The sequence below is a fragment of the Plectropomus leopardus genome, chromosome 13 (genome assembly GCF_008729295.1).
Source record: "Plectropomus leopardus isolate mb chromosome 13, YSFRI_Pleo_2.0, whole genome shotgun sequence".
Classification (NCBI taxonomy): domain Eukaryota; kingdom Metazoa; phylum Chordata; class Actinopteri; order Perciformes; family Serranidae; genus Plectropomus; species Plectropomus leopardus.
In genome coordinates this window covers 24,890,629-25,009,419 of record NC_056475.1, presented here as the reverse complement: position 1 = coordinate 25,009,419, position 118,791 = coordinate 24,890,629, and the positions used below count along the sequence as shown (strand labels likewise).

At 39.1% G+C, this 118,791-nt stretch overlaps 6 protein-coding genes across 9 annotated transcripts; 4 read left to right on the top strand and 2 right to left on the bottom strand.

Moving 5' to 3' along the window:
* Nucleotides 1-2,713: 2,713 nt before the first annotated feature.
* arhgap35b (Rho GTPase activating protein 35b) lies at nt 2,714-14,506 on the bottom strand. The gene is given in 8 exon segments (XM_042499119.1): nt 2,714-5,134; nt 5,137-5,428; nt 5,550-5,655; nt 5,864-5,995; nt 6,176-6,253; nt 7,140-7,281; nt 7,630-11,544; nt 13,900-14,506. Coding segments are annotated over 7 exon segments (4,719 nt in total). The 5' UTR covers nt 11,350-11,544; nt 13,900-14,506; the 3' UTR covers nt 2,714-4,885.
* A 5,687-nt stretch (nt 14,507-20,193) lies between these two features.
* On the top strand, nt 20,194-36,327 carry myo1ca (myosin Ic, paralog a). 2 transcript variants are annotated; one of them, XM_042498675.1, is made up of 32 exons: nt 20,194-20,781; nt 24,402-24,560; nt 24,650-24,765; nt 25,911-26,109; nt 26,348-26,428; nt 26,588-26,761; nt 26,868-26,966; nt 27,922-28,035; nt 28,135-28,206; nt 28,306-28,425; nt 28,538-28,620; nt 28,773-28,878; nt 28,961-29,041; nt 29,140-29,231; nt 29,897-29,991; nt 30,135-30,181; nt 30,298-30,378; nt 30,469-30,574; nt 31,655-31,772; nt 31,867-31,980; nt 32,153-32,229; nt 32,612-32,680; nt 33,404-33,488; nt 33,607-33,766; nt 33,907-33,990; nt 34,083-34,176; nt 34,268-34,323; nt 34,440-34,575; nt 35,534-35,604; nt 35,684-35,781; nt 35,881-35,980; nt 36,093-36,327. In XM_042498675.1, exons 1-32 carry the CDS (start codon nt 20,764-20,766, stop codon nt 36,114-36,116), a joined length of 3,129 nt encoding a protein of 1,042 aa, XP_042354609.1. In that variant the 5' UTR covers nt 20,194-20,763; the 3' UTR covers nt 36,117-36,327. The 2 variants fall into 2 exon arrangements, with proteins under 2 accessions (XP_042354609.1, XP_042354608.1); XM_042498674.1 differs by having other exon boundaries at nt 26,588-26,767.
* A 101-nt stretch (nt 36,328-36,428) lies between these two features.
* LOC121952784 lies at nt 36,429-38,301 on the bottom strand. Its single transcript, XM_042499609.1, has 4 exons — nt 38,126-38,301; nt 37,860-38,039; nt 37,455-37,646; nt 36,429-37,331 (listed from the first exon to the last, which is right to left on the bottom strand). The coding sequence occupies exons 1-4, from the start codon at nt 38,297-38,299 to the stop codon at nt 37,146-37,148; spliced, it is 732 nt and encodes a 243-aa protein (XP_042355543.1). The 5' UTR covers nt 38,300-38,301; the 3' UTR covers nt 36,429-37,145.
* An 11,056-nt stretch (nt 38,302-49,357) lies between these two features.
* On the top strand, nt 49,358-51,354 carry epd (ependymin). Its single transcript, XM_042498676.1, has 6 exons — nt 49,358-49,503; nt 49,696-49,727; nt 49,828-49,965; nt 50,046-50,232; nt 50,978-51,059; nt 51,206-51,354. Exons 1-6 carry the CDS (start codon nt 49,422-49,424, stop codon nt 51,330-51,332), a joined length of 648 nt encoding a protein of 215 aa, XP_042354610.1. The 5' UTR covers nt 49,358-49,421; the 3' UTR covers nt 51,333-51,354.
* A 2,232-nt stretch (nt 51,355-53,586) lies between these two features.
* stag2a (stromal antigen 2a) lies at nt 53,587-74,152 on the top strand. The gene is made up of 34 exons (XM_042498887.1): nt 53,587-53,761; nt 57,770-57,888; nt 58,048-58,126; nt 58,519-58,677; nt 59,795-59,891; nt 59,993-60,069; nt 60,244-60,448; nt 60,582-60,733; nt 62,260-62,333; nt 62,600-62,723; nt 63,722-63,820; nt 64,052-64,131; nt 64,544-64,651; nt 65,198-65,306; nt 65,459-65,576; nt 65,783-65,886; nt 65,988-66,080; nt 66,177-66,266; nt 66,360-66,563; nt 66,647-66,717; nt 66,871-66,958; nt 67,419-67,499; nt 67,843-67,935; nt 68,041-68,215; nt 68,307-68,446; nt 68,539-68,640; nt 68,903-69,051; nt 69,157-69,285; nt 69,381-69,586; nt 69,861-70,098; nt 70,203-70,313; nt 70,481-70,607; nt 71,414-71,491; nt 72,072-74,152. The coding sequence occupies exons 2-34, from the start codon at nt 57,845-57,847 to the stop codon at nt 72,093-72,095; spliced, it is 3,828 nt and encodes a 1,275-aa protein (XP_042354821.1). The 5' UTR covers nt 53,587-53,761; nt 57,770-57,844; the 3' UTR covers nt 72,096-74,152.
* A 625-nt stretch (nt 74,153-74,777) lies between these two features.
* thoc2 (THO complex 2) lies at nt 74,778-107,851 on the top strand. Of its 3 annotated transcripts, none has more exons than XM_042499698.1 (39): nt 74,789-75,050; nt 78,126-78,181; nt 79,118-79,209; nt 80,082-80,133; nt 80,301-80,371; nt 80,588-80,709; nt 80,803-80,936; nt 81,500-81,660; nt 82,568-82,660; nt 82,928-83,083; nt 83,701-83,873; nt 84,057-84,252; nt 84,338-84,376; nt 84,884-85,014; nt 86,761-86,862; nt 89,640-89,724; nt 91,236-91,329; nt 91,443-91,523; nt 91,643-91,739; nt 92,784-92,901; nt 93,008-93,187; nt 93,339-93,503; nt 93,811-94,086; nt 94,236-94,377; nt 94,832-94,989; nt 96,022-96,150; nt 96,259-96,390; nt 96,512-96,696; nt 97,400-97,575; nt 97,937-98,039; nt 98,217-98,602; nt 98,963-99,021; nt 100,518-100,553; nt 104,305-104,436; nt 104,710-104,776; nt 104,871-105,016; nt 105,241-105,317; nt 106,875-106,921; nt 107,015-107,851. In XM_042499698.1, the coding sequence occupies exons 1-38, from the start codon at nt 74,986-74,988 to the stop codon at nt 106,900-106,902; spliced, it is 4,695 nt and encodes a 1,564-aa protein (XP_042355632.1). In that variant the 5' UTR covers nt 74,789-74,985; the 3' UTR covers nt 106,903-106,921; nt 107,015-107,851. The 3 variants fall into 3 exon arrangements, 2 of the variants coding, with proteins under 2 accessions (XP_042355632.1, XP_042355631.1); XM_042499697.1 differs by having other exon boundaries at nt 107,012-107,851; XR_006106466.1 differs by lacking the exons at nt 104,710-104,776; nt 104,871-105,016; nt 105,241-105,317; nt 106,875-106,921; nt 107,015-107,851 and having other exon boundaries at nt 74,778-75,050; nt 98,963-99,837; nt 104,305-104,347.
* Nucleotides 107,852-118,791: the final 10,940 nt, after the last annotated feature.

Below are 118,791 nucleotides of genomic sequence, written 5' to 3'. Positions count from 1 at the left end.
GACCAATAGGATTGAACAAAGGAGTCATTCTGTCACTCAGCTCATTAGTGTAACACAACACAGGTGTGTAAGCCAGAGCAGACAATGACCCTGATGAAGACCTGTGGGACGCAACATGTTGGTCATTTTAATCTATATTTCCATGTAAAAAAAGGCTTTTTAAATCTTGATTTTTCAGAAAACCTTCAAAAACTTTCACTTTATATTTTTTCATTGAGAGTAAACTTCACTTACGCAATGAGCTCTTCACAAGATGGAATAAAAACTTTTTTTTTTTTTTTTTTTTAAGCCAAGTGCCATCTAGTTCCACAATACTGAAGAGAAGCAGACGTTTCTATGACCAATATCTCCAACACTCAGCAACTCACCAAAATGATCTAGACTGCAAACACTACAGGTAAGAGAGAAAAAAAGATGTTTCTTTTCGATTTTGGAGTGAACTAACCCTTTGAACAGCATCAGTTTTCTTGTGTTCAGACACCTTTCACATACATTGAAACATTTGAAACCTTAGCAAAATGGTTGATTTAAAAAAAAAAAAAAACTTGCCCCACAAATTGCAAAGGAAAAGGTGACAAGAAAATGACGTGAAAATTAGGAAGAGAGAAAATATATTTTAGAGGAATTATTATAAGTTAATAATAAAGATAAGGAAGATGTCTAGAAAGCTATAATTATATTATAATTGTAATTATTGTCAAATATTTTTATTTATTTATTTATTCTTTTAAACCTTTTTATAACCCTTAGAGCCCGCTTTAATATTACACACACTCGTATCGCTTTGCTCACAAAATGTGCTTTTCAGAATCAATATTAGTAGAATATTATTTTCTACTTTCATTTAGTAAATATTTAAGCAACATCAGTCCTAATGAGAAACATCAAATATTCATCCATTTTCATAATTTAACCCTTTTAAATACCATGTTTTCCACTATATTTTATATACTACATGCTAAGTAGATTTTTTATTATCACATCAATGATTTGCAGCAACATTGACTGTGCACCGAGTGCACATAGCATGTATTTTCTCCATTTGTCAAATATGATAAAAATTACGTCATCGGGTGGAAGATAGTAAAAATTTCAAATTCTGTGGCAAAAGCCCACAATGACACCCAGAAATAACCCAATGCATGTTTATACGCTCTGATGGCTGTGGGATCAAAACTACAAACAAACTATTCAGTTTGAATGGTCTTCAATGGGGCATTTTTTTTACACTGAACAGTGTGAAGCTAACAAGTTTGTTTATACAGTGTATTTTAGACTTATAGTTGAAGCTAAGCTGGAAATTCCAAGATTAAACAAAAATACACAATCTTGCCAAATTGTATGCCATATGCATGAACACAGCCAAAATTCTCAAAAAAATGAAGAATAAAAAGTGTGTAAAATGCACCAAACAGTTCCTAAAGGTTAACCTTTTCACTTATTCTCTCCCCCTATTACAATATATGTGATTGGGGTGCCGCCAGGGGTGGGATTTGGAGGTAGTGTTGTGTATTATCATCTTTGTTTTTTTCCATGTTAAAAATAAAAAAGCTGATAACAAAAAACCTTTTTATTTATTAAATTTATTATTATTATCATTATTGTTATTATCATTATTATTATTATTATTATTATTATTATTATTATTATTATTATTATTATTATTATTATTATTATTATTTTCACCATATTTCTGTTTTTGTATTATTATTGGGAAATTTCAGGGAATTTTCTTGTGACTCGACTTCTCACAACTTCTTGTGTTTTTGAAAGAATTCAAGGCATTTTGCTCAAGTTTCAGAGGGTTAAATATCAACATCAATCAAAGATGTTAAACTGAAGCCAAAACCACGTTCCTCTGAATGACACAAGTGGACAGAAAAAGGGACAGTCAGTAACACATAAATCCATGACGCTCTTTTTAACCCAATGATTGCCCACAGTGAGTCGTGAGACGGGACACACAGACGCCTCCTCTTCCTGCAGCTCTGCAGCTCTGCAGCCACAAGATGGAGCCATAAGATTATAATGTCCAACTCCTGCCTCAGAGGTTAACAGATACTGTGACGAAAGTGTTGTACCAAAAGAGCGCAGTCACTCATGACGGATATGCTGTGAATAATTGATGTTTTTCAGAGTCACCTGCACCACTGTCCAACATACTACAGCCTCTAGTCACTACAGCAGAGCTCTCTCTTTATGTAATATGTGCTGCTTAGACTTAAGTTTATGAGCCTGGTAAAAAAAAGAAAAAGTGCTTTCATTTTGCTTGGAGCCCTAATTATCTTTGGGTAGCAGCTGCCATATATTCATGTGTTTGTTTAGCAAAGTGTCAGTCAGGAAAATGGTTAAAACCACACTCCACTATTCCACAGTGAAAAAAATGTGGATAATAATAGCCTGTCAAATATTTTGTCAGATGACAGCAGGGTGCAGCGGTGCTTTTCAGAAAACTGTCATGGGCCCTTTCCTCTGGTTTCGCATAATACTGAAAATCTTAACCAACAAAATGATATGCTCCATTGTTGTAACAATATTAATCTAACTGCCGCCGTGTGGCAAATTAGAGTCTGAAAATTCATTTTTAACAAAGTTCCAATTTCATTTCACCCTTGAGGCTCGCAAACGGCGACATTAATTCCTAGAGGTACCCCTCCGATCGTAAAAAAACTCAATGAAAGAGACAAAAAACACGCACCACGAGGAAGCCGAGGACAATTTTACAAGATTTAATTTATTAACTATTATACAGTTCACATAAGGCCTTCATCTTCAAACACTATTCTCAGTCAGACAAATTCCATGGTTTGCTCTTGGTGCACAGTACATAAACTTTCACGTTTCAGCTTTTTTTTTTTTTTTTTTTTTTCACTTTAGCATTTGTTTTGTTCTAATTTTTCATGTTTTAAAACCGGGAGAGGCGGTCATCCTTCTTCCCCTTGGTGTTTTTTTTTAAATCATGCACTAAACTTAAGTGGCCTTGAACCATTCACAAAAATTGTAAAAATGGACTTTCAAATCATTGAAATACACACTAGAAATGTTTTCTACCATTGACTAACGGGTGGTGTTCCCCAACATACAAATAAACATTATAGAGTAGTATGCACTCGCTTTTTGCTCGTTAAGCGGCAGATTCGCCGAGGTTGTGTCAGAGGTCAAGTGATGCGGTAAGATTATAATACTCCCGGGAAATCGTGTTATAGTGGGACAGTTGTTTGGCTGTCAGTCTTAATGTTGCAGCTCACAGCGGTTTGAGAAGAGCCTGCACAGAATGACTGGCTTCCAACAACAAATCCAAAAGTACCAGCGGGTGATGATCCCAAATACAACCAAAGATCGAACTTTTCTGGTCATTCTTGCAACCAAGAACACAATCATCCAGAACTTCAATGTCTGGTGGTCCATTTTTTTTTTTTTTTTTTTACTTGTCCCCATTGAAAAGACAGTGCCTCCTCTCACGTTTAATGGTTAAAATGATCAAGTCTTCATTAGCTACCACTGAAAATCAGCTGATTGTTTTCCATGAAAAGGGGAGCACAGAGCTAATTCACTAGAGCAGGTAAACGGCCGCTTCCTGAATGTGTCCCGTCCACAAACATTTAACTTCTACTGGTCGTTGTAAAGCGGGGCTAGCGTTAACAGTGCGTAGAGCGTACTAAACCTTCTGAGTTAAAGGTCCTTTATATTAGATGAATACAAAGAGCTTGGGTTTGATAGACAGCCACAGCGACACATCCAGCAACCTATCATGTTTCAAGCGTTTGGTTTCAATAGACACCAGATGGCAATGTAGAGTTGTGTTATGGTACGATTAGGTTACACATTCAAAAAAAAAAAAAAAAAAAAATGGCGAAAACTCCTTCACTTGACCGATGGCAGGCAAAGTCTTCTGTGATATTATGTTGGTCTAATTAAACCAAACTTCCTCTAAACATCCACTCGTATCAACCAACAGCTAGAAAGAGGACAAACTCTAAAAGAAAAACTAGTTTTCACATGGCTGGATGAATGAATGCGAGCGGATTCAGATTTCCCATCAAGCTAAAAAAAAAAAAAAAAAAAAAAAAAATGGGACATCTGGATCGACTCGAAGAAAATAAGTTTTTACAAAAGGATCTTGTTTCACAAGCCTGCACTGATGCCACATTCAGCCACTAAAAAAAACAACCAAAAAAATCAATATGGACAATTAATATGTGGCATTTCTTCAATTGTAACACTACACTATCAAAAAAGTGCTTCAGATAAGTTTGTGGATACAAAAACAAGTTTGATGTAAACAAAGTTTGATCTGCCAGAGCTCTGTAGAGGCAATGGGTATGGCTGTTTGAGGTGTGAAATTAAAAACACACAAGAAAACAGTATGTCAACACAAAAAAACAAACCCTATGAGGGAAAAAAACAGTGATCATTAAAGTGCATCCCTGGATGTGTAAACCCCCCCCTTCCCTTCCCTTCCCTCCCCACGCTGACCGCTCAAGTAGAGCCGATGAGAGAAACCCCAAAGGCAGACAGAGGAGCCAAACTGCTGCCCAAAGGACCTACAGAGGAACAGTCTAAAAAAATCCAGTGGCAGTACTTTCATGAGAAAAACAACTAAAAACAGTTTTACACATAAAAACATGGTGGCCACAAATCATTTCTTCCAGCTTGGCGTAGAGGTTTACGTTTCTTGGTAGTGTAGGATAAGTGGTGGCTGTTGACAGACGACAGGCGTGCTGCGACGGCGACCTCTGTCCTCCACGTCTGACCTGATGTTCCAGGCGATCAGGGGGGCGCAGAGGGCAGAGGAGGAGTCACTGATAACGGCAGCCAGCCCGGAGTTTGTATGGATACAGATGGCAGGTTAGAGAAGTTTCATCCACTTCCTATCCTCTTTTATTTAGTCCATGATCAAAAATGTAGTGTGCAAGTGCACGTTTTTTTTTTTGTTTTTGTTTTTTTTTTTAATTTCAGTGTGTTGGTGATAAGGTCCAGCATCATCATGGGCACACGTGGTTTCACTGTCTCTTCTCACAGTGTCTCTTGTTTCGGCGGGGGAATGGTGGGAGTGGGGGTGCTGGTGGAGGGGAGGGAGCAGAGACTGCAGGGGGGACTGCGGGGTGGTGGGTGGCGACTGCTGAGGGGGCTGAAGTGTGCGGTGGTGTGGGGAGGAGAGGAGCGGTAACAGGAGTAGGCAGAGCTCCCGCTGAGGGTGGTGGTGGGTGAGGCGGGGAGGCCCGCGAGGCCCGTGGGGGAGTCGAGGAGGGGCTGGTTGTAAAAGAAGAATGCACACTGGTGGATGAAGCTCTCGATGATTGTCTGGTAGGTGCGTGTGGCAGTCAGGGCGTCCATCGTGGTGAAGTCGGGCCTCATGAGGGTGGGCCAGAAGCAGATGGACAAGTTCTCGCTGGTCATCAAGTTCACCCTGTTCAGCTGGCTCACCCTGAGAAAAACACACACACAGGCACCGAATTATTCACTCGCGTCATACGGCGCAGAAAAAAAAAACAGATGGGTGTCTATCACAACAAATGCATGAAAGTGATTTAAAGCTGTGGACTTACTTGTGTAAGTGGCTCACTACAAATTTGAAGACATCATAATTCTCCCGGGGGAACTTCCTCAGGACATCCTTCATGGCATACAGCCTCTGTTCTCGGTCATTGATTTCTGCACACACAGAGATAAGTTAGCATTAAATCTCATCGCTGCACACAGTAATCGAAAACTGAAATGTCTCTCCATGAAAATTATTCTTGTCAACACTAAACCAGAGCGAAACAGCTCTGCCAAAACCTTCCCTACCCTCTCCCCTCCAAAAGAAATAATCTTTTTATGTTCTTGTAAAGACCCTCCCAGCCCAGCAGTGTTTGCTTACTGAAAGCGTCCAATAGGTCCACCTGCAGAGCACAAGGCACCAGGGGCTCAGGCAGCTCAGAGAAGAAGCTTTTGAGGGCTCCAGCCACAGTGTTTATGGAGAAGTCTTTCTCCACTAGGTCTAATCCGTGGTCTGCGTGAGGAGAAAGACAGAGTTAAAAGGATCAGAGAAAGTAAGCCGTCGCTGTCATCGGGGGCAAACAATCAGCTGCACGTCACTTTCCTTTGGTAACTCTCTGTTTATGTTTTGATTAGGCAGCCACATAATTACATGTCAAACAGCTGGTTCAAACAAGTCTGATGATCAGCTCACCCTGTTCAAACTGCCTCTGCATGCTTTCCATCTCTGACTTGTTGCCGCTTACGCGGTACAAACCCTCTGTGTTCAGGCCTGGGGAGAAAAGAGCGTAGCGGAGAAGAAGGGGGAAGACGTGGGGGGCACAGTGGGAAACAAGCAAAGCACAAACACTTCATTAGCCTCAGTGCAAACAGACATGACAATACAGATGCTGGCAGTTTCTACAGGAGTACTTAGCTGAAAAAACCCTTGTATTACTTTCACATCTCACTGAGGTCATGGACAGGTGCATTGGTTTGGGAGCTCTGACAATAAGCGTTTTTTGTAGGTGACTAATTAATTTCATAATGTTATTGATCATAATGAAAGATTAAGACTGATAAATTATTATCGGAAGTCAATGTTTTCCACAGAATTATGTGTGGCGGTGGCTTATGCCGGGGACTAATGTGTGTGTCCTTCTCTTATTTGGCTTTTGCCTTTTTATTACACAGGACAGCTCATGCGTGAAAGGGACATACAGCAAAAGGGCTACAGGTCGTAGTCAAATCCGCAGCAGCTGTGGCGACAACATAGGCTCTGTTTATGGGGTGCCTGATCCACGAGGCTCTCTTTTTTTTTTTTTTTAAAACTCTGATCTCCTAAACTCTGATCAGATTGATGGTTGAGAGGAGCAGCAGTGCAGAGGTGAGTGAAAGCAGTGTTTTAGACCCAATTCAATGACAGTTGAGCCTCACTTTTAACTGCACCTACCATTCTGCTGCTCCATCTGTGCCCAGAGTATGCTCTAGACTGTGGTGCAAAGAATAACCAAACTACGTATATTCCAAAAGCGCTACAAATAAATGGTCCAGCTCCAAAAATTTCAAATCGGCATGTGGCTGCAGATGTTTTAATCAGGTCAGGCCACCACAAATAAATGAATGTGTGTGAAACCCTTGAAGTATTTCAAAGATTAAAAAGCTGCACAACAACGTACCTGTGGTCTCAATGAAGCGGACACACTTGTCGATGAAGAGTGGGATAGGTCTGTCAGGGGATACCACATTCACAAGGGGGACCCCAAAGTAATTGCTCTCCGGGGGCTTGGGAATAGCTGGACGGGGCTTTGGTCTTGTTTTCTGTGAAGGGAGAAAGACCAACGACTCTGAGTGTCTTGAACAGGGATAATTATGCTGATACTAAGTGGCACTCATTGGATTCTAACAAAATGTGCCCTTCTCCATCAGCAGCAGCAAATCAGTTCCTCACATTCAGTCACAAGCTTAATGTCTAGATCCTGCATAAGACATTATCAAAATATAAAAATAGTAATTTAACCTCCCTGTATTATATACTATGTATTAATAGTGCTATTATACCTATAGAAATGGCTGCAGGTTTTGATAAAAGCAATACATTTCTGTATGAGATTATGGACGTGTACATAAAAGTGAACATAAAAACAAAAAAAGTGGTACAATACACACCTTGGCTGTTCGTCGCAGGCTCTTTAGAATGTTCCTCTTTTTTGGGTCCTCACTCTCCTCATTAACAAGACTTTCGCCTTTCAGGGTCCCAAAGTCATCCTCCTTTGATTTCGGAAGAGCTCCCATCTCATCATCGCTGCCTATGAAGCTGGTGCGGAAGCTGCTGAACTTGCCGAGCCGCTTTGACCGGTCACGGTAAAGACGGGGCTTCACCCCCGCCGCTGAGAACTTCCTCCTTCGTTCCAGAGAGCTGCTGTCTGCTTCGCTGTCTGAGCCGTTCCCATTGGAGTGCATCCTGTTAGAGTTGCGGATGGTGATGATTTTGCCTTGTGTGCTGTCGTGTGGCACAGAGTAGATGATTTCTTCGTTGCTGGGGCGGGGTTTTGAAACAGCGTCGATGGGTTCAGCGTAGTCTGAGGGATCGTAGCCGACATCCCCGCCAGGAACCCAGGTGACAGCAGATGGCAGGGAGCGACGATGACCAAGGGTGTCGATATATGGGTTACGGCTCACCTTCCGGAAGTCAAAAGTGACGCCCGGTTTGACTCTCACTTGAGGGGGCACTTTGTTGTTGAGTTTGTTCTCAAAGTCTCTGATATCAGAGATGACAGAGATGTCACTAGAATCTAAGTCCGGCATGTTGAAACCCCCACTGTGAGAAGTCAGTGTGCCATCATAGTATGGTGGTGATGGCTCTACATCATCCTCTGAATCCAGAAACATGGTGACAGGACTGGGAGAACTGCAGCGTGGGGAGTAAACATTTTCATTGGTGCACGCTTCGGCAACATTATCGTACATGTGCGTAGCCTCCACAATGTTGCGTTTCTCCACCACCTCCATCAGAAATGAATGGAACATTTCTATCCTGTGCAGACCTCCCACCACCCCTCCAGATCCGCAAACCACGCTATTGAAACGACCCTCTATCTCATGGGCTAGCTCCTCCCCCTGGATCAGCTGCTCACAGGCATAGTCGCTATCAGTGAGCTCTGCCTGGCTATCTCCCACTGCCAACAGCTGAACCGGGATGATGTCCTGAACCTCACACAAGAACGCACAAAGGGTCTCCAGGGAGGCTTTTCGGGAAACGGAGTACACAGCGATGTAGCCGTGTACTAACCTGCTCTTCCGCAATGTGAAGGAGGCGTGGTATGAGAGCAGAGAGAGCTCTATGGCCAGCTTGTGTCCACCAACTGTCTGCTCCAGCAATACAGAGGTGCCACAATTAGACATGGGCCTGCAGTGTTGATGCATTAAGAAGGGGGACAGGAGCTGCTCAATGTCATAGGAGTCTCCACACATTAAGCACATGACAATGCGAAGGTCTGCCTCTGGCGCCGGCTGATGAGGGGAGTCTCTGAGACCTGGAGGCTCAGGGAGGAGGGGTGGGGAGCTGCTACTAAAGGATGTGCTCCTCCGAATATCCAGAAGCCCCCTCAGCACCTGGTTGATTTGAGTCTCATTGACATTATGGCCATAGCCCACACCAGGGGAGGCAGGATCTAAAAAGCTACACTGCAGCCTCCTTGCAACCTGCTGTCCCTGTGTTATAAGGTTTAAGGCAGTTTCTCCACCTATATCCACGTATGATCCTACGCCTCTTTTAGTGACTAGAAGAAGCGACGTTGGCAGCTGTGCTAGCTGGCTATCCCTTCGACCTAGAGTTGATTCCCTAAGTCGCTCGAGGCTTTCAATCACATAGGACAGGGACTCCTTTGAGTTATACAGACACAGACATCCGTGAGGGGTGAAAGTGGGGGTGTGGAAGGAATTCACCGGAAGACGTACGTTTCCCTCTATGGGCCGCAGCGTCAATTCATACATCTTTCCGTCTAACACATACCAGTCATCATTTGTGCAGAGAGTCCTAATCTCATTGGCAAATTCTCTGGCCAGTCCATCTTTCCCTAGTATGACGAGATTAATTCTGTCAGCCTTGGTGTCCCCAAAATGGGCTTTCACATCAAAAAAGGGGTAACACGTGGGGAAACGTGAAACTAAGAGTTGTTCGATCTTAGAGTCTACGCAGTGAGGACTGCTGGGGCACGTCTCCTTTGTAGGGTGATAGACAAAGTGGATATGCTTCAATACAAGAGCATCTCTTTCGGCTGGCAGCTTTTGTAGTGCCTTGAATCTTTGCTCCTCACCCAAAACCTCCTGAATTGCTCCCATCTTCTCCTTGCTTGGCTTAGCATCCACCTCAAGCTCGTAAAAAAGCTCAGAGTACTCCAGTAAGAGCTCCTGGAAGTCCTCTTTAGCACGATCAATGATCTCTTTCTGATGACGGTTGTAGAGGTCCAAGTACTCTGGCTCCTCAAGCCACTGGTAGAACTCTTCATTCATGATAAAGCTGCGAGCCTCCTCCCAAGGTCTACCAGGTGTGACAAAGGGAGAGGAAGCTAACTTATGTTTAAACTCCAGCCTCATCTCTGCCCGTCTGCACTCATTGCGAAGATGTTCCAGGTGGGCGTTAAATATGTCCTCCGCTTCCGCCGTCTCCAGCAGGTCTGAAGGGATTCTCTCATCTTCCATGTTATCAATGTGGGATGTATCCTCCCATGGTGAGTCCTCCAGAACAACAAACCAGTGGGCAAAGTGCTGCTTGGACTCAAGGACCTTCTGTACCCCAGACCAGCTCAGCTGATCTATCTCATCAAGATCAGGCACCAAAGAACTAAGTGCTAAAGGAAGAGTGCTTAAGTATATTTTGCGACGCCTCTCAATATGCTCCTGCTTCAGACGGTAGACATGCTGTTGAAAAAGCTTCTTGCATTTGGCCGTTCCCTCCAAGAACACATATTCTTTGTACTCTGGGGAGGTGTTCATGCGTCGGCTGGTGTTTAACCAGGTTTCATTATGATTCTTTACAATACGGTTGATTAGCCATTCATAGCGATCCTTGGCAGAAGCTATCTGCTGACTCTGGAGCTTTAGAGCTTCAAAGTAAGGAATGATCTTGGGCTTCCCCCTGCTCTTATCAATAAGCTGAACCAAAGTGAGAAAGGCAAGGTCCACATTTATATTTGAGCGTGCAGATGTCTCAACTACTGGCAGACTCTTTTTTGTGATGGCAAAGGTATGTGCGTCTTTGATGTAGCGTTCAACTCCTTCATCACATTTGGTGAGGACCAGCACAATGGGTTTCTTAGTCTTGCTAAGCTGACCATACAGGTTTGTGACAAATTTGAGCTGGTCATCAAAGTTGCGGTTCATGCCCCGGCTGACATCAACACAAAGCAGGAAGCCGTCGACCTGCAGCTTACCCTCAGGCATTTGTTTTTGCTCAAAGTCTTGCTCCAGGCCCAGCTGATCTGTACAGAAGTACATGAGCTTCTCTGCTGAAGCCAGCTTGGTTGCGGCTGCCCGTTTGATATAGGGCTGCATAGCAGTGCTACGGTGTGGCTGAAATGTCTGGTCATCAATGAACTCTGTTTGCTCCACAACATGCATCCTGCACTCAGGCCCCTCCTCCAGAACCCGGGACACCTCCCCCCAAAACAGAAAGTGATCATTATTAACCACTCGACCCCCAAAGTCACTGGTGCTCAACACGGATGTGTGGTCCAGGTAGAAGTCATCAGCACTGGGCCGCACAAACCTATTACATAGGCAGGACTTGCCAACTCCACATTGCCCCTTCTCTTTCTCTGTTCCTGACAAACCCACCACAATGAGGTTGTAAATGGGCGACCGGGCATCTTGCTTTTTCGCCATCATAGTCTGCTGACACTCATCCTGCCATAAACAGGCACTGTATAAAGGAGTTCACTTGAATGTTTGTCCATATAGTTGCTGATCCACAGAGGAGATCAAATTTCACTTTCTTCTGCTGCTGGGCGTCAGTTTTAATAAATAGCAGTGCAGTGATATGAGCAGAGCGTTCTTTCATTCACTCCTTATGTGAATCAGATCCTGTCAAAAAAACAAAAAAATAACAAAGAAATCAGAAAAATTGCAAACAACAGAAATGCATTTTGAATTAAAAGGGGGGAAAGCTCAGACCCTTAACTCTAGGACATGATAAAATAAAAACATATTGTTAAAACAGTCTACTTTATCTGGTAATGGCCTGGTAACCTTGTTATTGACGGTATTTTTGCTGACATAGCCGTCGCAAATGTCAACTTGCATAAGCCTCTTCTATCCTTTCTAATAATTGAGTGAGCTCTGATAATAACTGAATATAATGACAAGAGGCACATTTATTCCATTTTGTGCCAATTTCCTTTGTATACCAAAATATATTAAGGGAATGGACCCTCGGGTAGTGAGGGTCAGCGTTGGCTCTTTGATTCGAATTTCAACTGGTGGCTGGGCTCAGATCACTGTCCCATGATCATAACTAAGCACTTGATTGTGTATCAAGTCTGATCCTTTATCAAAAGAAAATAATTGTAATATGTGTGAAATCACTGCATTAATTTTATCGCTTTATACACAAAGCTGTTACCAAACACTGCTGTAGAATTTGGCATCATATTTAGCCACCAGCAAAAGCATAATGAGGACAGTGTTAGAGGAGCAGTCGCAATTTCTCCTGGCCTGTCTACAGGTATCAGCCACATCAACGTAATGCCTTTAAAGACCTTTTCAAGATCATTTATATCCACATTTAAGACTGATTATTTGACAAACTTTTTTTTCAAGCATTGCAGGTGAGTATAAAGGGAATGAAGTCCAGTGTAGAGGTTGGTTTTGTGTAGGGATATGGTTAGAGTTAGTAATGTACATTTTGCCAACAAGTGAGCGCAAATAAAAGAAGAAAAGAAAAAGACTGTTGGCAGGTTTTAAAGATTTGTAACGTCAGAAATGTGGACTTTCACATAGAAAAGTATGACTTATTTTGACAAAAATGATTAGAAGATCGGTAAATAAAATTGAATTAAATGTTGGACGTAATCATAAGACCTCACAAATTTTACATTTAAGGCTATCTAAGGGCTATTATGGCCTTATATTTATAAAATTAAATGTAATACTTTATAAGGACCTGCAGATACCCTGATTAAACCAACTTTACAGGAGGAAGCACACTGATTTCATTAAATTGTCAGGTAGGTTTATAGCCCATTAAAGCCCATCAAACATTCACTGAGCCCAAGGTGACACCTCTTGCTCTGTCAGTCCAACAGTTCAAAACCAACATAATATATTTACTATCATAGAAAACTATACACACGTGAGAAGCTGAACCAGTTTATGACAATTTTGCTTATATATTTCCTCACTTTATATAATACTTTGATCATCAAAATTGCTGCAGATTAACCTTAGATCAATCAACTCACTGATTGATCGATTCATGTCAGCCCTGGTCCGCTCATCGAAAGCTAAATTCACATAACATCAAACCAGGATCAAAATGATAGCATTAATCGTAGGAGGAAAACATGTTGGGGAGTGGTGCTCTTTAAATGACAATGTCAGCTGATCAGTGAGTGGAGTGACAAGCATGAAAATGATGTTGTAGGCACCTCAGTCTTTCAGTCTAAATGAAACATCATCTATCAGCCAAATCTATACAGATAAAACCCTGAAGGAATAAAGAATTTATTAAGAGAGAGACAGACACATGTAAAATCTCTGCCAGAGGACACTGAACTTGCTCAAGACACTTAATGCTTCCATTAGTATAGCACTGATTAATGCCTCTATTATAACAGCACTGATGCAATTCTGATATAACAGTCAGCTCATAATTTCTATAGGACAAAAATGAGCAACTGCTGAATTTATGTAATATGATTCACTGGAGTCACACATCATGACAAGCGCAATTACAGGCTTATAATGACACATGCAGTGAAACAAACAGCCCCGGCAGGGTCAAAGCAACCATGGGCAGTCCACACCGCTCAGCTGAGCTAGGCCTGATAACGTCTAACTAAAAATGATCAGACAAGTTTATGCGAATAAAAACAACCAAACTCTGCAAATCGGCAGCTGAATACAGTTCTCCAAAGCGCACCTTCGAGCAATTTCATTTACATAACCTACTTACTTAGACAAGATTTAGTAACGTTATATGTTGTGCAAAGGATTAACAGTTAACATGGGCTTTAGGGTGCACAGAGAGGGGCTGACCACGCCAGGCCTGCTGCTGTCTACATGATGAAATTGCAGAGCCGAAATCTGGGGTAGCCTACCTTGTCCACACCGACAATGTTTAAAGGGAATTTATTTACCCAGCTGTCTAGGGTGTAGCACTCGACTGCTTCGCTAGGAAATCGCCCATAAAGAAGAGGATAGAGCATGTAGGGTACATACCATCGCATTTCTGCCTTTCTCCTCTTGCATCTGTCAGGCCAGCTCTTGCCGCAGCCCTCGCCGCCTGATGTGCATAAGCATAAAGCCGCAGAATGCACTACGGCTCGTCTCAATTCACAGATAATACTGATAATACTACAACTTGAGCGATGAGGTAATTTGATTTAAATATCCATTACCCATGCCTGGATTCTCTTGTTTTAGCATCACTGTTTTCGCTGCAATTAAACACAAGGAAGGAAGAAATAAATATCCCAAATGATACAACCATCCGATTTTGTTCTTGCAAGGAGGTTTTCCTCACAAGAAATTCACGCGTTTAAAATTCTGCTTAGCCGTCCTCTTCTCGGTTCACCACGTTGCTTTTTCAATAATTATTCTGTCCATTGTTGTGCCCACATAATGCTGGGCCGGTCGCGCACACGAGACAACGGTGAGTTTGTTGCAATCGCCGTGGTGTTTCGTCTGAAATTACGTTTCTACTGCAACAGGAATTGTTCATATCCTGGTCAAATTAGGAGCAGATTGCGTGTGTGAAAGTGGTATTTCTGCCAGCTTTCCGATAATGGCGGCGGCCCTCCTCCCCGGACCTAGTTCTCCTCTTCTTTTCTTTTGGAAAAGGGAGCTGTGGAGACAGAAGCAGCGGAGAGAGGGACTCACCCAGCGGCGCCCTCACACAACTGCAGCAGGTCGGCTCGCTGCTGCTGCTGCTGCTGCTGCTAGCTCACCACTACACTGCCTTGGAGGCTCGTTACTTAAAAGTAATGGATTTCTCGGCATTCAGTTAATATATTTCTAAAGTGTTGACACTTTATGCTCGACAGTTGGCATTTGTGACTTTGTTTCTTGGCGTTCAGAGTTACACAAACTCTGTTTTCGTGGAGTTAAACCGACTACAAAGTGAGGAAATTTATGAGACTTCTGCTGTTAGTTAAATCGCTTTAGGCTAGCTAACAGTTAGCGGATTTTTTGTGGGGGGGGGGGGGCTTTGTTTGTGATTTTTTTCATAAAATTAAGGTTGCGTTACAAAATAAGGCTCGATAAAGTAAATTGACTTATTTAAAGATACTTTTTAAAAAAGCTATTTAACCTTAAACTCCGAATTAACAGTTAGCATTAGCGAACCGCTAGCCACTAGGCTAAGGGACTGTTCATAACTTATTGGGGGGTAAAAGGGGGAAGGCATGTCAAGTATTTTTTATGCACTGGGCAGGGACTAATGTTATTTTGCCATGGCGGAAGGGCATACACATTTAAATGGCTGTATTTTATATTTATTTTACCACAGATTATTTTCAATTTTTTTTTTAGGAAAACATGCCTTCAAAACCAGCCAGAAACTACAAAAACAGAAAAAAAGCACCAGTCACTCAGGGAGGCTCAAGGAAAAACAGCCCCTAACTAGTGTTTGTACATACATAACATTAGTCTGTCAGGCTAGCAGTAGCAATCTTAAATTTTGAATGATGAAAAAGCATAAATCACAAAAACATACATACATACATAATAACATGATATCATTTAAACATAAAGTGATAAAGTTATTGTAAACTCATATTAAGTAAACAGACAAACAGTCCAGCCTATGGAAATGAGCCTTACAGCTTGCACAAGGACCACGAGAGGCTTCAGATTTTCTCAAAGGTCCAAAACCCAGAAATAGAGAGGGAGCACCCCTAAACAACCAGACAGCCAAATTTAGAGAGGGCAACCTGGGTTTAGTCTATTTTGCTCACAAGCTGACGTGTACAAGGTTACACTCTGGTAACTGCCATTCAGCTCCTCCACCTTTAACAGTGGCTGGCATCAGTCATCATCAGCATCATATCTGATTACTGTGATGATTAACTTCAGTGTTGCCGCCTCCTAGTGGATTCATCAGCTATAAACTACCCAAAATGTGCTATCATCTTTCCAGTGAAGTCTTAATGCGTTCACCGTTTTTACTTTGTTTAACCATTTCAGCCTCTTCTTGCTGTGTTGTAATTTTATCCTACAGTCCTAAAGTCAGTCTGGCATTGGGCTGTACACTCGACGAGCCTCAGCTGTAGGCTGCAAGTAACCAAAGTGGCCAGCACCAGACTGCTACTGGAGAAGGATATGGGAGAAAGTGTGCGCTGTTCAACTTCAGTGAGGCTGTTTCTGCACTCTGATTATTAAGGTAGGCATATTTTTCTGCACTTTGTATTTGTATGTGTTTATGGAATACAAAATATGCAGGTATATCATATTTGTATGAAGTGTATGTGCATGCATTTTTGGATGTGCAATATGCATAGCTTACAGTTTTCCTTTCATGCTTGAACTGTATTTGAGTTAAATTAATAACAGATTTTGTGTTAGACAGTGGTGGAGGAAATATTGAGATGCTTTGCTCAAATAAAAGTACAGTCACCACATTATAAAAAATACTAGGCTACTCTGAGGAAAATCCTGCATGCAGATGGAAGTTCTAAATTTTTTTCGAATGATCCATTTATAAACTAGTGTGTCAGACTATGGAAATTGTCCATCTGTTTGTGGCGCTTGACAAAATGTCAAGCAGGCATCAGACTAATTAGGATTCATCTTCTGGGAGCCAAATGTAATTGTAATCCACCCTTTTCACAAAAATAGCGGCAAAGGAGCCAGTTCAGTGTAATTGATATTGCCACCACTAGGCAGAGCCATAAGCCCTCTTATGATTCACATCATCCAGAGGAGCTGATTTAGTGATAAGCTCGTGCTTGTTATTGTCTCAGTGATCGTGCAAGGGAAGTAACATTATTGACCTGACCTGATCCTCATGGTGACTGTGTTTATTATAATGAAGAGACAACAGGTGACTATATTCTTTATTGAAAGCTGCTTCTTTTGTGTGTTTGTCTTAAAATTCCTGCAGAAAAATACACAAATATGTTTCCAGCTTGTTGTTTCGATGGGTTTGGTTTTACACCTTGGTCAGTTTAGCAGCCCTTGTGGTGTAACAAGGATCTGTGGGATGAGAGGCGGTTAGAGGTGAGAGTGGGGTGAAAGGGACAGCAGATGGGTGCTGAGGGAGCTCAGGGCAGATGGATGATAGGTGACAAAAGACATCTCTGTCTCGGACAAACAGTTCGGAAAGCTATAGGTTAGGTTACCCAAACACCATTCAAATACAATCTTTTTTTTTTTAGTTGACTTCATAGTAGCTCTACACTGAAGCATGAATAATGTGACAGAACAGGTAAAAAGGACAGAAGATGATGATGTAAAAGTTAGCGTGGTGAGATTTAGATAAGATTATATCTGATCTGATGTATTCACATAAATTGTGTATGTGTGAGCAAGAGGGACAGAGGAAGAGAGTGAGAATTAGAAGGAGGTGAAGAGAGAACCAACACATTTTCCACCCCGCCCAATAAGTCATCATTCCTCTGTGATTCATTGTTATACTGAATCAGAAAACCTTAGGAATTAAAATACAAAATGAGAAAAAACTATTACTATACCTCCGAAACAAAACGCAGAGGGGAAGGTTATGCCAGGACATGTTGGATTTGGTCCATACTATATCAGATTTTCAGAATTAGTTTTTGGGGTTGTTAATGAAATAATCTGGAACTGAAGTCAGGCATATGGTTGCATCGTAAAAAAAGGATATTTATTTCAGTGTTTTGGTTCTGAGTTTGTGCATGTAGTGACAGTTTAGTGGGAGGAAGAGGAAGTTGGTTTAAATCAATCAGCTCAGTCCTACCATCCATATTATAATAGCAGTTACTCTTCTGGCAAGACTCCACTTTATTATGCGTAACACATTGGGTTCACTGCATTTAATGAATTAAGGAAGGAAATCATTTTAATCAGCTACATGCACTTAAGCAGGAGATACAAGTAGAAGTTAGAAAGGTATCCTTCACATCTGAACTAAGCTCAAACAGACGGTTATGAAGGAAGACCCAGAACATCAGGAAACAGCTAGGAAGGAAATCCTTCTTACAGGAACTGCTAAACAAAGATAGGAACACTTATTGAAAAAACTCAGCTGGAAAATGACGCATCACAATCTCAGGTGGTGAAGAAGCACGCTACAGAGAAACTGAGTTTCTTTCTGGTTGACTTTGGTGTCTTTTTGACTTCATTGGCAGTAAGGTTGCGCCAGATGCTGCTAATGTGCAGAGCAGACTAACCAGATGTGTTAGCAGAGAGCCCTCATGTTTCCCACATGCATGTGGATACATATTCTATGTGTTGGATGCCCTTCAAAAGTATGTCAAAAAATGCTGCCAGCAATCTATCTGCCGTATTTTCTGTCTGAGATGCTTTTGCATATTTTCCCCTCAGAAATCTTTAAGTTAACTGCAATGATGACTCGAAAAGAGTTAATAGGGTTTAAGAAATGCCCAAACTGTAAACATTTCAGGAGAAACAGATGTTTTTACACCTATCAGAAGAATAGATGTGTACGTAATTATAATTACATATATATAATTTTACACAATTGCTTTGTTCTCCAATAGTTACGGTCGCTTCCAGTAATCTTCACTGAGCAAAGGTGGAGGAGCGTTTTGTCCATGTAAATCTTTATATTAAGAGTGTAATTCTTCATTTTCCCCAGTATACATAATGCATTTAACAAGGAAAATCAAAAGACAGTACTGCATCACAAAATAAATGAATAGATAATAAAAAGAGGCGGGGATGCAAAGGTAATCCAGAGAACTGTCAACGTACATCATATACATTCTTTATACAAGTGGGAGCAGGTTACTATTTAGCTGGGAGAAATATACCATTTACTACAAGTGGAAGCAAGTTAATTTTCACTAAATAAAAAACAGGAAGCCTGCAGACAGTGTTTCAGTGGTTCTCCGTGCGCTTATAATGCCTTATAACATGCAGGCTGCCTGCTCCATGTTTAGCAAGTTTTTATCCATGTTACCCTGGGAGCTGAGCTGTTGTAAGTGGTAGCTTATATTCTTCCTTGCAAAATTTACTCCAAGAGAAAGTCTAGACTGAAGATAAGAGCCATATGACACATGACATGCAGGTGAGGCAAACCAGAAAGTGGAGCTCACAAGTGAGCACCTGGTGGCCAGGCATGGACCCATGATGCTCTATGAACTCTTATTCAACATACTGTACTCATATTTCAAAAATGACATTCCTCTCCTCAACAATAGGCACACTTGTTAAGCATGCATTCATTTGAATGTGTTGACTGTGTTTGGCTTCGATAGGGGAACACAACAATAGCTACCATTCTGCTGGAGTCAACCTTACTGAGCCAACCAAATGATCAACTATCAGCTCATTGTACAAGCTCCTTTTGATTTTTGCGCTCTATACAAAGTTGACCTGCAGTGACTGATCATTGGAGTTGATGCTGGTGTGAAGAGTGCGCACAATTGTGGAGGAATGCTATGAGGTAACCAAGTAAACTCATGTGAGAGAATATTTGATGGAAAAAGTTCAACTGAGGGAACACAGGGCGAAAGTGCCTCGAGGCAAATTTGATATTGTGATATTGGGCTATAAAAATAAAATTGGCCTGACTTAACTAGGGTAGACATGTCAGGACGTGCAGGCTTACCATATATAGCAACAGAGGCCCCAGAATGAGGTTTTGGGTGACACCATTTGGCACAAGATCTTTCAAATAGTTTGATAAATGTCAATAATCTCCTAGTTTGGTAAACTTTTGGGGGAGGGAGCAGCACGGAGGTTTTTCCCTCCTCGTTTTTGAGACAGCCAGAGATTGAGAAAAAGAGCGAGAGGCTCTCTGCATCTGGGTAACATTATTCAGATTCCTCAGCGTTGGATATTTGATGATGCTGGCAAAGGAGAGAGTGAGGCGTGGAGACAGAGTGAGGGAAAATGGGGTGAGAGCAAATATAGGGGAAGGGGAACCAGAGGAGGGCGCTGTTCTCTCAGCAGAGATGTGGCCTTGATTGCACTCCCCAAAAATGCCCACAAAGGGAGGGAACCCAAGAATCGAGGGATCTGGTGGTCCATGCAGGCAGCACATTTTATGTAAAATTATTATTTTTGTTGCATTATGAATGTTGCTTGGGAAACCAACAAGTTGCGGAATATGGCAGCTCTGAGTCATATCATATTAATAACAGATTTTCCAGTATCTGCAATGATATGATGATGATGGTGAAAGTTATTTTGTCAACAGTGGAAGACAGCCACGAGGAGACAGGCGGTCTTGCCCGTGAAACACTTCCATAACTCACATCCCATGTGAATCTGTCTCAGCTTGTGGGAGAAAAGGGAGGGAGCAAACTAAATAGGGAGGGAAGCAAAGAAAGAATGCACTGAGATCTCATCATGTGATTTCTCTTTTTTTCTCCTTTTTATATAGCCGCACAGTGATTACATGTTTGTAGTTTGGGGCTCTTAGCAACTTTTTCCAAACCCTCTCGGCTCTCTGTTTCTCTGGTTCTTCCCAACGGCTTACTTTTCCCTGACTTTTTTTTTTTTTTTTTGTGTCCAGTTGTGTGACGTGTGAGTGGAGTTCCTGCCCTTGTTTCATGCAGTATAGTTTAGAGGGGAAGGAGAGGGACTTGTGGAGAGGCAGACACTTACTTGACCTGTCAAAGGGAAGATGAATTGAAGGTATAAACAAGAGGAGCTGTTTGTGTTTTGGCCTGTATGCTCTGTCCTCACAGGGGAGCCAGACGAAGAGGAGGAAAGACGTGGAGAAAGCTGAGAGAAAGTGAGAAAGTAACCGACGTGGGAGAGAGAGAGGAAGAAGAAAAGTTTCAGAATTCTGTCGCCCATGGGCAAAGGTGGATGAAACGTTACAGTTGAGGAGTCTGCCTGACACAGGAGGAGGAGCGCCAGCCCCGGAGGGGGGGAACCACCAATTCAGCCTTCTTCCAACAACAACAGCACAGGATGAGGTACCAAGGCAGGGTAAGATCGGGACTACCATGATGCTCCTTGTTGTGTTTTCATGTTCAGTGCTGCACATACTGGATTCTATGTGTGTGCATTATCTGCATTATCTGCACAGCACAAGATCCGATCCAATTCACTGTCTCACTCACTGAGGGGAAAGCAAAACAGAACAATGAGTCATTTAGACATTCTTTTGCCCATGTATGAGTCAGTGTGTATTTTGGTTTTTGTATAAGCTCTAACCCGAGCAGACCAAAGAGCATAAACTTGGTATTTTTCCACCATATCCATTACTGGCACATCAGTGTTAGAGAACCAGCTGCAGTACCAGAGTAGCTCGCCCTGGGACAGAGTGGTGGGGCAGGCCTTATAAGGAAGACAATCCGAATGTAGTCGGTCCTGCAGAGCTTAGTCATGGGGCCTGGAGCCAAGTACCACTGCTGGGTTAGCCTCTTCTCTGGCTGTCACTGCTGCTGCTGCTGCTGCTGCTGCACCTACAAACCTGCAGATTTCACCAAAACACCCTGGTACTTAGTGTCAAATCCCCCCATAAAGCACTCAAGCGCCGCTGTCAATCTGATCTCGCTTCTGTGACAACAGAGCCTAGAGTCAGTTCACTGACAACAAAGCTGCGCGGATAACATTGTTTTCAGGTTACATCTCAGTCCCAGACCTGTAGCCCTGAAGGTATCTCAGCCACGTTTCCATACACACCCCTTAAATTTCCTATAATGTAAAATTCATATTTCCATGTCTTTTTAAATTATAGTGCATGTAAAGGGTGTTTTATGAATACTGTGGAGGATTAAAACGCTCAATCCACAGAGAAATGCAAACCATTCGTATTCAGAAACTGTGTTTTTAAATGAGCCGTCAGGACTGTGAAGTTGTGATGTCACAGCTATACAATAAAATTGTATAAAGTGCAACTACAGTGCCATTACAGTCATTCCTCGGCTGCAGTGACATTGCAGAGATGCAGAGAGTGCAGATGTGAAAGGCCAAGAAAAATTGACCAATCAAAACAGACTGGGCTTTTTCAGGGCATAGGAGCCTAAAGAGACAGACGCTAAAATTGAACATTTCAGACAGAAGGCGAATGCAAGTATACTCTGGCAGACCATATTTGGAAAAAAAACAACATTAAAAGCATGTAAACATGTTTAAGTAGAAACCTAAAATACAAGTGTGAACCTGAAAATGAGCTTGATATGGGACCTTTAAGATTTCCTCTTCCCAATCCATAGAGGTAGAAATGTTTTGGACGAGGCTTCTCATCATTAAAAATGAAATTTGTTCCACATGATAAAACCCCCTTCGATAAAAGTAAAAAAAATATAACTTGTGACTGAGAGAGTTAGTTCCTTGAAAACAATGATTGCAGTGTTTTTGAGTCATAAAAAGAAACGAGCATAACAAGATTACCTCACAAAATTGGATGTTTACGACATCGGAAAGGTGGACACTGCACAGACACTCCCAGCACAGCTGTTACATCTTAATAACATCACAGATGGTCATAAAAGGTATGATATATGAGGGATATGGAACGAAAGATTCATGCCAAAGGAGTCTGTCACTGTTCAGAGCCAGGTACTGGTGGTCAGCGTCATAGGTGTAGATTGACAGAGTACACTTCTTTATCAGTATTTAGAAGATGTGCATTTATTTAAGTAGCAGAGGACTTTTTTATATAATAAAGACATTTACATCATAAGTTGATGTTGAAAAGGAACACATTGGTGCATGAAACTTCATCAGAATGCAGGAAATTAGATGTATGATGCTCTCAGTATTCTGGCGGAGGACCCAGAGGAGAAATGTTGAAACGAAACCTAAGCCTTTGGTCAGTGTCGTACCATAAAAGGTTGATGTGTATGATGGGCACATGAAAGTGTTTTCTTCGTTTCATATTAATGTGCATGTGTAATTGAGCAATGTGCCATTATATTTTAATAAGCTGGAACCACATGCACTTATAAAAGTTAAATTCTTGGAATACCAGCCCCTTACAAATGAAGGTAATGCACACACAACTCGTACTGTATTTTTATTATTATTGATAAAACCACAGCTTTCTTACACATGTAATAATGTTTTAAGCTCCTAATTGTCATTTCCAGTATGTCAAGACGTGACAGTTTTACTGGGTGGGCTGAAAGAAGTTAAACTAAAACAATTTCATATTTTTGTGCAATCCAATCATTAGATAGAGTGATAAATTCATCTACAGGGCCTCAATATATGAACTGCAAATTGATAAACAATCAAAGAATTATGAGAAATGTTGCACAACTGCACCTTCACAGCATCCTCCACACCTAAATCTGTGTGGGGATCATTTTTAGTCACTGCTAATTATTCCACTTTTGCCTTCAGGTGTCATGCATGCAAATGACTCATTTACCATACATGCAAAAACACATATCCCTAGTGTCGGATATAAAAATAAACACAGCAGCTGACACATAAAAGCATTCTCTGAACGCCTGTCCTAAACCTGACCCTAACATTCCTTTAGTTGTATCCTTTGGAAAATCTGACCGTGAATGTAATTACTATCTGTAAGAAGGCCACCTGCAGGAGTGGGAGAACAATACTCCAAGGTGAAGCAGAGAGGAGGGGCTGCAGCGGAAATGTCCTTCCTTTGCTCTCACTTCTTGGCTATCTTCCACTGTTGTCCTCTTTGTTTTTTTAAGGGATTTTTCCTGCATCCAGCGCTCAGAGATAATAACCTTTTACCGGCATTAACCAGCCAAATGAGACCCTTGAGAGGCTGTTGCATTCAAGAAAAACAGAAGTCCTGTGGAAGTCTAGCCCCTTTGTTCCACTTTCTGTGTGTGGGTTTTTTTTTTATGAATGTGTAAAGGAAAACAGCAGGGCTTCTCTCATAAATGCATCTTTGATACTAAGTGCAGTTGCTTTGGCTGGAGTGTAGTGCATTGATTACACACTAAATTGTGTTTCCGGATATTAATCATCAGTAAGTATTGACTTCTGACAGTTTTACAGTATCTCTTCGTATGGGCGTGTGACTGTGCATGTAGTACCTCAGGGCATATCTGAGGATTTCACTCTGCCGACTGGTAATTATTTCCTGTCTGCACTATAATGTTTGCCATCACGTAGGGGTTGACATGTACACACACTTTCCTTGTGGCGTTGGTTAAATCCCGTCTGGTGATGTAGAGCTGTGTGTACTGTGCATACAGCTTAATACACAATCTCACTGGCATAACAGAGGAGTCTCTCCTGTCTGTTTATCATTCGGATTTTTTAAATGTCTTCATTGTTTATTCTTGGCACGGCTCGGCAGAACTGTTCATACTGTGTGTGTTCACAGAGTGTTTTGGTGATGTGGTCACTAAGTCTTGTGACATTTGTACTGATTTTTTGAAATATGTGTCTCTTTATACATGGACTCCATCTTGTAATATAATTATTTGGTAATTAATGTAATATTTAGCACCAGACGTTAATTCTTTCATAAGTGGGTGAATGTGTCATGTATCTGATGGAGTGGGATCAGGCCTGTTGTGCCCCCTGCTGGTTTACAGACTGTAATTGCATCTATTGGAGAGTTATCTGTAAAAACAGAGATCTCCTTATGTGTTTCCTTGTCTCTTTTCCTGTAGGAAGTGGATATTGAAGGAAGAGTGCGCCTGGTGATGGAGAGCGCACTGACCGCCCGGGACAGGGTCGGCGTGCAGGACTTTGTCCTGCTGGAAAACTACAACAGTGAGGCAGCCTTCATAGAGAATCTACGGAGACGCTTCGGGGAAAACCTCATCTATGTAATAAAGCCAATTTTCCTCATGTGTTCCAAAACATTTCAGTTGGTGTGATGAAACATATCTGAATGTGTTCTAATGTTTTGGCTCAGACGTACATTGGCTCAGTGTTGGTGTCGGTGAACCCTTACAAAGAGCTGGAGATTTACTCCAAGCAGCAGATGGAGCGCTACCGAGGGGTCAGCTTCTATGAGATATCGCCTCACATGTGAGTCACTTCATCCTCAGACATTTTTTTATCACACTCCTCCACTATCCTCTGTTGTCAGCTGCCCAGCTAATACACATCACATGGCATGTTGAGAATCCTCTATTACTGAATTGATTCTCCATGATCAAACAGGATTTATTGAGGCATACATGAGGCACTTAATAATATTCTTGGTATGCGTGCATATGCTTGGAAAATCACACCTCCAGTTGGGTCCGATAAATATATTTTGTTACAGTGCAAAGGGCAGTGCAGTATATTGATGTTGTATCAATACTGTGATAAAAGACTAGATTCTGTCTTTCATTTTAGTATTGTAAATGCATGTAAAGTGTAAAGTTATGTAATTTTCTGAACTTACCAAACTATCTTAGCTGTTCTATTATTTGCCATTACTTAATCTGTTATTGTATTCACAAAGGCTGGCACAATATCATATTTGCATTTCATGAGTATCACCAAAAGAATATCCACAGAAAATAAAAACATAAAATGAAAAAAAAAGATGACGCTTTCAGTCAAATTCTTTAACTTTGTTAATTTTGCATCTTTTCTCTCTTTGGGCCCATGAATTGCGCTCAAAATACAAGTGTGGGGAGATGGAGGGAGAGTCTGTAACAATAACTGTACAAAAACACAAAAAGACATTATTTACATGATCATATCATACATGTATTATTAACATTACATCAATATTTCATTTTAAAATATCATGGTTGTCATTTATACTGGTATATTGCTACATCCCCGATATCTACAGTGCTATTGATTATTTATCAGAAATCTCATTGGGTAAATATTATGGGAAACCACAGAAAAAAAACTACAACATCATCACAATACTGATACTAATTAATATTTGATTTCCTCCATATCAGCCAGCCCTAACTGTGCAAAACTTTAGGACTGCATCCAGCTATTTTTTCATTATCATTTCAGAACCTGCTTTACGTGTAGTAACAGACCGGAAGCATGTGAACAACTGACTTTACAGTTTAACTTATAACAGACAGAATAAACATAACAGAAAAACACCCACAATTCCCATTGCATTAATCTGACTGAAATGTTTGAGTGACTTTATTCCACCTCCATGTTTCATGTTGATCTGTAGTTGAAGCTGCTTCTGTATTTTCCCACAGCTACGCCGTGTCAGACAACACTTACCGAGCCATGCGAACTACGAGGAAGGACCAGTGTATCCTGATATCGGGTGAGAGTGGAGCAGGTAAAACAGAGGCGTCCAAGAAGATCCTCCTGTACTACGCTGTCACGTGCCCCACGAGTGATCACATGGCCACCCTTGGTGACCGCCTGCTACAGTCTAACCCAGTTCTGGAGGTATTTCAACTGTTGCAGCTGAACAACTACAATCACAGTCAAAAGCTCAGTGAATCTAGACGCATTTGTCTCTCTAAATGTATGTTTTTTATGTCTGACCTGAGAAAACCGCGTGACCTTTGCACATATTTTATTTGTAAATACTTTTAATGTTTTTTCCTGATTGTTTGTGTTATTCTATTGTTGCCCTTAATTTCACTTCCTCCCTCTAATTTCCTGGCTCTTTTGCTTTGTGCAGGCATTTGGCAACGCTAAAACATTCAGGAATGACAACTCCAGCCGTTTTGGGAAATACATGGACATACAGTTTGACTTTAAGGTAAACACTACCTCCTTTGTTTTTACAGTCTTTCAAGAACATCATACTGATAACAGCAGTTAGTTTAGTTAAATGTTGCTGACAGAAGCTCAAACATTTAAACCTTTACAGTGCTGAACCACCTTTAAACGGGTTCTGATCTTCTTTATCTTCTCCTAGGGAGCACCAGTGGGCGGTCACATCCTAAATTACCTGCTGGAGAAATCTCGTGTAGTGCACCAGAACCACGGTGAGAGGAACTTCCACATCTTCTATCAGCTTCTGGATGGAGGGGACGATGACCTGCTTACCACACTGGACCTGGAAAGAAACCCTCAGAGCTACCAATATCTGGTAAAGGTCTGTGTGGTGTAGACATTTGATGACTTAGTCATTTTCAAAACGAGGTTTATGCCATATTACCATCATTCTTGGTGTAATGTTTGATGGTATTGTTCAGGGCAACTGTCCCAGACTCAGCTCCGTCAGTGACAAGAATAATTGGAAAGTTGTGATGAAGGCCCTGAATGTGATTGGCTTCACCGAGGAAGAAGTGCAGGTCAGTAAGCTGAATAATTGTTGTCTGAATGCAAGCGACAGCACTGTTTTTTCAGTCATATTGTCTAGTTCAACACATTTATCACATTAAAGTGACACACTTTAAAGGTCTAACATGTAGGATTGAGTGGCATCTAACAGTGAGGTTGCAAATTGCCACCAACTGAAACTTTTCCCATGTACCAAGCATGGAGGAGAACTACATTGGCCGAGGGAAAAATGCAATTGGCCCTATCTAGAGCCAGTGTTCAGATTTGTCCCTTCTGGGTTACTGTAGAAACAACATGGCGTACTCTGTGGAAGAGGACCACAGAAAGAAACAAAAGCACAACAATTCCCAGTTTCAAGTAATCATACACCCAAGAAAACATAGTCTTGAATATTTTGTACCATTTCTGCCTATAGAAGCCAGTAAATCCCACACACTGGACCTTTAAAAGAGAGAGTTATAGGTCCATATTATAGATCCAATACAATTCACTACAGCGCTTTTACAATCCACATTATACTGGGAATTATATATTATGTCAACACTATTTTCCACAATGAACATGTCTCTTAATTATCCTTCAATTTTTTATACTGGCCAAACATCACATTTCTTATCATCATAAATACATTAAGGACTATTGCATAAATCCAAAAGTAGTGTTAAAAGTTTAAACCAAACGATTCTGAGCAGTTTTAAGTAACAGCAAATGTTTGTTTTTTTTAATTCAATTTTTCTCCACCAAACATTTGTGTATCCTTATGGTTTATTTTGTTTTTAAAGCTTTGAATCCTGTGATGTTTACATTAACTTGTTGCATCATTTGTGGTGACCATTTAAATTAGCAGGCTATTTAAAAAAATGTTTAAAAAGCAATGGTTTTAAATGTGTATTGTGTTATAATTAAAAAAAAAAAGACCACATCTGCAGGGTTGTTGTTGACTGTCTTTTCTGTGTCTGACCTCAGAAATTGCTGAACATCATCGCCAGCGTGCTCCACCTGGGAAACACTCAGTTTGGGGAAGGGGAGGAAGGAGAAACTTATATCACCACTGAGACTCAGATAGAAAGTCTCTCGAAGGTCAGAGCCGTCCCACTGGTATTATTGGATGAACAAATACGCAAGAAAGCTTGCAGAAAGGCATAGCTGATGAGCAGATGTGTTGTTGTTGTTTTGCAGCTGCTGGGTGTTGATGGCTCAGCCCTCGGGGAGGCACTCACTCACAAGAAACTCACAGCCAAAGGAGAGGAGGTGACGCTCTTTTTGTCCTTGTTCCTTTTGTTTTTACTTGCTTGTTGTGTATCATGTGATTTTATAATTTTGTCTTGTGCTTGCGTTCATGCATTACAGATGATCAGCCCACTGAATTTTGAGCAGGCGGTGTCTGCCCGCGATGCTTTAGCCAAGGCGGTGTATGGTCGGACCTTCACCTGGTTGGTGGAGAAGATCAACAAGTCGCTGGCTCTGAAGGTGCAGTGGCAGTTCTGATAATAACTCAAAATAATAAAAATAAGGTTGTGTTGTGGGGCTGTTGTTGTGTTCTACTATTGATTGCATGCTGTGTACTATATATGTTATGCAGGAAGAAATCTACCACAGTGGTAAGGGCTGCTCAGTGATAGGGCTTCTAGATATCTATGGATTTGAGGTCCTACAGCACAACAGGTAGGAGTTATATTCATTTCCCCTTTTCAGTCACGTTTCTATTTTTTGCTGCAAACCAAATTCTTTGCCACTAATTGTTTCCACTGCACATAGATTTTGCACAAAACTCTAAAATGCATTTGACCCAGTTTCCCTCATATTTCTGCCTCCAGTTTTGAGCAGTTCTGCATCAACTATTGCAACGAGAAGCTCCAGCAGCTGTTCATTGAGCTCACCCTAAGATCTGAGCAGGAGGAGTATGAGACAGAGGGGATTGCAGTGAGTCACTGTTGGTTGGGCACTAAATATATGTGGTTTATTAATTCATGTTAACTTAACATTGTTCTCCTCCAAATGTCAGTGGGAGACGGTGCAATACTTTGACAACAAGATCATTTGTGACCTGATAGAGGAGAAGCACAAAGGCATCATCTCCATTCTGGTGTGCATGATAACTCACAGTTTATATGTTTGTCTCTTTATATGGTGTTACCCTCTGTTCTCTCCATCCTAAAGTTAGATAGTGTGACTGTATTTCAGGATGAGGAGTGTCTGAGACCAGGAGAGACCTGCGATGTCTCCTTTTTAGAGAAGTTGGAAGACACACTGGGTGGACATCCCCATTTTGTCACGTAAGCATTGACTTGGATGAGTTTTCCGAACTGGCCTCGCGGGCACAGGCCCAGAAGCCCTAAGTGTTTGAGCCTTCACTTGCAAAATGTCACTCAAATTAACAAGTACAGACTGAGGAAGAGACTCAAATAAGTACAAAAATGGACAAAACCACCACAAAGAGACACTAAATTGCCAAAAAAGACATAAAATTACTTAAATGAGACACAACATTAGGTCAAAGAGACACAAAACAACCACCAGGAGACATAAAATGACTAAACAGTGACAGTGAACACCCACTGTGAGGCACAAAATGAACACAAAGACACACAAAATGTCACAAAGCAACCACAAGGAGATACAAAACAAGCCCAAAGAGACACAAATTAACCACAGAGAGAGACACAAATCGACTAAAAATGACACAAAATTACCTCAAAGAGACATAAAACCACAAAAGTTATAAAACCACAAAAGGTGCAAAACCACTACAAAGTCTGTCTTGCTTCTACATAGGGTGGAGGGGCCTAATATCTGTGTCCAGAGGCTCCTAATCTGATAATCAAGCCATGGTTTTACATCAAACATTATTTTGACATACAGTACAAAGGCTTCTAACAACAGCTTCTTGTATCATCAGGCCTGTGTATGTTTGTACATTTCTGTGTGTGTATGTTTTCAGTCACAAGTTGGCAAATGGAAAAACTCGCAGGATAATGAGCAGGGAGGAGTTCAGGCTGCTTCATTATGCTGGAGAGGTCAACTACAATGTCAATGGTAAGCTGTAAATTATCGTTAGATCCTTTGAACCTTTTGGCGGTTTTCAGTCGTGCATTAATTTCTCATCTATTTCAGAGCATGACTCGCATCCCGCTGATTCCTTAATGACAAGCTGTGGTGTTTGTGTTTATCTCATGCAGGTTTCCTCGACAAGAACAATGATTTGCTGAGCAGGAACCTGAAAGAGGTGAGAGCACTGAAAATGGACAAGGTGTCCCCACAACCTCACCATTGCTTGAGTGAAGAGGAAGAAGGGGGGTGTGCCGTGTTGATATGTGGTTGTGTGGTTTGGTCTCTGTTCAGGTCATGTGCCAGTCAGACAACCAGATCCTAAGTCACTGCTTTCGCAGGGAGGAAGTGATAGACCAGAAACGCCCAGAGATGGTGAGAAGGGTTCCCTCGCTCTCTCTCAAAAACCTAAACACATACACAAATTGCCCATAGTTTCATATTGTTGTTTCCTCTGTCCCTTAGGCAGCCACTCAGTTTAAAAATAGCCTGATGAAACTGATGGAGATACTCATGTCTAAAGAGCCATCCTACGTGCGCTGTATCAAACCTAATGAGGCCAAGCAGCCAGGTACACTTTAATATCTTGTATGAATTTGTTGTATATTACAGTGCTGTTACTGTTGCTACTGTGGCTCACACCATAAATAAAAATGTAATTTCCTAACAATCATCATTATATCATAGGCACAAAAATACCAAACACTGCTTTTTAAGGAATACTTCACCATCCAAATGACCATGTCTCTGGTGAATGAAGAATCCAAAAATTGAGAAAATTTTTGTTGACTTTGAGTAAAGGTTCTGCTTAACAACAAAACTGTATCAAAACTGCTTACAAAATTTCCAACAACTTGTGCAGTATTTTCCAAGTCTCATTTATCTAGTCTAATGATCAGTACTTTCCAAACACACAGCCCCTCCTGAAGGGACGCTGAACTGAGAGTGAAACTTATCTCTGCACACCAGACTCACCAGACTCCATTTAAAAACGATAACTTCACCTCGCTGAACACAGGAAGTGCATGTCTACTGCTACCTCAGTCAGTTAGTTAGTTTCTGTTGTTGTGTGATTTTGCTGAATCCAAACTTATCCTTTAAAAACCAAAGCCACACAATAACACAAGTTAACTTATTGAGGAAGCGGTAGACCAGCAGCTCCTTTTTTAGGAAATGACTGTCAAATTACCGTTTTATCAATGAAATCTCCATTTTTGGATTCCTCATTCACTGGAAAAACATTTTCCTAATGAACTACGTGTAATGGTGTGAGTAGTTGATATAAAAATTAAAAATTAGGGGGGTCCATTAATGGATATGTTGCTCTTACTCATTGATTGATTAATTTAATTGATTCTAGTCATTCTTTCTCAGGGATTAATGCTGGTGTAAATAAAGCTAAACAATTCCTGGAGATGTTTCACATCAAAAGTCTCACTAAGAAGGGAATAATTTATGCCTTCTGAAAGTGATAAAGTGACGGTTTGTGCACTGACAACAACATCCAACGAACATAGGGGATATGAAGAAAGGACATGTAAAACTACGGAAATTAGAATTCAGGTCTCTTAGAATGAATATAAAGTACTGCTTTTTTTCGTCAGTCAGGAATGACTGCATGTGTACGTACATGTCAAATGTCTTCCTGCAGGAAGGTTTGATGAAGTTCTGGTGAGACACCAGGTGAAGTACCTGGGCCTGATGGAAAACCTGAGGGTCAGGAGAGCTGGCTTCGCCTATCGACGTCGCTTTGAAGCCTTTTTGCAGAGGTGACTGACCTTCTCTTCAAATGGTTTATAGCCTTAGTCAGTGTACATCTTGTTTATTCTATCTGTCAAAATGATTATGTACACACGGCCTCAGGTACAAGCCCCTGTGTCCTGAGACGTGGCCAAATTGGCATGGCACACTCGCAGATGGTGTTTCGACACTGGTCAACCACCTCGGCTACAAACCAGAGGAGTACAAACTGGGCAGGTAATGTAATGTTGGAGGGAGAGTGAAGAGTGGGAGGAGAGTTTAGTCTGTGAGATGTTCAGTGGGGTAAAACAGATGACAGAGGCAATTTGCAAGCAGTTTGGATTGTAGTGTTCATCAAATGTCATTACACCGTTATTTGATCATAGATTTCTTTGTTTACTCTCTGCAGGTCAAAAATCTTCATCCGCTTCCCAAAAACTCTCTTCACCACTGAGGATGCACTACAAGCAAAAAAGCCAGACATAGGTACGTGACAGTAGTGAGGACTACAAACACTGAGGTATCAGAGTGGACATGAAATGTGATGTGTTAATGGTGTCAGAGAGGTGATGTTTGTGGTATTGTTTTATTAGACTGCAACATATTGTGAGATGTTCATACTATTGTATTCACGCCTATGAAACAGCAAACCAGCTCCTCACTGCAATCATCACCCTCTATCACAATAGACACATTCCACTCACTTTGGAGATATAATGACTCCACAACATGACCTGATAATGCACAATATATCTAATCAGCGGGATTACTCCTACACTGTTCCATGAATCAGCATCCACAGCAACACCTCGATGGAAATGGAAAGGCATTAATCCACCTTTACTCTGTCTTATTTGCTGCGTTCCAGCTTTGACCCTGCAGACATCCTGGAGAGGCTACAGGGAGAGAGCCAAATACCAGCGCATCAGACGCGCAGGTCAGAGCATCTCCCACTGTTTGACTCCCTCACAGTTTCCTCTCCTTTACAGAAGAGTCTCAGTGTCCTGAAAACTGAAATAAATACAGACACAGCTTCTTACAGAAGTGATCATGTTTTATTCATCATTTTTGATGTACTTTAATGAACCCATCGAGACAAGTTTTAGTTTGACTCACATTCCAGATGATGTTTTAGTTTCACTTCCACTTCTCTAAATTTTGATTTTGAATTTCTCTTTTGCCATATTGGGACAATGTGCTTTGTTAAAGGGACAGTTCACCCCCAATTTAAAAGCAAACATTTTTCCTCTTACCTGCTATTTAACAGTCTGGATTGTTTAGGTGTGAGTTAACGTGTGGATTGACTTTTTTTTGATCAGTTTAATGTAGGAACTTTTTTCTTTCTACTTAACCACACCAGCCAACCGAATCACCATGCAGAAGGAAGCTTGCCTCTACCACTACCTCACATAGCACTAGTAAGCTAGCTAACATTACAGCTCAGCCAAAGAGGACGCCATTAAAGTTTGCATCTAGTGATGTCACAAGTACGAACCCTTTGTCCATGAGCAGATGCGCGCTTCCTTTTGCGCAGTGATACAGTTGGCAGAACAAATGTATCTGGGCCTAGCTGACTGTCGATTCTAACCTTGGCATGATCTCTTTGACTGAATATTAAAGTTGTCTTGGTGTTAATATATGCATGTATATGTATGCATAGTGATTGTGATCCAGTCTGCGTGGCGAGGGATGAAAGCACGCAGGAGGGCAAAGAGGCGTCGACAGGCTGCTGATTTAATACGCAGGTGCTGGACTGATATTTTGTTTCGATTTGTTTCAGTATGTATTTGTGCAGCTGCATTTTGCGTGAAGAGCTAATTTCCCTCCTTCTTTCTATTGTCTGTTTGTTTTTTTTTGTTTCAGGCTAATAAAGGGCTTCATCTACCGCCACGAGGATTACTGCCCTGAGAATGAGTATTTCCTGGATCATGTACGCTACTCCTTCCTCAAGAATCTACGCAACAACCTGCCCAAGAGCGTTTTGGACAAAAGCTGGCCAACTCCCTCTCCCTTACTCTTTGAGGTACACACAGAGGCTCATTCTGCTGACTCACACCATTACAAACAAACGAAAGAATGAATTAGTACTAGAGGAAATTTAAGTATCTGCACAGTTTTTCATACAAATTCTCCACTGTCGATTCTGTGATTGCATCGCTGCAGGCCTCTGAGCACCTGCGGAGGCTGCACATGAGAAACATGGTCATGAAGTATTGCCGGAGGGTCCAGCCTGAATGGAAGAAGCAGGTACATTCACAACAAACAGCAGCCAGATTTGTTCCTTCAAAAACAAGTCTGCATATTTTTCATCTTGCTTGATTTTTCTGTCTTTGCTCCAGATGATGCAGAAGGTTGTGGCCAGTGAGATCTTCAACGATCAGAAAGACGGCTACCCTCAGAGTGTTGGAAGGCTGTTTTTGGACTCCAGGCTGGGTATGTCTTGATGCATTATTTACCTTTGTACTCATTTACAACATACAAAAGATACAACAGTATTGACAGACTTTCCCTTTGCTTACTTTAGAACGTGAGCAAATCAACCTCAAAGTCGCCCAGACCCTCGGCAATGACAAAGTGCAGGTATTATGGAGCTTTTAGTTTTTTTTTATTCTGTGAGATGATAATAAAAGTGCTACATAAATAAATAAATACATTCTCAGATGCCTCACAGTAATGTGTCTCCTTGTGCTGCTCAGTACGGCGTTCCAGTCGTGAAGTATGACAGGAGGGGATTCAAGCCTCGCCCACGCCAGCTGCTTCTCACAAACACGTTTGCTGTGCTGGTGGACAAGACCAAGATCAAACAGAAGATCGACTACAACGCACTGAGAGGTAAAAACCAGCCCTGAGTGGGGTAGGGGGTGTGATATTAAGCAATATCCTTGTATCCTTGACCTTCAGCAGTGATAAAACCTCCATAACTGTGTGTAATCAGTGCACTTCTGCAGAACTATCCCTGGCAACCAAGTAGTGTTGTGTCCAATACACTTATCATCCTTTGGCAAAAAAAAACCAGTTTCCCTAAGAAAGATACTTTTGAAGCTACGGTTGGAAACTTCTGTCAAAATAACTTTGGTTATTTCTGCCGAAACTGTCACTATTTCCACACAGTATTACAAGAGAAGATAGTCCTATGAAAAAATAAATAAATTCTCTGCTCACTCATAGTGCTTCTAATGGCTTCTGATAGAATCCTTTGCACATGAATGAAAACAACCAATCAGAGCTAAGGGGACTCCAACGCAGCTGCTCTTGAACTGCTGTCAAATTGCCTATTTCTAACCTTACAGTTTTGAGAAACATTACAACATGGCAACTTGGTCACAAACTTTATCATTTTACAGCAAAACAGTACACTAATCTAAAATATGTTTCTGAAAACATTTGTGCTAAGAAATAGGCAATGCAGTTACAGAATCTTGACTCATATTTGATCGGCGATGCTGAATTTGACAGTTTGACCGCAGATTGACACGACTGACAGCTGTGGTAGAGACTCTGCTCTGATTCAGGTGGTTTCTTGCAAAAGCCATTAGAAGCACTATGAGGGGGCTGAGGAGAATCGTTTTTTTCCACAGACTATCTATCTCGTGTGGATTTCTGGAAGTGTCAGCAAATATGGCAAAAAGTTAATTTTTTGTAAAAGTTACCAGCTACAGCTTTAACTGTGAGGATGGCTGTTTGTTGTGAAACCACATCAGAACACAGGGTCAAGGAACTTGTTCGAAACATTTCTGATTAATTCTTTGCGATTGTGTTTTAAGTTCAAGCAATTATTCTGTGTAAAAAGGTATCTCTGTGAGCTCCCTCAGCGATGGGATGTTTGTTCTGCACATGCCCAATGAGGACAATAAGCAGAAGGTACAGCACAACACAACAGCCATAACTGCTTAGGAGTGCATAACCATGCAAGCGCTAAATCCAGCTGTATCTCCTTTAGGGCGATGCAGTGCTGCACTGCAACCATGTGATTGAGGTGGTGACAAAACTCGCCATGATGGCCAGCAAGGTCAACTACGTCAACATCAGCCCGGGCAGGTGAGACTTCTCCGGACGTCTCTCTATGGTCACTGCCAACCCAACAATACTCATGTCTCTGTCTTGTCCTTTATTCGTTAAATCCTATGTGGCGTGCAGTATCAGGTTTGCTGTGGCTCGAGGGAAGGAGGGAATCATTGATTTCGTCAGGGGTACAGAGCTGAAGGTGGCCAAAGGCAAGCGAGGACATCTGCTAGTGGTGAGTCAGTGGCTGTTCTGATCTCATATGTGCAGCTTGCAGGGAGGAAAGGATTTTTTTTCAGTAAAAATATTCCATCCAGCTGACTTTTAAATCTGATTTCATTCTGCAGACTGCCCCTCGGATCAACACATGAAGAAACAAAAACCAGACAAACGGTAATCCTTTTAGCTAACTGGAGGATTGCCTCTCAGAAGATTGTATGTGTTTGTTTGTAGCTGACAGGATGATACCACAAACACACACGACAGAAGGAAGATCCCTTATTAATTCATATGCAGCATCATTAATACAAGAATGTTACAATAATGACTGAACTTTTTTTAAAGAAAAAATCATAACATGAAGTCCTCACTGTTTCAAATGCTTCATCTCTTTATTGTCATACATAAGTATATTTCCACTCTATCAAATATAAAATACAATACTGTAAAACACTGTATCTCTATACTGTAAGAGAAATAAAATAAACCACCTTAAAATAAATAGTATGTTAATAAATATCTTAATAAATAGTAAATACATTTCTGGAAAGTCCTGAGGGCTCAGGGGGAAAAACAGGATGTTGGGAAGTGTTGTGTCTGTTCTGGCAAATAACTAACAGTCAGAGGTGAGACAGAAACTGTGGGAAATACCCAAGAAAGCCCTCAAATATACTGTAAACATCATGTAGAAAAAAGTGTGACTTAGCTAAGGGATTGTACTTTATTTAACAGAGTAGAGGGGTAGCTGGGCTGTGACTTTTTTGTTGTTGTTGTTTTTTAATATATATGAAAAACTAAACAAGATATTATGATTTTGGAGATTTTTAAAGAAAACATGCCTTTTAAACCCTCCTACGAGTTTTGGGGTTTTGAGGGTATTTAAAATAAATACAAAATAGGACCACTTAAAGTTGAATGTCACTCCCGTATGCCAAATCAAAAAACATAACTCAAAAAACCAAAACATGCTTCTTCCAATTTGCGTCACCCCCTCTTCTCTCATAAATAATGAACATTCCCTAAAATGAGAGCTCCGTGTAACGTATTGTATAAAGCTCTTATTAAAGTCATCACATCTATTATCCCAATTAGGCGCTGATCATCAGTTCAGCTTTTTCTTCCTGCTGCCTGTTTGTGTGCATGTGTTGTCAGGATCCCAGCATTCTGTTTTCAGCACTGAGTTATGAGTGTGTATTCAACGACAGCAGCAAGAAGTCTCTTGCCAGCTTGGTGAGGTAAAGGTCTAGATCCCTCAGAATGACGTAACCTTCCACTCGGCTGTCCCAAACTGTGTTGGATCTGGTCTGTACGTTTAAGGGTGATGTAGGTGATGTTGGCTTCGTCCAAGTGGTCCTCATGTAGCTCATCTGGAGAAGAAAGCAAAAGTATTTTTTATGTTGGTGTCACTTCCTCTAAAGTCTCTGTGTGGGCTAGAAAAAGGGGATAATACCGTATGCAAGTGAATTTCAGTGAGAAGACAGTGGATATACCTGACTGCTGACTTGGCTCATCAGGTCCCTCAGGTCCAGCTGAATGTGCCTGATGCTCTGAGGTAAAGTTGTGCCGACCGCCCGCGCCACCATCTGCTCTTTCTCCTCCTTCTCCAGCTGTTTTCTCTTCCAATCCAGCATATTCCAATAGGCTTGCATGTCCCAGAAAGCAGCGTGCAGTCGTTCCCAGTCCTGAGCACACAACAAGAGACAGCCACATGGTTACATAATCAAAATGTTGCGCAACTCCCCCTTTCTCTATGCTTAAAGTTGTAAAAAGGGGAATTCCGCTCAAATTTTTACAAGTTTTTCATTCTGCAAGAGCAGACACTTTGACAATGTCATCAGTTTTTTTTTCTTTTTTTAACTCATTGTGGAAAAAAAACTCAAAAAAGTGGAAGAAATTCTCAAAACTTTTTGCAGAAAAGCAACCAAACAGTTTTTTCTGTGGAAATACTCAGAAACAATGAAGAAGACACTAACTGTCAGCTTGAGCCAGCTGTAGAAATCTGTGGAAAGGGATGGCAGGTCCTCTAACTGCCAGCTCTTGTCCTCAAAGTGCTTATTCCCCAACCGCTGTTCCTTCTATTAAAGTAAAGATTTGTTGTTAGAGAAAGCTAAAGCAGGTTGTGTATAGACTTTGAGAGCAGGGAGTACTTTTCAGCACTCACGTATTTCCTCTGCAGCTGCTGGACACGGTTTCTGGTGGACCTCGTGAGACGAAAAGAGTTGTTGTATTTGTTCCTCTGGAGGAGTGGAGATGGAGAAGTGGACTCCACACAGTTCAGCACCCAGCAGAGGAGGATGAGAGCCTGCCACCAAACAGTCATCTGAAACAGATACATGACCGGAGATGTGGGTTTTATATCATCTGTTGTTTACAGATCATTATCTTTTATGGTTGCAGTCTAAATGCTCATTAAGATGTCACACTTTAGTACACAACAGTGAAAAAGACAAACAGAGTGACCTATTGCCCTTTTTAGTGGCGTTGTTAAGCCACATGGGCTACATGGGCTATATACACCATATGGGTATACATGTAGTCCTTAATTATATTCCACCACTGTTACCACCACATTTAACTTTTCCAGTACTATATACCAATTACTAACAACTACTAATATTGCTCTTATAATTGATACTTCATCTGGAAAATAAAATAAAAACAAAAACAATTAAAAAAAAGGTGCCAGAATGCATAAAAGAGCATCAAAATGTTTCAGGCTAAACCCACATTTTACTCAAATCCTGCTGCACTGATTTACGTTTCCTTTCGTCAGTTTAAACATGCTGATCTGCGCCAGAGATGGACCTTCCCCAATGTAGGGTCAAAAACACACCCCCCTAATGGGAAGCGGTGATATTTGCCAGCTGCAATAACCCCTGACGCTGGGCTGACGTGCCAAAATAAGCCTGGCTAGCCCATGCGTGAGGAAGAAAGGGTACGACAGTGTCACTTCCAACACAAGCTACTGTACATGGTTCCGGATGAGGACACTGCTTCTCTTTATGGTAAATCAATTGTCATTTTCCAGTTCTTTGCATCAAAAAGGAAGTCTGTTAATATTTCCAACAATCCACCCCCATACTCCAACCAACGCCATCCTCATACATGCTCTTTGTTATGTAATTCAGAGACACTACAGTTGTTCAAGTTACATGGAAGCAAATGTCTTGATTCCTCTAAATGGTTTCAGTGCGGAAGGAAGAGTTTTCTCAGCCATTTTTGTTTGCAGCCCTGCGCCACTGATTACAAACTTTTCTAACACATATCACAGCTGGTGTGTTGCAACAAAGAAGTAAATCTTCCTTCTTTATTTTGGTCATTTGACTCAGTTGCATCATGTGTTGTTGGTGCGACACGTGATAATCTTGATGAGTCAACGTCTTTCTCACAGGGTTCTTAAATCATCTCTACCAATTATGGATAACAAAAACTCTCACTTCTATACAAATAAACACCAGAAAAGTAATTGGAAATGAACTTAGTATGGATACGAGACATTATCAAGCACACAGAAACACTGCAGCTGCCTAACAAGCATGTTTTACTTTTAGTGTCATGGAAATAAATACATTAATGAGAAATAAAATTAAAAAATAAAAATCAAAAGAAATAATTCCATTTATGTGCACTGCCATAAACAACCTGCACATGTTTCTCTACAAATATCTGTTGTTTTTTGCTTGTTTTTTTTTTACATATGCTCACATAGTGGTACTGTAATTGATTTAAATAATAATAATAATGATAACAATAACAACAACAACAACAACAATAATAATATACACACGTATAAATACTAAAACCATCAAGCTAATGTGAGAAGTGTCTGTATTTTGAAGATGGGCTTACCTTGGAGGAGCAGTGAACAATACTAAGACACCTTCATGCTATAGTGAGGCTCATGTACTGTTTATATACTGTGTCATGTTCTTGCTTTCGGTTTCTGACTCAAATGGAAGTTTTTCTCTCTCTCTCTCTCTCTGTTTCAGCATCTTGCGGTCATAAGTATGATTCAAGCAGAAATTAGGCAGGTTCAGAGGAGGAAGCGAGCAATGAAAATGCATCCACTTGTATTTTTTTTTTTTTTTTTTTTTTGACGGCCATGTGGTGAATGAGTGTTTTCAGGCACACTGATTAAATGTTTAGGTTGCCCCTTTTCTATAGTGCTTATTATTTAAAGTAATATTTTGAGCTTACATAATTAACAGTTTTACTCACATTTTGTGATAATGCCCTCACAGCTTTAAATACAGAGTGTGGTTGTGTATTTGAGATGCTTAAGATCCTTTTCATCATGATATTTAAGTTCAATTTCACAGACAAACTGCTTCAATAAACAGCTGCAATGTCCTGACGGCTGGTAATGATTTCACTGTGTGTGTGTGTGTGTGTGTGTCATAATGGCAAAATGTGGTTCTAATGGCACCTGCTGTAGCGGGAACTACCACGGACGCTGTTTTGAGTACTCTGGCAGGTGTTTATATGTCTGTCTGTAATGTTGCAACCATGAAAGATGCAGTCAAGTAACAAAGATGGTTGTGGTCCGAGCAAGAGGGTCAGATGTCGGGAAATGGGCCCTCAGCTTTACGCCTCTGGCTGACATTTGTTTTAGGTCATGGATCGCTGTATCACAGAGATCACTTTGCAAGATAGTCTCTAGTTTATATGACTTTTAAGGGTGATATCTGCTATAATTAGAGCAATGTGTGTTAAAGTGCACTTAAACACTAAATAAATCAGAAACTAATTTATTCCTCTAGTTTCATTACATGATTAATATGACAGTGAAAGTGACATGCTGTTAAAAACTACAAAATTTTCAAAGCAGTGAAGTTCAGTCTTGACTGTTCATCTTGAGGGAATCTTTTTGGAGTCTCATGATTGATGAGTAATGACTGGCACAGTTTCACTGAACCTCATGAAACAAAACAGAGAAGAAGACACGAAAACGGATCCTGTTATCATGACTGTCATTTCTGACTGTTATTATTGGATATAAGTGTTTAATCATAGTTCTCGATTTTTGTGTAATCTCATTTCCTCTGTATTTTAGATTAGCAAGTATTTTATTTCACTACATCCCACTTGGTTTTCCACTTTGGTATGTGGGCTTAAAAAAGGAGGAAAGGGCCTTTGTCATCTTAATAGATACTTTTATTGGAGCCCTTATCCCGATTTTATTTGAATCTCTATCTTTATGTAACAATAAGTGTTTTTTTAATTGCTTTCATTTTTGTCTTTTGATGTGTTGCCTCATGTAAAGAACTTTGTAGCAACAAAAAAATTGCTTTAAAAAAAGATTATGATGCAGGCAGTAATGATAATATCATCAGTGTCATGTGAAGTATGTGTGTTTTCTCTAAATCTGCGGCAAACAAAAAGTTACGTTTCTTCTGAGGTGTCAGTGCTGTCACGCGAAGTCCTCATTATGGAGGAAATCAAGAAAAATAAACTCCATGATTGTTCCCCTTTCATTCCAGATCCCGCTGCTCCGCCCGTCTCCCCACCTGCACCTCATTCCCTCATCAGCCGCTGTCTGTTCCTGCCGGATTCAGAGCCCTCCACATTTTTGTAATTCCTGACTCCTCGTCAGATTTGGTTGCCTGGTTTACATTTGTGCATTTCATTAATATTGTGAACGTTTCTAAAGTGATGCACGTAGTATATGAGCTGACTATGTGGAGGGGATGGTGGCTGTCCTGTCACCTGAGATGCCTGTCAAGGCCTCTGTTCAACACCAACAAACAACAAAACCTGCTGCGATTAAGTGAGTTCTTGCTGTGTTTCCAGTGGCCTTTCAGGCACCAAATGTGGTTGTTTTGTACTGACCTGTTACTATTTTTCCAGCGGAGATAGTGGCATGAAAAGTGGCTTTTTTTTTTTTTTTTTACTAATGCTGTTTCCAACAGGGATTGTGCCCCCAAAACTGTGCATTTTAAGCCAAAATATTCTTTTACTACTACTGCTAATTCTACTATTAATAATTATAATAATATAAAAATAATAATAACTTTATTTATATAGCACCTTTAAAAACAGTTTACAATGTGCTTTGACAAAGTAAAGCAGAAAAGGGAGACATAGAGGGCAATACAGCAACAGGAAGCCAAACAGTCCTGTTGAACACAAGCAAGATGGGACTAGAGAAGTTAGGATAGGATTATGCAAGATGCAAGACCTAAAATGTCATTATCAAATAATACAAAGAAATAGACCAAAAACAACAACAGAGGTAATAAAAGCAGTAAATCACAAAGAAAGGGAAATAAAATAAATAAAGCATACATTAAAAAGATAACAAGAAAGAAAAAGACAACATCACATCAGAGCAAGTCTATAAAAATGGGTTTTAAGCAGTGCTTTAATAGAAGTCACTGATTCTGCCAGCCTTCTGTCCTCAGGCAGGTCGTCCTAAAGCTGAGAGGCCCTGATGGCAAAAGCACGATCACCTTTAGTTTTAAGCCCCGACTTCGGAACGGCCAGAAAGGCCCCACCCGAGGATCTAAGGCTGCCAACTGGCTCATAAGGGGTCAACATTTCTGTTATGTAGCTTGGAGCCAGACCCAGAAGAGCCTTAAAAGTGATCAGTAAAATCTTAAAATCAATTCTAAAACAAACAGGGAGTCAATGGAGGGAAGCCAGGATTGGAGTGATGGGATGTTGTCTGTTAAAACCAGTAAGAAGCCGAGCTGCTGCATTCTGAACTAGTTTGGCACAGGAAAGAGGGTTTTGATTTATGCCAGAAAGGAGGGATTTATAGTTAAAATATGACCCTTTCTTGACCATACCGACGTGTTTTTTCTGCTTAAACCTAAATGAAAAGTTTCAATATATTCTCTGTATAATATTGTGCAAATGTGACGTATTCATGGTTTGCAGTAACATGCAGTTTCAACATGTTTTCTGGCAGTTGGTTTGTCGTACAGTCTGAACCATCTTAACCTGTCGTACAGTCTTAACCCACTCTGGATTTCTTTATGGACCTCAGTCACATCTCTACTTGATTTAGTCTGATCCGTGTTCTAGTATTCTGGATTTAGCCTAATCACATCACAAGTATCATTGAAAGTTTTTAGCTTTGGGTTTCTTCCTGAAAATTGCACAACCATGAGGTGGATCATTATTTGGAGGTAAATTCCCAACCAGAGACAAATCGAATGCATTTTATTTTGGAAGTTACCCAAGATTCATAGGAATGGGGGAGTTCTGTCAACATTTTGAAAATGTGACAAAATTACTGTACTCATTTAAGTTTTAATTCATGATCAGCAAATCTAAAGGAAATATGGTTGATGTGTTGACAGTAAAAGTAAGGGTGTGATTTTGGAATTTTGTTAAGTGCACAAAATGCAGGACTGCTGATCCTCTTTAGCAATGCGGCTTTAAATGATAAAGTTTGAATGCTCGGCCCAGTAATGAATAAGGTTTTTATGTTGACCAAATTAAAAGGTTAAAACTGCATATGAAAGGGATTTTTTAAACGTTTATTAGGATGTAATTTGCTTACTTCAAAAATCTTATCTTTAAATAATGTATGGACGTCATATTTTTAAAAAAAAATGTAAATATATCATTGGCAACAGTCATACAATAATGCCTGTGACAGAGATTTGGGGTTTTATTTGAATTTTAACACATTTTGTAGCTTATTCTGCATTTCACCGTGAGGTGCAGACAGTTATTCAGTATATTTGTTGACTATAACGTCTAATAATTCTTAAGCTTTGTAATATCCTCAATATGTTTTCGGATGATTTAAATGAATAGAAATTAACAGATTCAATTAATGGGTTTTTTTAAAATAAGCATTTTCCTTATTTTACCTTATAAAGGGTTCTCGACATCAAAAATGCATGTCCCATCATTGGCCCTCTGGTGTTACTTTATTCAGTTCCCAGGTGTGGTATACATTTCAGCACTATAGGTGTCATAGACATAAATAATCTCTCATTAAATGTTATGGCCCCATTGTCACTTTTGCCTTTTTTAGGGGCCTTGTGTATACTTGTTTGATTCATCCTCAATAAAAGAAACAAAAGAAAAAAAATATGATCCTTTTATAAACTTGGAGTAGTCTCTTATTACACCAACAACTATTCCCCACTACTCAGCCTGTGTCCACATGGAGTACACAGCATGTATTCTCTGAGGATGGGATTAAATTAATGGAAGAGTGTCACTGGCCACACCTGAAGGGATTGGATGTGCTAGTTCTGCCAAAATAAAGGCCTGAATAGAGAGAAAGTGTGTTAACAATACCGTATTAAAAACTCTAAACGATATATGATGTTTTGTCTAACTGCCTGAATAAAACTAATAAAATCCTTATAACAGCAACATTTTACAAAACAACACATCTTTTCATTTAAACTGCTTTTTTAAATTATTAGTTTTAGTCTGTCTTTTAATTAGGCAACATCAAAATGAGCAGTTAAAGTAAGTTCAAATGACAGGTTGTTCAACACTAACATTCAATGAAAGATTCATTTCTCATAGTCACTTAAAGTTTAAAAAGTTTTAAACATCAAACCACACATTAGAAAATCCAGTATTCTGAGCTAATATTTGGATCGGGTGAAAAAAAGAGTGGTGGTTATACCTCAGGATTTAACAGATATGACAAAATATGCAACTTTTTGTAGTACCACGATAAGTTACATCGTGACCAAACAGGGCAAAGATGATATCTTTTTGTGTAAATTCCTCTACAGTAATCCCTATGCAGTTAGTTTGAAAACATCAAAAAATCTAAATACAGTCCTCGAAAATTCCTCTTCACTAGGAACACTAACAACTGGTGGTTTCAACCTACCTCTTTGTGGTATGGCGGTTTCGCTTTGGCATATCAGTAGACAAAAGGAAAGTCTAGATGGTTTCTTTGTACTGTATTGTGCACAGCTGAGGCCAGAGGTTGACAGTATTACCATAACCGTTAAAGAGGGTTCAAAGCTCATCCTGTGCTATAAAACTACAAATTGCTCTGTCTCAGATTTACAGTTTATTACTTTTGGAATGCAGTTAATCTATAAAGCCCAACATTTATGACCCAATTCATTCATTAAACCTACATCACATGACTTTTTACTTAATTTGTTAACACTGATACAGTATACAGTAGTAAATATGTTTATGCATAGTTGTGTTTAAAAAAACAACAACCACATACCACATGTGTATGTAGTGAACTCTTATTGCTTTAATTATTATTTATATCATTTTCAATCATAAATCACTCACTGTGAACTCTCTCTCTCTCTCTCTGTGTGTGTGTGTGTGTGTGTGTGCATGCGTGCGTGTGTGCGGGTGGGTGAATGGAGGGTCCTCCTTGGAATTAGCAAAGGGGAATATTAAGCTGTAACTTAATAGTTATGAATTATGTCTGATGGCTCAAATCCTATCCTTCCAGTAGGGTTCAGACTGAAGTCCCAAGATGTTTGATAAAGGTGTCCCTCAAGGATTAGTATTAGGCCCCCGTATTATTTATTTTAATATATACATATTGTTTATTTTTTACCTCAACATGTCCATTCAACATGTATACATTTTAAACATTTGATGGTCCTCATCCACTTCATGCTTGCAATGGAAATCGGATCTATACAGATTTAGCCAAGGTGGTACCAGACGTCAAAACTACATCAGAAAGATGTTGGACTCTAGTGTCAGAGAGACATAATAAAATATAATGAATTTAGGCTTGAATGAAAATTGGGTTGACGATAATTTTAATGTATAATGATGTTAGAATTTCATGTTTTCTATGAACATTCTGACAGTGTCAGTTATTCTATGTCAGTATGATGTTGGCATGTGACTTTTAAAGATGTTGTATTCAACCAAATATCATCGTCTGACAATGCATTTCAAAAGACATACAGTGGATCTCTTTGATGCTTTATGCATGAGCAAAAACCTATAGAAACTATTAGTTAACTGTGGGTCAGTGGGAGGAATTTGACTTCCTCTCAGAAAGAAAATGCTGAGTTTTTCAAGAACTATAATGATATGGTTAGTGAAAGGGGAAGGGGTGTATAAGAAGAAGGGCTTCCCTCATTTTCATAACCCGCCCCCCTCCCTGTATTCCCCATATACAGTAATGTTAGATTCCCCTTGTGACGTGCACAATTTACTCTTAGTCTATTTTCAGTCTCATTCATTTGTGGTTTTAAGGTATCCCTTTTAGTTTTGTTATGCATTTCCTTCCCATTTTCTTCAAAAAACTGTATAAAAGACTATAAAGCGCATTTCTCCTATTCAGCTTACAGTAAATTAAGCTTTTTTTTGTTTTGCTTTTTTGTTTGAGATTATTTTTGGGGGCTTTTTGCCTTTAAGGTTGAGCTCATTTTCACTATCCTACTTTGTTTGTTTGTTCGCTTGTTTGTTTATTAAGGTACCCATTAGCTTTTTTATATATCAGTGGGTACTTTAATCTACATTTGTGCGTTATATAAACAAGATCATCATATATTTGTAATGTAGCTGTCTGGTGAGAAGGACGTATTTCAAAAAACAAAACTTCCCACATTATAGCTTTGTGATATTGTAGTTTTCTTCTAATCAAATAGCATTTTAAATGGTTTGCTTATCTTAAAAATAGAATTTTACCATTCTATAAAAGATAAACATTATAATCTAAAGGGTAAAAGTTAACTAAAGCTGTCAAATAATGTAATGAAGTAAAAGGTACAATATATGTCTCTGGGATGCAGTAGAATAGAGGCATAAAGTTGGATAAAATAGAAATAGTAAAGTAAAGTACAAGTTCCTTAAATTTGTACTTAAGTACAGTGCTTGTCCCCACCCTGACCTCCCTGGGGCCCCTTATCAGTATTTTGCTTAGGGGCCCCAGGGAGGTCAGGGTGGGGTCTCTGTATTTACACGCAGATCTCAAATTAAAACATCACAATCAAAAAGACAAATTAAGTGAAACAGAAATTTATTTATTTTTAAAGAAAATTACAATGTGTATTAATGCAGCCTTTTAGGATCCAATGAAGAACCTGCTCACTATCATAAAATGGATCACATAATACAAACTGCAAGTAGTTAAAAATGTAATACACATATATTTTTCCAGCAGACAGAATAAGTGTTAGATCATCTGAGGTCATGTCAGACTAACAGAGATGTAGCACACATGGAATAAACAAGTGATTGCTGTTTTTCACCTGTCTGACACTGAGTTGTTTAGCTTTAAAGCACACAACTGGGACATTTTGACACGCAGAAGAACAAAAGACAGCTGCACAAAGTGTAGGCGTAACAACAACACATTTTTGATCTGGCTTGTGTAGATGACCTGTTATAAACTCCCCAGGCTTTCTATTTAGTTTGGATCACTTTAATAAAAGAAAGAGCTAGGGTGTTTTAGGAGGCCGTCCTAATTCACTGCTGGCTAACACTCTTCAGCCTATTGTATAGCTTTTTACTGGGGTTTTTAAAATGTGTTCACTGTAACACAGTGAAGCTCTATGCATACAACTATAGGTGTAGATTTCAGGTGGGCCATGAATCAAATTTAAAGTCTCTCTTGAAATGCGTTTTGATAATTGTTACTTCACCAGGATGTTTGTCCTTCGATACCAGAAGGCTGTTTCTTTACATTAATCTGCTGAAGGAGAAAAGTGTCTCTGTGTTCACCTTGGATCTGTGTTTAAGACGTGTATGTATGGGATCATTTTATGACATCACAACTACTTTGGTAGCCAATCATGGTATAGTTCTCAACAAAGCAAGTGTGATTTGGAAATTGAAAGTCTGCAGGGCACATACACTGAGACATCTTGCGTCTAGTTAGACTTGTAAAATGGACATTATTTGTATTGTCATTCTAGATTTTTCATTGACAGATAAGGAATTTTAAAATTATGGTTTAAAAGGTCACTGTCTTTGTAGAGAATTTGTGGCCCGAGTAACTATACAAAGCAGAGTATTTTAGATGTTTTTCTGGATGGCATAGATTTTGGGAGTGATCCCCCTCAATATATAGGACATGTGCATCCCTCCCTAACCATCACCCCAAATTAAAACATTAAGGCAGCAAGAGAGTACTTTGACAAACCAAGACATTTACACCTTAAATGTAATCAGAGAAGGCATCCACCAGAAAGCAGAAAATTAAGCCAACATTTTAACATTTGGCAGGTTTCCATTAACCCTCAAATTGTGCAAACTGAAAATGCAAATAAAAAATCTGTTTAATGAAAAATTGAAAAAATTCCCATTTATTGCAAAAAAATTTTTTTTAATGAGGTGGTATTTCATTTGATTTGAAAAAAGCCATATTTCGCAAACTGTGATGGAAACTCATTTTGCTTTTATAGGTCGCATGATGCTATGGTTATGCGCTTGTCAGTATGAACTGGCTCCTTCGGACATGATGAGGCCGGCGCTGCAAGAGGTGTTATTGCACACGTCATTGCAAACTTGGCCGCTCCCTCTTATAAAGGGCTTGCCTTTCCATTATTGCCCATATAACACGCCTACATTGCCTTCGATTGAAGACAATGACGGCTAGTGCGGAGGCTGCAATAGAAATGAAGCTGCTAATGTTTTGAACCTCCATCGCCATGCTTCTTGGAATGTTATCATGAGAGGAGAAGTCTCGTAACATTGCGAGAAAAGTCACATAACATCATTCAGTCGAAACGCAGTCATCTCGCAATTGTGTTTTATCGCCATTACGAAAATATCGCTTAAGTTTTGCACAAATCTGTAATGGACACCTACCTATTTTAAACATTTTCTGGTGGAGAACCCCAAATCCCCCATTTCATATGTGCCCCTCCTAATGTTGAAACAAAATCTATGCTTTTGCTAGAGGAGATATTTAAGGATTTTTGGAGACCTACATCCATTCCAGCCTCAACAAACTTCAAGTGTAGAAGAAGTAGTTGTTTGAACCGAAAGTGACATGAGGGGTGCGTCTGTTGCCATTATAGAACAGGAAGTCAAAAGAAAGTTTCTGACAGACTGCTGAATTCATGTTAATCTAGGTGTTAAACTGTAAGTCTACAGTGCATACCACTTAACCATATGTGATTGGGACACTGTTATCACTAATAGTTAATAAAAGCCAGAAACATTATTTAGAAACTCCTCGATTTCCCTCAAAGAGCCTTGATGATCATCCATCGTCCTCACTTGACCTCCTGTTTACACATGACCCTCTGAAAGGCGCAGAGATAAACAATGCTCAAAACCATTTGAGGACAGCTGCATAATCACAAAAGAAAAGATAGCTTAAGAAATTTGTTTTATCGGGTCACCACCAGCTGGGTCTAATTTGTTTAGACAGCTTGATGTTTGAAGTCCTGGGGCCTTTTTACGCAATACGTATTGGCTGCGCCGGGTTTTATCCCTATAAAAGCAGCATTAACTTTGCTGGAAGGTAGATGCGCTAAGGGTTGTTTTTGCCATCTCGAACTTTACTGTGTGACTCCCTCTGGACCAGGAAAATGTACGCGGCCGTAACACTCTTCGTCCTCATGTGCCTGACTGCCACCACTCATGCAGATCCCCACCACCATCAGCCTTGTCGTAAGAATTCGCAGTTCTGTCATTTTGTGATTTGGTTTTGAGTTGTCTGTGTGATAGGTAGCTTATAAGACATTTCCTATTTGCGTTAACAGCAAAAAAAAGTCTACAGTTTGCCTATAATTATTAAAAATGTGTCTAATTTTTGATATTTTGTGTGCATAAGACCCATCTAACTACCCCATTTTCTTTCAGATTCCCCCAATATGACAGGGTTCATGACTGTGGTGAGTTTTTAAATGTGGCTTTCAAGACAAATAGTTCTTGTGGTACTTTTTATAGCACTTTTAAACAATGTGTTGATTTTTTTTCTTAATGTGAAATTAGTTAGCCCTAAAGGGTGAAGTGAAAGGATATGGGGCATTCACTTATGATTCAATGGGCAAGAAACTGAGGTTCAGATCAAACGAGAGCCACCCCACGAACACATCACTGGGTCTGGATCTGCTGATGTTTTTCGAAGAGGTAAGTACGTTCTGTTTTTTCACTGTTCACTTGATGCTGTTGTGCATCTTGATAAATGAATTTGTATCTACATCTGGCAGGGGATATTCTATGAGATCGACAGCAAAAACCAGAGCTGTGAGAAAAAAGCATTGCAGTGCACCCAGCACCCTCTAGATATCCCTGATGATGCCACGTTTATGGCCACGGTATACCATGGGAGTCCATCCATTGAAGGGGAAGGACTGAAAACCAGTGTATGGACAGGATCAACAACAGACTCGAAAGGTGAGACAGGCTATAAAAAATAATAGGTAAAACCTCCTGAGAACTGAGCTTTGGTTTGGTATGCATTTTGAATTGCTCCTACCTATTTGGGATAAGTAAGACCTGATAAATAAAACAAACTACAAACCCCCAACGATCTCACAAGAGGGCATCTGGTGTATCTTTAATAGTCAAAACTGTATGATTAAGTATAAACCTATTTATTTGCCTGAAAATTGTTGTGCAAAATTGCAAATAATGAAACATTTGATGTTTTGTAATTCTGTGGCTTAGGGATCACTGCTCAAGTATAAAACTGTTCAGAAATGGTCATTCCATTGCCTGAACCTGGCTGTGTAAAAACGAAATGGCAAATAATGCAACATATCAAAAAGTCTTGTGTTTTTTTTTTTCAACCCTGTTTTAATTTGCACTGCTCCAAACTCCAAGCTAGGAATGTCCTTTTTGTTTATAGAAACAGAAAATATCACTAAGCATAAAAAAAACAAACGGTTTCAACGAAAACATTGGATCTTTTTTTGTGTCAAGATCAGCAATAGAATGATTTGGCTGCCGTCTTGCTTTTATATGAATTAGTGTATCATGCTTTTGCTACCACTAGATGGCACATAAAAGTGTCTAGAGATGAGGTATAAGGTACTAAGTATAAGGTCCTGCAATCCCAAAATGTAATGTCCTCATATGAGGACGCAGGGTTGGTAATACATGCCAGAGTTTATTATGTTTTCTGTCTTTTCTTTTTCAGGCCACTACTCCATGACTGTAACCATGGGATGTTTGCCTGTGTGCACTTTCTACTTCCACGATACGTCATCATTCTTTGTCAGGTTGGTGTTTGTGTGTTGCTGTTTTTTTAATGCTTGGAGTAATTCACACTCTAGAGATGTTTATGCAACTTTCTAGTATCTTACTGATGGTCTTAATGATGGTCCTTTACAAATCTTCATGTTATTTTTGTATAACTTTCTCGCAGCCTTACAGAGGTTGAAACCGAGATCAAGGATCCTGATCTCCTGGTGGTGCCCTCCTTTTGTGTGGGACAGCCCTTGGAGGAGACGCCTGAGGGGACAGTCCATAGCTTCATGAATGAGTTCATGTAGATGAAACCTCGCCAGCAGAAAATCAAACCCCTATCCAAGTGTGGCCTGCCAGAACTTTAGACTCCTCTCTGCTTTGTTTAAATGTGTGACTCGAGTTTTTCGTGTGACACTGCACTACATCACATCTGTTTCAATCTTCCACTCCCCTATGAAGATATGGCTTTGAATGGATCATCCTGTATACATACACTTTGATGTAAAGAAGGGCGATGTGACATGGGTTATAGAAGTAGTCATAATTACTAACAGTTTGGTGGCTTTTCAAGTTGGTACTGCTTACAAAAACCTGTAAGATATGATTAATGGAACAATAAAATGTCAAAGCTGTCAAAGGTGTGAACAGGAGTTTTTTCTTGGATGATTATTTCCTGATGAAGTCTTTTGACTGGACTTTGTGCAGCTTTTGAACAAGAAAGTTTTGCATCAAGACACTGCAAACCATTCCAAACTCAGTTGGTCCTTCCTGTGCATTTTGTAATCTAGAAATATCCATTAAGCAAAGTGTACCACACAGGGCATTAATATATCACATGAACTTAATAATTTGAGTGCTGTTAGTAAAGTCTGACATTTGCTGCCCCCAAGTGGCCCAAGAATCAATTCTTGAAGGTTCTAATCTGCTGAGTCAGCAACCTTTTAGCATATTCTTTAAAACTGTGGTCCCAAACTTTTTTCTTTAAGGGAGTTCCTCTCTATCAGAGTAGATCAGTGATCCCTGACATATTTAATGCATATTTCAGATTCAATTCGTAACAATAACAGTACATAACAACTGATAAACTGCACAATTAACCCAAAAAGTGAGCACAATAACTGTAGGAAGTTTGTGTAAAAAGAGTGATTTGGTACAGTTTGAGCAGCTTACTGTGAATATATTACATCAGAGATCAGTTTCCTGGCTTTTAGGAACTTTTAATAATTACTTTTAATTAATTACCTGTCTATATTATGGTTCTAAACAATCATACATACTTAATATTCTTCTTTTAATAATAATAATAATAATAATAATAATAATAATAAAAATACTGTTTTCTTTGCCTGATACTTGGCCATAGTTCAGTTATCTCTTTGGTTGTTTTAACTGTGTACTTTTATAGTGCAGGATGAGGCTGTTTAGCAGGCAGTGAGGGTTCTGTGAATATAGGTTCAGGTCAAGTCCAGGAGATTTTTGAAACATTATATCTGAAATAAGAATCTAAACTTTAAAAATAAAAATTGAATTGAGTTTTTCCTTAGAGAAATGAATGAAATGCTGAGATGTAGGCCTACTTTGAATGTTTTAAAAGTTTTTTTTGCACCCTTTCAATCAAGATGGCCTTTTGACCTCCACAAAGTTTTGGCAAGCCCTAGTGGGGGTCGGGAACCGGAGCTTTTATGCATCTGTGTGCATCAGAAGGTTTCTATGATTTTAGCCTGTCTGCAGGGTTTGTTTGTTTGTTTGTTTAATTGTTGTTTGTTTGTTTGTTTGTTTTCCTCAAGGGTGTCAGGCAAGTGCCAGCAATCAAGGTAAAAAAATGTGCCCACATTATCAAACTGACCCAAGTATTTAAGATGTAAATTAGTATGCTGCAATGTATTGATGTTAGTTTCCAAAAATAATATTTTAAGTATACTTTTGTTTTTGCTTCTTGATAGTGTCAGGTTATTAGTTAGCCCATCTTTTTCCAAACTTAACATTAGATCTCTATTGAATCTGTACTTTCCTCTTAAGGGACTGTTTGCTATTTATGCTGGTTGGTGCAAAACTAGGGAGGCACTTCATTACATTTATTATGCTCTGGGGGAGTTATGTTTTTTGATATATCCCAAATCCCAGCATTTATCATAACCAGAAACTGTGAATTATGATTATTTGTGGTCATGTGTTGTGCACTTTCCCTAGTTACTGAAGGCAGGGTCATGTTATGTACCTAAAAAGAAAAAGTCACACTCCATCCACCCCCGACTCTGATAAATAAAGTACAGTCTCTAATTGCAGGTAAATTTGACATGTATAATTTCACATGCAACATGAAAGCACATTTGTGATACAGAGTCCTCGATATTAAATTACCTCTCCACTTACAGACACGCAGATTAATTTCAGACTTGGATGCTATTGCTTGAAGTGGATATTTTCCAGCAGAGAGACTCCATAAACGCGCTGAAGAGGAGTCTTGCCCTGACATGATGTGGCCTCTCTAACATGCGGTTCAGGGAGCGGCCGACAGGTGGTGTGTGTGCTACATGCACAACAACGAAAATACAAACTGAACCTTGCTAGGTTAGCCACCGAGGAGCTTCTTAGCGTGAGCTAGAAATTAAAACTATCAGTTTTCACCTTTGGAAAATGACAGTTTGTGCAGCAAGTTAACGAAAGCATCCTCTTTGCAAAGCTCGCAACGTTAGGATCATTTGGTCTCAATCCGCGTTTGATTTAAAACGAGGTAAGTTGTAACGTAAAATGGCGGATAGCTAATGTTAACATCCAGGGAGTTTGTCATTGATGCTGCTATATTAGCTAGCTGAACAGGTACTTGGCGGTAGTGTTAACAGGAGACAATAACGCAGGATTATGACTTTATCAGAATAAATTTAAATTGAGGTGATTAATAATGGAGAAGTAGCATTCCAGCTGCTGTTTAGAAGTGGTCCCGTTAGCCAACTAACGTTACAGCTAACGACAATGCTAGGCAAGACAGCAACTAATCCAATGCTGAAAATGTAGCCATTGACATCCAAATAGAAATCCTAATCGTAAAGCTAGCTGTTCGGTGCGAATAACGTGGCCAGTGACAGGGTCTAAAGGTAGCTAACTGGGTAATATAGCGGCTAACATGCACACCAGTCAGGTTAGCTCGTATTAGCCAGAGAGCAGCTCGGCCGTCGTAGCAAAGACGGCACGTCAGGAAGAGATGAGAGTGGATAGGAATCACCAGATACACCAACATCTGCAGCTGCGTTTGTAGTTCGGAAGTAAAGTTATACAACTGCGCGTGTCAGAACTGTTTTGCAACAATATGACTTGCTTTATATGCAGAGTTTCCTAAAACAACCACCTGACAGAAATACTTCTATTACAGTACTTCTCCAAGAAAGTACCGTAACGCCACATTGAATCCAGTAACGTTACGTGCTCGTATTTATGGTCTTTGGAGTCTGAGCCCTCGTCTGCTCGGGACAAAGACAGCCGTGTCATGTTTACATTGCACTTCGGGATCGTCAGCTTCAGTTACTGTGTGCTAGTGTTGTGTAAACACGCCCCCACAGATTTCCCTTCTCTGACATTATCTGTTGTAACGGGAAGTCATTGAATTGCGAATCACCAGTGTGTATTTATACCCCTTACGTTATTCGTCCAGTTTAATTGCATAATAACCCTGTAAGGGTTCGACCGATATTGTTTTTTTCAGGGCCCATACTGATTATTCATAGTTAACTGGACCAATAAGCGACATATGGAACCAGTATGCATTTACAATAAAATGAATTTCAACTTTGTAATATAACAAATTCCAACACAAACCTTTAGCAAATATTTAATCAAAACACACACTTTCATACACAGCAAGTTCCCAGCAACTTTTTCTTTAATTTTTTATAAACCTTAGTTAAAATTTAAATAAAAATGAATAAATAAAAATAGCTCTCTTTGGTTTAACAAAGTAAAAGGTCCTGCCATGCTGACACTTTCTTTGCACTTTTTAATTGATTAAATTTGTTGGTGATCATTAAAATTAAATGGATAACAGATAATCAGCAAAATGCCAAATATCTGCGCCGATAATCGGCCGGGCTAATAATCTGTCGACCCCAAAACCTTATAGAAAATACTAATCATATCAGGTTCATGCACTTAGTTAATGAACTTTTCCTGCGCCTGACCTGCAGAAGTATGTGTGAAGAGCTGGGTTAGTCCTCTCCACAATGTCTTACAGGCACCTTTGGAGGAGTTGGGCATTTCCTAAACTAAAAATAACTTCAGTCAGCGCAAGGAATTTGTTTAACAAAACGAAAAGATGTTTCCCAGGGTCAAGCATTCATGGGTTTCCGGTGGTTTAGAAGACCACACACACACATCCCTGACAGTGCAGTGTGGTGTGGCCCAGAAAATGATTCATCATGTCTGCAGCTTTCTGCATGCTGTCTTTAGCTCATTTATGTCAGTCACATCAGTTGCGAATCAAGTGTTGGTTTCAGTAAAGATGTCCTACTTCTTTGTCAGATTACCACCCAGTGAATGGTAAATGGACAATTTTAGCTTGAGAAAACCGCCCACCTGTCTCGCTCAGTGGAATTAGTGATCACCTTTGGGTCAAGAGTTCAATACAGGTCTAACAGTTGGATTAAAACACATTTGTGAGTGTGGCAGTTAAACACAATTCTGATATATCATGCTCTGTATGCAGGACTTACAGTAAAAAAATAAAGAAAAAAAGACATGATTTTGATATAATCATTAAATTATTTTTGATTGCTCAGCTGCAAGTAGTCATACACTATTAAATAATTTGCTGTGCCACTGTACCATATCTGTACTGGTTATTTCTGTCAGTCGCCTCTTTGTATTGCTCGTCCAAATCTGGTGATTAAACTTAATTGGTCACTTTATCAGTAGAGGGTAATTTTGCAAGCATTGACTCCACCACTTTTGCTTTTTAAAGTTGTCAACTCTGATTGAATCCCATAATGTGTTACCAGAGCCCAAAATAATGTGTTTATCTTGCGTATTTGAGTGTCAGTCAATAAACCCCGACTGTTAAATTAGCAGTTATATAAAATTAATTAAGACATGCAGAAAATACATAAAATCCTCATGTATGTGATGTATTAACTAGCACATATTTGGTATTTTATTCACTGAATGACAAACGGCTAATTATCTGGCAGAAGTAATATCAGTCATCATAATGTTCATTAACTGATTGATTACATTTATTCAGCACTAAGTGCATAGAAAACTAGAATTTTGTGATTCTGAGGATGACAGAAAAGTTGATTAAAAATATTTTGTCTGTGTTTCCAACAGTGCAATTTATTTATAAATAGCTGACTTTTAAGCTTGGAATTATCTGCACAGTGAGAGATAAAAGCAGGATTTAGGAGTTCTCGGTTTGTAAAACTGTAGAGCTGAGATTTGCAGCGAGTCAGTGAAATGACTAAGAAAAACACCCCCATCAAGGCTTCAACAAAGGCTTGTTTGTTGAGGAGAGCTATGAACAAGCTGTGTGATCGAATTAGATTTGTATTTAGGAATAATATATATATATATATATATTTGTAAATCAGTTGAGATTAATTAATTGTTCCATCTACAGAATGTCAGAGAATTTTGAAAAATGTTGATCCACAACAGACAAATACAGCAAATCTTGACATCCGAGAATATGGAACCATCAGATTTGATTGATAATTAACTTAAACAAATTCTTGATAATTAACATTGACTGTGCTAAATTTGCTGTCGTTTGGCCTTTTTCACAGTTGACAAAAGGGCAAGCACAGGTGTTAGTGAAAAAAAAAATTAAATAATAGCTCCAGTCTATTCGGGTGCCTCAGTAAGCCATGACAGTGTAACAGTGAGCCAACATGCACAATACCAAGACCCTGAAACTGGAGCACCTAAATGGAAATTAAGCCATCATTCATTTTAGCTGCACCTCGACAGCTTACTCTGTCTGTTGGTCAGGTCACAGAAATGTCCCCACCCTTTGGCGGCTACAGTTTTTTTTGCCCTGGCGGGCTGAAATTTGGCATGGAGGTTGCAGCTATTTGGAATTCACACTTGTGTTATCTATATCTGTGCTTTTTTTAGGCATTGCAAATGCACCCATTGTGCCTGGCTTTAATAGTTAATATTTATTTTGGTGAGACACACTGAACAGTGGTAAACAGTGTCCTAGTTAAGGTGTACATTTAGGAAAGCTTGTAAAGCAAAAAGTTGTGAGGTTATGAGCAGGAATTTACAATTTAGAGCCGCTTATATGCCACTTACATAAGTATTTACCAAGTTCCTCGACCGCTACTACCATGCATTGATTGGGATACACAATATAGTTGTTAAAAACGTAATTTCGCATGTATACAAGTACATGACTCATAAAACTTGTAATGGTTTGCTATCAGTGTAATTGAGGCGATTATTGTAATTATGATTAAATGAGCCACAAAAAACGCCATCTTTTTGTCTTGGATTTTATCAAATGTTCAATATCTGCACGTTCATCGTCATCATGTTGTAGACACATAGACACTGACTGAAGTGTTTGACTGGTGCATCTTAGAGCTTCATGTTCTCTCTCTGCCAGTAGAAACATATATGTTGTCTTTGTCCCTGATCCTGAATGTTGTATGCGCTTTTTTTTAGGTAAAATGTGGTGTGGTTTTTTGTGAGTTCTTGCAGTGTTTTCATTGTTGTTTATCAATAAACTATTCTCATATGTCTTATTTTCCAGGTGCAGATACCTCCTCGCTTTTGGGTCCAGGGCAGTAGAAGCACCCACTCAGCAGATCCAGAAAATGTTACAGAAATGATAGCAGCGCAGGATTTGCACACAGAGTTTCAATTTCCTCAGTAAGCAGAGCATTACAGACATTATACTCTCAAATTAAACCTGTCTTTGAATGTTTCTTTGTATGTATGCATGGGCACTGTCATGTTCTCCTGAGGAACTTAAATGTTATGTTTGAGGTCTGTTTCATGGTTTTAATGACTTAATCTGGTTGTGCACAGAGAGGCAGAATCGCAGTTGTCTTCAGATACTGACCTTGAGGATCCTGATGGCAAAAATGCAAAGACGGGAAAGGGCATGGTATGTTTTTCGGACCTTTGATCGTCATTTAATTATTTTCTGTTTACATGCATGTGTAATTAGGGAGGCTTGAGCCAATTTCAACATGCATTTGGTGGAAGGCAATGAAACACCCTGGACTGGTTCCCAGTGCATCACAGGACTGACACAGAGTAGAAACAGTGTGATGTTATGCAGCAGCTGTGTTTGATTGGAAAATAAATTATTCCTGTGTCAGTGCATCAAATGTCTGTGATGTAATTCAGTCCCACACTGAGACAGCTTTTCAATTACTGGCAACTTGATAAGCTGTTCCGTCTACACGCACATTTAATGCACATGCACTGTGTTTAGAGTTATGATAACACAATAACACACTTTTATCCTCTGTTCATAATCTTTCTTCCCAACAGGCAGCCAAGAAGGGGAAGAAGGCGTTTGGAGACAAGGCCAAAGGTGGCGGAGCAGGGCGGGCCCCCGGTGTTGGCAGGGTGAATGGCCATCATCAGGAGAACGGGATGGAGAATATGACCCTGTTTGAGGTGGTTAAAATGGGGAAGAGTGCCACACAGGTGGGTACACATTAGTGTGGTGTCTTGTGTTGTAGTTTCTTCATCTTTTTTTTCATTGTTGTGTTGGTCTGATAATAATTTGACTGGTGTGGTAGCTATGGGTTCCATTTTCATGCCTCCGTATTGGCAATAATTGTGGCTGGAGGCATTATGTTTTTGGATTTTTTTGTTCGTCTGTCCCATACTTGTGAATGCAATAAGAAATTCCCTCAGGAATGCCTTCAGGGACTTTCTTTAGCTCTGGCTTAAACGTTCACTTGGACTTGATAATGAACTTTTTAAAATTTTGTTAGTTAAAGGTCAAACGTCAAGGTCACTGTGACCTCCACTGTCTCATTCTTGTAAAAGGCCATATTCTGGGAACCCCTTGAGAGAATATTTTCAAATTTGGCACAAACATCCACTTTGAGTCAAGGATGAACTGATTATATTTTGATGGTAAAAGGTCAAAGTTACTGTGACCTTGTCTGTCTCTTTCTTGCGGACATAATGTCTCAAGAACACCTTGAGGTAATATCTCTAAATTTGGCACAAACATACACTTGGACTCAACAATGAAGTGATTAAGTTTTGGCTATCAAGGGTCAAAGTCATTGTGACCTTGTCTCTCAATCTTGTGAACATGTTATCTTACGAACACCTCAAGTTAATTTCAGTGGTGTAATGATAAAAACTTGGTGTTCAAAGGTTAAGATCACTGTGACCTTGTATCCATCTCATTCTCATCAATGTTATATATCAAGAATGCAAATGTGGCACAAACGTCCATTCACACTAAAGAATGAACTTTTGTGATGTCACTGTAATGTCACAAAACATGTTTTTGGCCATAAATCAGGAATTCATATGACAATTATGACAATAATATCTAATAGGATAAAATAATTACATTTTATATCCAAAACGTCAAATTGCAACTTCACTGTGACATCCTATTGTTCTGCAAAAACGCTCTTCTGGCCTTTACTAAATATCATGTATATACAATCGTGAGGCAGTGATTCTAGTTTTGAGATTAAATTGTTTTGGGGCAACATCATCATCCCAAACATGATATTTTGATTTTTTTTTTTTTTTTAAAAAGTTGTCTTTGTCATGGTCATATTTTATTTTCTAGTCTGTTATTGATGACTGGATCGAGGCATACAAACACGACAGGGACATTGCTCTCTTGGACTTAATCAACTTCTTCATTCAGTGCTCCGGCTGTAAAGGTAAGTATCTGACACGATGCTTCTGAATATCTGGCGGGTCGAGTGCCTGAAAGCAAATAAATATGCTGAACTTTGCTGCTGTTGTTTGCTTCTCCACACAGGTGCTGTGAGTGGAGAGATGTTCAGACATATGCAAAACTCTGAAATCATCCGAAAAATGACAGAAGAGTTTGATGAGGTGATACAGGCTGTATTTTTTACATCTATCTATAATAATTAGTAGAGCATATTCATAAAATATTTGCCATTATCAGATTCCAGCATGGGATATGTTTGTAATGTGGCTGACACGAAGGGAAATAGATGTAATCCTCCTGACCTGAATCTGATTGTCTCTGCTGTAATCAAACAGGACAGCGGTGACTATCCATTAACTCTGTCGGGACCACAGTGGAAGAAATTCAGGATAAGCTTCTGTGACTTCATTGCGGTCCTCGTGCGTCAGTGTCAGTACAGCATCATCTATGACGAGTATATGATGGACACAATCATCTCGCTCCTCACCGGCCTGTCTGACTCACAAGTCAGGGCGTTCAGACATACAAGCACATTAGCAGGTTAGTTTGAATGTGCGCGTTTCACTTTGGTGTTCTGCTTTTCTGCTCTGTTCCTCTCTGCACGCTCATGCCGTTATTGTGCAGAAACCGCTATTCCTTCGGGTGCGTATCTGAACTTTGTCATTGTCTGCAGCCATGAAGTTGATGACAGCCTTGGTAAACGTCGCTCTCAACCTGAGCATCAATATGGACAACACGCAGAGACAGTATGAGGCGGAGAGGAACAAGGTCGTAGCAAAAAGAGCCAATGACAGGCTGGAGCTCCTGTTACAGAAGCGTAAAGAGGTATCTATGTTTCTCTCAAATATTGGGTCTGTCTGTAGTTTCATTACTGACATATCACAACTGCATTCATTTGCATTCTTTTATATACATGTGTTTATTATTTATTCTGTAAATTGATATATCTTTATGTCTATTTGTATGGACTTTGCACTGTCTGATGGATGATAAATAGCACTTTGTGTTCTTACTGTTTACAATAACAATAACATTTAGGAGTCTTCTTATATAATATATAGTGGTCCTCATGCAAGAACCAGTTGTACAAACAGGTTGATTGTTTTGTGGCACATTATTTAATACAATATTTGCCGTTTGCCAAATTTTGACATATTTATACATTTCTCTTAGGTGTAGTCCACACAAACATGGGTATTATTGAAAACAGGGTTTTTCCCTCCTTCATTCTCAAAGAAAAATCCCGTCCACACATGCACTGTTACGAAAAAATCTCCCGACAAATAAAAACTAAAAATTCATTGTGGTGCCTCTCTTCCCAGATATAGTGGAAGAGTAACTGTACATTTATGCTAAAACATCCAAAAAGGTTAGAGCATCCAACTATTTTTGCTACATCTGCCATTGCACAAAATTTCGCCCTTATTTCTGACGCCTCACAAAGAAGGTAATGGCATGCACTCTGAAGTCAAAAACACTGTGTTTCTAAAAATCTTCACCCTGAACGCAGTTTTACAAAAGATCAGTTTTCAGTGATCTTAAATGCAGTTTGCATGTTGACAGAGGCCTAAACACAAAATACAAACAAGATACATTTTCAGATTTGCTTGTGTACATGAGAACAAGGCCTTAGGTGTGAAAAAAATTTACAGGTGATTCAGACCTGCTGTAAAAATCGTCTGCCTTTCTCCACAACAGGGCAAAAATATTTTACATTTAGCCAGGAATCATAGTTCATATAAGTTAACTTGGAATTTAAATAAATAAAACATATAACTAAGATAACCTTCATGCAAAATATCATTCTGTTCACCAAACCATCGTCACCGTGGCTGTTTTATTTTTAAAGAGATTTTTATTTTATTGGTTTAGTTCTGGCACGGTAACTTGTAGCTTTCAGTAGTTGTTAGGAAATTGTCTCACTTGCAAGAGTCCAGTATTATCCTCTTTTGCACCAACATTGTAAAATCACCTGCTGGCAGCTATGATATCATCCTGTCTAAAAATGTCCGTGCCTGCCGGCGTATACCTTCGGTCATTCCTTTTTATATTTGTCACTGCACAGCACTGTTCTGATGACACATCGCTGGCATCTACAGCATTAGTATTTTTTTAATTGTGTCTTATTTGTTGGTAATTTCAGCCAGCGCAACAGATTTGACAGTAAGAACATATAGAATATTTAGAGCCTTTCCCATTAAAATCGATAAAATGACTGCTAACAGATGTCTTTAAAATCATACTTTTTAGTTTTTGTGTTGGATGGTTAACCAACACAGAACAACGGCCTTTTGTTTTGGCTATATTCAAGTCAATATTTTAAAAAGTGTCATTTTGTGTTTATCTTTCAGCTTCAAGAGAATCAAGATGAAATTGAAAACATGATGAATGCAATTTTCAAAGGAGTGTTTGTTCACAGATATCGGTAAGTGAATCCCTGATTGACTTACACTCTGCATGTTGACTGTGAGATTTCACCGAGGAGCCTCTAATCACACTTGAGTCCTTTCACAACAAGCAGGGACCTCTCAGTGTTCATTGGCTTTGTGGCGCCCTCTAGTGTGAAATTCATGTCAACACAAAAATGAGTCCATGTGATTTTAGTTGGAGATTAAACAGCTGATTGTTTACAAAATGGCATGTTGCATTATATAAATGACTAAATGTAATGATTTCTGTTGTGTTGGCCAGTGATGCCATTGCAGAAATCCGCGCTATTTGTATTGAGGAGATTGGAGTGTGGATGAAACTGTACAGTGACGCCTTCCTCAATGATAGTTACCTGAAGTATGTTGGCTGGACAATGCATGACAAGGTGAGCTCACAGACAGTCACTTTTTTTCTCTAGAAAAAAATTAACCTTGCCTTAAGAAAAACAGATAAAGTGACAAAAACATGTCCAAATGTAATTTAGCAGACCAGGTTCTAACCTCAGTTTAAATCAGATGAACCAATCCTATCAGTCTCAGTAAAGTCAAACCTCTTTACAGGAAGATTTTTGCTGTGAAAAGCAGCTTCTATCGCTAAATTTCATTTTTCCTTTTTTTCAGCAGCATTTATGCTCAGAGCTTGTGCTTAGATGTTTTTTTAGGGTACAATTATATGATCTTTTCATATTCAAGGGCAGGCGCTGGGTGCCACTTGTGCCTACTCTGTGCCAACTTTCAAGGGTGAAGAGGCAGGTTGTGCCTGATGTTGCTTAGAGACCTTGAGCAGCACCAAGAGCCTACTTACTGGAATTCCCAAGTGAAAATCCGATCTTCTTCCAGGCGTTAATTGTGTTTTAGGCCTAAAATACTGTCCCCGGGACAGATGTAAAGCTCTAGGTAGCCCTGCATTAAAATTATCAACTTCCTCCCCATATTAATCATAGACTGACATTTTTGGAAGAAAGGCAAAATGTCTACCAGCTGTGATCGGTTTCACCTTATCAAATGACATGCTGTGTGTATTGCTGCGTTTTTTGTGAAAGCAATTCATTTTAGGCTCCAAAAAGCAACATGCGTACCTGCCCTGAATCATGAAGAAAATTGCAACCATATTAGTATAAAAAAAGCAGAACCCATGACTGTTGGATGTTTAAATGTTATTGCATCCATATCATCCTTCAATCAAATTGAGATTTTTAATTTTAATTTAATTTTTTAAAATTAATTTGTAGAGGAATGGAAAAAAATAATTCTTACTGACGTGAATCATTATATTTTATTTATAGGGGTACACAATAATAAGCGTGTTTAATTGGTCAAAGTAGAGCATGAGTTTTGGCATTCATTATGGTAAATAATTATTGTATTTGTACTGTGACTGCAGCAAGGTGAGGTGCGATTGAAGTGCCTGACAGCCCTACAAGGCCTGTTCTACAGCAGAGAGCTCGGCGCACGACTGGAGCTCTTCACAAGTCGCTTCAAGGTGAGCCAGCAGCTGCAGCACTACAGCTGTAGTTAGAGGCTTTTTCTGCATCATTGAAATGTGTTGGAAATTTACAAGCTTCTCAGTTGTTGCATCTCTAAATGCCGATAACTAAATAGTAATAACATGATTTTGACTTCAGTGTCCCCATGTTTAATATGGCAACTAATGTTATGGAGATAATCTAGATAAGATACTGTGTCTCAATCATAAACCTACTGTCATTGACAGGACCGCATTGTGTCTATGACTCTGGACAAGGAATATGATGTCGCAGTACAAGCCATTAAACTTCTGACACTTGTCTTGCAGTGAGTAACAGCGTCATTCTGTGTTTGATCTTGTTTTATGAAGCTGTGTAATGTGACTATAAAGACAAAATACTCATTAAAGTAAACATAATAAACACAAAATCTCTCTGCAGATTGGGATTTCATATATTTTGGCTCAAATTAGAGACATTAACTTTGACCATAAGTGCTCACAGATGGCTTCATTTTTGTTTATAGCTGAGATGACAATTACTGAGTCTAAAATGGGGAGAGTATGACCATATTTTGTTAGATCTGATATTTATACTTTCTCCCTTAATCCCAAAAGCCTGTATCAGAACATTTTAAACGGATCGTTTTACACTTTTAACTTACCTGTGCTGATCAAACATTTAATAGATTAAACTGTTATTGCTGTTATTATTAAGAAGACGTTCATTTCATCTAACAGGAGTAGTGATGAGGTTCTGACAGCAGAGGATTGTGAGAGTGTGTATCATCTGGTTTACTCTGCGCATCGACCCATTGCTGTTTCAGCTGGAGAATTTTTGTTCAAGAAGTAAGTGTTATTGTTACTTTTGAATCTTTTAAAACACCTGAGCTGTTGATGGAAATGGTTATTATACTGTATGTCCAGCACATTTAGGGCACAATACAGCTCGGTTTCACATAAGCTCACAGTGGATTCCGAATTTCATCTCGTTTCACAGCAAAAAAAACCAAGCCCGCTAAGTTAACTGTGTGATACTGCATTAAAACTATTGATGTAGAAACAAAAATATCCATTGGGAGTTATGTTGAATCCATCACACAACTACCACCCTTTAACAGAGCATCTAAGCAATCTATCCTTATAGAAATATGATGGTAAAATACATGTGAAACATACATATAACCTGCAACTTCATTATCATGAAGTATGCAAACAGCTGAAAGCTACTTTAATAATTGTATGAAAACTTGTAGGAAAATCCTGTGAAATCACAAATGCGTGAATCCTGATCCCTAAAGTGTGACACCACATGAGACTGCAGGCAGAGCATTATTTGTTCCACCTACCTTTGCCAGACATTTTTAACAGCTTTTTGTATTGTGCTGACTGAAGGCTCTTCAGCCATCGAGGGCCTGAGGAGGAGGGATTACCTCGGAGAGGCAGGCAGAGTCTCAATGGCAGCCTCATCAAGACTACTGTCTTCTTCTTTCTGGAGAGCGAGGTAATCTGGCCTTTGTGTCTCATGACGTTAACCCCGAGCTTATTGTTATAAAAAATGCCCATTTTAAGAAATCTATTCGTCTACTTTTGAGTGTTAAGACTGTAATTCATTTTTATTCATTTTTTTATATTTAACCCTTTGATGCTTTACAGCTGCATGAACATGGGGCCTACTTAGTGGACAGCCTGTGGGAGTGTGGGTCAGAGCTGCTGAAGGACTGGGAGACCATGATCAGCCTGCTGCTGGATGAGCCCATGTCGGGAGAGGAAGGTAAGTATCCTCTCTTTCGGACAATCACTGGTTCAGATTTTCCACTCAAGTATAAGGAAAAAGCAACCTTTCTTTCAAATGATTTTGTCTTTTTTTCCGCCTAGTTTTTGGGTTAGTTTTAGTTAACAACAATAACCTTGGTAATCAGGTAGTTGGGCAAGTCTTTTCATTACATCATCAGTAACTGTCTGCGTCTGCGATTTTAGCCCTGACTGATCGCCAGGAGACGGCTCTGGTTGAGATCATGCTCTGTGCCATTCGGCAGGCCTGTGAATGCCATCCTCCGGTAGGCAGAGGCTCGGGGAAGAGGGTGAGTGTCTGGTTGCCATGCATGTTACAATGACTGGATTAGCTTTGTTTCTTAAATTATTTTATGTCATTAACTTGGTTGGGTTTTTGTGCATGGAAAAGGTCCTGACTGCAAAGGAGAAGAAGACACAGTTGGACGATCGGACACGGATCACAGAGATGTTTGCAGTTGCACTGCCTCTGTTATTGGCGAAGGTGATTTGAAGAACTGTCATTGTTGACTTGTATGTTTGGACAACAGCTTTTATTCATAACCATTCAACCTTACAACTTCCTCTTTTTTTATCTTAGTACTGCGTTGATATTGATAAGGTGACCAATTTGCTACAAATACCAAAGTACTTTGATCTTGACATCTACACAACTGGCCGGTTAGAAAAGGTTTGTCAGTTTTTACATTTTATTCTGGACTATATAACTTCTATATTAAACACGGTGTCAGCGAAATGATGTTTTGTGCTCTTTCTCCTTAAGCATTTGGACGCCTTGTTGCGGCAAATCTGGGAGGTCCAGGATAAGCACACAGACACTGAGGTCCTGGAGGCCTGCTCCACCACCTACCACTTCCTCTGCAACGAAGAGTTCACCATCTACAACCGAGTGGACATCGCCCGCTCCCAGCTTCTCGATGAGCTTGTAGACAAGTTCAATAGACTCCTGGAGGACTTCCTGCAAGAGGTGGGTGCTGTAAGATTTGTCCACAGGTGCCAAGGCAAGTTTGAATGTCTGTGATTTCATAGGTATGATCTTTTGTTTGTTAGGGAGAAGAACCAGATGAGGATGATGCCTACCAGGTTCTATCTACACTGAAGAAGATCAGCGCTTTCCACAAGTAAGGCAGTTAACATTTTTCCTCATGGTTTCAATGTATGTTGAGCGGAGTAGTAACATTTTCAGGTTGGCATTTAATGAATAAAATATGTATTTATCACGAATTACGTTATTTCGTGTTATTCATCATTTGCGTTTTTCTTTTTCCCTCCAGTGCACATGACCTCTCGAAGTGGGATCTCTTCACCAGCAACTACAGGCTACTCAACACAGGTCTGCAGAACGGGGATATGCCTGAGCAGGTAACAGCAGAGTCTTCTATTACTTTGTCAGCAACTTCCCCAAAATGCTAAAGCAACATTATCAGTCAGTCAATGCTTAAGTATCCAGGTTACAGTTGGCTTTCTTCAGTAAGATAATCATGTAAAGAAGGCACTTAGCCTCAGTAGTCAGGGAAGGTTATTACAGAAATCTTGGCCATTTATACGAGTAACCAGGTTTATAATCAGCTCTTTACAGGACAAAAATTGCACACAGGAAAAGTGGCAGAGCATAAAGAAGAGATAATTACACATAGCAGTGCATCCTTGTTTTTAAAATTCCATCAAATGTCTGACTTAGAGTGAGATGAGCAGAAAGTAGCCTCTAGGTTATTTGTAGGTTATTGCGGCATTTGTAAACATGTTCTCTGATAATCTGCATAGCCTGATTTGAACAGTAAAAGTACGGCTCATCTAAACTACTCGTCCCCTTCCACCACAGATTGTGATTCAGGCAATGCAGTGTACGCATTACATCATCCTGTGGCATCTGGCGAAGGTTTCAGATGGCAGTTCATTAAAGGTATTTACATATCAGTCATGAAATGATTTTTTTTTTTTTTAGCAAAATGGTGCTTAAAAAAATACTTGGCCATTGTACTTTTCAAAAGACTGATTTTTGGCAATAATTGACAGCCGTAAGTAGCAAAATCCCCTCTTGAAATCCAGTTTTCATTAAGGGTAGCTGGTTTGAACTGAGATACTGTGTTTTAGCGTATTTATTTTTTGACCTGCTGAAATATTACTTTTTAAATTCATACAGATGTATTAATACTTTGACAATCATAACTGTTATCTGTTTAATTTGTAAGGATTGTACTTTGTTCACTTACAGAAATGTTTAACCGATAATTTGCTCTTTTTAGGGTGATATGATGACCTTGAGAAAGCAAATGAGAGCTTTCTGCCTAATGTGTCAGCGTTACCTAAACAGCATCAATAACGCAGTTAAAGAACAGGTGGGCTGATGCTGAAAGGGCGTTTTATTCCAGACCTTTCTATCTGGCCATTCTTCAGTGGTACTGAAAATCCTCACAAATGCTAAAATGTTGTGTTTATTCCAGGCCTTCACCATACTGTGTGATCTGCTATTGATCTTCAGTCACCAAATTATGTCTTCAGGCCGGGAACAACTGGAGCCTCTGGTCTTTACGCCAGACTCCTCTTTGCAGGCAGATCTGCTCAACTTCATTCTCGATCAAGTGTTCATTGATCAGGACGACGATAACAACAGCACAGGTCGGCGTCAGTCAACCAACCAAACTAAAATTTGAAACTACAAATCATTTAAAAAAAAATGTTTATATGATTTTTGTTTTTTTTTTCCCAGATGGACAGCAAGATGAGGAGGCCAGTAAAATTGAGGCTCTGCACAAGCGAAGAAACCTTCTAGCTGCCTATTGCAAATTAATCGTTTACAATGTTGTGGAAATGAACACCGGAGCAGATATATTTAAACAGTATATGAGGGTAGGTTTAACCCCCTTTTTTGTAATTAATTATAGGAAATTCCCCCTGCCTTGCTCTTTTTGTTAACAGTGTTCTGTCTTTTTTGTCCTTAGTATTACAATGACTATGGAGATATCATCAAGGAAACGATGAGCAAAACAAGACAAATTGACAAAGTACAATGTGCAAAGACACTCGTACTGAGCCTGCAAATGGTAAGATTCATTGATGGAGACTCAGTAATTTGTAATTTGACAACATATTTATTGTTGTTTTTTTAATTAATTCTCTTTTAGATATATGAGTAGATGTTAGCAAATCTTTTAGAATATATGAAACAAAATCTAAAACATTTCCTCACTTTAAGTTAAAAGAGATCTCACATGCGTTACATCCAGATTTAGACCTCTCTGTCTGTGAAACCATGTGTGAAGAATTGTGGAGGGAAAAAAAGTGTATTTCTGCTTTCTTTTGCAGTTATTCAACGAGATGTTGTCTGAACTTGGCTTTAACGTTGACCGCTCAACATCAGCCTTCTGCGGCATAAAAGAGCTCGCCCGACGCTTTTCATTGACATTCGGCCTGGATCAGATGAAGACCAGGGAGGCTATTGCTATGCTACATAAGTAAGTAAAAGTCCTGAGCCAAAACGCTTTAGTTTACAGCTCTGCATGCAATACATCTGTGTTTTAATGAGCAAGGCAAATCTTTATTTCCCCTTTGTGTTTTAGGGATGGAATTGAGTTTGCTTTTAAGGAACCTAGTCCCCAAGGACAGGGGAGTCCGCCTCTCAATCTAGCTTTTTTGGATATCCTGAGTGAGTTCTCCAGCAAACTAATTCGACAGGACAAGAGAACAGTGTAAGTAAGATGTGTGTCGTGGTTTATATGTTAAGCATAGAGCTAACGAGGAACTCTAAAAATGTCCTAACTGATGTATTCTGACACTTGTACAGTCACATGTACCTGGAGCGATTCATGACCATTCAGATGGCCCTGCAGCGAGAGGACTGCTGGCTGCCCCTCATCTCATACAGGAACTCCTTGCAGGCTGGAGGGGACGATGACACCATGTCCGTCATCAGTGGGATCAGCAGTCGAGGCTCCACCAGGAGTAAGAAGCCCAAGCCAGCTGCTGCTAGCAAAAGGAAATTGCCTGAAGGTGAGCAAATCTGACATCATTGTACTTTGATTGCAATATGAATTTAGCTGCAACATGCGACAATCTGCAAACTAACCTAATGTTTGATGTATTTCTCTGTTCCCCGTCTCTTGGATTTATAGAAATCTTTTCACCAGTTTGCCATTGAAATTGCTTAATGGCAAATACAGTTACAAAGTTGGAAATGCTTCAGTGTTTTGGGGATTTTTAAATAGTCATATATGTGTATTTCCACAATGAGTTCTGACATTGACTGAGTTCTTTACTTTTGCAGAAGAGAACAGCTGCAGCAGCAGTGATGCAGTTTGGATGAACCGTGAGCAGAATGTGCAGACGCCAGTGATGATGCATTCGCCCCACCTCACCTCAACTGTACTGAGGGATCCAAAGAAGATGAGGCCAGAGGACAGCTACACGGCCGCATACACCATGCCAACGGAGCAGCATCCCCATCAACCTGTGCCTCCCCAGCAGCAGCCACACCATCACCACCAAGCTACCATTGACTACAAGTATGGAAATATTTCTCCATACCTATTCCTTTACCATACCTTGGAATTAATATCTGCAAATGCTGCTGCATATTTTGCTATAATACTGAACACTGTACCCACAGTACCCAGGTTACTTGGATGTTGACACAGAGGCAACAAGCTGAAGCCCGTCAGCAGCAAGAGCGGGTTAGCATGCACTATGCCAAGATGAGGAATCACATGCAGCAAGCAATGTAAGATGACCTCCTCTTTAGAGTACATTACACAGGCCTGAATAGTGGAGAAAAACTGTGAAATCTCATCGTTTTGTTGTTGTTGTTGTTTTGAAATAACATTTAAACAATAGACAGTATGTGAAAAACGTATTTCCTATTTACAAATACCTGTGTGTATTCCTCAGTCGTCGAGGCTCAGGACTCATGGAGGATGATGAGGAGCCGATTGTGGAGGACGTGATGATGTCATCAGAGGACCGCTTGGAGGACATCAATGAGGGCATGGATTTTGACACGATGGACATCGATTTGGTAATTAAAATTGGGGGCAGGGGAAACAAATTGTAAATACAGCTCTGACATACCATCACCCTTTGAGATTGCCTTATTCACACATTCAGCAGTTACAGAGCAGGATTATCATTCATTTAAGCAAGGTTGGAAATTCACTTTTTTGTCCACCTGCCACTCAATAGGTTATCATTGTTGTATTGGCTGGTGAGTGAAGCAAATCTTGCAGCCACTTGCATATATTACCAGCATTTGGCCGTTGGCCGGTGCTAATTTCCAGTCAGAATGTAAGTCTAATATTTACTCTCGTTTAGCGCTGTTTTTGGTCTCTACCACTTCCTGAGTGAAATACATGTCCGGCTCTTTGATGGCAGAATGCTCCTTTGTTTACTCTTTAGTTACTTAATGTTTCTCTCTGCTGCTCTGTGTTGACCAGCTAGCGTATGGTGGGGTTTTCCCCCCAAAAAGCTGGACTGCTAAACATTGAGCTGAAACTAAATTATAATAAATCTCCTTTTACATTGTCACCATGTTTTCACATTGCTAACTGATATGTTGATGCTATGACAATAGTGATTATTGCCTTTGTTCATGTGGTTTCTGTGTAACACAAATACAGTCAGACAGAGCCTTTGGGGCAGTTCTTGGACAAATATTTACAGTAAATGTTAGAAGTTTCTCATTTCTGTATGACCCCCAGTCATGCAGTAGTTGATTGCACAGCTTTTCCTATGCATTTTTTTCCAGACTTTGAAGCTCAAATGGCCTTTTATATCTTGTTTTTACATTTTGTGGAGCATCGTTCTGACTGAGCTGTTATTTTTCAGCCGGCATCGAAGAATCGCAGAGAAAGAACCGAACTAAAGCCGGACTACTTCGATCCATCTTCTATCATGGATGATTCAGTAAGGATTTTACACCTCTCATAATGCTGTTCAATGATATATTTATTTTAAAAATGTAATATGTAAATGTAAGTGCCCACAGTTAAAAAAAATTTACGCATGTTATCTTGAAAAAACTTGGCTTTCTTATGATAATGACTGAAAGACAATTATGAATGTAATTTGTTGTCCATACAGTCAGATATTACACGTTACAGCATTAATCCACCAAAACTCGATCTTTAGAGTATGAAGTACTCACCTGCTGTTGGATTTAAATCTGACTCTAAAACATATGTACTTTTCTCCATCATCATAGTGATAGATATAAATTACAGCACATACTATGTACAACCCTAATTGCAAACATGTTTCAAATTTTTCATAGAAATGTCTATGAAACCCCTGCACTAGTTCTTTTTTCAATCATGTAACAGCCTGTATTTGCAAAATGGAAAACACAGTCAACATAATATTACATGTATGAATGTCTAAACAGTAATATGTCCTAAAAAAAAATCTGTCTAGGCTAAAAATCGAACATTTTGTTTCCTATTTCTAAGATAGTTGATTTCTGAGTAACTCTTTTGTTTGTCTTTAGGTTCTCAATGTTCCGATGTTCTAAAACAAATTGGACACATCGAGGAGAATGTGTTATCACAGTCCTTAGAAGATAAGGTGGATGACTGTTGTCTGCGAAAATCGTAATGGAGCAAAATGGACTGCTAGAAATGGTTTGTGTGACACCAACGTTTGCCTCTTTAACACTTTGTTAAAATGTAGAGCGAGAGCTTGAATTTGAATTTTATTCTGATATTTTCACACACGGGACTTTTGTCACACTGCAGCAGAAATGTCTGTTTTTGTTCGGCAAACCCTGAAAAACAACTTAGCTCACTAAGTTGAAGCAGTGCAGACGTTATGCGGCAGGTGCATGGTGAGGGGACAATAACAGACTGAAATTCAAATGAATAATATATACCTTTAATCTTTTTCATTCAGTAGACAAAAATTGTCTGATGTAAATACATAGAGGCCGATATACATGTGGGGTGAACACAATTTCATGAACACCAACTGATAGAAATATAATAACCCTGCAAAAAAATGCTACCTTTGTGATGTTTGTAGCAGTCAGTTGCTGTTGAACACTGTAGTGACACTGCACTTTGTCACAGAGGCATTAATTCAGTCTATGGTCATTTTACAGCCATATTTTTAGAAATGATCATAAGCTCCAATCAGTGCCTCTCTGACGCAGTCTGAACAGAAATTGAAGATCGTACGCTTCGTAAAGGCAACATTTATTGCAGGGCTGTTGAATTGGACTGCGCTACATTGTAAAGGTGTCAGTGATATTGTGTTTACCTGCTGTACTTTTAAACTGTAGACTTTGGCATGGCATGTAGCCATATATCAAAATATGTACACAGTAAAGTATAATGTGAACTGGCGTCTCATACTGTTCAAAGGCCTTGCCAGAAATGATATACGACATTCTCAGATTTCTTTGTGATGGTATTTTTTAGAAATGTATGTGTTCTGCTTTTATACCTTATAGATGACTTTGATTTATAGATATTTTGTAATGACAATCAAATGTAAATTAATTGTTTCTAATCATGTTATTTCACATAGATGCTGAAATAATCCTTTTTAAATGAAAATTATTATGTTACTATAGATATGGCCAGCTGTTTGTTATTTCTTTTCTCCTCTCTTTAATGAATGGGTGCAATGTAATGCACCGCTCAAATGTGGTAATTTGACAAATCGATGGTTGCATCTAAAATTATTTTTTAATATTGGGAGCACTCACAGTGTCATACATAAAAGTTTGACTCAACCTTAATTAAACATGTAATCTCTCATATATCTTGACTATTTTTCTCCGCTGTATAGTATCTAATAATAACTAAGAAAACAGACATGCCGTAGCTGCAATCTTTAAAATAATGGAAATGAAAAGTGGTTGAGAAAGGTGTGTGTTGTTTGTTTTGTTTTGAGTTTTTGTTTCCAGTTTGCAAGTGTGCAGTTGTTTTTTTTTTTTTAAAGCCAACTTATTTGATGAGCCACTGTTGTGTGTTTAAGAGTTATAGAATTATTCTAAATTACAAAGTTTTAGAATTCTTTAGACAACTATCATAGTATCAGAATTGTATATTATACAATTACAGATGTGTAATATATTGTGAATCGGTGCTCATTTTATATTTGCAGTTTCTGTTTGCTTGAAATTTTAGGGAAAGGTTAAATAGAATGTATCTATTTGAGGTTAACCTACTAATTTGCAAGTACACATACAGTACTTTGTTTTGTTTGTCTTTCAATGGATTGTTGCGATATTTCTTTACCTCTGTGTATTGGCCTGGTTGGCGGATTCAGATTTAATGGAAAATAGTGTATTCACATTGTAGTTAGATACAAAACCCTAATAATTTCCTCAGATTCTCACTGTAAACTGGAGAAAGAGATCACATGGTCTTGAACATTACCATACACATACTGACTATTCATATAAGGCAGATGAAAAAAAAGACATCTTAGAATTGCCTGTAAATTTACATTAATCCTTTAGTTTTGAATCTCCTGTTTTGCATTGAACTGCTGAAAATGTGCATACATCTGTATGTTTACACATATTTAAATATTTGTGTATATTAAATTTGTGTTTTTATTCTATTTGTGTCTCATTGCATCCTTTAAGATTTGTATTTTTGTCTGAAGATGTAACTGAAAAAATTATTGCAAAGGGCCAAGGCTGGAGTTGGACCCGTGGCCACTGTGTTGAGGACACAAGCTCTGTATTTGGGGTGCCACTCTATCCATTGAGCCACCAGGGACCCTGAGTCAATACATACTTAATGATATCTTTTGTAAAGTATTCTGTACTTAATACTAATTACTAATGACTACTGGTTTTGTTCTAATCACAATTTATCATTAATCTGGAAAATAATAATTTAAAAGGTTTTCAGGGATGAATAAGGTGCCAGAGTGCATTGAAAACCATCAAAATAGAGCTTGTTCTTTAAAAAAAAAAAAAAAAAAAAAAAATTCCTGATTCCCCCCCCCCCCCGGTCAACCCTAATCATGTCCGAGCAAAGATCCCAATGTCCTGAAATCCTAGACACGCCCCTGGCAAGCACACATTACAAGCAAACGGTAAATAGTTTGTTCAGATGAAACTGAAATACAGTGCGGACTGTTGAAACCATGGCTGTAACGTTAAATATATAAAGTTGTTTTTTTCCATTTAAATTCCAGAAGTAGTGTTTGTTCGCAATTCTATCATTTAAGGAAAATCAAACGTATTTTAACATTTGGATCAAACTGAGCTTGGTGCATCCAGAAGGTGCCATTTCCAGTCAGTACACAAAGTTCCGTGGTAACAAAGCTCTGAGACTCAGCCCTCAGTGTCCCACCATGCAACAGTGAGCTAGCAGAAGCTAACCACCACATTTGACCCTGTGTGTGCCATGATGAATTAGACATCCGGGCTGTGTGTATGGAAGATGGCGACACTTATCCTCCCTGGTGAATGGATCAAAAACTGGGAAAAATCAGGAAAACACGAGTTGTGAGTATCTCTCAACTTCAACACGGTGTCAGAAGTTGCAGTAGTTTATCAGTAAGCTAACTACATTAAAAAACGTTGCAATTTGAGGCCAGGCTTTCAAGTGTGTTAGCTAGAGCTAACATTAGCGGTAACGTTAGCAGGCTAAAAAAAGACATTTTCACTGGCCTGCTAACATTATTCAACGCAGCTATTTGAGAAATTAAGCAAGTTTTTCAAACAGTTACTTACTTACCGTAAATACAGTCGAGTTACCCCGTTTCATGGACTGGAGTTGTTATCTAAATTCGCCTAGCTAACGTTACCTGCATGCTAGCGATTTGGCATTAGCTTACGCTCCTACAAAACCATTCCTTCATTTGTAAACACGGGTGGCTCTTCAAGCTAAGCTAGTTAGCATCCATGTAGCTAACTCCTAGGCTGCATCGTTACAGTTTTAGCCTCGTAACTGAAGTGGATTTGTTGCCAAAATTCAGATAGTTAGCTAGCCAACTTAATATGCCGACAGACAATCGACGAGCACTTTGCAAAAAAATCTAGCCAACCAGCTTATTGTAACGTTAACAGTGAGGTTAATAGTCAAGTGGAGGGAAACGTCTGCTCTTGACATAACGTTATAGCAAGCTAACTAGCTGTAACATCACCTAACGTATCTGTGATATTTGTGAATTTTAGACCCTTTATTGCTACGGTACAGCAGCTTGAAAAATACTTGACATTTCAAGAAGTTGTTTGATAAATGTCTTAAAAAATAAAGCATCTTTGGTAAGGAGGCTGTAACGGTGTTAAGGTTAATGTAGGGCTGACGCTTTAACTTTTAAGCTAATGTTAACTTGTAACTATATATTTGCGTAACCCATCAGTTACCTATAGATGACTGATAGACAATGATGTATTGCTCGATACAGAATTATGCACTCGGCGCTAACCGACAATACTTGGACAGCTAGCATCAACTTTATCGGTGAACCGTCAAACCCACTAACCATAGGCACCACTATACAAGATCGCCTTTACAACATCTGGAAATCAAAACCTAGAGCAGAGTATGTAGGCTGGCTTTATTCATCTACCATAATGGAAACAGTACGTGAAGTTTTGACTAATTTTCTTGAGCGCAGCCATCACGGACAGGCGTTGACACAATAGGCTCCTCCACCGTGCTAGCTCTTAGAAGTGGTTTTAGGCCTTGCATATTTAAGTAAGGCCTGCACTGAGATGGTCCAACTCATACTACTCCATTATTAGTCTTTTACATAAAGCTTATGTGTGACAGCACTTTTTTTTCTTTCTTTCTTTTTTTTTATAAGAAGCATATTATTCCCCATCAGCATATATGTGAATCTGGTACACAATCTTAGCTGCTGTGTAAAGCTGAAATGAAGCAGCCTCAGGCTCATAAAATGTTGAATAAATGCTATGTTAATATTCTGTTGAAGAAATACTTGTATCACTTCACACAAAAAATATACCAGATTATTGAGTGTGTCTGTTTGGGCAGCACAGTGGTAAATACATCCTAACGTTGGAGGATTTAAGGCCCTACAGACTCCCTGTCACTTAAAGGATGCTATCCTGTGCAGTAAAATCACTATGGTGGGCAGTTACTAAAAAGACGTTATCTACGTGCTGATAGGCAAAGGTTCACATTGTTATTACATAACATCTGTTTTCCAAGTTAAATAATGGCGGTTTCAGAAATTCTATACTAACATGTGATTTAGTATGCTTTTTCAAGTGAATTACTACAGTATGCAAACACTGGACACTATGCAAGCATTAATATCCCACAATGCCATGCTTTAGTGAAGACAACATTTATAACAACAGCAACCAAACAGCTCTTTAACATCAATAAGTATTATATACTTCTGTAGAGGTGAATAACTTCGGTCATGAGTCTACTATCCAATGTGCAAATTCAGAAAATGTGAAGTATTGTGGTAGGAGCACGCTTACAGATGGATGACATATCACATGATTCTTGAGTTGTTTGATGGATACAGTGTGGTTTAGTCTTTCTTTTAGCTGTGCTAGTGACATGGCTCCAGGGATGTTGGTCATCAATCCTGTAATGCAGACTGAAATATCTCAAAAACAATGTGGATGGTGGGTCAGGAATTTTGGCACACACATAACATTATAAATGCTCAACATCAGCTTGTTAGCATACTGATGTTAGCATTTAGCTAATTTAAGTGTTATTTGGAGAAGAAGATGCTTGTGACATATTGTTACACAATGAGTTTGTCTGTGTGTAGCCTTTTAATAACAGCTGAAGCAACATTACTCCTTAACATGTGATGAAAAACCAAAAACTTGAGGGGCTCATCGTGTTTGCAGTTGCTGGTAGCGTTGAAGTTAGTGTGTGATTTCGGACGCAATAAGTATCTGATCGCGACAAACTGTCTAACATTATTAACATTATTGTGGACACTGATTAAATTTCTTCTGTGCTGTACTTTTTGCTTGAAAATGCGAAAATGTCCTGTCAGCCTCACATGAATATCAACCATGCTATGTTTGCCTTCAGGGCTCAGACACACCACTGTCACTTTCGTGCTATTGAGCATCTCTGACTGATGCGTGTACAATAGGCCTAGTTTCGCAGTGCGTCTAGCACCGTACATTTGAACAGAAAACACAAATGGATCTGATTGGTCTGCCTTTGCATGTGCTGGTTTCTGGAGGCCATTTGAGCTGTCAGTGAGGACTGCTCTGATTTAGGTTTTTGGTTTTGTCAGCTTCCAGATTACGAAAATGTTTCTAGGGAGTGTTGAAATATAAGTAATTTCTCCTCTAAAATGCTCATTTAATGTAGTATACTGTAGATTGTGTATGGAGTTGACAGTAATAAATGCATAAGTAACCCATATCTTACATGGATGTTGGTGTGCAGGTAATTGTAACTATTGAGGCCACTGTGTTTGCATTGTTTGCATGAGTGGAAACATTTTTAATAAGCTGTGTAAAGCAAAGTGACTGTATATATGTTAAATATAAGCATTTTTAAAGGCTAGATTGTCCAGCAGATCGAACAGTCTAACTGACCAGAATTTTGTTGCTTTATTTTTTTAGTGCACAACTCTGCAAAGAACTTACAGAAAAAACAGATCATGGAAGTGAGATTAAAGGTAAGTTGAGAATGATCTCAATTCTGTTAAACACCCGTTTGATTGTTGTTTGTATGAATGTAATGTTTATAAATCCCATTATCACAAAACACGATTTGCCTCAGAGGGCTTTACAGCATACGACATCCCTCTTGTGAAGATATTAATTTGGCAGACAGTTAAATATAATTTCATGACAGTTAAATTTAGTGATAATTTTATTATGCTCAGTGAAAAAAACATCAGTTAAAGAGATAAATGTTCACAGTCATCCACAACATGCTGTTTTTGGTTGTGACAGAGGGAAATGACGAAGCATTTAGCACCACAACTAAGCACATGTAAATCTTGAAGAAATCTCTTTTTAACAGTATCCTCTTCAGTTAAGTAATTATTCATTTCAGTGAGGAATGCCACTGAAAGACCTGGTAACTTGGCTGTTTTTCCTTTGTCATTGTTAACACATAACACATTTGTCCCTCTCCAGCTACTGAAAATACTGCCACATGGCAAATAGCTTTTTATGACAGGTTTCAGTCAAGCTGTGACTTGCAGGTAGCCACACCAGTGTGTTTGCTTCATCATGATTTCTTTATTGATGTTAATAGTAAACTTGAGTGTAAATGAAAGCTGAGATGTTTTGAATAAATGCTCAAAACACAGACATGCACATGCATTATTTTTTTTTGTTTAGCAGTAGTTAGAATTATCCATTTAACTTTTGGTGGTGGAATTCTTCGTAGTGCAGATTTGTCTGATAAAGCACAGTGTCTCAATCCTATAAAGAATATTTGACTAGACTTGCAAAGAGGAATGGAGAAAAACTGTAGCCTCTTGTTGTGCAAAGCTAACACTGCCCTATCCACTTCTGTGTTGTCCCAGCATTTAATATCAAAGTCTTTTCCTCTAAGTTGTCATTTCAGTTTAAGATGGGCTCTGTCTTGTTTACCCCTGCAGATATACAGGCCGCCTTATACGAGCTCTGCTGGCAAGTTATACAGGGGAACCTGAAGTTGGATCTCGTCACCAGCGTCCTCGGGGACATGATGGTACAAGTCCTTTTTTTTTTTTTTTTTTTGCAGCTTGAGGGTTAAACCAATATTAAACACAGAAGTGTCTACACTTCGGTTCATATCGTGGTTTAGGAGTCACAGTTTGGAGCGAGTTATGTACAGTAGGAAAATGATGCCAATGCATAAGGATACAGTTCTTTCTATTTATTTTTATAATCATCTTCCTGGGGGCCAAGGTAACACTAAACCCATTGGCAAATTTGGTTAACTATTTCCATCATAAAAATAAGGAACATTTCTGTATGACACTGTAAGAACACTAAACAGTTTCCCAAAAGGAAACAGGTGAAGAAAAGGCTATAAAAGTGGAAATTGAAAAATACTAAAAAAAATACATAGAATAATTTAAAATAAAACAGTTGCATTAGGAGTGTTTCAGTTAGTTAGATGTTAGCTATTTTTTTAGATATTCAAGACACCCAAACGTTCATCATGGCGGTGATCGGTACATCTGGGTGATGCCGTCGATTTGTGTTCCCACAGGTGGTCTTCTAGCTCATAGTTTAATTGACTCGCATGCTAATGTACTGGTACTGACCTCAGCATACGGTTCTAACCTCAGCATACAGCTAAAACTTCACAGACAAAACTTGCAAACTTTGGGTACACATAAAGTGCATCAACATACAATTTTTTTTGTGATCAGTGCTCCAGACTGTGACCGCCATGCCATTTAGGTTCAGCACAGATACATGAAATGTTACAGCCCTAGTCTACACTGTGCGTTTAAAGAGACTAAGCTTTTATTGCTTGTTTTCATTATTCCTTTTGTCTGCACAGATTATTTTTTTTGTGGCACATGGGTTCAGAATTTGTGGAAATTTTCAGTAAACTTTTATTTCTTTCAGGAACTCCGAGATGACATGCCATCAATTTTAGCAGATGTGTTCAGTATACTAGGTAAGTTTGGGTTTTGTTGTAAACTTTGATTTGTTGTATGTGAAGTACTGCATTAAAAGTAACTTAAGTATAGCATGCAATATTATGATAGCTTTTAATGGTTATAAAATAATAAACAAATTGAACATTTGTACGGCCATAATGTTTTTAAATGATATTTTTCACAGATTTAGAGACTGGTGCGCTGGAAGAAAAACACAAGCGTGACCATTACACACAACTGGTGGGAGCATGTTTGGTAAGCATACTATTGCATTAACTGTTGCAGCACTGTCATACCCAAAAATGTTCATTGTCCTGGGTTTAATTGGTATATAGAACTTTGCACAAAGTTTATAGTGCTTTCTATTAGTGTTAAATGTAATTGCTGATTTTGGTACACAGGTCTATAATGAACTGCAACAAATAAATTAACTAAAATTACTTATAAATTAAGTTAAAATCTTTATTCCAGTTCTTTGTTCCGGAGGCCATCCTGAAAGAGAGACTGGATCCAGAAACCCTCGAATCACTTGGTCTTATAAAACAAGCCCATCAGTTCAATCAGAAGATTGTTAAAATCAAGACTAAACTATTGTAAGTAGAGTGCACAATTTAGTCGATATGTAGACATACATGAATATAAAAGTTGTTTTTCATTTTATTAACCTTTTTTCTTTTCTTTCTCAGTTACAAGCAACAGAAGTTTAACTTGCTAAGGGAGGAGAATGAGGGCTACGCCAAACTAATCACTGAGCTTGGTCAAGACCTCTCAGGCAACATCACCAGCCACCTTGTCCTGGAGAGCATCAAATCCCTCATAGGTACCAAGATAAGTCTTTTTTAGGGTGACTGCATTGAACGATGATGTCTTAAGCTACAGTCTTGGGAATCCTGCATCTGCAGTCTTGTTTAATGCTTACCATGTTTTTGTAAATTGAGAATAATGGATTAGATGAGTTTTAGGATTTATAAAGGAGATTGTTTCACTGACCTGATTTGATCTTTACCCTATTTGGACACTTGTTAGATCCAGCTTTGACTCTTGTGATGCTCTTTATACAGGATTTTTGCTTGGCCAAATACCCAGATATCTGTCCCCATATGCCTGCCTGTCTTTTGACACCAACTGCTGCTAGTCTTACTCGGAGCTAGAGTTGGCAGGACTTTGGCCGCAAAAGCACAGAGGCTTTAGAATAAGCTGTTCTCATTAACTGACTTCCTTCCTTGTTTAAATAATGACATTTTTCATTATTTTGTTTGGTCTCAAATTAACCATTATATTTTATTTTTTAAGACCCTTGTAACTCTTTCTTTTAAGTGCTGTACTTGTGTTTACATAATCTGTTTTTACTGAATTGCATCTTCCTGTTTTTTCTGCGCACAGGATGTTTTAATCTGGACCCTAATCGTGTTTTGGACATAATCCTGGAGGTGTATCAGAGTCGATCTGACCAAGATGAGTTCTTCCTGTCTCTCATCAAGTCATACATGTGTGAGCCACTCACCCTTTGCCACATCCTGGGCTTTAAGTTCAAATTCTACCAGGTGGGAATCACAAGCTTGAGTCATTCAAAAGTACTAAAAGCAAGTGTGTGTCCGGTGTGTGTTTGTAAGAGCTATTTTTAAACAAGCTCGTTGCCACATATTTTAAATAGCAGAACATAAATAATCCCTAACTGTAATTATAGCATAACGTATTTAATTTGTTACTTTTTATTTGATTTTTTCGTGCACTGAGCAGCTTGTTCAGCAGCAGACTGCTGCACCCACAGTGCAAGAGGGAACACTACTGCAGGTCCTTCATCCCATCAGCTGTCAGACTCTTTAACAGCACGACTTAATGTAGCCCTGTTGTGTCTGCTGTATTACTCATTCATTCCCTACCTCGTGCAATACTGTATATTTACACTGTTTTTTTATCTCTATGCAATATTTATTCCACACTGTGTATCTCACTGTAAAAATCTTCGCTGCTAATATTCTGTGCAATCTGTAAATGTAATCATAGTTTACATTGCTCACATGGCTTAGTATTTATATTGCTTAGTATTTTTAATGTGTATTTTACAACTCTGTGCACAATTATCCTGTGCAGTGATCAGTATGTATATGCCCAGATATCCATATCTCTCTCATATATATATATACACACACACACACACACACACAACTGAACGGTATATGTACTGTAAATAGTCCTGTGTGTATAGTCCTGCCCATTTAGTACTTCATATTTTATATTTTGTTATATTTGTATATTTTTAAATTCTGTTAGGTATATGCACATTTTCTATTTTTTAGCTTAATTTTATAAGTATCCTCCTGTCACTTTCTCCTTCCTATCTGTACTGCTTGAGCTGCTGTGATGAGTGAATTTCCCTGGTGTGGGATCAATAAAGTTTTATCTTATCTTGAAGATAAAAATGTTTTTTATCATGTTTTTTTTTTCCAGGAGCCCAATGAGGAAACGCCCAAGTCACTTTATCACATTGCTGCTGCTCTGCTTCATCATAACCTGATAGAGCTGGAAGATCTCTACGTACATGTAAGGAAAAGAAAAGCTTGAGTCCAGCTACACATTAGTAATAAGACATCACCAATCAGTTAACATATGTCATTCAGAATCAGGGCTCAAAGATGTAATGTCTTCCAGATGATTTTGTGTGACAGATATTTTCATTTTATTTTAACAGACCTTTGTTTCAAATACAAAATGTAATGTTATTGCACCTAAATAAAATATACAGCTACTGTAGAAGTATTTGCCACTAGAGTTAAAACTCAGCCCTCTGTTTCCTGTCTGTTATTCCAGCTTATGCCAGTAGATGCCACCATCGTAGAGGAACACAAACGAGATATCTCAGAGGCCAAGCAGATAGCTCGCAAGCTGGTCATGGTCGTGTTGCCATCAGAGAAAAGTGAAGACAAAGACAAGGAGAAGGATAAAGAGGAGGAGAAGAATGAGAAGGTAACAAAACATTTATAAATACAGCGCTGCTCTGACATATGTTTATTTTATTTTCCTTTTTCTCAACGATATCACTTTGATTATATAATAATATCATGCATTGAGTGTGACATGCTAAAAGTTAGCATGTTTTGTTGCTTTGTTTTTGTCTATTTTGTATAATATGAAGTCAAGTTAACCCATATAGGAACTCTGGGAGTCACATTAGTACACTAACATTTTCCCCCAAAATAAGATAAAGGATGATTTTTTTTTTTTTTTTACTATTCAGCCGTAACTCAGATGTTATGAAAAGCTACTAGGCAGGGTCAGGACAGACCTACAGCAATCAACTTGAATTCAAATGACATGTGAATTGTGCCATTTACATTTTTCTGTCTAAATTGTTTCACATACTACATTATGATTTACTCTAGATAATGTGTCATGTTTTCAGCCTTCAAAAATTTTGATAATAATGTATAGATAGGAATGGTTTAAAACAAAACATCATTTTGGAGCCTGATAGCAGCTGTACTCAGATTTTGCCACTACTCTGCTCTAACTGCATTTTTGAGTCTTACTGAACTTTGGCATGTTTAATAACACACCCTTGCTGCTCTTTTCTGTGCACACAGCCACCTGATAACCAGAAGCTTGGTCTGTTGGAAGCACTACTTAGAATTGGAGACTGGCACCACGCCCAGAGTATTATGGACCAGATGCCGTCCTTCTATGCTTCTTCTCACAAGGCCATTGCGCTGGCACTCTGCCAGCTTGTGCACCTGACTGTGGAGCCTCTTTACAGAAGGTGCTGATTTTTCCATGTTTCCCTTCCTGCCCACTAAGTGTTGTCCGACCAGAGAGCATGCACAAGTACCTGTTATTACACAGCTTGAACTGATTACTTACACTTGTTTTAGCTCCAATATTTGGTGCATATGAGTTCTATTTAAAAAAAATGCAGGTTTTGACACACTGATCTGTTTTTTAGAGCTGGCCTCCCAAAAGGGGCAAGGGGATGTGTGATGCATCCACTGAGAAACAAGCGGGCCCCTCGACCTGTGGAGAACTTTGAGGACCTACACAGGGACACATTCAGCATGATCTGCTACCTTGGCCCTCACCTTTCTCATGACCCAATCCTCTTCGCCAAGATAGTGCGCCTTGGCAAGGGCTTCATGAAAGAGGTACGAAACATTCACTACTACATCATCACACCTGCACTACAGCTTTAATATTTTTGACTCATGTTTGGTTTCCTTTTCCTCTCAGTACCAAAGTGAGGGCAGACCTGAGGTCAAAGACAAAATGGTAGGTGTAAAACTTGCATGTATTTCCTCCATTCGTCAAATATGGTAAAAAAGGATGTAATCAGGTGGAAAATAATAAAACTTACAAATTCCAAGGCAAAACCCAGAGTGATACTCAGAAATAATACAATGCATGTTTTATGCTCTGATGGCTATGGGATCAAAAATTGCAGTTTGAAGGGGTTTCAGTGGTGCACTTTTTGCGCTTAACAGTATGAACGTAACAATTTTGTTTCCACAGTGTATTTTAGACTTATTGTTGGGGCCGAGCTGGAAATTCCGTGATTAAACAGAAATAGACAATCTTGCCAACATTTTTACTATATACATGAACCCAGCCAAAATTATCAGAAAATGAGGAATGAAAAATGCATAAAATGCACCAAACAGTCCTCTAAGAGTTAAAAGAGTAAAGACTGTTGCTATGCTTTAATGGATCTGCCAGTTTATCTCTGTAGTTTATGTTACCACAAGTACCTTGTTAATGTTGATTGTGTGTTCTTTGCAGGAAACACTATTGAGTTGTTTCCTCAGCATTGCAGACCAGGTGCTACTCCCTTCTCTCTCTCTGATGGAGTGTAATGCTTGCATGTCTGAGGAGCTGTGGGGTCTCTTCAAACTCTTTCCCTACCAGCACAGGTGACACACACTCACACACACACACACACACACACACACACACACACACACACACACACTGACTCACTACATGTGGCACTGTTTAATTGAGTTGTCGGATAGTAAACCCTCAGGCACTGCTCCAGGAAGCTGTTTACAAGCTGGCAAGGAAAGAATAGCACACACCATCACACTGAGCTCATCAAACCATGCTTGATTGTTTAAAATGCATCTTTTTTTTCCTGTGCTATTTAGCAAAACATCCTTTCTGTTCTGGAATCATGCCAGAGATTTATTTTTAGAGTCTTTGTTTAAATATGTTGGCACACCGCTGATGAGCACTGACACTTCAAACTCCCGAAGGTTTTGTTTTACTTTTGTTGTCTGTGTCAATTTGTCAAAACTAGTAATGCAGCTTCTTAGTTACTTAACATAAAAGCACTTTGTAGAGTATTTCACTGTCTTGTTCACCAAACTGTATCGACACTGTTGAAGGAAGAAGATATGCAGATAAACCGTACAAGAAGCACAGTTTATTTATGCTCTGCCATGTTGGTGTATTGTACATTAGGTTGCTCTTTGCACTGAATTTGTTGATGCATCGTAAGATTTTTAAAAATATCCCTTCAAGGATTTATTGTTGTTATTACACAATACAGGATTGCACAATAAGATGTAGTTGCAGCCCCCTTCACTCTACACACATAGAAAATGTATAAACAGATATTCAAAGTATTTATATCACAATAGATTATAAATGATATTGCTTGCTCCAAAAATCACTCGCTCCAAATTACTTCGATTTTTAAGAGTAAGTTGAGGAGCAGTTGTTCATTTTACTGAATGGCTGACTGCAAACAAAATAGAATTTAGCCCTGTTGTTTGCCTGATATCAGGCAGAATTGTCAACTTGTTGTACTCTGATCCATCAATCTGACATTGCGTCCACTCTAACAGATTCTTTTGGGGGGGAGGTGAATTCGATTTTCCTTAACCAATCACTAGAGACCAACTTATCCGCCTGAATCTAATTTCATTTTAAGTCGACACTAATGCATAGTTGTGCCACAGTACCTGTTTTGCCGTGGTTTTGAGAGTGAAGCGAAGTGAAGTAAAACAAACTATGATGTTTTTCTCCTGTCATTTTCTTTTCATTTGCTTGTTTACCATCTGTTTTTGAAAACACATCAAGTCTGCTGGCATAGTTCCTACTTGGTGCATGTCCACAATCTGTATTAAAGTCTACAAAATCGATTCTGGGCTGGACACTGGACATGCCTGGTCTATCTTGTCTATAGCACCTGCCATCGTCATTATTACTCCTCATTGGTTTTGGCACATGGCTTGACAACGGTGTTAGTTCCAACCGTGGTGCTTTTGGCTGATTGAGTCCCCCTGCGGCACTCATTGGTCCTTTTCATTTTAACGGAGTAACAACTGTCTGATATCACGAAGCCACACAAATTAGTTCACTCGAACTCAGTGGAGTGGGTGTATTCAGAAGTCTGGACCCAGGCAACCTTTTTGTTATCTGAAAAAACAGTTACACACAAAATAGCAGTTTAAGGACATACAAAAGGTGGCTAATATTCTATTCAAAGACAGCTTGAATTGCTTGGTTTATGTTAAAACTGCTTCCTTACAGTTAACTGTGTGAAAGGGTTTGGACTTTTACATCAGCTTTGTTGTTGCCCTTTTTCTGTCGTATTGTGCCAGTGTTTCTAAATGCTGCATAGCTAAACCTGCTGTGAAATTGTGCTCCCTCAGGTACCGGTTATACGGACAGTGGAAAAATGAGACGTACTCCAGCCATCCATTGTTGGTTAAAGTCAAAGCTCAGACTGTGGAAAGGGCCAAATACATTATGAAGTAAGTCATTTTGCAGAACCCAGTGTACCATTACTGTGCAATCATCTGTCTTTCTGTAGCTTTGTTGACTTTCACCGTGTCTCCAATACAAACACCAGGGGCCTCATGTACAAAGGGTGCGTACGCACAAAAACGTGGCGTACGCTCTTTCTCACGGCAAAGTTCAGATGTATCAAGAGTGAAATGACCGTGGAAATGTGCGGTGCCTCACGCCAACTTCATAGCTGGCGTACGCACGTTTCTACAGCCGTTGATACTTTGGCGACACTCAGAGGTGATCCTGGGAAACATAAAATAAACACGTGTAACCAATCCGTCCTCTGAATGATGACTTAATAATGTGCACATCAGAGACACATGAACAATTAACACCAGTGAACAATTAACACACACACACACAAACATACGTGTCTCCAATTACATGAGTGGATATAAAAGCGTGCGCAAAGTGGTGCAAAAAGTACCGCTGAAAACAATGGCAGCTTTAGCAGCATTAGAGGACATTGCAAATGGTGCAATTAGAGGAGAGCGTGTGTTTCGAGACAGAGACGATGTACTGGCACACGATGACGACTGGCTCATCAGCCGCTTTAGGTTCCCGAGGGCAATCCTCGTGGAACTGTGCGCAGAGCTGCGGCCGGCCTTGGAGCGCAACACAGCCAGGAGCCATGCGCTGCCTGTGCCCATACAGGTGCTGACCACACTGGGGTTCCTAGCAACCGGGGCATTCCAGAGGGAGCTGGCCGACCGATCGGGACTGTGCCAGTCGACCCTCAGCCGAGCCATGCCAGCCGTATGGGACGGAATTATCCGCATGTCAGCCAGATATATCAAATTCCCATACCATGCAGCTGAACAGGTCAACATTAAAGCGCAATTTGCAGCGAGAGCCGGTTTTCCTAATGTAATCGGAGCTATCGACTGCACACACATTGCTATAAAAGCGCCGTCACATGATGAATTTGTATACGTGAACAGGAAACACTTTCATTCCATCAATGTACAGATCATATGTGATGCGCAAATGCAGTTAACCAACATTGTGGCTAGGTGGCCTGGTTCAACGCACGATTCACGCATTCTGAGTAACAGCATGGTTGGGAACAGACTACAAGCTGGCACTGTGCGCGATGGGTGGCTTCTTGGTAAATAAATTTGTTGTGTAATTGTCCTAATATTAGTCCCTGTGATGCGCATTGAGCATGTGCGCCCCCAAATCATATCCCGTCTTCACCGCATCATTACAGCGGTTAGAGTTAGTGACTTGCTGTGTTTTGCTGGTTAAACTACAGTTTCAGATCTTTCTAACAAGCCCCTATTTGTCACTGTGCGCAACGTACTCATGTTAATAACCCCGTGGGTAAAGACTTATCTGCCTCACCTTCTCCCCGGCGCACTTCTGCACTAATTTGCAACAATAGTGTGTGATCCGTGTAAGTGTATAAACTTAATGAATGGAAGCTTAAAATCCCGTCTTACTCATCTTTTGTTTCTTATTTTCTGATCGTGCAGAGAGGGGAATCTCAGGTGCAGGGCTTATTTAAATATGATTTGCGTATTTAAATGGGGGCGTGGACAGGGAGTGGTCGGGTACTCCAACATGTGCGCTCAATTCCACACTGATTGGGATGTACAAAGGGAATGTGCTTGGATTCATGCGTGCGCCCAGATTCATGCATCAGGATTTTTTTGTGCGTACGACGTTTTCTGGATTTGAGCGTACGCCATGTTTCAGTAGGAAATCCACGCAAGTCTTTGTACATGAGGCCCCAGGTCCCTACATGTGTCCTTTGTAGGCTGCGTGTTTCTCATTGTGTATGTGGTTATTTAAAATGTGCAGTTTTTCATTTCTCCAACTTATTCAGTCCCGTTCTGTTCAGCAGACTGTTAGTTATAAAGTAAACCTTGAATGAATGAGGAGCCTTTCCCATGTATTCAGCCTTTCCCGTTCATTCAGGTTGAGTTCCCAGGTAAATTTCTGGGATGTTTCGAGATATCTTTTAGTCTTTTGCTTTGGGAACAACACTGTTCCCTGCGTGACACATATCATCATCTATGATAAGTCACTTTAGAGGGGTGGAGAGCTTCAGATACTGCTGCATTTTGGACAATAAATTCAGCTTTGAACACAGCACACTATCAGCAGAAATTCACTACCATCAGGACATCAAGGCCATCTTTTTTTTCCATTCACTGCCTCTGCTACACAGAAGCACCCACTTATTTGCTGGTTCACCGTGCTCACAGTAATCTTCAGGCACAAATTCGATGCAATGTCTAAAGCTGTTTGACTGTTAATATCGGGTATTAAAGTTCTTTTTTCCCCTGTATTCATATAATTTCAAAAAAGCCAAGAAAATAACCACTGGCAAGACATTAACGGGTATAATATTTGCTAATTTAATAAAATCTCACTCAAAATGATGAACTGGAGTGGATAGTAAACATGGTGCAGAGATTTGTTAATATTTTGTTCTACACCAGCCCTTTCAAGATAAGCTGTATTGAAAGGACAGTTAAACGTGAGCAGCACAAGAATTAAAAAATGGGACTTTAAATACTGTGGTATTTTTATGCTGGTCAAGTAATTATTCTAACACTGTTTTGCTATTGAAGAAATCAATGACACTACTTTTGTCTTAAGCTGACAGCCATAAGAGCATTTTCCAATCGCTGTGAAGCTTAAAGAAGTGACAGTCCTTGCCTACAGCGCTCGTTCCATCGTCTTCTGTTTTTAATCTTCTGTTTCCCGCCTTGTGCTTTTTTCCCCTCCCCAGGCGGTTGACCAAAGAGAATGTGAAACAATCTGGAAGGCAGATTGGCAAGCTGAGCCATAGCAATCCCACCATCCTCTTTGATTATGTAAGTGTATTTTGCTGTGATTATTTTATTCTTAAGACTCTTTGAATAATGTCAACAAACTACAAAGACAAATTCATTCTAGATTTTGCAGGAGAAAACAAACATTGTTTGATAGCTTGTAGTACCCGCGTCCGCTGTCTATCAGTTATATTCTTATGGCCCTCCAGTGCCCTTTCAAAAGTGTCTGACCTGCGAACAGCTTACACCTTGTGCTTTGCATGCGTATCATGTATTTGTAAATCAAAGTAAAAGTCACCTAGTAAAAAACTAAAAAAAAATGACACCGTATTCCTGCCACACTGATGAAAAGCAATCTTTCGGTACACTTTGGTATGTTACACAATACAGAGTGTAAAGCTATAGTGAAGATAGTAGTATCATATGAAACTAGACGACCAAAGGAATCAATTGGTAACAGCCATGTCATGCTAGCTTTTCCAAAGTTAGGCTAGATTTGGGCAAGGGAAAAACTGTCATGGCCATTTTCAAAGGGGTCCCTTGACCTCGCACCTCAATACATCAAAATGCAAATGGCTTTTGTGGCTAGCCGTGGGTCTCCTCTTTAAAGACATGCCTACTTTGTGCTTGACCAATGCAGTTTTAGGCAAAAACATGCATTTTTTCACATGCATTATAAATGTTATTTTTGCCATTGTATGTGAATATTTTTGCATACCGTGATCCCAATACAAACTAGGACACATCTAGGACAAGAGATGTATGGCTTTTGAAGGTATATTGACAATAAGGGGGCTTAAGCAGTTTCCAGAACAGAAGTGCTCACCATCCAATCATGGAAAAAATGTTGTTGTTTTTTTTAGCAATCTCCAAAAATAAAAAGTTTTTTAAATCCGTTTACAACATGACTTTTCCCTGGTGTCCCACAAGGTCTTTGTGTCTTAAGATGGTAATTTGGAGGGATTGTTGACCATTTTTAATCAATTTTCCAGTGGTAAAACATGCCTCAATTTAGCACCAAATTTGTATAATAAATAATATTAACTCAAAAAGTGTTGCAACAACCTCCGAGACATAATTTGCAGGGAATGTCTGTCATATACACCCCCAATACACACTAATCTTCGAAGTTTAAATAGATGCCTAACCAAAACAATGCTTATGACATACCCGTGACTTGAAAAACTTAATACACATTGCTGAGCTGCATCTCAAATTAATCTTCAGTTTTAGCAGTGGTATGGAAGAACTTAAGATAACACTTACATTCTTTCTAATTTGCCCTAATATATGAACAAAAGTTGAAACATTTCCAACTGGAGCAAAAGAATGAGATTCAATGGTAGGATGTACCATTTAGAGTAGTTAAAATTTTTGTACATCTCTCCAAACATTTTCATCTGTATTTTCAAATGCAGAATCCCTGTCGTACTTGAGTTCATTCCCCTGATCTGTGGATGTTGAGGTGCTTAAGTTCATTTATACTATAGGGATAACTTTGTAATATCAGCTTGGGTATAATGTATATATTCCTTTGTCATGTTTTATATCAGATGCTGTCTCAGATCCAGTGGTATGACAACCTCATTGTTCCAGTGGTGGATTCCTTGAAATACCTCACATCCCTCAACTATGATGTCCTGGCCTGTATCCTCCACGATGGGTGTTTGTGTGTGAGTGTGTCGTTAGAGGCAGTGGGAAGTGAGTGTAAAGGGCTTCTGTTTGTTTTCTCTGTTGTTCCTCTTAACTCTTGTCTTCAGATTGCATCATTGAGGCTCTGGCCAACCCTGAGAAGGAGAAGATGAAGCATGACGACACCACCATCTCCTCGTGGCTTCAGAGTATGTTCCCTCACGGTTACTGTCATGCAGTCACATCTTGCATTTGCATGCAAAAGGAGAGAAACCGTTTGATGTTTTAATGAGTATCTATCATACACCTGTTCATCTTGTCATCCAAGGCCTGGCAAGTCTGTGTGGAGCCGTGTTCAGAAAATACCCAATTGAGTTGGCTGGCCTTCTTCAGTATGTCACCAATCAGCTAAAGGCAGGGAAGAGGTAAGTAGCTTCAAACGACAAATAGCAGGATGATGGTTTGCAAAATATGCAAACCAAGTCCAAGCACCAGCAGGTTCTTATTATGACTGCAAATCACAGTCGTAGCTAAAGTAATGACAAATGGCTCATATTAAGGAGAGTGACTGCACAGTATTCTACTAAATTAGTCGTAACACATTAATATGATAGAGCCATTGGTTCTGATGAGCGGTTATATCATATATCACAGATAAAAATAGGACATACAAACATATTGACAATGCAGTATATTCTTATTAACTTTTTTTTTTTGGCCTTTTGCCTTTATTGAGGATAGGACAGTTTCAGTGTGAAAGGGGGAGAGAGAGAGCAAGCAGCAAAAGAGGCCAGAATCGAACTCACGGCTGCTGCAGCAAGGACACAGCTTCTGTACGTGGGGCGCCCGCTCTAACAACTGAGCTACTGGGTGTCCCACATTACAATAATTCAAAAATCATTTTAAGGATGTGTTGAAGATGTTGCATTCTGCATTATATTTCAAATGCATCTGTTAGGGAAGATAGATACTTTAGTTGTCCCCATGGGGAAATTGGTTTGCAGCCACAATCACTTGACATTTCCATATATCGACATAACAAAAGTGAAGACATCAGTAAGCCTACCAAACACTTACAGTGCACCTTAAATAGGAATTTGATGAGACAGGACGGAGGATGTTTTACCAGACCAGCTGGACATACTGCTTATATTTTGTGAGTGTTTTAAAAGGTAATGGCTTTTGGGATAAGGGACAGTTTTGATCTGTTTCTGTTTTTCTTTTCACAAAAAGAGGGTGGCAATAACAATATCCAGATGAGAGCAGGTTAAATGAGGAGTGGATGCCTCCTGTCACCCACAATGATGTTTGCATTGTTAATATCTCTGTCTCACAAAGTGAAAAGTGTTTCTGTTTCACAAGCAGAAAGTGTTTTGACACCCCATGTCTTACTTTTGCTCCACTCCAGATATATTTTTCCATGTGTCAGGAAATGTGCTTTACTTTATTTGTCCCTCCTCTCCCTGCAGTTTTGATCTGTTGATCCTGAAAGAGGTGGTGCAGAAAATGGCTGGCATTGAAATCACAGATGAGATGACCTCAGAGCAGTTAGAGGCCATGACCGGAGGGGAGCAACTCAAAGCTGAGGTATGTAGACCGATTCAGTCTCATGAACAGGATCTGTATGCGTACACTGACCATTGATGCACCTGAGCTCACGTCATTGTCATTATTGATGTGTCTCTGTCCACAGGGTGGCTACTTTGGACAGATCAGGAACACTAAGAAGTCCTCACAGCGGCTAAAGGATGCACTCCTGGACCATGAATTGGCATTGCCTCTGTGTTTACTCATGGCCCAGCAACGAAATGGTGTGGTTTTCTTAGAGGGTGGAGAGAAACATCTGAAACTTGTTGGCCACCTCTACGACCAGGTATGCACCCTTTCTCAATACATTCATCTAATCAGTATTTTTTTAGAATTAGAATTTACACTCTACACACCTACGAAGATACACCCAAAACACTTTCTACTTTGTTTTGTTTTATTCTTTTTCACTTATATAATTACTTGTACTTCTGCAGTGTCATGACACGTTGGTGCAGTTTGGTGGCTTTCTGGCCTCTAACCTTAGCACTGAGGACTACATCAAGCGGGTTCCCTCCATTGACATCCTTTGTAACCAGTTTCACACTCCACATGATGCTGCCTTCTTCCTGTCTCGCCCAATGTACGCCCATCAGATTTTGGTGAGTGGATAACTCAGTCAGATCCCCAGAGTGCATAATGTCACAGATCTGTTATTGGGTGAGACTGTAGTCTAATTATTCACTGACATTTTTGCCAGGCAGTCCACTCTAAGTTAGATTTTTAAAATGATGATGATGATGATGATGTTACTTGTTGATTTTACCATCATTAATGTCCCCTTACTTTTTATGCTGTTTGTGAACATTTGTTTTATAGCTTAAAAAGTATTTCAGATCAAGACAACAATACGTTTTTTTTTTTGATTTAGAGAAGATGGAATCCCTAATTTATGTTCTCTACACACAGTCTAAGTACGATGAGCTGAAGAAAGCAGAGAAAGGCAACCGACAGCAGCAGAAGGTCCACAAGTATGTTGCAGCCTGTGAACAGGTGATGACGCCGGTGCATGAGGCTGTAGTGTCCCTCCACCCAGCCAGGGTCTGGGACGACCTCCGCCCTCAGTTCTACGCCACCTTCTGGTCCCTCACCATGTACGACCTTGCTGTTCCACACTCTGCTTACGATCGCGAGGTCAACAAGCTCAAGGCTCAGATCAAGGCCATCGAGGAGAACCCAGAGATAGTGAGTAGTTGTTCCACAGCTGAACCAGTTGTGTAATGTTGCTTAAAATATTTTCAGAAGTAGAATATTTGTACATTTAGATCACAAAAAGCAGTTTGTGCAATCAAGTCAGTGTTGTCTATTTATGCTGTGAATGTTCTCTAATATAGCCCATGAATAAGAAAAAGAAGGAGAAGGAACGCTGCACTGCCCTGCAGGAAAAACTGCAGGAGGAGGAGAAGAAGCAGCTGGAGCATGTCCAAAGGGTTCTCCACCGCCTCAAACTGGAGAAAGACAACTGGTTGTTGGCCAGTGAGTATCCTGTTATACCAGTGACAATACTGATGCATCTTACTCTGCGTGTGTACAGCTTTCCACAATACTGTGATTTCTCTGTTGAGAGAAGAAAACAGTGCACCTATTTTAGCATGATTGATCTGTACTGTATACATGCTGTATACATGCATTCAACCACAATAATTACAAAGCACATGTTTGTTTCCCTTTTCAGAGAACATACAGAATAAAACAGATGGCTCATATATATAAGATTGCAACAATATATGTTTGGGACACAATGTTCATGCATTTTACAAAACAAAAAAAAAATCAGTTTGAAGTCCCTTTAGACAATCCAGACACAATACAACAGTTCTTGCAGTAAAGGTGGATATCAAAATAAAAGTGATCAAGTCATTGTCTATTGTCTAAATGTCAGTTACCTATCCGTCTCTGTTACTAATACAACTTAATTTCCTACTGACAGAATCCACAAAGAACGAGACCATAACAAAGTTCCTTCAGCTCTGCCTGTTCCCTCGCTGCATCTTCTCTTCGATTGATGCTGTGTACTGCGCCCGCTTTGTCGAGCTGGTCCACCAGCAGAAAACACCCAACTTCTGCACCCTCCTGTGCTACGACAGGGTAAGACACTGACATACATACAAGCTAAGGCTGTTATTCACTTGAAATCATGATTATTAATTAAACTACCTTTTTACAGCAGACTTCTTAAAGCCACAAAGTGATTTATAAGAGAGAGAATAAACATTAAGTTAGTTTAATAACTGCTGCCTATAGCATCTTTGCATATGATGTCATACATGGGTACGCTGTCTAGATGGAGGGCAGGCAACCAGAGGCGGTGACTACCAACACTGCACGAATCCTATGATTTGCACTGTTTAAGATTCACCTTGGTAAAAAGCACTTTAAGTCCCTAAAATTGTTGGACATAAAGGGGAGAAGTAAATTTAAAAAACTCACCGATAAAAGCAGCAGATGTGGATCAGACCCCCTGTCTTCAGTCTGGAGCAGTCAGCTAACCTGCCTCGAGTTGGAATTGCAATGTTACTGTGACAGCTTCCCGTGTTTTTAACCACGACCCAGATTTTTAACGCTATTTCGCCAGATCTCTGGGAACGGTTGACCCAGCAGGTGGAAAATAGTAGCTTAAGATAGCTAAGATAAGTAACATTAGGAAGTGTGAAGGATAAATTAATTTGTCATTTCCGCTGATCGTGTCTATACTGGGCAAATCAGTCTAGTTGTGGGAAAAATCCCTCTTGTTCATTTTGGAGTCGTTTTGTATGATGTACATTCAACATGACTTTCAATTTTTCTGGCGATACCTGCTGCCTGCAGGTTCAACCCTTTAATGTAGTGACTTCCCTCTATATTCAGTTCATGTGGTACATGGATTTATCACTTCCTGTCCTAAATCCAAATTCTGGGTGTGATATAGTCACATGATTACAAACAGCCTGTTTTTTGACCATTTTTGTACAATTCATTCTGGCAAGAAAAAGGTTACAGCTATGAGATATTGAGCATCAAAGCCTTGATGTACTGTCTAGTAAAATGTCTATAGAGTTTGTTAGCTTTTTCCATATGCAGCTCATTTCTTTCAAACATTTTACTTTGTCTAAGCAAACACTACATTTTGTGACTCTGCAGGTGTTCTCAGCCATCATTTACACTGTGGCCAGCTGTACGGAGAACGAGTCTCACCGCTATGGACGCTTCCTCTGCTGCATGCTGGAGACGGTGACCCGTTGGCACAGCGATCGCGCCATCTATGAGAAGGTTTCCATATCCCCCTGTCCTCTAAATCTGTCTTTGATTTATTTGTAGCATTTTCTTACGTAGAATGAGCTGGGAATTGATCTGACTTCTCTTATTGTGTGGTCATAGGAGTGCGTCAATTACCCCGGCTTCCTGACCATCTTCAGAGCCACAGGCTTCGATGGCGGGAACAAAGCAGATCAGCTGGATTATGAGAACTTCAGGCATGTTGTGCACAAATGGCACTACATGCTGACAAAAGTGAGCTGCCCTGCTTAATCGTCATTTTTCTTCTTGAGAATTCAGTCTGTTTAATAGTAAACAAAGCTCTTTTGAAAGTGTATTTATCTGTGATCGCGTCCTCCGTCTCTGTTCCATCCAGGCTTCAGTTCACTGCTTGGAGACGGGAGACTACACCCACATTCGAAATATTCTCATCGTGCTCACCAAGATCCTACCCTGCTACCCCAAGGTCCTGAACCTGGGCCAAGCGCTGGAGTGCCGTGTCCACAAGATCTGCCTTGAGGAGAAGGACAAGAGGCCAGACCTCTATGCCTTAGCAATGGGGTAACACAGCATTGTGTGCTGTTCAGCTCTCTGCGGAGCATTCAGTTAATTTATATTATGCAAAGTGCGGTGATAAAATGGGAACGTGGGGAAGAAGAGGTCCTGAGAAAAAGAGTAGTGCGTGTTATCAAATTTGTTGAATTTATAGATGTTTTATAGTAAATATCTGTTTAGAAACCTAGGCACGGCAGGTGGTGACTGTAACACAGATGTTTGAGCTTTGTTATGAAACGGGATGGTTAGACAGTTCATTGAAGAAAAATGTTCAATCAGACCAGTGAGTTATAGCTTTAGAGAGTGAAGCAGTTGTTTTTCTAAAGTTCCATAGTGTTTATCGAGCGCCTGTTACAGGGAAAATCTTGTTCATCTACTGTACATTGGTAGCACCTATGTATTGAGTCTGTAAAGACACAGTAAGTTGCAAATGTAACCTTGTTTATCAACTTCTTGATAGTGCACAACATGGATTTCTTAAAACAGTCAGGAACAGATGCTTTATTTATTGGAAGTCTTAACTTAAGTAGATACTGATCGCCACATATGAGTGTCAGTGACTGTGTTAATTTATAGCAGAGTATGTAGGGGTTTGTAATTGCAGGGAAATGCTGTGCTGAGCTCAAGAGTTTTCCTGTCTCTGTTTGAAAGTTATATTCTCTACAATGTGTCGTCTGTGCCTTGTGCAAACCCTTTATGCATCTTGCAGTTATTCAGGTCGGTTGAAAAGCCAGAAGGTGCACATGGTCCCTGAGAATGAGTTTCATCACAAGGAGCAGCCAGCACGCAGCGCCACCCCCGCCAATCAACAGAACGGCCCCGGCAGCACAGGCAAGCCCGCCACCAGCACAAGCAAGACAGAGGAGGGGGCGTCAGAGGATTGTGGTGAGTGATTAGAGACACAGCCAGGCTTTGAATGCAGTACGTGACCATTTTGTTTTTAGTTCACAAGTAAGAAACCAGATACGATATGAAATTGTACTGCTGCTGCATTAAGCTTAGATTTTGTTCTTATCTGCAGCGCCACTGCTGAGTCATTTCATTTCAGATGTGTTGTTTCATTACGTTCAGTAAAAACTAAACTTGGCATTTTGTTGTTGTCTATCTGCAATCTGTAATAGAATAGGTTCAATTCCGTAAAGCGGCTAAATCCTAAATAAATGCTATAAATCCTAATGTGCATGTCAGTAATATTATGAAATCCTGTGCTCAAACAGTTCTTGGTTTTTTTTTTTTTTTTGTGCAGATCGGGGCAAGGATAAATCTCAGGGGATCACAAAGCCAGTGAACAAAGCCAACAGTGCAGCGGCCAAAGTGACCACCAGCAACGGGAACGGTGCTCTCAACAGGCAAGTCTCTCTAACAAAACTTATTGTGAGATCTGATATCGTGTCCAACTGCACCTCTAGTTGGTTGTGTCTGCAAGCCGAATATAGAACACTTTATCAGGATCAGTAGAATCTTGTATGAAAAAGTTTTGACTAGAGAATGTTTTTTTTAAAAATGAAAAAATGATCCCTTTGCAGCACCAAAGCCGTCAAAGAGCGGGACGACAAAGAGAAGAGCGGGAAGGAGAAAAAAGAGAAAAAGGAAAAGACACCAGGCAGCACTCCCGAGACAAAGGCAGAGAACCGCCGGGAGAAGCAGAGAGACGAGAGAGCAGGGAAGGAGGAGCGGGCGGCACGTGAGGGTAAGGAGAAGACCCCCAAGGCAGACAGGGAGAAAGTGAAGGCCGAGGAGAAGAGCAGCAAAGACGACAAGGCCAAAGCCGGCAACGGGGAGCCCATGGAGCCGTCCAGGGAGCGCGATGCCATCAAGGAGTCCAAAAGCAAGGAGAAAGGAGACAGGAGCGCTGTGGCCGGGTCCCTCAAGTCACCAGTTCCCAGATCAGAGTCAGCCGAATCTGAGAGGGGTAAGGAGTCTCTCTGGCTGTCTGTTAAAAACTACTGTGTTCTCCACACTGCTCATAAAATCTATAGAAAGATTTTGAGCACACTGCATGACCACATGTACTATCTATAAAAATATTCAACCTCTTGGACTGTATTGCATGTTCTAGTTTTATAATATGAAATCAAAGGGATGTAACTTGCATTTTTAAAAACAATCTTGATTCTACGTTATTTAAACAGGTTTCATTAAATTAAATTAAATAGGAGTAAGAATTTGCTTGTCTTCTGCAACCTGTCTGTCAGTTAAGAGTGCATAGTTTTTGTGTTGGTTGAATGTGCAGCTTAATTAAACACAAATTTCCCTTTTCTTGTCTTTACAGATCACAAAAGACGAAAGCTCGACAGTCACTCTTCTCCGTCCCACTCCTCGTCTGTTAAGGTTAGTATGGCTTGAGGAAGGCTGTGCCAGTTTCTTCTCTATCTGCCGGAGCGTTCCCTGCCGTTGCACATTCCAGCAGCCCCGAAGATCACCAAGGAGAGTTGTCGTACATGCAGGCATGGCATCTGGAAACCCCAACCATATCCATGGGAGTTGGAAAGCATTCCATGGACATCAGCATAATATTTTGCAGAATTGGGAGAACCCCCCCCCCCAAAGACTTAGCCAAGAGAATATTATGTATATTGAGTATTTTCATATTGAAATATTTATCTATTTTCATATTAATGAAAGCAGTCAGTGTGCCTTGGGAAGAAAGAAGTTTTTTAAGCATTTCTATACTCCTCGTGGATTTTTTTTCTTTGGCTTTTTGAGAATAACAGCCACCTGAAGTGAAACGGCTTGCCAAATCAAGAGCTTTCGCCTTCTCCAATGGCAAATGTATTTTTAACACCGAGAGCAGTGTTTTACTACTTGAAATGGTGTCCAAGATTTTTTTTTTCCCCCGTTTTTGTGAGCTGAGAAGATACCCTGGTTAAAGTGATGTAGAGTATTCTACTTTCCTCTCAACGTGCCCGGATCCAGCGCTGAGCCTGATGGTGTCCAGCGAGCCACTCTGCCGTAGGAGCACCTGTCTGCTGCGGAGGCTGAGTCACCGGTCCCCCTTCTATCTCCGTTTGTTAAAACGGCCTGCATGCAGCCTTCACGTCACGTGATGCGTGTCCAGTCAGCCCTGCCGGTCCCTACAACGCTATCCCCACAACTACCAGCCATCAGCATCAACAGTCGTACTACCTCCTGGCAAGCCACCAGCAAGTGAGATCAACGGAGAAAATGAATGTCGCAGTTTTGAATCAGCCAAAAATGCAGAGGAAAGTAAGCCTGCCCCTACAAAGAGAGAGAGTGAGGGAAAGAGTGGGCGAAGCCTGAATTGTTTGGAGCGTTGCCCAAACCACTGCAAGCTTGTGATAGTTCTTTATTTCACCCTTCCACCAGAGAAATAGGCTCCCTGTGTCTTAACCATTCCTGAACTGTAAGTGACAGCAACATTTACCTATGTAGGGACGCACATCAGAACTGAGTGATTTGTCTTACACACACACAGGCACATGCATACACATTATTTACGGCACTTGCACTTTAGATGTTGAATAGCAGCTGCGCTGTAGGACTTTTATATTATGCTGCCTGATATTGCAGACATGTCTGTAGTAATATGACTAGCAGTTATTTCATATATGCTCAGGGTTTTCTATTTTAAGTATTGACATTCCAGATGTTGAGCTTATGAACTCTCCTTTATGTAATAACCTTGTCAAAGCCTTAGTCCTTGAAGGTCAGAGGTCAAGGGAGAAGTATGCTGTCGGTCCGGCCAGCCCCGACTCCCCACCCCCACCCCCCCACCCCTTCTTCCAACTCTACTGCTGTCTGACAACCTCCTTCCAAACCCCCCCACCCCCTCCCAGCTCATCTGTCATCTCCATTCATCCCCACAGGACAATAGCAACGAACCCAAGGAGACCACATCCAAGGTTTGAACTGACTCTGCTACTCGTAACTTCTCTCAGATTGTCTTTTCTTTGTTCAGGTGCCAAATATGAGTACAGCTGCTGACAAGAAATAACTCATGATGTCTGGTTTTCTCCATCCCTCCATTTTTTTGTATTCACACATTTTGTTATAAGAACAGTAGTAGTGGATTGTTATTCATGTGTCACCATTACCAATTTGCTGAACTTAGAAACCAAAATCATGACTTAAAAGTGGCTCAAAGGCTATATAGGACTACAGCTGGATGATCATCTCTGTGGCGTCTTCACTGCAAGCAACCCCTGTCACATTACACATAGTCATTTCATTGATATTTAATATGAAGAATATCGAGTATCTTCGCTTTAATGCTACAGTTGGTAGTTTGATAGAAAATTATTAAAATCCACCTCCCAAACAAAAACAACCATTTGGAGCTGAGGCGTCTCTAATGCATCCTTTTAATAAACTGCAGTCAAACTGTCAAACTAGGCAGCACTGATCAAATATGACATCAGATTCTGGTTGCTTATTTCTAGCCTTAGCTATTTTCGCAAACATATTTTAGTGTACTATTAAGCTGTAAAATGAGAATATCGGTCTGGCTCCTGCGGGGTGTTTTGTTTCAACTCAAATGTTTTCAACACTGCAGCAGGGTTACAAACTTTACTATTTTTAAAGCTAAACAGTACACTAAAATATGTTTCAGCTGGTTAGAGACTCCTCGGCTCTGATTGCTGGTTTTGATTCATGTTTTTTTTTTTTCACAGATCATCTGTCTTACTGTGTGAACATAGTGACGGCTTCTGCAAATATGACCGTTATTTTCATAAGAGTTACAAACTATAGCTTTAAGGTTCATAATTTTTCATCTTTTACAGTAATTCAGACCCAAACTGTATATGTGTGTATCATTTGTATCATAAACACCAAACACTTGTGGGTCTCTTCAGGTTATGTTTGTCACAACATTGAATCACACTGGAAGTATTTTTGACACTGATTAGCAGACAGCTAACTGATGAAAATTAAGTTAAAAAGGGAATATTTAGCAATGGCATCAATTCAAGCCTTGTTATATTTTTGTACCTGTGTGCAAATCCGTACCCTACCATTCTTCCTGTTGATCAGTGTCAGTGTTACTGCCTCTGTGATTCAGTGATACAAGACAATAATATATGAACTCCTAGCAGGATGGATTCTTTGAAAACTGGAGGGGTAAAAACTTGAAATGTGACTTAACATCTTGAATGTGTCATTGAGCGCTCTCAACCACTGAACTGCATGTGCCTGCCTAGGACCATATTTATTGTTGAACATCAACATTTTTTCTTTTTTAAAAAAAAAAAAAAAAAGAATATATGTCCTGCATGATAACACTTTAGTCTAAATCACAACTTTGTTTATTATTATTATTATTATTATTATTATTATTATTATATTATAATATTGTAATTAGGGCTGCAACTGATGATTATTTTAATTTCATTTTCTCAATTAGTTTTTTTGATCTATAAAATGTCAGAAAATGGTGAAAAATGTCAATCAGTGTTTCCTGAAGCCCAGGGGTGATCAGTTTAGAGTCATAGAGAAGTAACAAAACAAAACAGAAAATGTTCAAATTTAAGAACCTGGAATCAAAGAATTTTGACTCAAAACCCCCCAAAACGTACCCAAACTAATTAAATGATTATTTAATTAGTTGGCAATTAATCGATTAATTGTTGCAGCTGTAATTGTTATTCTTTATGTGTTCATACATCAGCCTCCAGTTCTGAGAGCCCACAGGAGGAGTCCTTTAATCCATTTATTAAATGTTTATATACTGCTTAATAATGCTAAACAGGTGGACTTAAACTAAAGTGTTACCTACGACATATGGAAGAATATATTATGGACAATTGTCTCAAAGAATACTCTCTTATTTTCAACATGAGCCATGAGTTGTACTTGTTTTGGGCAGCTGTTTTGGTACAGTCCTGCTTTAAAAAGTAATATTTCAGTACCAATGGAATTTAGTCAAAGCCTGTTGTGAAATTTGTTAAAAAATATTAGTTTTGGGGGGGGGGGGGCTGCAGAGAGTGTTGTTTTTAAGATAACACTTTAAAAGCTTTTTTGGAATTGGACACCTTGTTACTTGGCTGAGTTTGTATTTTGTTAAAGCTTTGTCAGCTTGATCAGTACTGGTTACAAAACCTTTCCAAGTTTTGTTAATCTCAATAATAGAGATATGTGAATAGAAATGTAATCAGTCAATATTTAAAACTGTTGAGATAAAACTGGAGTAACAAGGAAGTTGTTTTCACCCTTGTTTTGTCACCAATGTTGGTTATTTATTTGTAAGACAATAATGTTAGTGTTTACACCTGGTATTAACGTCCGTCGTGTGTGTGTGTGTTCACACAACATTTGGAGGTGGTCTCTGCTTCATGTGGCTGCATACTAATAGCAGTGTCAACACTAAAGCAGTGGTTCTCGACCCTTTTCTTGTAAAAGACCCCTTAATTAGACATGTCCAACGTCCAGCCTGGGGGCCAAACTAGCCCCAAAGATCAATTTTAAACAGCCTGACTTATAAAACATACTAAATGTGGCCCTCCACACCATATTTATTATTCAATTACTTTGCATGTTTCTCCTTCACCTCATGATGGCTGCACAATTACAGTTTGTAGACATGAGCCAAGTGGGAACTATGCAGACAGAACTAATGTGTTTTCATAATCAGACAGTAAACAAACATAACAGCAGACATTTCCTGCTAGGTAGCAAACATGACCACCGCAAAGAAGTTGACAGTGAGGGCTGTCACTTTCAGGAATGGTAGAAAGTTTGAAAGTTTTTTATTTTCAGTACCTTTTCCCTGAAAAAGTTGTGTTTGTGTTGTTTATTTGTGATTTATTTTTATTTTTTTAAACAACCTATTTGATGCAAGAAGCAGCTGGTCCCTAGGTATTTTCACATTATCTAATCTGATCCCAATTCAAAAAAGTTGGGATACCCCTGCCTGAATTGATACACATTAGATCTCGGACACACGTGATAAGATTTATCTCAGAATTCTACATCTGAAAACATTTGAGTTGTTGGATATGACTCAGGCCCGAATTCTATAGTTGTCAACTACAGTTAGTAATGATCAGATTAGTCACTCTTGTGACTCTTTCTCACATTGGCTTCACTTCTGCAGTGAATTAATTGGACCCAGTGGAAGTACCTGAAGGACCCCTGGTTTTGCGGTCTTTCCTTAAGTGTCAGTGAGCCTCTTTAAAGGGCCTCCACAGCTGACATGTTTGTATGTGTTACTCACCTACTTACAGAAAAAAGATAATCCACAACAGCTTGTAAGTGTAGTAAGGTGACTTTCTTTGCGATTTAAGTATTCCTTTGCGTTGTCGAATGGGGCAGTGATGAGGATATGAGAACCATCTATTCCCCCAGTCTCTCCTGGAAGCTATCCAACAACTCCCCAGTCTGCCCCCTTTAGTTAGACTAATAAATTGGTGCTGAAAAGTGTGTAATGTATAAACTTTCTGCTGGTTAATAACAACAATGCATTTCAAATGGAAATGATGTACATGATTACTTGCATACAGAGCAGGGACGTGAGATCTCGAGGCGCATGTTAATAACAGGTGTAAACAGGGCCCAACTTAAATTTCTAGTGATATTATCACTTATGTAAATGCACTCCCGAAAACATAAAAATGTTTTTGTGTGTCTCGTTCTGTTCATATATAATCGTCTTTGCAGCACCACGCCAACTACAATTCAGTTGCCCGGTCCAAGAGCAGAGAGAGGGAGGTGGAGAAGAAAGATTTAGACAACACACAAGGCCGATCCAAAGAGAAGAAGGAAGAAAAGGATCGTAAAGACAGGAAGAGAGTCAGTATTTTACAACAACACTGCACTTTGAAATAGCTTTTTGGAAAGGTCATCCTCAGGATTTCAAGTTGTTGTCTTTTTTTTTGTTTTTGTTTTTATTTGTAAGTCCTGTTCTTAAGTCAGTCAGTGGTCATGTCACAAAGAGTAGCAACAAGAGATAAAAATATTTTCATGTCTGATTAACATGTCAGTCAGGAAGCAAATTAAATTTCAGTGGTCAGGATTTTTGTTGCCAATATTAACATACTGACTGTCTTGTTGTTTTTCCTTTAGGATCACACTGTCAATGACCGGGAGACAAGCCAGGAGTCCAAACGCAGAAAGGACGAGAATGGAACAAGTAGGTTTAAATTTGACAAATCTGAAGTAGCCATTCACCCAGCAATTACAGAGTTAAAAACAAAATAAAAGCAAACTGAATCTTCTCTTCTCAGATTCCTCCAAAAACAGCAAGAGCACGAGTCCTTCCTGTGACTCCCCACTCTCTGCTGAAAAAGAGAAGAGCAAAAGATCCAAATCTTCCAGTAAAGAGAAGGCCGAGTCATTGAAACCTGAGCGGACGTCCTCTGGAGGCAAAAAGGTGAGCTCAGCTCGTCACCCTACAGCGGCGTCACCCTCTGCCCGGATCTGTTTGTAAATTCACCACTTCTAATTCCGGAAATTGTAGTTTTATCTTCTCACGTCTACGATTTTTTTTCAAAAAAATTTCAACTGTAAACTTGAATTAGACATAATTCATGCAGCTTTATATCTACGGCTGCTGATCTGTTTGAATTCACCCCTTTGTGTGTTTTTGTGTCACAGGAGTCCAGACACGATAAAGAGAAATCTGAAAAGAAAGAGAAGAGGGACAGCAGCGGAGGAAAAGAAGAGAAAAAGCAATATCCTTTGACGTAGAGCGACACCTGAGACGTAACTCTGGGTGATTTGTAGTATTTGGTGAGAACATTTTTCGCATTTAAAGGTGTGGAGTCTTTCTGAATTATTTTTTTCTTTTAAACGTCACCGCTTCACTAGATCAGTTGGGGTTGTTTTAAAACTCTGTAAATGTTTGTGCATTAGCGTTTCAACATGTGATAAGCACAGCCAGTCAGCTGCACTCAGTTCTTTTTCCATTAGTTTGAATAATAAAAAAAAAGACATCCATTTCCATCTATTGTGCGTCACTAAGCGCTCAGATGCAATAACTGTTGAAGATTGCAGCAGATGCTCTATTATATTGAGAAGCCAACAGGACTTGCTTGTAAACATAATTAGTGCACTAATCCTCAGCCTATAACCATTCAACTTTTGTAATTTGAGCATTTAACTGAAGGCTAATTCCTGCCAGACAATTACAGCAGCCCCTTCTCATACAAAGCACCGAGCTAAACTGATCATGTGCTCTTTAACTTGGATCTCATAATTCCATTTGGACATTTCAAAGAGCCAGTGTATTGCTCATTCAGTTTTTAAGAGGCGGTTATTTGCACTTTACTGGCACTCCTCATAAGTATACATGATGTTTTCTCATTTGCTCAAATGAAAAGAAAAAAAAAAATTACTGTGAGGTTTTGATAGAGGTTGAACAATAGAGGATTTTTAAAGGCCAGTATAATAATGATAGCTTGGAATAGTAAAAAAGTACATTCATTGGCCAATAAATTCAACACACCTTTTTCCTCTCAGGCTTTGGTCAGTGATGTATGTCGGCAGTCACGCAGCTCCGGGGTTGACAAAATTTCATAAAAGGCAGTAGTGGAATGTAACTAAGTACATTTACTAGAGCATTGTACTTAATTACAAGTTTGAGGTAGTTTTCTTTACTTGAGTATTTTAATCCCATACCACTTCCTACTTCGACTTTACTACATTTCAGAGGGAAATACTAGACTGTCAACTCCACTACATTTATAACTTCAGTTACTGGTAACTGTACAAATTAAGATTTTTAGACAAAAAAACCCATGAAAATACAAAAGTGCAGCTAAGCTGAATGATTACAAAACTGACTGGCAACTATTTTTGATTTTCATTCTTTTTTTTTAATGCAAAAACATTTCATAGCGCTAACTTAATAAATGAGTTCTTGCTGCTTTTTCTCTTCATTAGTTTAATTATTTAGGTTTAGTTAGTTGAGTTAATTTTTCTGCATTGAGTACCTTTACTTTAAAAAATGAAATACATTACATACTTTGACTTGTACTTTACTGTGTTGTATTAATATTTTGACTTAAGTAAAGGTTCTGTGTACTCCCTCCTTCACTGGTAGAGGCCTGTTAGTTTTGATTAATGGCCAAACCAATAAATCAGTCGATCTTTACTTTCTGATCATGTTGCATAGTGTTGGATCATACGGCTGTAATAACAGCCTGGATGACACAAACAGATGTTTTTTGAAAATGAATTCACTACTTTTCAGTCTTTGATTAATTTACCGTTTCCCTTAACAGTCGTACTCATAAATCCTCTGACAAGCACAGATAATGTGCACTAATCAGTGAAGGTAAGACGCATTCAACTTCTTTGTGAACGACTCTCAGTACATCTACGTGGTAAGTGTCTCACATTTCCTCTCTTCCTCTCTGATCCACAGCAGAACTGGAGAAGCTGTTTTTATCTGCAAGACATCTGCAACTCCATCTGTACTCTGTTGTTAACTCGTACTCTGATTTCTGCCTGTGTTGTTTTGCTGTAAAGTCCCCTCCCAAGTGTTGTTAGCTGTAGTTATCTCAATTTACAGATCACCTCATTATTTTTCCATTTCAGTATACAGTTTTTGTTTTTTTGTATTATTCAGTATGGGCACAATGTGCTGCTCTAATCACAATGTTATTCGAATTAGAGAAGTGGTTACTGTATGAAATGATCTGTTGGTAACACGTGGTCATGGATTCAATAATCTCATGCTTGAAAATGTGTACTTTTTTTTGTACGTCGTCAGGCTTTGCTTTTTGCTCGTTTTATCGGAGTTAACATGCTTTCCATACTCACTTACCTCATATCCTTTTGAGATACTTAGATACTTTTTATTTATTTATCTCCAACTTTTAAACCGAGTAAGTCACCAGACGTAAGTGAGGAAAAGGATACAAAGGACCAGTTTGTATATTGTGTACAATAATAAAGAGGGTAACATGAAATTCACATCATGTTATTTCTTTTTTGTTTTCTTTTTGATGTCCCTTACAGTCCTTTTTGTGATTTTGTGTTAACCAGGTTTTTACATAATTTATAAAAAAAAAGCCAGTTCGACCTTGATTCAAATGTAGAATTGTAAAGAAAAATCAGAGAGACCCATTCTGAAGCTCTGTACTCCAAATACAACTGTTTCGAAACGACTTTTGGAGATTTTATCTGCTGTACTCAATGAGTGTAAGCTTTTTTTAAAAAACAAAAACCAATAAATAATAGTTTTCCTAGTGTGTCACTTTGATATCGTCTCCTCTTTGTCTTTTTTTTTTTTTTATTCTGATTTACAGCTGAATGTCCACGCAATAGTCACCCAGCAGTTTACCTTTGGTTCCTCGGATGCAGTTGGATGGTAGAAACAGGCGTTTTCCCCCATAACTCAGCTCTTAATATTTGTTTGCACTTACTGAAGTCTGTTTATCCAAAACACTGAAATACATTTGGCTTGAGTCTTAATGGGCCTAGAGTCACACTTGACTGAAACCTTTCATTGTGAATATAGCCTAATATTAAAAGTCCAGTCTTTTTTTAAATAGTCACAATGACTTCTGCTGTCTTAATTTACCTGATGTAAAAGCTTTTATAATGATACAGCGGGAATATCTTTTTTTTATGGATGCCACAGTTTCCGTGAAACATTGAGAAAGTCATTGGAAAGTTTCTGGGGAACAAACTCGGCCCATAAAGGAGATAGACTTGACTATAGAATATGTCTTTATTGTCATTGCACAAGTACAACGAAATTGAAATGCAATCGTTACAGTTCAAAAAGAGATGTCATAAAACTATCTAAAAAAAAGAAAGAAAGGTAAAACACATTACACACACACATTCACATTCTGCAAGCGTTGCACGATCCATATCAAAGTGTTTGATTGCTGAGTCTTGCAGCTAATGTTCAGCAGGTAAGTAGAACTCACAAATGGATGTCAGGAAATCATACAATTCGGTAAATGTGAAATTTCCCTGTTATTAAAACTTTTTTTTCTTCTTTTTCAGTGATAAAGATCTTAAGTCTCTTCTTTAAATTTAACACAGGTAAGAGCTAAATGCATATTTCCCCTGCAATTTCCATCAAATTAGAAAAATTATTGTACCTCTAGAATAAAAGTGTAACAAAAAATTCTTTTAAAGTGCTGGCACAGCCAAATGTGTAAATAAACTGTTCTTAAGTGGTTAAAATTCTGAAAATGATTTAATATTTGGTATTTTTTTGATCAAGTCTGATGTTTAAAAGATATAACAACAAAAAAAGGAGGAACTTAAACTGCAATATGTTGCTCTATCACTGTGATGACAGAAATCCATATCATCATAGCCCTATACATACTATACTGACGTTTTCATGATTTCTTAAACATAATACCATAATATTAACTTTGAATCTTTTTTTTTTTAAACGACACACTCTACTATAAGATTTGTATGGTTTTTCCAACAGCATACTAAAATATGACTTGTTCATGTTTTTTTAAAACTACCAACAAAAATTTTTAAAATGTTATTTTGAATTGTTATGTTTTCATGAGTTTTTTTGAAGGACATACTTTATTATGACGGTTTTACAATTTCTGTATGACATACTATACTTATTATACTTATTTTCTATAATTTTTTTAGACAGCACACTACAATCCGTTTGCATGAATTGTTGAACAACAAACTACAGTATGACAGTATTATGAATATTTGTACAATATATTATACTATGACATTTTGATGATTTTTTGGACGACATACTATAATATGACATTTTTATTCATTTTTGTACAACATACCCTAGTATGATGTTTTTTTTAGGAATTTCTAATTGAAAACTGATGGTAAACATACTATGATGTTTTAATGATATATATATTTTTTTATGACATGCTATACCGTGACCTTTTGATAATATTTTTGGACAACTTCTGATACAATGACATTTTTTTCAAATTTATGGACGGCATATTATAGTATGACTTTTGACGACATACAATACTATTACACTCTAATGTTTTTTTTCTTAAGACATACAATACTATGATTTTTTTTTTTGGACAACATACCATACAATAACGTTTTTATAATTTCTTGGACTACATACTATTATATTTGACCACAATTTGGACGACATATTATACTATGTTGTTGTTTTTTTTTGTTTTTTTTTTTTTACAATTTTTGGATGACATATACTGTTACCTTTTTAGGATTTTTGTTTGACATAACATACTATGTTGTGTTTTATGATATTTCGACAACGTACTATACTGTGACATTTTCATGCCATTTTTGAGACATATTATACTGTGACGTTTTCATGCCATGTTGGAGGACATACTATACTATGACATTTTTATGCCATTTCAGACGATTTAATATGCTATGACATTTTCATGCCATTTTTGGACCTTTGCACATATCTAAAAATCACCTGAAAACTACATGAAATGACATGTTGCGACAAGTCATAGTATGGAATGTCGAAGGGCTTCATAATATAGCATGTCAAAAAAATCAACGGAAAATACCATACTATAGTATGGCGAAAAATATCAAATTATGATGTCGAAAAATCAATCTATCTATCTATCTATCTATCTATCTATCTATCTATCTATCTATCATACAAAAAAAAGTACTGTAGCACAAAATGCATTACAAACAGACAGATTTATGTCAGACAAAAGAAAAATACAACCCGCCGGCGCAAAACACCATAATAATGCATGTTGAAAAAATGACCGAAAAGGCAAGGCTATAGTATGGCGAAAATTGTCAAAATTGACATGTCTCAATTACAGCTGAAAACACCTTAAATCAGCATTAAATAGCATGCCAAGACACGCTGTAGCATAGGATGTTGCAAAAATGGCCAAAAACACCACAATATTGCATGTTGAAAAAATGACCCAAAAGGCAAGGCTATAGTATGGCGAAAACTGTCAAAATTGACATGTCTCAAAAACAGCTCAAAGGACCTCAAGACAGCAAAAAACAGCGTGCCAAGACACGCTATAGCATAGAATGTTGCAACAACAGCCCAAAATACCAAAATATTGCATGTTGAAAAAATGACTGAAAAGGCGAAAAATGTTAAAATTGACATGTCTCAAAATCACCTGAAAACACCTCAAAACAGCATAAAATAGCATGCCAAGACACGCTATAGCATAGAATGTTGCAACAACAACCCAAAATACCAAAATATTGCATGTTGAAAAAATCACCGAAAAGGCAAGGCTATAGTTTGGCGAAAACTGTCAAAATTGACACGTCTCAAAATCACCTGAAAACACCTGAAAACAGCATAAAATAACATGCCAAGACACGGTATAGCAAAGGATGTTGCAAAAACGGACCACAACACCATAATAATAAATGTTGGAAAAATGACCGAAAAGGCAAGGCTATAGTATGGCTAAAAACGTCAAAATTGACATGTCTCAAAAACAGCTCAAAGGACCTCAAGACAGCATAAAATAGCATTCCAAGACACGCTATTGCATAAAATGTTACAAAAACGGACAAAAACACCATAATAATGCATGTTGAAAAAATGACCGAAAAGGCAAGGCTATAGTATGGCGAAAATTGTCAAAATTGACATGTCTCAATTACAGCTGAAAACACCTTAAATCAGCATTAAATAGCATGCCAAGACACGCTGTAGCATAGGATGTTGCAAAAATGGCCAAAAACACCAAAATAATGCATGTTGAAAAAATGACCGAAAACGCAAGGCTATAGTATGGTAAACTGTCAAAATTGACACGTCTCAAAATCACCTGAAAATATCTCAAAACAAAGTGAAATAGCATGCCAAGACACGCTATAGCATAGAATGTTGCAACAACAACCCAAAATACCAAAATATTGCATGTTGAAAAAATGACCGAAAAGGCAAGGCTATAGTATGGCGAAAAACGTCAAAATTTACACGTCTCAAAAATAACTTAAAGGACCTCAAGACAGCATAAAACAGCGTGCCAAGACATGCTATAGCATAGAATGTTGCAAAAAGGGCCAAAAATACAAAATATTGCATGTTGAAAAAATGACCGAAAAGGCAAGGCTATAGTATGGCGAAAAATGTCAAAATTGACACATCTCAAAATCACCTGAAAACACCTCAAAACAGCATAAAATAGCATGCCAAGACACGCTATAGCATAGAATGTTGCAAAAAAGGCCTAAAACACCATAATAATGCATGTTGAAAAAATGACCGAAAAGGCAAGGCTATAGTATGGCGAAAAACGTCAAAATTGACATGTCTCAAAATCACCTGAAAACACCTTAAATCAACATTAAATAGCATGCCAAGACACGCTATATCATAGGATGTTGCAAAAACGGCCCAAAACACCATAATAATATGTGTTGAAAAAATGACTGAAAAGGCAAGGCTATAGTATGGCGAAAAATGTCAAATGTCAAAATTGACATGTCTCAAAATCACCTGAAAACACCTCAAAAAACAGCATAAAATAGCATGCCAAGACACGGTATAGCAAAGAATGTTGCAAAAACGGACCACAAAAACACCATAATAAATGCATGTTGAAAAAATGACCGAAAAGGCAAGGCTATAGTATGGCTAAAAATGTCAAAATTGACATGTCTCAAAAACAGCTCAAAGGACCTCAAAACAGCATAAAATAGCATTCCAAGACACGCTATAGCATAAATGTTGCAAAAACGGACAAAAACACCATAATAATGCATGTTGAAAAAATGACCGAAAAGGCAAGGCTATAGTATGGCGAAAATTGTCAAAATTGACATGTCTCAAAAACAGCTGAAAACACCTTAAAACAGCATAAAATAGCATGCCAAGACACGCTGTAGCATAGAATGTTGCAAAAATGGCCAAAAAAACACCAAAATAATGCATGTTGAAAAAATGACCGAAAAGGCAAGGCTAAGTATGGCAAAAATGTCAAAATTGACACGTCAAAAACACCTGAAAACACCTCAAAACAGCATAAAATAGCATGCCAAGACACGCTATAGCATAGAATGTTGCAAAAACAACCCAAAAAACAAAATAATGCATGTTGAAAAAATGACCGAAAAAGGCAAGGCTATAGTATGGCAAAAATGTCAAAATTGACACATGTCTCAAAAAACAGCTGAAAACACCTCAAAACAGCATTAAAAAGCATGCCAAGACACACGCATAGCATAGAATGTTGCAAAAACGGCCAAAAACACCAAAATAATGCATGTTGAAAAAATGACCGAAAAGGCAAGGCTATAGTATGGCAAAAAATGTCAAAATTGACATGTCTCAAAAACAGCTGAAAACACCTCAAAACAGCATAAAATAGCGTGCCAAGACACGCCATAGCATAGAATGTTGCAAAAATGGCCAAAAACACACAAAATAATGCATGTTGAAAAAATGACCGAAAAGGCAAGGCTATAGTATGGCAAAAATGTCAAAATTGACATGTCTCAAAAACAGCTGAAAACACCTCAAAAACAGCATTAAAATAGCATGCCAAGACACGCTATAGCATAGAATGTTGCAAAAACGGCCAAAAACACCATAATAATGCATGTTGAAAAAATGACCGAAAAGGCAAGGCTATAGTATGGAAAAAATGTCAAAAATTGACATGTCTCAAAAACAGCTAAAAACACCTCAAAACAGCATAAAATACATGTGTGCCAAGACATGCTATAGCATAGAATGTTGCAAAAACGGCCAAAAACACCAAAATAATGCATGTTGAAAAAAATGACCGAAAAGGCAAGGCTATAGTATGGCAAAAATGTCAAAATTGACATGTCTCAAAAACAGCTGAAAACACCTCAAAACAGCATAAAAGCATGCCAAAACACACTATAGCATAGAATGTTGCAAAAACGGCCAAAAACACCATAATAATGCATGTTGAAAAAATGACCGAAAAGGCAAGGCTATAGTAGTATGGCAAAAAATGTCAAAATTGACATGTCTCAAAAACAGCTGAAAAACACCTCAAAACAGCATAAAATAGCGTGCCAAGACATGCTATAGCATAGAATGTTGCAAAAAAGGGCCAAAAACACCAAAAATGCATGTTGAAAAAATGACCCGAAAAGGCAAGGCTATAGTATGGCAAAAAATGTCAAAATTGACATGTCTCAAAAACAGCTGAAAACACCTCAAAACAGCATAAAATAGCGTGCCAAGACATGCCTATAGCATAGAATGTTGCAAAAACGGCCAAAAAACACAAAATAATGCATGTTGAAAAAATGACCGAAAAGGCAAGGCTATAGTATGGCAAAAATGTCAAAATTGACATGTCTCAAAAACAGCTGAAAACACCTCAAAACAGCATAAAATAGCATGCCAAGACACGCTATAGCATAGAATGTTGCAAAAACGGCCAAAAACACCAAAAAATGCATGTTGAAAAAATGACCGAAAAGGCAAGGCTATAGTATGGCAAAAAATGTCAAAATTGACATGTCTCAAAAACAGCTGAAAACACCTCAAAACAGCATAAAATAGCATGCCAAGACATGCATATAGCATAGAATGTTGCAAAAACGGCCAAAAACACCATAATAATGCATGTTGAAAAAATGACCCAAAAAGGCAAGGCTATAGTATGGCAAAAATGTCAAAATTGACATGTCTCAAAAACAGCTAAAAAACACCTCAAAACAGCAAAAAATAGCGTGCAAAGACACGCTATAGCATAGAATGTTGCAAAAAAACGGCCAAAAACACCAAAATAATGCATGTTGAAAAAATGACCAAAAAGGCAAGGCTATAGTATGGCAAAAAATGTCAAAATTGACATGTCTCAAAAACAGCTGAAAAACACCTCAAAAACAGCATAAAATAGCATGCAAGACACACGCTATAGCATAGAATGTTGCAAAAACGGCCAAAAACACCATAATAATGCATGTTGAAAAAATGACCGAAAAGGCAAGGCTATAGTATGGCTAAAAATGTCAAAAATTGACATGTCTCAAAAACAGCTGAAAACACCTCAAAACAGCATAAAAATAGCGTGCAAAGACACGCTATAGCATAGAATGTTGCAAAAAACGGCCCAAAAACACCATAATAATGCATGTTGAAAAAATGACCAAAAAGGCAAGGCTATAGTATGGCAAAAAATGTCAAAAATTGACATGTCTCAAAAACAGCTAAAAAACACCTCAAAACAGCATAAAATAGTGTGCCAAACACGCTATAGCATAGAATGTTGCAAAAACGGCCAAAAACACCATAATAATGCATGTTGAAAAAAAATGACCAAAAAGGCAAGGCTATAGTATGGCAAAAAATGTCAAAATTGACATGTCTCAAAAACAGCTGAAAACCTCAAAACAGCATAAAATAGCGTGCCAAGACACGCCTATAGCATAGAATGTTGCAAAAACGGCCAAAAAAACACCAAAATAATGCATGTTGAAAAAATGACCAAAAAGGCAAGGCTATAGTATGGCAAAAAATGTCAAAATTGACATCTCAAAAACAGCTGAAAACACCTCAAAACAGCATAAAATAGCATGCAAAACACGCTATAGCATAGAATGTTGCAAAAAAACGGCCAAAAAACACCATAATAATGCATGTTGAAAAAATGACCAAAAAGGCAAGGCTATAGTATGGCAAAAAATGTCAAAATTGACATGTCCAAAAACAGCTGAAAACACCTCAAAACAGCATAAAATAGCGTGCAAGACATGCTATAGCATAGAATGTTGCAAAAACGGCAAAAAAAACACCAAAATAATGCATGTTGAAAAAATGACCAAAAAGGCAAGGCTATAGTATGGCAAAAAATGTCAAAATTGACATGTCTCAAAAACAGCTGAAAACACCTCAAAACAGCATAAAATAGCATGCCAAGACACGCTATAGCATAGAATGTTGCAAAAACGGCAAAAAAACACCATAATAATGCATGTTAAAAAATGACCAAAAAGGCAAGGCTATAGTATGGCAAAAATGTCAAAAATTGACATGTCTCAAAAACAGCTGAAAACACCTCAAAACAACATAAAATAGCGTGCCAAAGACACGCTATAGCATAGAATGTTGCAAAAACGGCCAAAAACACCAAAATAATGCATGTTGAAAAAAATGACCAAAAAGGCAAGGCTATAGTATGGCAAAAAATGTCAAAATTGACATGTCCCAAAAACAGCTGAAAAAACACCTCAAAACAGCATAAAATAGCGTGCAAACACGCCATAGCATAGAATGTTGCAAAAACGGCCAAAAACACCATAATAATGCATGTTGAAAAAATGACCAAAAAGGCAAGGCTATAGTATGGCAAAAAATGTCAAAATTGACATGTCTCAAAAACAGCTGAAAACACCTCAAAAAACAGCATAAAATAGCGTGTGCAAAGACACGCCATAGCATAGAATGTTGCAAAAACGGCCCAAAACACCAAAATAATGCATGTTGAAAAAATGACCAAAAAGGCAAGGCTATAGTATGGCAAAAAATGTCAAAAATTGACATGTCCAAAAACAGCTGAAAAAACACCTCAAAACAGCATAAAATAGCGTGCCAAGACACGCTATAGCATAGAATGTTGCAAAAACGGCCAAAAACACCATAATAATGCATGTTGAAAAAATGACAAAAAGGCAAGGCTATAGTATGGCAAAAAATGTCAAAATTGACATGTCTCAAAAACAGCTAAAAAACACCTCAAAACAGCATAAAATAGCGTGCAAACACACGCTATAGCATAGAATGTTGCAAAAACGGCCAAAAACACCAAAAAATGCATGTTGAAAAAATGACAAAAAGGCAAGGCTATAGTATGGCAAAAAATGTCAAAAATGACATGTCTCAAAAACAGCTAAAAACACCTCAAAACAGCATAAAATAGTGCCAAAGACACATGCTATAGCATAGAATGTTGCAAAAACGGCCCAAAACACCAAATAATGCATGTTGAAAAAATGACCCAAAAGGCAAGGCTATAGTATGGCAAAAATGTCAAAATTGACATGTCTCAAAAACACTTGAAAAAACACCTCAAAAAACAGCATAAAATAGCGTGCCAAAGACACGCTATAGCATAGAATGTTGCAAAAACGGCCCAAAAAACACCATAAAAATGCATGTTGAAAAAATGACCGAAAAGGCAAGGCTATAGTATGGCAAAAATGTCAAAATTGACATGTCTCAAAAACAGCTGAAAACACCTCAAAACAGCATAAAATAGTGTGCCAAGACACGCTATAGCATAGAATGTTGCAAAAAAACGGCCAAAAACACCAAAATAATGCATGTTGAAAAAATGACCAAAAAGGCAAGGCTATAGTATGGCAAAAAATGTCAAAAATGACATGTCTCAAAAACAGCTGAAAACACCTCAAAACAGCATAAATAGCGTGCAAAGACACGCTATAGCATAGAATGTTGCAACGGCCAAAAAACACCATAATAATGCATGTTGAAAAAATGACCAAAAAGGCAAGGCTATAGTATGGCAAAAAATGTCAAAATTGACATGTCTCAAAAACAGCTGAAAAACACCTCAAAACAGCATAAAATAGCGTGCCAAAGACACGCCATAGCATAGAATGTTGCAAAAAACGGCCAAAAACACCATAATAATGCATGTTGAAAAAAAACCCAAAAAGGCAAGGCTATAGTATGGCAAAAATGTCAAAATTGACATGTCCCAAAAACAGCTGAAAAAACACCTCAAAACAGCATAAAATAGCGTGCCAAGACACGCTATAGCATAGAATGTTGCAAAAACGGCCAAAAACACCATAAATAATGCATGTTGAAAAAATGACCAAAAAGGCAAGGCTATAGTATGGCAAAAAATGTCAAAATTGACATGTCTCAAAAACAGCTGAAAACACCAAAAAACAGCATAAAATAGCGTGCCAAGACACGCCATAGCATAGAATTTTGCAAAAACGGCCAAAAACACCATAATAATGCATGTTGAAAAAATGACCAAAAAGGCAAGGCTATAGTATGGCAAAAAATGTCAAAAATTGACATGTCTCAAAAACAGCTGAAAACACCTCAAAACACAGCAAAATAGCGTGCAAAGACACGCATAGCATAGAATGTTGCAAAAACAGGCCAAAAACACCAAAATAATGCATGTTGAAAAAATGACCAAAAAGGCAAGGCTATAGTATGGCAAAAAATGTCAAAATTGACATGTCCAAAAAAACAGCTGAAAAACACCTCAAAACAGCATAAAATAGCATGCCAAGACACGCTATAGCATAGAATGTTGCAAAAACGGCCAAAAAAACACCATAATAATGCATGTTGAAAAAATGACCAAAAAGGCAAGGCTATAGTATGGCAAAAAATGTCAAAATTGACATGTCTCAAAAACAGCTGAAAACACCTCAAAACAGCATAAAATAGCGTGCAAAGACACGCTATAGCATAGAATGTTGCAAAAACGGCCAAAAACACCATAATAATGCATGTTGAAAAAATGACCAAAAAGGCAAGGCTATAGTATGGGCAAAAAATGTCAAAAATTGACATGTCCCAAAAACAGCTGAAAACACCTCAAAACAGCATAAAATAGCTGTGCAAAGACACGCTATAGCATAGAATGTTGCAAAAAAACGGCCAAAAACACCATAATAATGCATGTTGAAAAAATGACCAAAAGGCAAGGCTATAGTATGGCAAAAAATGTCAAAATTGACATGTCTCAAAAACAGCTGAAAACACCTCAAAACAGCATAAAAATAGCGTGCCAAGACACGCTATAGCATAGAATGTTGCAAAAAAAAAACGGCCAAAAACACCAAAATAATGCATGTTGAAAAAATGACCGAAAAGGCAAGGCTATAGTATGGCAAAAAATGTCAAAAATTGACATGTCTCAAAAACAGCTGAAAACACCTCAAAACAGCATAAATAGCGTGCCAAGACACGCTATAGCATAGAATGTTGCAAAAACGGCAAAAAAAAAAACACCATAATAATGCATGTTGAAAAAAATGACCAAAAAGGCAAGGCTATAGTATGGCAAAAAATGTCAAAAATTGACATGTCTCAAAAACAGCTGAAAACACCTCAAAACAGCATAAAAAATAGCGTGCAAAAGACACGCTATAGCATAGAATTGCAAAAACGGCCAAAAACACCAATAATAATGCATGTTGAAAAAATGACCAAAAAGGCAAGGCTATAGTATGGCAAAAAATGTCAAAATTGACATGTCTCAA

Excerpts from the sequence above, each read along its gene's own strand:
- myo1ca (XM_042498674.1), top strand. Across the intron at positions 26,110-26,347 it reads AGTCTAACCCAGTTCTGGAG|GCATTTGGCAACGCTAAAAC; the intron begins GTATTTCAACTG and ends TGCTTTGTGCAG. Across the intron at positions 30,379-30,468 it reads ACCAGAAACGCCCAGAGATG|GCAGCCACTCAGTTTAAAAA; the intron begins GTGAGAAGGGTT and ends TCTGTCCCTTAG.
- LOC121952784 (XM_042499609.1), bottom strand. The coding sequence starts at position 38,299 with ATGTATCTGTTTCAGATGACTGTTTGGTGGCAGGCTCTCATCCTCCTC. Across the intron at positions 38,040-38,125 it reads AGCAGCTGCAGAGGAAATAC|AAGGAACAGCGGTTGGGGAA; the intron begins GTGAGTGCTGAA and ends TTACTTTAATAG. Across the intron at positions 37,647-37,859 it reads TTCTGCAAAAAGTTTTGAGA|GACTGGGAACGACTGCACGC; the intron begins ATTTCTTCCACT and ends TTGTGTGCTCAG.
- epd (XM_042498676.1), top strand. The coding sequence starts at position 49,422 with ATGTACGCGGCCGTAACACTCTTCGTCCTCATGTGCCTGACTGCCACC. Across the intron at positions 49,966-50,045 it reads TGCTGATGTTTTTCGAAGAG|GGGATATTCTATGAGATCGA; the intron begins GTAAGTACGTTC and ends TACATCTGGCAG. Across the intron at positions 51,060-51,205 it reads ACGTCATCATTCTTTGTCAG|CCTTACAGAGGTTGAAACCG; the intron begins GTTGGTGTTTGT and ends ACTTTCTCGCAG.
- stag2a (XM_042498887.1), top strand. The coding sequence starts at position 57,845 with ATGATAGCAGCGCAGGATTTGCACACAGAGTTTCAATTTCCTCA. Across the intron at positions 65,577-65,782 it reads GCCCATGTCGGGAGAGGAAG|CCCTGACTGATCGCCAGGAG; the intron begins GTAAGTATCCTC and ends CTGCGATTTTAG. Across the intron at positions 66,267-66,359 it reads CAACTGGCCGGTTAGAAAAG|CATTTGGACGCCTTGTTGCG; the intron begins GTTTGTCAGTTT and ends TTTCTCCTTAAG.
- thoc2 (XM_042499698.1), top strand. The coding sequence starts at position 74,986 with ATGGCGACACTTATCCTCCCTGGTGAATGGATCAAAAACTGGGAAAAA. Across the intron at positions 89,725-91,235 it reads CCACCATCCTCTTTGATTAT|ATGCTGTCTCAGATCCAGTG; the intron begins GTAAGTGTATTT and ends GTTTTATATCAG. Across the intron at positions 94,990-96,021 it reads CCCTCCTGTGCTACGACAGG|GTGTTCTCAGCCATCATTTA; the intron begins GTAAGACACTGA and ends GTGACTCTGCAG.